This window comes from Neoarius graeffei, chromosome 2 (assembly GCF_027579695.1).
Source record: "Neoarius graeffei isolate fNeoGra1 chromosome 2, fNeoGra1.pri, whole genome shotgun sequence".
NCBI classification, from domain to species: Eukaryota; Metazoa; Chordata; class Actinopteri; order Siluriformes; family Ariidae; genus Neoarius; species Neoarius graeffei.
This window is the reverse complement of record NC_083570.1, coordinates 86,708,054-86,836,782: the sequence shown is the minus strand read 5'-3', so window position 1 is coordinate 86,836,782 and position 128,729 is coordinate 86,708,054. Positions and strand designations below refer to the sequence as shown.

General features: G+C 41.6%; 1 protein-coding gene across 1 annotated transcript; it reads right to left on the bottom strand.

Annotated features, from left to right (window-relative positions):
- Positions 1-63,047: 63,047 nt before the first annotated feature.
- On the bottom strand, positions 63,048-124,949 carry adad1 (adenosine deaminase domain containing 1 (testis-specific)). The gene is made up of 13 exons (XM_060910207.1): positions 124,738-124,949; positions 124,303-124,335; positions 117,831-118,018; positions 116,698-116,832; positions 116,375-116,542; positions 110,069-110,143; positions 109,829-109,954; positions 101,381-101,504; positions 97,981-98,151; positions 91,264-91,496; positions 88,841-89,075; positions 63,620-63,752; positions 63,048-63,321 (listed from the first exon to the last, which is right to left on the bottom strand). The coding sequence occupies exons 3-13, from the start codon at positions 118,006-118,008 to the stop codon at positions 63,208-63,210; spliced, it is 1,692 nt and encodes a 563-aa protein (XP_060766190.1). The 5' UTR covers positions 118,009-118,018; positions 124,303-124,335; positions 124,738-124,949; the 3' UTR covers positions 63,048-63,207.
- Positions 124,950-128,729: the final 3,780 nt, after the last annotated feature.

Sequence of the window (128,729 nt, the reverse complement as noted above, 5' to 3'; positions counted from 1 at the left end):
TAATTTAAAAAACACTAGAATTTGGTACACAAGTTTTAATTTTCTTGGGGTTTTCTGAAATCAACACAGGGTCAAAATTATACATACAGGGTCAAAAATATACATACAGCACACCTAATATTTGGGTAAAATGTCTCTTCGCAAGATTCAACTTGACGAAATATTTTTGTTTACCATGAACAAGCTTCTGGCAGAATTCTGGTTGGATATTTCACAACTCTTCATGGTAGAATTGGTAGAGTTCTATTAAATTTGTCGGGGGTTTTTTCTTGGCATGGACTTGACTTATAAACACAGGCCATATATTTTCAATAGGGTTGAAGTCAGGACTTGTTTTAAGCTTAATGTTAGCCTGCTTTATCCTCCACAACCAGCTCTGATGCCTGTTTGGGGTTCATTGTCCTGTTGTAACTCCCAAGTCCCAAGTCGTGTTCAAGTTTCTGATGGTTTATGCTGAAGAATTCTGAGGTAGTCCTCCTCCTTCATTATTCCATCCACTTTGTGCAATGAACCAGTTCTACTGACAGCAAAACAGCCCCAGAGGATGATGATCCTACCACCACCACCAGCTGGTACAGTGTCCCTCTGTACATGGTGGTCACTGTGGCCAAACAACTCAATCTTTGTCTCATCTGACTATACAGCTATCCTCCAGAAGGCTTTTTCTTTGTCCATGTGGTCAGCTACAAACTTTAGTTAAGCTTGAAGGTGTCAATTTTGGAGCAGGGGGTTATTTCTTGGATAGCAACCTCTTAGTCCATGGTGATCTGAACTGTAGACAGTGATCCATCAGCTTCCAGTTCATGGCAGGACTGTGCCATGGTTGTTCCCAGGTTGTTCCTGACCATCCAAACCAACTTCATTTCAGCTGAGGGTGTCAGTTTGGTTTTTTTTGAAGCAAAGTGGCTTGGCAAAGTAACTACACCTCACAATAACTTGCATACAATTGTTTGAACTGATCTTGGAATTTGCAGTTGTTTAGAAATTGCTCCAAGAGACATTCCAGAGTTGTGTATATCTGCGATCCTCTTTCTCAGATCTGCACTGAGCTCCTTGGACTTTCCCATTGTATTGTGTGCTGGTCAATCCAATGAGTGCTGTAAACAAACCCTTTTTATGAAGGCACAGAGAAGCTACCAGCTGTAGTCAATCATGATCACTAACAGGAAGTTAAGAAACCTTGGCCTTGGCAAGATAAGAGACATTTTAGAAGTTTCAGCACCTCTGAATTAATAATTAGATTAGATTAATCTAAGTGAGTGTATGTACATTTTTGACACTGTATATATAATTTTGATCCTGTGTTGATTTCAGAAAACCCAAAGAAAATTCAAACTTGTGCACCAAATTCTAATGCTTTTTTTTAAAGATGTATGCCATGACATTCATATCCAAGATAACATTCATGTCAGTGGGTGGCACGGTGGTGTAGTGGTTAGCGCTGTCGCCTCACAGCAAGAAGGTCCTGGGTTCGAGCCCCATGGCCAGCGAGGGCCTTTCTGTGTGGAGTTTGCATGTTCTCCCCGTGTCCGCGTGGGTTTCCTCCGGGTGCTCTGGTTTCCCCACAGTCCAAAGACATGCAGGTTAGGTTAACTGGTGACTCTAAATTGACTGTTGGTGTGAATGTGAGTGTGAATGGTTGTCTGTGTCTATGTGTCAGCCCTGTGATGACCTGGCGACTTGTCCAGGGTGTACCCCGCCTTTCGCCCATAGTCAGCTGGGATAGGCTCCAGCTTGCCTGCGACCCTGTAGAAGGATAAAGCGGCTACAGATAATGAGATGAGATGAGAGACATTCATGTCACTGTATGTAAACTTCTGACCACAACTGTATATATGATTAAATATAGATCAATCAAAAAGGATTTAGAATAGAGAAATGTCCAACTTCTGAAAAGTATGTTCATTTATACACTCAATACTTAGTTGGGGCTCCTTTACCACAAATTTCTGCATCAATGCGGCATGGCATGGTGACGATCAGCCTGTGACACTGCTGAGTTGTTACTGAATCCCAGGTTGCTTTGATAGCAGCCTTCAGCATGTCTGTATTTTTCGGTCTGGTGTTTCTCATCATCCTCTTGGCAACAACCCATAGATTCTCTCTGGGCTTTAGGTCAGGCAAGTTTGGCTGGCCAATCAAGCACAGTAATATCATGGTCAGCAAACCATTTTGATAGCAGTTTTGGCAATGTGGGCAGGTGCTAAATCCTGCTGGAAAAGAAAATCGGCATCACCATAAAGCCTGTCAGCTGATGGAAGCATGAAGTGCTCTAAAATCTCCTGGTAGATGGCTGCGTTGACTTTGGACTTGATAAAACACAGTGGACCAACACCAGCAGATGACATGGCACCCCAAATCATCACAGACTGCGGAAACTTCACACTGGACTTCAAACACCTTGGATTCTGTGCCTCTTCATTCTTCCTCCAGACTCTAGGACCTTGATTTCCAAATGAAATGCAAAATTTACTTTCATCTGAAAAGAGGACTTTGGACCACTGAGCAACAGTCCAGTTCTTTCTCTTTTTAGCCTAGGTAAGACTCTTCTGACGTTGTCTCTGGTTCAGGAGTGGCTTGATATTAAGAATGCAACAGTTGTAGCCCCTTTCCTGACGATGTCCTGTGCATGATGGCTCTTGATGGACTGACACCAGCTTCAGTTCACTCCTTGTGAAGCTCTCCCAAGTTATTGAATCAACTTTTCTCAACAATCCTCTCTAGGCTGCGGTCATCCCTGTTGCTTGTGCACCTTTTCCAGCCAGCCTTTTCAGCAATGATCTTCTGTGGCTTACCTTCTATGTGGAGGGTGTTGATGATTGTCTTCTGTACAACTATCAAGTCAGCAGTCTTCCCCATGAGTGTTGTTGCATGTCCTGACCTAGACCGAGAGATACATGGTATTTATACTGTTTTACTCAAACTTGAAATGAAATGAAATATTCTAATATTTAGAGATTTTTTTTGCACTGTAGGCCATAATTATCAAAATTAAAATAGAAAAATGCTTGAAACATTTTAGTTTACATGTAATGAGTCTCGAATATATTACATTTTCATTTTCTTAAATCACTTTCTTCAATCACCATTCTGTGTAAACTCTAGAGACTGCTGTGTGTGAAAACCCCAGGAGATCAGCAGTTTCTGAAATATTCAAACCAGTCCATCTGGCACCAACACCCATGCTACAGTGAAAGTCACACTTTGAGATCACAGTTTTTCCCAATCTGATGTTTGAAGTGAACATTAACTGAAGCTCTTGATTTGTATGTGCATGATTTTATGCATTATGCTGCTGTCAAGGGATTGGCTGATTAGAGAACTGCATCAAACAGCATATGCATGGGTGTACCTATTAAAGTGGCTGGTGTGTGTGTGTGTGTGTGTGTGTGTGTGTGTGTGTGTGTGTGTGTGAATAAATTTTATATATATTGTAGCGCGGACAATGCGTGGGTGGAGCACAGAGGACGGCAGGACAACGTTTGGAGGTAGTAACTGCGTATTTTATTAATAAACTTTTCAGTTTAGAAGAACTCGCAGCACACAGACACACTCTCAGCCTCCACTCCCGGGTCGCGCTCCCTCTGCTCTCTCTCAGCCTCTTAAAATAGGGAGCGGTTTACTGGGAAAACACACACAAAACACAGGTTAATTACCGTCAGGTGTAGCGAATCTGCCACTCACCTTCCCCGGCTCCACCCTCCTGTCACAGACCGATGCTTGACCACGCCCCCACTGCCACATACCCCCACCGCCCGACTCAGGCCGGGCGCCCGTCCGGCCCGCAGCCGACTCCCCCCCCCCCTTGACGGGAGAGGAAGTCCGCCACGACCATCTGCGCCCCCGGCCTGTGGACCACCTTGAAGTTGAAGGGTTGGAGTGCCAGATACCAACGGGTGATCCGCGCGTTGGCATCCTTCATGCGGTGGAGCCACTGGAGGGGCGCGTGGTCCGAACAGAGGGTGAAAGAGCGCCCCAGCAGGTAGTAACGGAGGGCGAGGACCGCCCACTTGATCGCCAGGCACTCCTTCTCAATGGTGCTGTAGCGCCCCTCACGCACTGACAGCTTGCGGCTGATGTATAGGACTGGGCGGTCCTCCCCCTCCACCTGCTGGGACAAAACGGCCCCCAGCCCTCTGTCCGACGCATCCGTCTGCAACAAAAAAGGGAGAGAGAAGTCAGGGGAGTGTAAGAGTGGCCCCCCACACAGTGCAGCCTTTACCTCAGAGAAAGCCCGCTGGCACTGCTCCGTCCACTGGACCGGATCTGGTGCCCCCTTTTTAGTGAGGTCAGTCAGCGGGCTGGTGACGTCCGAATAATTAGGTATAAACCTACGATAGTAGCCAGCCAGCCCCAGGAACTGTCTCACCCCCTTTTTGGTCTTGGGCCTCGGGCAGGCCGCAATCGCTGCAGTCTTATTAATTTGGGGACGCACCTGCCCGTTGCCCAAGTGGAAGCCCAGATACCGTACTTCCACCCGCCCAATCGCACACTTCTTCGGGTTGGCAGTGAGTCCCGCCCGCCTCAGCGACCTAAGGACGGCCCTCAGGTGTTGCAGGTGCCGCTGCCAGTCATTGCTATAAATGATGATGTCGTCTAGGTACGCGGCCGCATAGGTGGCGTGCGGCCGGAGGACTCGGTCCATCAGCCGCTGAAACGTAGCGGGCGCCCCAAACAGCCCAAACGGAAGTGTGATGAACTGGTGTAAGCCGAACGGTGTGGAAAAGGCCGTTTTCTCTCGGGATAATGGAGTCAAGGGGATCTGCCAATATCCCTTCGTCAAATCCAGTGTCGAGTAAAAGCGAGCCGTGCCTAGTCGATCGAGCAGCTCATCAATACGAGGCATTGGGTATGCGTCGAATTTAGACACCGCGTTGACTTTTCTATAGTCCACACAGAACCGGACCGACCCGTCGGCCTTGGGAACCAAGACCACTGGGCTGCTCCAGTCACTGTGGGACTCCTCGACGATGCCCATTTCGAGCATGGCCTGAAGTTCTTCCCGAACCACCTTTTTTTTGTGTTCGGGTAGTCTATAAGGGCGGCTACGCACTACCACCCCCGGGGGCGTCTCTATGTGGTGTTCTATGAGGTTCGTGCGACCGGGCAGGGGCGAGAACACATCCGAAAACTCGGCCTGCAACTGGGCGACCTCCGCGAGTTGGGTCGGGGAGAGGTGGTCTCCACAGGGGACCGGAGAGGTACGTGATGCCAATGACCCTTTGGGGACCTCCGGCCCCAGCTCCGCCTTCTCAGGAACTACCGACACCAACGCCACGGGGACCTCCTCATTCCAGAGTTTCAGCAGATTGAGGTGGTAGATCTGTAGCGCCCCCTCCCTGTCCGTTCGCCTAACCTCGTAGTCGACGTCCCCGACTCGCCGTGTGACCTCAAAGGGTCCTTGCCACTTGGCGATTAATTTGGAGCTCGATGTGGGCAACAGGACGAGTACCTTCTCTCCCGGAGTGAACTCTCTAAGGCGCGTGCCCTTGTTGTACAGGCGGACTTGCCGTTCCTGGGCCTGCCGCAAATTCTCCTGAGTTAGGTGGGTGAGCGTGTGGAGTTTTGCGCGCAGATCCATAACATACTGAATTTCGTTTTTGCTCTGTGAAGGTCCCTCCTCCCAATTTTCCCGCAGAACATCTAAGATGCCGCGCGGCTTACGCCCGTATAATAATTCAAACGGGGAAAACCCCGTGGAGGCTTGGGGGACCTCTCGCACTGCAAACAACAAGGGTTCGAGCCACTTATCCCAGTTACGTGCGTCCTCACTTACGAATTTTTTAATAATATTCTTGAGGGTGCGATTGAACCGTTCAACTAAACCGTCCGTCTGTGGGTGATAAACGCTGGTGCGGATCGGCTTAATACCTAGTAGCCCATACAGTTCGCTCAGTGTTCGTGACATAAACGAGGTGCCTTGGTCAGTCAGAATCTCTTTCGGGATTCCAACCCGGGAGATGACGTGGAAGAGGGCCTCTGCAATACTGCGTGCTGAGATATTGCGAAGAGGCACCGCTTCCGGGTATCGCGTTGCATAGTCCACCAGGACTAATATAAAGCGGTACCCTCGTGTTGACCGATCTAATGGCCCAACGAGATCCATCCCAATTCTTTCGAACGGGGTCTCGATTAATGGTAGGGGGCGCAAGGGCGCTTTTGGAATGGCCGCTGGATTTACTAACTGGCATTCGCGGCACGCCGTACACCACTTACGGACGTCGCCGCGAATCCCCGGCCAATAGAATCGGGCCATTATCCGGGCGAGTGTCTTATCCTGCCCGAGGTGTCCAGCCATGGGATTAAAGTGGGCCGCCTGGAATACCAATTCCCGGCGGCTCTTTGGAATTAATAACTGGGTGACTCGCTCTTTCGTCTGAGTGTCCTGCGTCACTCGATATAATCTATCCTTCAAAATGGAAAAATAGGGGAAGGACGGGGTGGCGTTCGGCTGGAGCGTTTGACCATCGATTACTCTCACTTGGTCAAACGCGTGTCGCAGAGTCTCGTCTCGCGATTGTTCCAGTGGGAAATCCACGAGGGATTCCCCAATAGAAAGAGGAGGGGCCAGCGGCTCCTCCCCCTGTCGCGGAGGTGACGTAGACGGCTCTGCGACCGCCGCTCCAGCCAAAGCGACACCGGGACCCTCCCCCGTCAACCGGCAGGACCCACTCTTTACTAGGCGTGCCATTAAACCCCGAAATCCCGGCCAATCGGTCCCCAAGATCAAAGAGTGGGTAAGGCGAGGATTAACCGCCGCCTTCACTATAGATTTTTCCCCTCTAAAATATATGTGGACTGACACCAACGGGTAGCTGTGAATATCCCCGTGTACACACAACACCTTCACCCCTTGTGCTCCCCCCAATGCCTCGTCTTGCACCAGGCTTTGGCGGATCGAGGTCTGATTGCAGCCTGAATCCACCAACGCCTGATGTGTAGCCCCTTGTACACTTACCGGTATGCGATACGCTCCGGCCCGATCGAGGGCAGCCTCTGGCGCGTCGGGGATCCGCACCACCGCCCCCACCTCCATCGCTGCACATTGTTGCTGCAGGTGGCCCGGTTCCCCGCAGCGCCAGCAAACCGGCCCGGGCCTCCCCTCTGCAACTGTGTTCTGGGGCTCACTCACCTGAGGGGGGGGAGAGACAGACACAGAAGGGAGAAACGGGAGGGCACCACGGGTGCGGCGGGCCGGCTGGGGTGGGGCCGGCCCCCGCCTCCGTGGTGGGGGAATGGGGCGAGGACGGGACACGGGAGGAGGGGGGGAAGACAGAGAGAGAGGGGGGGAAGACAGAGAGAGAGAAGAGGAGACAGAAGACGATGTCATCCGTTGTCCTGCCGCCGGTACAGCCGCCAGATGATCCTCCGCCAGTCCTACGGCCTGATCCAGCGACGCCGGGCGGTGGCACTGGACCCACTCCGCGGTTCCGGCTGGTAAGCGGGCAACGAACTGTTCCAGCGCCACCTGGTCGATGATTCCCTCGGCGTCGCGATCTTCGGCCCTCAGCCACCGCCAGCAGGCGTCCCGGAGCTGCTGGCCAAACGCGAACGGGCTGCCGGCTTCCTCCATCCGCAGCGCGCGGAAGCGCTGGCGCTGCTGCTCCGGCGTGCGCCCCACGCGCTGGAGGACGGCCCGGCGAAGGTCAGCGTAGGCCAGCCGGCGGTCGGCGGGGAGCTGTAATGCGGCCAGCTGCGCCTCTCCAGTCAGGAGGGGGAGGAGGCGCGCCGCGCGCTGCTCCATCGGCCACCCCGAGGCTTCGGCGACCTGCTCGAACAAGGTGATGAAAGCCTCGGGGTCGTCCTGCGGGCCCATCTTGGTCACAGTGAGGGGAGACGGGCCCGCGGCCGGGGCGCTGGTGGACCCCGCCGACGCGAGGAGCCGCCGGAACGCCTCTCGATCTTCCTGTTGAGCCAGCACCAGGGCTTCGAAGCGGCGCTCCTGCTCCGTTCGGAGCGTGACGAGTGCCTGGTGCTGGCTCTGCTGAGCCGTGGCGAGGGCGTGGACCAAGTCCGCGAACGGGGAGGATTCCATGGAGCTGTAGCACTGGTGCTCCACCTTTTCCCGGGTTTCGGCACCACTGTAGCGCGGACAATGCGTGGGTGGAGCACAGAGGACGGCAGGACAACGTTTGGAGGTAGTAACTGCGTATTTTATTAATAAACTTTTCAGTTTAGAAGAACTCGCAGCACACAGACACACTCTCAGCCTCCACTCCCGGGTCGCGCTCCCTCTGCTCTCTCTCAGCCTCTTAAAATAGGGAGCGGTTTACTGGGAAAACACACACAAAACACAGGTTAATTACCGTCAGGTGTAGCGAATCTGCCACTCACCTTCCCCGGCTCCACCCTCCTGTCACAGACCGATGCTTGACCACGCCCCCACTGCCACATATATATATATATATATATATATATATATATATATATATATATATATATATATAGTGGGGCAAAAAAGTATTTAGTCAGCCACCAATTGTGCAAGTTCTCCCACTTAAAAAGATGAGAGAGGCCTGTAATTTTCATCATAGGTACACTTCAACTATGAGAGACAGAATGGGGGGAAAGAATCCAGGAGATCACATTGTAGGATTTTTAATGAATTAATTGGTAAATTCCTCGGTAAAATAAGTATTTGGTCACCTACAAACAAGCAAGATTTCTGGCTCTCACAGACCTGTAACTTCTTCTTTAAGAGGCTCCTCTGTCTTCCACTCATTACCTGTATTAATGGCACCTGTTTGAACTCGTTATCAGTATAAAATACACCTGTCCACAACCTCAAACAGTCACACTCCAAACTCCACTATGGCCAAGACCAAAGAACTGTCAAAGGACACTAGAAACAAAATTGTAGACCTGCACCAGGCTGGGAAGACTGAATCTGCAATAGGTAAGCAGCTTGGTGTGAAGAAATCAACTGTGGGAGCAATTATTAGAAAATGGAAGACATACAAGACCACTGATAATCTCCCTCGATCTGGGGCTCCATGCAAGATCTCACCCCGTGGGGTCAAAATGATCACAAGAACGGTGAGCAAAAATCCCAGAACCACACGGGGGGACCTAGTGAATGACCTGCAGAGAGCTGGGACCAAAGTAACAAAGGCTATCATCAGTAACACACTACGCCGCCAGGGACTCAAATCCTGCAGTGTCAGACGTGTCCCCCTGCTTAAGCCAGTACATGTCCAGGCCCGTCTGAAGTTTGCTAGAGAGCATTTGGATGATCCAGAAGAGGATTGGGAGAATGTCATATGGTCAGATGAAACCAAAATAGAACTTTTTGGTAAAAACTCAACTTGTCGTGTTTGGAGGAGAAAGAATGTTGAGTTGCATCCAAAGAACACCATACCTACTGTGAAGCATGGGGGTGGAAACATCATGCTTTGGGGCTGTTTTTCTGCAAAGGGACTAGGACGACTGATCCATGTAAAGGAAAGAATGAATGGGGCCATGTATCGTGAGATTTTGAGTGAAAACCTCCTTCCATCAGCAACGGCATTGAAGATGAAACGTGGCTGGGTCTTTCAGCATGACAATGATCCCAAACACACCGCTCGGGCAACGAAGGAGTGGCTTCGTAAGAAGCATTTCAAGGTCCTGGAGTGGCCTAGCTAGTCTCCAGATCTCAACCCCATAGAAAATCTTTGGAGAGAGTTGAAAGTCCGTGTTGCCCAGCGACAGCCCCAAAACATCACTGCTCTAGAGGAGATCTGCATGGAGGAATGGGCCAAAATACCAGCAACAGTGTGCGAAAACCTTGTGAAGACTTACAGAAAATGTTTGACCTCTGTCATTGCCAACAAAGGGTATATAACAAAGTATTGAGATGAACTTTTGTTATTGACCAAATACTTATTTTCCACCATAATTTGCAAATAAATTCTTTAAAAATCAGACAGTGATTTTCTGGATTTTTTTTCTCATTTTGTCTCTCATAGTTGAGGTATACCTATGATGAAAATTACAGGCCTCTCTCATCTTTTTAAGTGGGAGAACTTGCACAATTGGTGACTGACTAAATACTTTTTTGCCCCACTGTGTGTGTGTGTGTGTGTGTGTGTGTGTGTGTGTGTGTATATATATATATATATATATATATATATATATATATATATATATATATAAAATTTCATTCAGATTTTTCTGTATTGTGACTCTTTTCTACATTGTGGAACAAAACTGAAGACATCAAAACTATGAAATAACATATGGAACATATATGGAATTATGTGGTAAGCAAAAAAGTGTTAAAATATTCATATATGTTTCATATTTTCGATTGTTCAAAGTCGCCAGTGTTTACCTTGATGACGCTTTGTACACTATTGACATTATCTTAACCAGCTTCACCAGGAATGATTTTCAATTAACAGGTGCCTCATCAAAAGTTAATTAGTGCAATTTCTTGCCTTCTTAATGCATTTGAGACCAAACAGTAAACAGTAAATAATAAAAATACAGTAAACAGCCCGATTCACCAACTGAAGTAATCCATATTATGGCAAGAAGTGCTCAACTAAGTACAGAGAAACAACATCCATTATTACTTTAATACAAGAAGTGACACTTAATTCATAAAAATAAAGAAAAAACATTCAGTGTGTCCAAACACCTGCGTACCCAAACTTTAAACTGGCACACTATATAAATTCAAATTTTGAAACAGAAAACAGAGCTTTTAAAGACAGCTTTACACACACACACACACACACACACACAGTCAAAAGTTTGGACACCCCTGAATTCAATTTTTTTTCTTTTCTTGAAATATACAGATGTAAATATTAGCTGCAAAACATTTCTTGGCTGACTACATTTGTAAATTGTATATACATTTTTTGTTCCTGTAACCTGCATATGAATTTGTTTTACTCATCCATTCAGCAGAAAAGGCTCTAAGTGTAATTAGCATTTCCTGCAAAAATTCTTAAATGCTCGGTCATAATTCACACAAATGATATCATGAAAATATTTAATTTCTTTTACACTACTGTTCAAAAGTTTGGGGTCACTTTGAAATGTCCTTATTTTTGAAAGAAAAGCACTGTTCTTTTCAATGAAGATCACTTTAAACTAATCAGAAATCCACTCTATACATTGCTAATGTGGTAAATGACTATTCTAGCTGCAAATGTCTGGTTTTTGGTGCAATATCTCCATAGGTGTATAGAGGCCCATTTCCAGCAACTCTCACTCCAGTGTTCTAATGGTACAATGTGTTTGCTCATTGCCTCAGAAGGCTAATGGATGATTAGAAAACCCTTGTACAATCATGTTAGCACAGCTGAAAACAGTTGAGCTCTTTAGAGAAGCTATAAAACTGACCTTCCTTTGAGCAGATTGAGTTTCTGGAGCATCACATTTGTGGGGTCGATTAAATGCTCAAAATGGCCAGAAAAATGTCTTGACTATATTTTCTATTCATTTTACAACTTGTGGTGGTAAATAAAAGTGACTTTTCATGGAAAACACAAAATTGTCTGGGTGACCCCAAACTTTTGAACGGTAGTGTATGCATGCAATGGAAGTTCCCTTAAAAGTATACAATAGACTTACTCTGTTAAGAATAGGATTGCCTTTCCTAATCTCAAAGGTCCTTGAAAACATTTACATAAAAGACACCAACTCGTTTCAGGAAATCTCAGCTCTAGCCAACAGTTCACATCTTTTGTTTTTATCAAAAATATATTAGGAAATTAATTTACTGTCTAACAAGCAACTTTAGGAGATGAAAGTAATTTGTGGGGAAAAAAAATAAGACATCAGTTGAACTTGTTTAACAGAGTTGCTTGTAACTCATTCATTCAAGCAATTTGTGCAGCTTTGGAAAGCCCCATGATCAGTACAGTGATAATTATTGTAGCCTCCTTCAGTGTTAGATAAGATTTTTCCCATGTGCCACTTAGGAACTGGAATAAAAGCGATGCAACATGATGATCTATTTTATGATTGGGATTGTGAAGTTAGCAATAGTGAAGGGCAATTCACAAACAATGAACACTTTTTGAGCTGCATGTTTCTGTAGGAACATAACGGCAGGTTAAATCACTTCGCAAGCATAATCAAATGGAAATGTTGCTTGTTTTTTTCCATTTCCACATTAAGTTTCATAATCTTTCATCGTCTAGTTTATATGTGCATATGGCATATGTATTTGTCACAACTAAAATGGTTTTGATTTTTAAATGAATGATCTTTGAATGATTTTTAAATTGCAGTCTGGATCACCATTATCACATAAATGAAAGTCATTTCAGAACTATAAAACCAATATAAATGTGGCTTGCTGTAGAGATTTGTTGCTCGTGTTACAGCTTACACAGTTATAGATGCTGCTCTGAATGATAGAAAGAAGCAAATCACTTGAAGGTGTCAGTGTAAAATATTGTATTACTAAACTGAGTTGCAAAGATTAACTGGCAACTCGACAGACAAGTGGAGTGTCCATACATGTATCTATATAGACATGGAAAAAGAAAGTGCACCATCCTTCAATTCTGTTTTTATTTATCAACTTACCAACTTCTATAACCAAGCAAATAACCTCATAACAAAAACAACAGATTTCAATATGTGGTCATCTTTTTTCCAAAAAATAAATCAACATTCAGAAACCAGGTGTGAAAAAAATAACTACGCCCTATAATTAAGTAACATAGAGAACAACCTTGAAGCAAATGTTTTCTGTCGGGGTTTATCAGTCTTTCACATTGTTTTGGCCCACTCTTCTTGACAACATTGCTTCAGATTATGGATGTTTGAGGGCAGTCGTTTATGCCCAGCTCTCTGGAGAACTCATCACAGTATCTCAGTGGGGTTGAGGTCTGCACTTTGACTTGGCCATTCCAATACCTTGAATTATTATTTTTTTTAAAAGCCATTCAAATGTCGATTTGCTGGTGTGCTTGGGATCATTGGCCTGTTGCATGACCCAATTTCAGCCCAGCTGAAGCTGCTGGACAGAGGAACTCATGTTTAGCTCAAGAATATTCTGGTATAAAGTGGAGTTCATTGTTGACAAGCCCTCATCATCACCCCTCCACCACCATGCTTTACAGTTGGAATGAAGTGTTTGCGTGATATGCTGTGTTTGGTTTTCATTAAACATGACCATGCACGATGACCGAACATGACCTTCGTCTCATCAGTCTAAAGGATGTGTCAGAACTTTTGTTGTTTGTTCAGATGCAATTTTGCAAAAAATTGCATTACATAACAAGCACTGAGCAGATGCTCTTATCCAGAGCAACATAAAACATACCCAGAGCAGCCTGGGTGCCTTGCTTAAGGACACATCAGCCTTTCCTGCTGGTCCAGGGAATCAAACCAGTGACCTTTTGGTCCCAAAGCTGCTTCTCTAACCGTGAGGCCATGGCTTCTCCCTAAACCTCACTCATGCTGCCATATTTTTTGGAGAAAAGGGGTCTTTTCCTAGCCACCCTTCCTTGAAAGCCAGACTTTTTTGGTCTTTTTCTGATAGTGCTGTCATGAACAAACATTTAATGTGCTCACAGAGGACTGTAGGTCACATGATGTAGCTCTTGGGGTTTTTCTTTAGCTCTCTGAGCATTAAAAAGTCGAACCTTGGACTGAATTTGCCAGGACACCTACTCCTGGAAAGATTGGTAACGGTTTTGAAGGCTTTCCATCTGTAAACATGCCTTCTCACTGGAGAATGTGAATTAAAAAGTTTTTGAGATGGCTGTGCAGCAACAATTGCTTCTCTGAGATCATGACTAACTGCTAAACTGCCAAAAATTTTGCTTATATAGAGGTAGTCACACTGGATGATTAGCTAATAGTGTGTATTTCATTAGTAACACATGGCTGCTAATTACTTAATGATTGTGGAACTAAATAGGGTGTTCTTATTTGTTCCCACCTCATTTCTGAATGTTGGTTTACATTTTGGGGAAAATGGCTATATACCAGGACCACCCAATTGTTATTTAGGTGCTGATGAATAAAAACATAGACCCGAAGGAGGGTGTACTTTCTTTTTCCCATGACTGTATCGATACAGGAAGGTAGGGATGCCATCTAGTGGCCTTTTATTACACTTCTCTTTAACCTTTAGAAACAAGCCAGACATTAATGCCAAGCATATACATATACAGTGGTGCTTGAAAGTTTGTGAACCCTTTAGAATTTTCTATATTTCTGCATAAATATGACCTAAAACAACATCAGATTTTCACACAAGTCCTAAAAGTAGATAAAGAGAACCCAGTTAAACAAATGAGACAAGAATATTATACTTGGTCATTTATTTATTGAGGAAAATGATCCAATATTACATATCTGTGAGTGGCAAAAGTATGTGAACCTTAAGGATTAACAGTTAATTTGAAGGTGAAATTAGAGTCAGGTGTTTTCAATCAATGGGATGACAATCAGGTGTGAGTGGACACCCTGTTTTATTTAAAGAACAGGGATCTATCAAAGTCTGATCTTCACAACACATGTTTGTGGAAGTGTATCATGGCACAAACAAAGGAGATTTCTGAGGACCTCAGAAAAAGCGTTGTTGATGCTCATCAGGCTGGAAAAGGTTACAAAACCATCTCTAAAGAGTTTGGACTCCACCAATCCACAGTCAGACAGATTGTGTACAAATGGAGGAAATTCAAGACCAATATTACCCTCCCCAGGAGTGGTCGACCAACAAAGATCACTCCAAGAGCAAGGCGTGTAATAGTCGGCGAGGTCACAAAGAACCCCAGGGTAACTTCTAAGCAACTAAAGGCCTCTCTCACATTGGCTAATGTTAATGTTCATGAGTCCACCATCAGGAAAACACTGAACAACAATGGTGTGCATGACAGGGTTGCAAGGAGAAAGCCACTGCTCTCCAAAAAGAACATTGCTGCTTGTCTGCAGTTTGCTAAAGATCACGTGGACAAGCCAGAAGGCTATTGGAAAAATTTTTTGTGGAAGGATGAGACCAAAATAGAACTTTTTGGTTTAAATGAGAAGCGTTATGTTTGGAGAAAGGAAAACACTGCATTCCAGCATAAGAACCTTATCCCTTCTGTGAAACATGGTGGTGGTAGTATCATGGTTTGGGCCTGTTTTGCTGCATCTGGGCCAGGATGGCTTGCCATCATTGATGGAACAATGAATTCTGAATTATACCAGCGAATTCTAAAGGAAAATGTCAGGACATCTGTCCATGAACTGAATCTCAAGAGAAGGTGGGTCATGCAGCAAGACAACGACCTTAAGTACACAAGTCGTTCTACCAAAGAATGGTTAAAGAAGAATAAAGTTAATGTTTTGGAATGGCCAAGTCAAAGTCCTGACCTTAATCCAATCGAAATGTTGTGGAAGGACCTGAAGCGAGCAGTTCATGTGAGGAAACCCACCAACATCCCAGAGTTGAAGCTGTTCTGTATGGAGGAACGGGCTAAAGTTCCTCCAAGCCGGTGTGCAAGACTGATCAACAGTTACCGGAAACGTTTAGTTGCAGTTATTGCTGCACAAGGGGGTCACACCAGATACTGAAAGCAAAGGTTCACATACTTTTGCCACTCACAGATATGTAATTTTGGATCATTTTCCTCAATAAATAAATGACCCAATCTAATATTTTTGTCTCATTTGTTTAACTGGGTTCTCTTCATCTACTTTTAGGACTTGTGTGAAAATCTGATGATATTTTAGGTCATATTTATGCAGAAATATAGAAAATGTTAAAGGGTTCACAAACTTTCAGACACCACTGTATATGATGGTGAGGATATGCTGAAGCAAATTTCAGCCCATACTCACAGATGAGTATATTTCTTACAGCTTCCAAAATTCCAAACGTATTTTATCTGATTCAGTCACTTGCTCCCAAGGTCAGTAGTGAGATAAAATATATACTAGTGCATCGCAAAAAATTAGAATATTTTGAATAAGTTTTTTTTTTTGCAATTTAATTAAAAAAGGTAAACTTTCATATATTCTATATTCATTAAATGTAAAGTGAAATATTTCAAGCCTTTTTTATTTTAATTTTGATGATCCTTGGCACGGTGGTGTAGTGGTTAGCGCTGTCACCTCACAGCAAGAAGTTCCGGGTTCGAGTCCTGTGGCCGGCGAGGGCCTTTCTGTGCGGAGTTTGCATGTTCTCCCCGTGTCCGCGTGGGTTTCCTCCGGGTGCTCCAGTTTCCCCCACAGTCCAAAGACATGCAGGTTAGGTTAACTGGTGACCGTAGGTGTGAATATGAGTGTGAATGGTTGTCTGTGTCTATGTGTCAGCCCTGTGATGACCTGGCGACTTGTCCAGGGTGTACCCCGCCTTTCGCCTGTAGTCAGCTGGGATAGGCTCCAGCTTGCCTGCGACCCTGTAGAACAGGATAAAGCGGCTAGAGATAATGAGATGAGATGATCCTGGCATATAGCTCAGGTGGTGTAGTGGTTAGCACTGTCACCTCATAGCAAGAAGGTTCTGGGTTTGAGCCCAATGGCCAACGAGGGTCTTTTTTGTATGGAGTTTGCATGTTGTGGGTGTGGGGTTCCCCCAAAGACATGCATGTTATGCTAATTGGTGGCTCTAAATTGACTGTAGATGTGAGTGTGGATGGTTGTTTGTCTCTATATGTCAGCTCTGTGATGACCTGGTGACTTGTCTAGGGTGTACCCCGCCTCTTGCCCAGAGTCAGCTGGGAGAGGCTCCAGCTTACCTTCTACCCTGTACAGGATAAGCGGCTACTGATGGATGGGCTGATAACTCGTGAAAATCAGAAATCCAGTATCTCAAAATATTACAATATTTCATTTAGGGTTTGAGTAAAACAGTATAAATACTGTTATCTCTTGGTCTAATTCAGTTGGGACAGGGGCACGTTTATCACTCTGTTGTATCACCTCTATTTTTAACAACACTCTGCAAATGTTTGGGATTTATGGAGACCAACTGCTGTAGTTTTGAAAGAGAAATGTTGTCCCATTCTTGCCTGATGTACAATTTCATTTGCTCAACATTTCAGTCTTCCTTGTCGTATTTTGCGCTTCATAATGCAACAAGTGTTTTAAATGGGAGACGGGTCTGGACTGGAGGCAGGCCAGCTTAGCACCCGGACTCTTTTACTACAGAGCATTAAAAAACCAAACAATTAAAATTTCTCAGTTTCAACATTTGATATGTTGTCTTTTTTCCTATTTTCAATGAAATATAGGGTTTCCATGATTTGCAAATCTTCACATTGTTTTTATGTTTTGCACAGTGTCTCAACTTTTTTGAAATTGGGGTTGTGTGTGTGTGTATATATATATATATATGCATATGCCAAATGTGTTAATTGTCATTGAGGCAGGACTCTGTGCCTTGGTGTGGAGTTATTATCTTTACTTATCGTAAAGATAAGGATTTTTTTTTTGCCTTCTGTGAACACCTATATGCTGTGTCTTTAAAACTGTTTCAGTGTGTGAAAACTGTATATTTTGATTTAAGAACAAAAATACTATTTTTCACCCACTCAGTTCTAACAAGTGAAGGCTCTTTTCAGGTTTCGTTGAGAGCAAGATGAAGATAAGATTTGATTGTAACAATTAAAAGGTCCCATCTCTGTCTCCTCTCCACTGGGGATATTATTAAAGATTTTATTTCTGGGCGGCGCGGTGGTGTAGTGGTTAGCGCCGTCGCCTCATAGCAAGATGGTCCAGGTTCGTGGCTGGCGAGGGCCTTTCTGTGCGGAGTTTGCATGTTCTGTTCGCGTGGGTTTCCTCCAGTTTCCCCCACAGTCCAAAGGCATGCAGACTAGGTTAACTGGTGACTCTAAATTGACCGTAGGTGTGAATGTGAGTGTGAATGGTTGTCTGTGTCTATGTGTCAGCCCTGTGATGACCTGGCGACTTGTCCAGGGTGTACCCCGCCTTTCGCCCGTAGTCAGCTGGGATAGGCTCCAGCTTGCCTGCGACCCTGTAGAACAGGATAAAGCGGCTACAGATAATGAGATGAGATTTTATTTCTTATCCTGTTTTTTCCCTCCCACATTTAAATGAGTACCAATAAATACTCACTAGCAACTTTATAAGGAAGGCCTGCTCAGTTACTCAACTGTCCAGTCTGGGAGAGTCTGCACTCATTGTCCTCTCAGATTCCTGTTCTTGGCTAACAGGAGTGGAACCTGATGTGGTCTTCTGCTGTTGTAGCTCATCAACCTCAAAGTGTGACATGCTGTGCATTCTGTGATACTTGTTAGATTATGAAGTAAATTTTCTGTTTCCCCTTCAATAAAGAATTGTAAGCAGGAACCAAAACTTAATGAGAGACAGACAGACAGATTTTACTGAAGACGCTTCATGAATAAATGAGCGAGCTGCTGCAAGAGGCAGCCAACTCCAGCAGTGCCAACCGTGCACTTATCTTAGGTATATTTTTTTATTTATTCTAATTTAGTGGTTATCTTAGGTATATTTCTTTCTTTCTTCTTTTTTAACGTATATATATATATATATATATATATATATATATATATATATATATATATATATACACATACATACTGTATGTAATTATTATTTTTTTACTTGTGTGGCTTGATATGTCCTCTTCTGTGATAAAGGTCTTCTTATTTTATCTTATGAATATACACCGGTGTTGTCCGAGACACTCTCTCTGCCCGAGCCACACACTCTGTATGCCCAAAAAACAACACTTTCACTCACTCTCACAACAAAAAGCTCTTTCTCAAAACATTTAATCCATAACACAGATTAAGGATGTTACTGTGGGTACACACACATACCGTTTTTCTCCATCAGGCAGAGGACTACACATATTCTGAAATAACAAGAATTTTAAGAAGCCCTTAACCATTCTTCACTCCCCCATTTTTATTAATTAAGTAATTAATGTTCAAAACAAAAACAAAAGAATGGGTATATCAGTGGTGACACACACATACACACATTTTATATATAAAACAATTATTCCATGAAATTGAGTTGTACATGAGCTTATAGCTAACGAGGTGCGCCATGCTGAGTTGGCTATAAGCCATGTACGATGAGATTGAGTGGAATAACTCCTTTATTCTATCCACATTTACTGGATTTTGAGAAACAGAGCATTTTTACCTCACCTGGGACGGAGTCCACCAGGGGGCAAGGTATTATTTTCAGTGGGGTTTCTTTGTTTGCAATATTCCAGGAAAACAGCTGGACCAATCTTCATGAAACTTTCAGGATAGATGGGCATTGGTCTCAAATAGAATCTCCAACATTTTGATGGTCATTGGGTCAAGGTCACCAAAAAGGTCAAAATCTTTTTTTTTGTGATATCTTCCTTCGTATTCATCAGAGCAGAGCTCAGCCAGTGCAAGCGGAGCCCCATAGGCAGAGAGTGTGGATACAGAAAGAAACCCATCGAGTTGTTTTCTGATGGTTTCAGTCCTGTGCGTGCCTCCACCATACCAGTGTTATTGTAATTGCCAGCCATACACACCGCCTAGGCACGGTGGTGTAGTGGTTAGCGCTGTCGCCTCACAGCAAGAAGGTCCGGGTTCGAGCCCCGTGGCCGGCGAGGGCCTTTCTGTGTGGAGTTTGCATGTTCTCCCCGTGTCCGCGTGGGTTTCCTCCGGGTGCTCCGGTTTCCCCCACAGTCCAAAGACATGCAGGTTAGGTTAACTGGTGACTCTAAATTGACCGTAGGTGTGAATGTGAGTGTGAATGGTTGTCTATGTGTCAGCCCTGTGATGACCTGGCGACTTGTCCAGGGTGTACACCACCTTTCACCCGTAGTCAGCTGGGATAGGTTCCAGCTTGCCTGCGACCCTGTAGGACAGGATAAAGCGGCTAGAGATAATGAGATGAGATGAGACACACCACTTAGTGGCCAGTGTTAGTAATAGCCAGTCATACACACTGCCTAGTGGCCAGTGTTAGTAATTGCCAGTCATACACACTGCCGAGTGGCCAGTGTTAGTAGAGAGAGAGGAAGGACAGTGTAAGAAGGGGAGATACCGCAGGTCATTCATACAGGCTGCTGTCAGACTGTATAACACCCACAACTTGTAACATAGCACCAATAACCTGTTTGTCGTTATATTTGCACTACTTCACCACTACTACCTCTGCCATCTCTCATTGATGCAATTATTATGTGCAATAATATAGGCCTTAAACTATTTTCATGCATACTTATATTTATATATTATATTTATATATATATATAAATATTATTTATGTATATACGTGTGTATATATACAGAGTCTACCTGTAATGTGCAATTTTTCCAAGCCTCTCAATAAGGCAATTTTTTTCTATACTTTTTCACGGTAGATGATGCAAATAGCCCTTTGTATTTAATCCTTCGTTTGTCTAATTTTTATTTCAGTTTTGTTATCTGTTTGACTTTTTCTTACTACTGTAACGTGAGTTTCCCCATGTGGGATGAATAAAGTGAATCTAATCTAATCTAATCTAATCTAATCTAATCTAATCTAATCTAATCTAATCTAATCTAATCTAATTGCCAGTCCTAAACACCGCCTAGTGGCCAGTGTTAGTAATTGCCAGCCATACACACCGCCTAGTGGCCAGTGTTAGTAATTGCCAGCCATACACACCGCCTAGTGGCCAGTGTTAATAATTGCCAGCCAAACGCACCGCCTAGTGGCCAGTGTTAGTAATTGCCAGTCATACGCACCACCTAGTGGCCAGTGTTAGTAATTGCCAGTCCTAAACACCGCCTAGTGGCCAGTGTTAGTAATTGCCAGCCATACGCACCACCTAGTGGCCAGTGTTAGTAATTGCCAGTCATACGCACCACCTAGTGGCCAGTGTTAGTAATTGCCAGTCCTAAACACCACCTAGTGGCCAGTGTTAGTAATTAACAGCCATACACACCGCCTAGTGGCCAGTTTTAGTAATTGCCAGTCATACACACCGCCTAGTGGCCAGTGTTAGTAATTGCCAGTCATACGCACCGCCTAGTGGCCAGTGTTAGTAATTGCCAGCCATACGCACCGCCTAGTGGCCAGTGTTAGTAATTGCCAGCCATACTCACCGCCTAGTGGCCAGTGTTAGTAATTGCCAGTCCTAAACACCGCCTAGTGGCCAGTGTTAGTAATTACCAGCCAAATACACCGCCTAGTGGCCAGTGTTAATAATTGCCAGTCCTAAACACCGCCTAGTGGCCAGTGTTAGTAATTGCCAGCCATACACACCGCCTAGTGGCCAGTGTTAGTAATTGCCAGTCCTAAACACCGCCTAGTGGCCAGTGTTAGTAATTACCAGCCATATACACCGCCTAGTGGCCAGTGTTAATAATTGCCAGTCCTAAACACTGCCGAGTGGCCAGTGTTAGTAATTGCCAGCCATACACACCGCCTAGTGGCCAGTTTTAGTAATTGCCAGTCATACGCACTGCCTAGTGGCCAGTGTTAGTAATTGCCAGTCATACACACCGCCTAGTGGCCAGTGTTAATAATTGCCAGTCCTAAACACCGCCTAGTGGCCAGTGTTAGTAATTGCCAGCCATACGCACCGCCTAGTGGCCAGTGTTAGTAATTGCCAGCCATACGCACCGCCTAGTGGCCAGTGTTAGTAATTGCCAGTCCTAAACACCACCTAGTGGCCAGTGTTAGTAATTGCCAGTCATACGCACCGCCTAGTGGCCAGTGTTAGTAATTGCCAGTCCTAAACACCACCTAGTGGCCAGTGTTAGTAATTAACAGCCATACACACCGCCTAGTGGCCAGTTTTAGTAATTGCCAGTCATACGCACCGCCTGGTGGCCAGTGTTAGTAATTGCCAGCCAAACGCACCGCCTAGTGGCCAGTGTTAGTAATTGCCAGTCATACGCACCGCCTAGTGGCCAGTTTTAGTAATTGCCAGCCATACGCACCACCTAGTGGCCAGTGTTAGTAATTGCCAGTCATACGCACCGCCTAGTGGCCAGTGTTAGTAATTGCCAGTCATACGCACCGCCTAGTGGCCAGTGTTAGTAATTGCCAGCCATACGCACCACCTAGTGGCCAGTGTTAGTAATTGCCAGCCAAACGCACCGCCTAGTGGCCAGTGTTAGTAATTGCCAGTCATACGCACCGCCTAGTGGCCAGTTTTAGTAATTGCCAGCCATACGCACCGCCTAGTGGCCAGTGTTAGTAATTGCCAGCCATACGCACCGCCTAGTGGCCAGTGTTAGTAATTGCCAGTCATACGCACCGCCTAGTGGCCAGTGTTAGTAATTGCCAGTCATACGCACCGCCTAGTGGCCAGTGTTAGTAATTGCCAGCCATACGCACCGCCTAGTGGCCAGTGTTAGTAATTGCCAGTCCTAAACACCACCTAGTGGCCAGTGTTAGTAATTACCAGCCATATACACCGCCTAGTGGCCAGTGTTAATAATTGCCAGTCCTAAACACCGCCTAGTGGCCAGTGTTAGTAATTGCCAGCCATACACACCACCTAGTGGCCAGTGTTAATAATTGCCAGTCCTAAACACCGCCGAGTGGCCAGTGTTAGTAATTGCCAGCCATACGCACCGCCTAGTGGCCAGTTTTAGTAATTGCCAATCATACGCACCGCCTAGTGGCCAGTGTTAGTAATTGCCAATCATACGCACCGCCTAGTGGCCAGTTTTAGTAATTGCCAGCCATACGCACCACCTAGTGGCCAGTGTTAGTAATTACCAGCCATACGCACCGCCTAGTGGCCAGTGTTAGTAATTGCCAGTCATACGCACCGCCTAGTGGCCAGTGTTACTAATTGCCAGCCATACGCACCACCTAGTGGCCAGTGTTAGTAATTGCCAGCCATACGCACCGCCTAGTGGCCAGTGTTAGTAATTGCCAGCCATACGCACCGCCTAGTGGCCAGTGTTAGTAATTGCCAGCCATACACACCGCCTAGTGGCCAGTGTTAATAATTGCCAGTCCTAAACACCGCCGAGTGGCCAGTGTTAGTAATTGCCAGCCATACACACCGCCTAGTGGCCAGTTTTAGTAATTGCCAGTCATACGCACCGCCTAGTGGCCAGTGTTAGTAATTGCCAGTCATACGCACCGCCTAGTGGCCAGTTTTAGTAATTGCCAGCCATACGCACCACCTAGTGGCCAGTGTTAGTAATTACCAGCCATACGCACCGCCTAGTGGCCAGTGTTAGTAATTGCCAGTCATACGCACCACCTAGTGGCCAGTGTTAGTAATTGCCAGCCATACACACCGCCTAGTGGCCAGTGTTAGTAATTGCCAGCCATACGCACCGCCTAGTGGCCAGTGTTAGTAATTGCCAGCCATACGCACCACCTAGTGGCCAGTGTTAGTAATTACCAGCCATACACACCGCCTAGTGGCCAGTGTTAGTAATTGCCAGTCCTAAACACCGCCTAGTGGCCAGTGTTAGTAATTACCAGCCATATACACCGCCTAGTGGCCAGTGTTAGTAATTGCCAGTCCTAAACACCGCCTAGTGGCCAGTGTTAGTAATTGCCAGCCATACACACCGCCTAGTGGCCAGTGTTAATAATTGCCAGTCCTAAACACCGCCGAGTGGCCAGTGTTAGTAATTGCCAGCCATACACACCGCCTAGTGGCCAGTTTTAGTAATTGCCAGTCATACGCACCGCCTAGTGGCCAGTGTTAGTAATTGCCAGCCATACACACCGCCTAGTGGCCAGTGTTAGTAATTGCCAGCCATACTCACCGCCTAGTGGCCAGTGTTAATAATTACCAGCCATATACACCGCCTAGTGGCCAGTGTTAATAATTACCAGTCCTAAACACCGCCTAGTGGCCAGTGTTAGTAATTGCCAGCCATACACACCGCCTAGTGGCCAGTGTTAGTAATTGCCAGCCATACGCACCGCCTAGTGGCCAGTGTTAGTAATTGCCAGTCATACGCACCGCCTAGTGGCCAGTATTAGCAATTGCCAGCCATACGCACCGCCTAGTGGCCAGTGTTAGTAATTGCCAGCCATACGCACCGCCTAGTGGCCAGTGTTAGTAATTGCCAGTCATACGCATCGCCTAGTGGCCAGTGTTAGTAATTGCCAGCCATACACACCGCCTAGTGGCCAGTGTTAGTAATTGCCAGCCATACACACCGCCTAGTGGCCAGTGTTAGTAATTGCCAGTCCTAAACACCGCCTAGTGGCCAGTGTTAGTAATTACCAGTCATACACCAGTGCTCGCTGGTAAAGAAATAAAACAAAAGAGGCTGGCTATGATATAAGAAAATTCGACAACCCAGAAACAGATGGGGGCTCTGCTTTTAGGCAGTGCCTAAATCTATATATTATTTACTTCAAACCAATTCCAAAATGATGTTCTTTCAATTCTGCTTCCATTGATATGCTACATGATGGGGTATCTCTCATAGTTTTCTTTCAAACTTTCATTTGTTTGCTTGTGTGTGTGTGTCTGTCTTTTAACAATCTAACGTCTAGACAGTTGCACCGATTGACTTCAAATTTTCAAGGTAGGTGGGGAATGGTCCGTAGATTACTTGAATAAATTTTGAGGGTAATCAGGTCAAGGTCACTGGAAAGGTCAACCTTTCAGTCAAAATAACATTTTCCATTATACCTCAAAAATGGTTGCTGATAGACAGTTGTTTACTATTATGAGCATATAGGAACTCCCATATCGCCTTTCATTTGGCATCATGATCTTTGACCTTGAAAGGTCAAACTCAAGGTCATGGATTTTCAGAGGGCTGTAACTTGAAAACGGTTGATGGTAGACAGATATTTACAATTATCCGCTTATAGGAAGTGTCATATGGGCTTTCATTTGATACCATGACCTTTGACCTTGAATGACTTTGAAATGTCAAACTCAAGGTCATGGATTTTCATAGGACTATAACCTGACAGCTGATGATTGAGAAATATTACCATTATCAACATATAGGTATAAAATAAGCTCTGCCGGGCAAGGTTTGTTTTGCCTGGCAACAGTTATTTTTATTTTTTGTAAATTCGATAAATAAAAACTTTATACAAAACGTCCGACAAAATCATTTCTGCTTAACAAACCGGCGAAATGACAGGAGCAATTTGTGAAAAATGTTATAATTCTTACAAAATTAAAAAAAGATGCGTTCTTTCTATCAAATACTTTCATTCTATATTTTGTTGCGTTTTTTGTATTTTTTGGGGTTTTGTTTTCGAGTAGAGTTTTTATTTCATCCTCAGTTTGTTCAGCAACACACACTGCCATTTTGTTTTTCTCTACTCATGGTATATGAGCTGATAGCCAAGTAATAGAGTAGCCAATCAGAGCATGTGATTGCTCAAATCCAGTGAATGTGGATTTTATATATGTGGGGAAAAAAAACCATGATTAAATGATTAATGAAGTAAAAACTAAAGAATGAGTATATAAGAAGTTATATAGAGGAATGAGTGAATAAATGAATAACTGGGATACATGTAATAATTATATAATAAGCATGAATAAATGTGGATAAATGCAAATATATGGTATATGATAGGATAGTGGATTATGACTATGATATAAATGGACAAACATGAAACAAACAAGCAACCAAGATTGCTGAGATGAATGGTGAGGTTAAATTAATGCTATACTCCTGTATAACAATGTTGAGGCCTACAAATCAAAATAATGATCTGTGTGACTGTGACTTGGTACATTTTGTGAATGGATTGCCAGAATTCTGGTTGTTTGAAGACAGCTAGAGATGCAGGTCTTCATTATAGCAGCGGCAACTGTGAAAAACAACAGAAGAAATGATCGGTATGGCAATTTGTACTAGCATGGAAAACCATGGTCCACCCCAAGATGACAGCTATGAAGGTCCAATCACCTTCCTTCAGGGACTGCACCTGTTTGTGAATGCCTTTAACTCAAGAGGAAATGTTTGCTGAGGTTTCTGGAATGAATGTGCAACATTCCTTACCAATATCTACACGAGTATCCCCCTTTTCTGCTAACAAAATATCTAGTGCCATTCAATTTTGGAGAGACATTTTACGGACTGCTCCCAATTCTGAAGATATCTGAGTGAGTTGATATTGGCTGTGCCATTACCAATACATTCCACAGTATGTATAATGACTTTAATTTCATCTTGGGCTATCGTTACACCATACTGTGGAATTAAGGCTGCAAAAAAGCGCTGGGTTGGACTGGCTGCGACTTCAGCATTTCCAAACAGGTGCCGTCTATTTCTAGAATTTCTGGGGTCTCGGGTATGTCTTAAAGCTGGCACTGTATAACCATAACAACATGATCCTGTCCAATTAATGGGTAGCACATGATAACCATGTCTACCACAAACAGAGTACCATTATATCCTGGTTGATCTTGTCCCCACATGATGGTGGCTTTAGAGGTGGTTAATGTAAAGGTGAACAATATGAACAATAACTATGACCCACTTGTGGGCCATTTTTGAGTGAACATTCCCTTCCAGTCATCTCAGAACAGTTTTATCACTCTCCTCTGACCTCTCTCATCAACAACACATTTCCACATGTAGAACTGCTGCTTACTGAATGTTTTTTGCTTTCCTATACCATTCTGTACAAACTCTAGAGACTGTTGGGTGTGAAAATCCCAGGAGATCAGCAGTTTCTGAAATACTCAAGCAAACTCATCTGGCAAACAAAGTCACTGAGACCACATTTTTCGCCATTCTGATGTTTGATGTGAAGATTAATTGAATCTCTACATGATTTCACGTATTGGTCTGCTGCCACATAATTGGATAATTTCATTCATGATAACGAACTGTTTAGCACTGTAAAAATGTAAACACACATATCCTTAGACATTTGGAACAGGAGTGATAGCTGAATTTGATTGGCCACATGTAAAAAGACCATAAATATTGTTGGGACTTTATTTTGTTACAGAGTTTACAGTCACAGTTATTCAGACCGAAACAGAAAACAGGTTTAATGTTTTTACTCAAGTTCCATATCACATACTGTCTTGTTTTAGTTTTACTTTCCCAGCTGGTTAACATGGCCTTGCTTTTCTTTCTGGATTTTGCTGGGTGTTGACTTCATCAAGTCCTATCCTTACATGTGGTGTGCAATATTTGAGACTGGCTGTCTAAACATGCTGTAAAAGAGGTGCCTTATACATACAATGGCACATGATACAGTGCCTTCTAGTAGCCCAGCAAAATCAAGATTAATATATTGCCATGGGATTATTGGATAGTTTTCTCATTCTTACTCTCGTCTAGGTCACCACCAAATTTATGAACGTACCAACTTTTTCACATGAATAAGCGACAAATTCCTGAATGTCACATTTCCTCAGCTTTAGAGGTATGAGTCCTTCATATTAGTTATTTATTAAAGTGTGCAATGCCTTCCTATTTCATGTTTGATCTAGTGAGCTGGTACAGGTGCATTGTCCAAGAATCTTTTTTTTTTGTTCATGGAGTGCTCAAACAGTGTTATATGATTTGCCATAAACTGTCGGTTCTGTTTTAATATATTCTGAGCACAGAGAATTAGTCAATAGCTGGGGTGTCAACCACAATATAAGCCCAGGCAAATTTCAATTTTAAGTTCTTGCATTTTTAGAAAAAGCACACACTTTTTGTATTGAAAACTTCCTATACATTTCCAAAACTTTCTGATGGGACCTTTAATTAAGAAAGCAAGTAAGTAAACTAATGAAAAAACAAATCTGTGCCAAATATGGTCCAGCTAGTTTATTTTACCAGGGTGCTGCACATATAGATTTTATTGTCAGTGTACAAGTACAATGAGATGTTGTATGGAGCAAGCATGTAGATGCCTCATGCTTAAGTTGAACTAGAGCTAAAACTAGAATAAAAGGGTGACAGTAACAATAAAATGATAAACAAATGTATGCCAATAAAACTATTAAGTAAACATTTATGACTAAGAAACAACAAAATGTAATTAAAGTGTGTGTATATATATATATATATATATATATATATATATATATATATATATATATATATATATATCCATGTCCATATATAATTATATGGAAACAAGTGTTTTACTGGGAAATACACTACTTGTATTTTTCATATGAGCTACATCTGGGATATGGAGAACCAAAACCGTGAAAATAAATGTCCATATGTCACTCATGAGGAAATCAATGAATTGTTTTGATAAATTTGGGTACTTTTTGTTCGTGAATGTGTCTATATAATAAAAAGAACATCACACATTGGCTTGAAGATATGAAGTTTATCTTCTCGTGTTGAAAAACTCACATTTTTCATACAAAATACATTGCAGACATGAGTGATATAATTCCAGATATTCCACTCAGATGATGTCACTCCCAGTGTTTTCACACTGACCAGATGCGCGCTGTCTAAATTTAAAGAACATTACACGGTGGCATGAAGATCTGAAGTTTCTTCATGCAACCGTGTAAAATTATATATGTTCTCCCCGTGTCCGCGTGGGTTTCCTCCGGGTGCTCCGGTTTCCCCCACAGTCCAAAGACATGCAGGTTAGGTTAACTGGTGACTCTAAATTGACTGTGGGTGTGAATGTGAGTGTGAATGGTTGTCTGTGTCTATGTGTCAGCCTTGTGATAATCTGGCGACTTGTCCAGGGTGTACCCCGCCTTTCGCCCGTAGTCAGCTGGGATAGGCTCCAGCTTGCCTGCGACCCTGTAGAACAAGATAAAGCGGCTAGAGATAATGAGATTTTATATATATATATATATATATATATATATATATATATATACACACACACACACACACACACACACGGGATGAAGTATAGAGTGCTCTGGGCCGCTGCATCTGCGGTGCACCGCCATCATGCAGGATCGATCATGCTTGCAGACTTTTTTCATCACACTACAATAATAATACTAAAACATTTTTAAATAGTTGTATTTTGTGGACAGTTCCTCTTATTCTATTGTTATTCATTCATCTTCAGTAACTGCTTTATCCTGGTCAGGGTCATGGTGGATCCTGGATGAGTCCATCGCAGGACATTGTGCATGTGTGCACACACACACACCTACACTCTTTAATATCTCAGGACAATTTAGTGTAGCCAATCCACCTACTGCCATGCTTTCTGGATGTGGGAGGAAAACATGTGACATTCCACTGACAGCAACCCAATTCATGATCAAACTGCCAGCCATGTAGCTGTGAGCTATTTATCTGTTCATCTGGAATTCAAGTTGTCGTCATCGCACTGTTCTAGTTTACAATCATTTTATAAGTATCATATATCACGCTGAGTCAACACTGTACAATTCGAGCCATTTTTTAAAACCCGATTTGTCCAACCAATCAGCAGAATTGTACCAAATATCATTTTGATAGTCAGGGATGCCAGATTAACTGCTTCCTTTATCTCTGAGCTTCAAGTTCTCAGAAATTCTGGCCACTTGTCACAGAATATGAGCAGTCCTTTTAAACTTTTAAGCACTGTATATTTACAGTCAACAGCACTGTCTGCATGAGTTTCACAGTCAGTGTTAATACATTATTTTCATACAGCATGATCATTAAAATCACAAGCTCCAAACAAGCACCTCTGCTACCTCCTGCAGCACTGTGCCACTCATCACCAGAGAAAATATTTCATGTCATGGTTCTGACTTGACTCAACAGTTCAGAATGTCTGTTGAACATCTGGATGCATTTCCTACATAAATCACCTAAACTTCGTGGTGTATTTTCTACATGTATTAAATCAGTTCATGTCATAAACATGATGACTTCCAGTCCTCTACTACATTAATGCTCAGTCTTTACTTTAAAAATCGCCGTTAAACCGACTGACATCAACCAGAACGCTGAACAGCTTTGTTTGCTGAACAGAGTTGTGTGCTGTATGCTCATCTTTCAACTCGCACTCAAAGTTAAAAGACAATTGTCTGAAGGAATACTGGAAGAGTGATAGGCAGAGATATTATATATAACTAGTGTGGACAATGAATATTAAATGCCTACCTCCAAGCTTAGTAAATAATCTGAGCTTTAACATTCAATGGTTGCTACATCTCTTATGGAGGATCAAAGGCATGAAAAGGACAAGGATTTCAGCTGGGACTTGAAAAAAAAAATCATCAATGGATGTTGTCTTATTGGAGGTAAAGCATCTCACAGCCTTGAGGCAATAACAGGCAAGCTCACCTTTGAAGGTATGATGAGCATACAATTACACTTCTTCATATGACCTAAGTGAACTGGTATTTGTATAAGAAAAGCGTCGATCTACAATGTAAAGTGGTGCCGAGCCCATTCACAGCATTATAAACGAACACTAGCACCTGAAAATTAACATAACAGGAAGCCACTGAAGGATATATTTGGTCCCTCCCTTTTTCACCAAGCAGCATTTCGAACCAGCTGCATCAACATCAGGATGAGTCACTAATACAGGTGTGCAATTAACTACAATAATCCAGGTCTGATGAAATAAAGGTGGGCACATTTTTCCTGGTCAGAGAAAAACCAAGAGATAAAGAAAGTTGTATTTTATGACAGAGAACCAAACCTGTAAGGGATCCTTTGAATAGCTTGAGCTGGGTAATAGAGAATTTTTTATTTTAGTATTTATGAATTTTAGTGTTAGAAAATTACCAATGGTCACCAAACTGGCAGACAGCAGTCCAGATGTAGATCCAGCAAAGTATTTCAGTGGAATAAACTGCATACTGGAGTACAGTAGAAGTGAGTACTGTAGTAGAGCAGATCAACACAGAAAAAAAAGGCCAGGTCAGTGATTTTTAAACATGAATCAGCATGCTTTCTGTAGCAGATGATGCAATTTGTGAATTATATTTTTAAAAGCTGCAAGAAAATCAATGTTGAAAGACGAATGTACAAAGAGTTGCATTTATTCTTCCTACATCAACTTCAAAACAGATAAGTCATCTGTTCAGAGCGGTGATGGCTGGGAGTGATTGAAAAAGGGGAAGCTCAGTTTTAGGTCTACGTAATAAAATTTTTCAATTATCTGTTATTTGTCATTAGTCAATTATTTGTCAATTTGTTATTTATACGTGAATTCTGCCTTGTTCAACTTTGACTCTGCCAAATAAACTTAAGCATGAACATGAACTTAAGTGTTCTGTGCTTTTGTCATGCCTTTTGTGTGTCCCATCTCCAAAACACAGTTTTGACCAAATAATCCATCCCTGGGACGGTCTCATTAAGAGTACATTCTCTTGGTCAAAGCACTCCCAGTTAACCAGTTTACTTTGTCATACCAAGATGGCCGAAATGAGCGACTGTGTCTCCCTGACTTTCGAATTAAATCGATCTTGGGCATTGATCTGCTCTGTTGTTTAATTTTGAGCCTCTCCTCGTAAGGAAGAGTATCAAATGTCTTCTCCAAAATCCGGTCGACAACATTAGCAACATTTCCCATTTCCCACAGCTAACAGCTAGCTGGCTAGATTTCCTCTCTATTGTCTGGCTTAAAATAAACAGCCTTTACTGAACCGAAACGAAAGCAAGCAACAAACTCACAAACTCTGTATTTACAATTTTATTTACAGTATATACAAATGGAAATAGGAACTGTATATTAGTAGGAGAAGAACAAGCAGCTACTCTCAAAATTTCACTTGCCAACAGGCCACATGGACTGAGCTTGAATCCCTCCGATCGATGCGACGCATAATAATTTTCAAACACTGTCAGTTACATGATATTCAAAAGAGATTTGAGAGTTCCTCCAATCATCATACAGAAGCTCAGTGTCCAGTCTTGCCTGACTGTCAGTGACTCTCCAGTGAAGCCAGACGCCCAGAAATTACATTTTAAAAGCATATTGTCCAATAAATGTCTATCTTTGCTGCACTAAGATCAAAGCATATACCGCAGTGGCATTAAACTACAGAGACGCTGAGCATCACTGGGTTTTCAATGGGTCGGGCTTCCACAGGGTTCTATGGGGAAAATCACATTATCAGATTATGACGACCAGCGAGAAATAACTGCTAAAGGAACTAGCCGTAAAGCTGAGCACTTTCTAGCACAAAATATCAAGTTAAGTAGTGTAAATGCATAATTAGCAGATGAACTTTTTCATGATATTTTACAGGAAGCTGGGCTTCCCTTGTAGTCTTAAAGCCAGAGCATTTTCTAACATAGTTACTGGGAGACCAAATGGTCTCCCAGTGGCCAGATTTGGTCTCCTAGTCAATGCCAAACCAGCTTCACTGGGAGACCAAGTTTTAAACCAAGTTATGTCTTATTATTTGGTTCAATCAGTTGCAATTAATTAACCAAGTACCATGTAAGTATACATTTAACAAGGAAAACGAAGATCTATGTTACAAGATATACACACAAGATCATGTTGGTTAAGAAAAACAAAACTAAAATTTGGTTACTGAGATGGCTGATGTCAGAATCCGATGTCATTACTGTGTGACTTTGAGTGTCTTTGACATAACATTTGTGCTTGGTAATTGCTCTTGATAGCTGTGTAGTCACTGTAGTGTGTTTGTCTGTATGGTGATTGGTGAACCATTTTGCATCACAGAATATGCCGCAGCGGTGCAGCCGCATGGACTCTGAGGCCTGCGATTGTATTGCCCAGACCAGTTGGTCTCCTAGTGGAAAATCCTTAAAAAAATGCTCTGCTTAAAGCAGTCACCTCTGGTTCAGAGTCGATGATGCTTGCCAAAAGCAGTAGCTTAAAATGCCACTATGAAATAAAACAAGAACTTCAAATTTGTTTTATTTATAACCATACACTTATCATTAATAGTCAAGGGTTAAAAGGTAACGGTTGTCACACACACCAGTGATATAAAGTTGCTTATCTGGAACTTTGTAACCAAGAAATTTTATGAAATTGGACCTTCATAAGTTTTAGCATAATACTCAAAGCGCTGTAAAAACACTGAACTTGGTTGTGGCTTAGCACGCAACAATGCGATAATGTAGTGGATTATAGAAGCTGGATAGGGTGGGGTCCACTGCCTGCCACATCCCTACCCCATGCACTAGTGAGAGTGAAAGTATGCTGCAAACACCGGCATGAAGGTCAGATGCAGTGAACTACATCCTCATAAAACACACAGTCAAAACAAGACCCCACAAAAGGTTAGAAAAATGTGTGGATTTTGTGATCACGAAAATCTGCAGAGCCAGCAGGGGAAAGCACAAATAGCTTCAAAACAGTATTTGTTTGTTTTGTTTCATCTTTTATTGCAGATTCATGAAATGTGGTTAGCCATAGTGTCAAAACTCGACACGCTGACAGGTGCACAGGTGTGTGTACATTTGCATTATGATCAAAGTACCACAAGTGTGTGATTTCCAACTGGGGATTTCAGGTGGACTACCACGACAGCTGCACAACATCAACTTGAAACTTTGTAAAACATCCAGACACTGTTTGCACTGTCCTAAAATACTAAACATTTAACCAGCCTTTTACCCCTCCAGGTATACTGGTTAAATGTGCAGTTTTAGGCACACATATTTTCAAGGCATGTTCGCTGAGTCATTCCAAGCCTACACAGATGAACAGATCCGTGTCATATGAGATCATAGTAACCACCATTTTATACCTATGCTGATGTAATCTTACCAACATGCCTGAACACAGTACAGGCATGTACGGTAACTGATGCCGAAAGGGCCAATTATACAACAATTACGTCTGGTCCAAAAATGTGATTATTTGAGAAGCGTTCCAAGCATGTCTATATTTCTTATAATGGCAATGGGATATTTCACTGTGTGTATCACGCCACACATCTGTGTTTGCCACATAAGAACTCCACTTCTTAGTTTGAAGTGGTTACTATGGTAGTGTTCGTGACATCAGCAGGCATGGGAAATGTTCATTTTCAGGAATATACTGTAACTTTTGACAAAATATGAAAGCTTGTCAGATGAAGAAGGGACACCAATTTACCTGGAAGCACTTAACATCTACACAACGCTCAATTTTAATTTATTAGCTTTTGCCATCACAAGATATTATACACTGAGTGCAGAATTATTAGGCAAGTGAGTATTTTGACCACAACATCCTTTTAATGCATGTTGTCCCACTCCAAGCTGTTTAGGCTTGAAAGCCAACTACCAATTAAGTATATCAGGTGCTGTGCATCTGTGTAATGAGAGGGGGTGTGGTCTAATGACATCAACACCCTATATCAGGTGTGCATAATTATTAGGCAACCTCTTTTCCTCTGGCAAAATGGGTCAGAAGAGAGATCTGACAGACTTTGAAAAGTCTAAAATTGTGAGATGTCTTGCAGACGGATGCAGCACTCTTGAAATTGCGAAGATGTTGAAACGTGATCACCGAACAATCAAGCGTTTCATTGCAAATAGTCAACAGGGTCGAAAGAAGCGTGTGGGGAAAAAAAAGGCGCAAAATAACTGCACATGATCTGCGGAAAATCAAGCGTGAAGCTAACAAGCAGCCATTAGCATCCAGTTCTGCCATATTCCAGAGTTGCAACATTCCTGGAGTGTCAAAGAGTACAAAGTGTGCAATACTGAGGGACATGGCCAAGGTAAGGAAGGCTGAAAAACAACCACCACTGAGTAAGGCACACAAGATAAAACGTCAAGACTGTGCCAAGAAATATCTTAAGACTGATTTTTCTAAGGTGCTGTGGTCTGATGAGATGAGAGTGACTCTTGATGGGCCAGATGGATGGGCCTGTGGCTGGGTCAGTAATGGGCACAGAGCTCCACTCCGACTCAGACGCCAGCAAGGTGGAGGTGGAGTACTGCTATGGGCTGGTATCATCAAAGACGAGCTTGTTGGACCTTTTCGAGTTGAGGATGGACTCAAACTCAACTCCCAGACCTACTGCCAGTTCCTGGAAGAAACCTTCTTCAAGCAGTGGTATAGGAAAAAGTCAGCATCTTTCAAGAAGAACATGATTTTCATGCAGGATAATGTTCCATCTCATGCGTCCAAATACTCCACTGCGTGGCTAGCCAGTAAAGGTCTGAAAGGTGAAAAAAATAATGACATGGCCCCCTTGTTCACCTGACCTAAACCCCATAGAGAACCTGTGGTCCATTATAAAATGTGAGGTCTACAAAGAGGGAAAACAGTACACCTCTCTGAACAGCGTCTGGGAGGCCGTGGTTGCTGCTGCACACAATGTTGGTCGTGAACAGATAAAGAAATTGACAGAATCTATGGATGGAAGGCTTTTGAGTGTCCTCATGAAGAAGGGTGGCTATATTGGTCACTGATTTGTTTTTGTTTTGTGTTTGAATGTCAGATATGTTTATTTGCAAATCTGGAGTTGTCATATCAGTGTACCTGGTGAAAATAAATAAGTGAAATGGCTACATATTTGGTTTTTATTAAGTTGCCTAATAATTCTGCACAGTGAAAGTTACCTGAACACATACATATTCTCCTAAAATGGCCAAAACTAAAAACACCCCACTCTAACTTCCATACATATTCAGCTTTGATATTTATGAGTCTTTTTGTTTGATTGAGAACATAGTTTGTTGTTCAATAATAAAACGAATCCTCAAAAATACAACTTGCCTAATAATTCTGCACTCCGTGTATATGTATATACATTATGACTGGGAAACCACAACAGCTTGCACCAATTACAGTGACCCCCACTGTACCTAATCTACAAGTCTTTGAACTGAAACACCCAGAGGAAACCCACGTGGACACAGGGAGAACATACAAACTCCACACAGAAAGGCCCCTGCCGGGCATGAGGTTAAAACCCTGAACCTTCTTGCTGTGAGGCAACAGCATTAACCACTGCACCACCGTGCCACTACCACTCGCACAACCTCATCCCATATCATCGTCGACACGAGCCTCGCAGAACCTTTTCCCGTATCATCGACACAACTCCCACATCTTCATCCCATATCATCTACATGACACTCGCACAACCTCGTCCCGTATCATTGACACAACTCCCACATCTTCATCCCATATCATCTACATGACCCTCACACAACCTCGTCCCGTATCATTGACACAACTCCCACATCTTCATCCCATATCATCTACATGACCCTCGCACAACCTCGTCCCGTATCATTGACACAACTCCCACATCTTCATCCCATATCATCTACACGACACTCATGCAACCTCGTCCCGTATCATCTACGCAACTCCCACAACTTCATCCCGTATCATCTACACAACACTCACAATTTTATCCCATATCACCTACACAACACTCACAAAACCTCGTCCTGTATCATCTACAATTCACTCACACAACCTCGTCCTATATCATGTACACGACATTCACACAACCTCATCCCGTATAATCTATACAACACTTGTACAACTTCATCCCATATCATCTACACAACTCCCACAATCTTGTCCCGTATCATCTACATCACACACACACAACTTTGTCCTGTATCATCTACACAATTCCCACAACCTTGTCCTATATAATCTATACAACACTCACACAACCCCGTCCCATATTATCTACACAACTCCTACAACTTCATCCCGTATCATCTACACAACGCTCACAAAACCTCGTCCTGTATCATCTACAAGACACTCACACAACCTCGTCCCGTACAATCTATACAACACTCACAACTTCATCCCGTATCATCTACACAACCTCGTCCCGTATCATCTACAACACACTCACACAACCTCGTCCCGTATCATCTACAACACACTCACACAACCTCGTCCCGTATCATCTACAACACACTCACACAACCTCGTCCCGTATCATCTACAACACACTCACACAACCTCGTCCCGTATCATGTACATCACACTCACACAACCTCATCCTGTATCATCTACAAGACATTCACAAAACCTCATCCCATATAATCTATACAACACTCACAAAAACTCATCCTGTATCATCTACAAGACATTCACAAAACCTCGTCCCATATAATCTACACAACACTCACAAAACCTTGTCCTGTATCATCTACACGACACTCACAAAACCTTGTCCCGTATCATCTACACAACTCCCACAACCTCGTCCCGTATTATCTACATCACAGTCACACAACCTTGTCCCGTATCATCTACACAACTCCCACAACCTTGTCCTGTATCATTTTCACGACACTCCCACAACCTTGTCCCGTATCATCTACATCACACTCACACAACCCCATCCTGTATCATCTACACAACACTCACACAACCTCGTCCCATATCATCTACACAACACTCACAAAACCTCGTCCTGTATCATCTACACAACACTCACAAAACCTCGTCCTGTATCATCTACACAACACTCACACAACCCTGTCCCGTATCATCTATACAACATTCACATAACTTCATCCCGAATCATCTACACGACACTTACACAACCTCGTCCCGTATCATCTACACAAATCCCACAACCTCGTCCCATATTATCTACAGTGGTGCTTGAAAGTTTGTGAACCCTTTAGAATTTTCTATATTTCTGCATAAATATGACCTAAAACATCATCAGATTTTCATACAAGTCCTAAAAGTAGATAAAGAGAACCCAGTTAAACAAATGAGACAAAAATATTATACTTGGTCATTTATTTCTTGAGGAAAATGATCCAATATTACATATCTGTGAGTGGCAAAAGTATGTGAACCTTTGCTTTCAGTATCTTGTGACCCCCTTGTGCAGCAATAACTGCAACTAAATGTTTCTGGTAACTGTTGATCAGTCCTGCACACCGGCTTGGAGGAATTTTAGCCCATTCCTCCATACAGAACAACTTCAACTCTGGGATGTTGGTGGGTTTCCTCACATGAACTGCTCGCTTCAGGTCCTTCCACAACATTTCAACTGGATTAAGGTCAGGATTTTGACTTGGCCATTCCAAAACATTAACTTTATTCTTCTTTAACCATTCTTTGGAAGAATGACTTGCGTGCTTAGGGTCGTTGTCTTGCTGCCTGACCCACCTTCTCTTCAGATTCAGTTCATGGACAGATGTCCTGACATTTTCCTTTAGAATTCGCTGGTATAATTCAGAATCCATTGTTCCATCAATGAGGGCAAGCCGTCCTGGCCCAGATGCAGCAAAACAGGCCCAAACCATGATACTACCACCACCATGTTTCACAGATGGGATGAGGTTCTTATGCTGGAATGCAATGTTTTCCTTTCTCCAAACATAACGGTTCTCATTTAAACCAAAAAGTTCTATTTTGGTCTCATCCATCCACAAAACATTCCAATAGCCTTCTGGCTTGTCCACGTGATTTTTAGCAAACTGCAGATGAGCAGCAATGTTCTTTTTGGAGAGCAGTGGCTTTCTCCTTGCAACCCTGCCATGCACACCATTGTTGTTCAGTGTTCTCCTGATGGTGGACTCATGAACATTAATATTAGCCAATGTGAGAGAGACCTTCAGTTGCTTAGAAGTTACCCTGGGGTCCTTTGTGACCTCGCCGACTATTACACGCCTTGCTCTTGGAGTGATCTTTGTTGGTCGACCACTCCTGGGGAGGGGAACAATGGTCTTGAATTTCTTCCATTTGTACACAGTATGTCTGACTGTGGATTGGTGGAGTCCAAACTCTTTAGAGATGGTTGTGTAACCTTTTCCAGCCTGATGAGCATCAACAACACTTTTTCTGAGGTCCTCAGAAATCTCCTTTGTTTGTGCCATGATACACTTCCACAAATGTGTGTTGTGAAGATCAGACTTTGATAGATCCCTGTTCTTTAAATAAAACAGGGTGCCCACTCACACCTGATTGTCATCCCATTGACTGAAAACACCTGACTCTAATATCACCTTCAGATTAACTGCTAATCCTTGAGGTTCACATACTTTTGCCACTCACAGATATGTAATATTGGCTCATATTCCTCAATAAATAAATGACCAAGTATAATATTTTTGTCTCATTTGTTTGACTGGGTTCTCTTTATCTATTTTTAGGACTTGTGTGAAAATCTGATGATGTTTTAGGTCATATTTATGCAGAAATATAGAAAATTCTAAAGGGTTCACAAACTTTCAAGCACCACTGTACATCACACTCCCACAACCTTGTCCCGTATCATCTACATCACACAACTTTGTCCTGTATCATCTACACGACACTCCCACAACCTCATCCTGTATCATCTACATCACACTCCCACAACCTTGTCCCGTATCATCTACACAACTCCCACAACCTTGTCCTGTATCATCTACACAACTCCCACAACCTTGTCCTGCATCATCTACATCACACTCACACAACTTCGTCCTGTATCATCTACAAGACACTCACACAACCTCATCCCGTATCATCTACATGACACTCACACAACCTTGTCCCGTATCATCTATACGACACTCACTAAACCCCATCCTGTATCATCTACACAACTCCCACAACTTCATCCCTTATCATCTATATAACACTCACAAAACCTCATCCTGTATCATCTACACAACACTCACAGAACCTCGTCCTGTATCATCTCCAAGACACACAACCTCGTCCTGCATCATCTACAAGACACACAACCTCGTCCTGCATCATCTACAAGACACTCACACAACCTCGTCCTGTTGTTAGGGTTTTGCTGGGATTCGAACCTGGTTCGTTGGTGTGATAACCCAGCAAACCCCCACTAGGCCACCAGGGGGATGACTCAAGTGCAGAGGCGTGAGGCGGAAGTAGAAAAGTATCAAAAAGTTTATTTACAATATTTACAGTCCAAACAAAAATATAATCCAAAAAACGCTCAGAAGATGAAGGGAAAAATAAAATATCCAAAAGGTCAAAGTTAAATACAAAAGCAAAAAACTAGAAAAGAAAAGGCAAAATACCAACGCTCAGAAGATCAAAAACAGTAAACACAAAGTCCAAAAAGAAAAGCAAAGTGCAAAACCAAAGAGACAACGGCAAGGAACATGGAACAGAGGTAACTGGAGCTAAACATAACAGCACAAAGACTCCGTGACAAGAGGACTGAACTCAGGGGGTATAAATACACAAAATAAATTGGAAACAGGTGACACTAATGAAAACAGGCAATCAACACCAACACAAAACACAGGACACAGTGGCGACCTCTAGAGGCCAAAACAAACATAGACAAAAAACAGGAAATAACAGCGGCCTCTAGAGGCCAAAACAGTCCCAGTCCTAACACCTGTATCATCTACATCACACTCCCACAACCTTGTCCTCTATCATTTTCACAACATTCACACAGCCTCATCCAGTATCATCTACATCACACTCCTACAACCTTGTCCTGTATCATTTTCAAGACACTCGCACAACCTCATCCCGTATCATCTATACAACACTCATACAACCTCATCCTGTATCATCTACATCACACTCCCTGCACAACCTCGTCCTGTATCATTTTCACGACACTCGCACAACCTCATCCCGTATCATCTATACAACACTCATACAACCTCATCCTGTATCATCTACATCACACTCCCACAACCTCGTCCTGTATCATTTTCACGACACTCCCATAACCTCATCTTGTATAATCTACATCACACTCCCACAACCTCATCCTGTATTATTTTCACAACAGTCACACAACTTCGTCCCGTATCATCTACACGACACTCCCACAACCTCATCCTGTATCATCTACATCACACTCCCACAACCTCATCCTGTATCATTTTCACGACACTCCCATAACCTCATCTTGTATAATCTACATCACACTCCCACAACCTCATCCTGTATTATTTTCACAAGTCACTCAACTTCGTCCCGTATCATCTACACGACACTCCCACAACCTCATCCTGTATCATCTACATCACACTCCCACAACCTTGTCCCGTATCATCTACATGACACTCTCACAACCTCGTCCTGTATCATTTTCATGACACTCGCACAACCTCATCCCGTATCATCTATACAACACTCATACAACCTCATCCTGTATCATCTACATCACACTCCCACAACCTCGTCCTGTATCATTTTCACGACACTCCCACAACCTCATCTTGTATAATCTACATCACACTCCCACAACCTCATCCTGTATTATTTTCACAACAGTCACACAACTTCGTCCCGTATCATCTACATGACACTCCCACAACCTCATCCTGTATCATCTACAACACACTCCCACAGCCTTGTCCCGTATCATCTACATCACACTCCCACAACCTTGTCCTGTATCATTTTCACGACACTCCCACAACCTCATCCCGTATAATCTACATCACACTCCCACAACCTCATCCTGTATTATTTTCACAACAGTCACACAACTTCGTCCCGTATCATCTACACGATACTCCCACAACCTCATCCTGTATAATCTACATCACACTCCCACAACCTCATCCTGTATTATTTTCACAACAGTCACACAACTTCGTCCCGTATCATCTACACGATACTCCCACAACCTCATCCTGTATCATCTACATCACACTCCCACAACCTTGTCCCGTATCATCTACGACACTCTCACAACCTTGTCCTGTATCATTTTCACGACACTCGCACAACCTCATCCCGTATCATCTATACAACACTCATACAACCTCATCCTGTATCATCTACATCACACTCCCACAACCTCGTCCTGTATCATTTTCACGACACTCCCATAACCTCATCTTGTATAATCTACATCACACTCCCACAACCTCATCCTGTATTATTTTCACAACAGTCACACAACTTCGTCCCGTATCATCTACACGACACTCCCACAACCTCATCCTGTATCATCTACATCACACTCCCACAACCTCATCCTGTATCATTTTCACGACACTCCCATAACCTCATCTTGTATAATCTACATCACACTCCCACAACCTCATCCTGTATTATTTTCACAACAGTCACACAACTTCGTCCCGTATCATCTACACGACACTCCCACAACCTCATCCTGTATCATCTACATCACACTCCCACAGCCTTGTCCCGAATCATCTACATCACACTCCCACAACCTTGTCCTGTATCATTTTCACGACACCCCGCACAATCTCATTCTGTATAATCTACATCACACTCCCACAACCTCATCCTGTATTATTTTCACAACAGTCACACAACTTCGTGCCGTATCATCTACACGACACTCCCACAACCTCATCCCATATCATCTACAGCACACTCCCACAACCTCATCCTGTATTATTTTCACAACAGTCACTCAACTTCGTCCCGTATCATCTACACGACACTCCCACAACCTCATCCTGTATCATCTACATCACACTCCCACAACCTTGTCCCGTATCATCTACATGACACTCTCACAACCTCGTCCTGTATCGTCTACACAACTCCCACAACCCTCATCCTGTATCATCTACATCACACTCTCACAACCTTGTCCCATACCGTCTGTGATATAATAAAAATGGAATTATACTATAAATATAAATATGGAAAATATATATACCTTTAAACATCCTCTGCAGCAACATATATTGATGTACTGACACTGAGTCATTACCAGACTACACAGATGAACAAATCTACACGAGATTACTGTTCTATAGCAGTACTGATGTAAAATGTCACTAACATGTCTTAGCACATCTAAACATGTAAAAACCTCATCCCATAAACTTATTCCAGTTTAAACACATTCCAGTTTATTTTCCATACAAAATCACCAAATTTTAATGTACAGTGGTGCTTGAAAGTTTGTGAACCCTTTAGAATTTTCTATATTTCTGCATAAATATGACCTAAAACAATCAGATTTTCACACAAGTCCTAAAAGTAGATAAAGAAAACCCAGTTAAACAAATGAGACAAAAATATTATACTTGGTCATTTATTTATTGAGGAAAATGATCCAATATTACATATCTGGGGTGGCACGGTGGTGTAGTGGTTAGCGCTGTCGCCTCACAGCAAGAAGGCCCGGGTTCGAGCCCCGTGGCCGGTGAAGGCCTTTCTGTGTGGAGTTTGCATGTTCTCCCCGTGGGTTTCCTCCGGGTGCTCCAGTTTCCCCCCACAGTCCAAAGACATGCAGGTTAGGTTGACTGGTGACTCTAAATTGACCATAGGTGTGAATGAGAGTGTGAATGGTTGTCTGTGTCTATGTGTCGGCCCTGTGATGACCTGGCGACTTGTCCAGGGTGTACCCCGCCTTTCGCCCGTAGTCAGCTGGGATAGGCTCCAGCTTGCCTGCGACCCTGTAGAACAGGATAAAGCGGCTACAGATAATGAGATGAGATGAGATTACATATCTGTGGGTGGCAAAAGTATGTGAACCTCTAGGATTAGCAGTTAATTTGAAGGTGAAATGAGAGTCCGGTGTTTTCAATCAATGGGATGACAATCAGGTGTGAGTGGGCACCCTGTTTTATTTAAAGAACAGGGATCTATCAAAGTCTGATCTTCACAACACGTTTGTGGAAGTGATATATGAGTACATAGGTGCATGTTGTATGAAGTTATTGAGTGGACTGTTATTCACAGTCTCTAATTAATTCATCAATACCTGATGAACCGGAAACACAGCCGGATCACCATTATTATTATTTGGGTGATGGAGCATTCTTATAAGAGCAGAGACACTTCTAGTGGTAGTGCCATGTACAAAGCCTTGGCCTGGTACTGGTGTATCAGGCACAGCAGCACTGGTGTGTACTCAATCACTTTATTATACACATTATTTTACACTTTGTACGGCTCAAATTTTCTATACACAATTAGTGTAAAACAATGTCTACCATTCATTAGTGTCAATTTCTGAAAACATGACACAGGTGGCTGGATATTTCAGATAGTGACCTGCTTCATGCCTCAGCAGTAGCAGTGAAGAACCCCCAGCACTATGCCTCTGGAAAGTATGCACTAAAATGCCACTAACATTTGTCTTATTGCTGTGCTGAGAATGATTCACCACTCAACAGTGGGCATCTATTAGCTTTTGCATGAATAAGGTATAGAGGTATTAATTGTACACCAACAAAGTGTATCAACATAGGTGTACCTTAAAAAAATAAATAATAAAAAAAGTGAGTGTACATACAGGCTGTCCTTTAACTAAAGAGTACGTATAGCTTAAATAGTTAAATACGCATCCCATCTATGCTAAGGTATGTTTGTGAGGTTGTAAAAGTTGATGTGGCATTACCTCATCATGAGTGTAAAACAGTGGTTACAGTTATGCAATTATGACACAGATCTGTTCATCTGTGTAGTATGGGAATGTACATAAAAAATGGGTTTGCCCAAAACAGCACTAACTAGTTTTCATTTTTTCCCCCTATTTTATCAACAACAGGACTAAAAAAAAAAAAATCCACAAAAACACAGAGGAATAAACTGCAGTTTATCATCAAACCTTGCTATGTTACAATAAATGGTGTTTACAAGTTGGGCAATTATGCAAATGACCCCATAGTTTCTGGTGGCTGACAGGCAGGCACCTCCTTATACTGGAATAATTATAGATATGATCAAAAATCAGTTCTAAACAATTACCTCTAATCTTATCCAAGTAAGCACATTGAAATGCAACCATGCAAATAAGCATAAATACAACCCCGATTCCAAAAAAGTTGGGACAAAGTACAAATTGTAAATAAAAATGGAATGCAATGATGTGGAAGTTTCAAAATTCCATATTTTATTCAGAATAGAACATAGATGACATATCAAATGTTTAAACTGAGAAAATGTATCATTTAAAGAGAAAAATTAGGTGATTTTAAATTTCATGACAACACCACATCTCAAAAAAGTTGGGACAAGGCCATGTTTACCACTGTGAGACATCCCCTTTTCTCTTTACAACAGTCTGTAAATGTCTGGGGACTGAGGAGACAAGTTGCTCAAGTTTAGGGATAGGAATGTTAACCCATTCTTGTCTAATGTAGGATTCTAGTTGCTCAACTGTCTTAGGTCTTTTTTGTCGTATCTTCCGTTTTATGATGCGCCAAATGTTTTCTATGGGTGAAAGATCTGGACTGCAGGCTGGCCAGTTCAGTACCTGGACCCTTCTTTTACGCAGCCATGATGCTGTAATTGATGCAGTATGTGGTTTGGCATTGTCATGTTGGAAAATGCAAGGTCTTCCCTGAAAGAGACGTCGTCTGGATGGGAGCATATGTTGCTCTAGAACCTGGATATACCTTTCAGCATTGATGGTGTCTTTCCAGATGTGTAAGCTGCCCATGCCACACGCACTAATGCAACCCCATACCATCAGAGATGCAGGCTTCTGAACTGAGCGCTGATAACAACTTGGGTCGTCCTTCTCCTCTTTAGTCCGAATGACACGGCGTCCCTGATTTCCATAAAAAACTTCAAATTTTGATTCGTCTGACCACAGAACAGTTTTCCACTTTGACACAGTCCATTTTAAATGAGCCTTGGCCCAGAGAAAACGTCTGCGCTTCTGGATCATGTTTAGATACGCCTTCTTCTTTGAACTATAGAGTTTTAGCTGGCAACGGTGGATGGCACGGTGAATTGTGTTCACAGATAATGTTCTCTGGAAATATTCCTGAGCCCATTTTGTGATTTCCAATACAGAAGCATGCCTGTATGTGATGCAGTGCCGTCTAAGGGCCCGAAGATCACGGGCACCCAGTATGGTTTTCCGGCCTTGACCCTTACGCGCAGAGATTCTTCCAGATTCTTTGAATCTTTTGATGATATTATGATAATATGTAGATGATATGTTCAAACTCTTTGCAATTTTACACTGTCGAAGTCCTTTCTGATATTGCTCCACTATTTGTCGGCGCAGAATTAGGGGGATTGGTGATCCTCTTCCCATCTTTACTTCTGAGAGCCGCTGTCACTCCAAGATGCTCTTTTTATACCCAGTCATGTTAATGACCTATTGCCAATTGACCTAATGAGTTACAATTTGGTCCTCTAGCTGTTCCTTTTTTGTACCTTTAACTTTTCCAGCCTCTTATTGCCCCTGTCTCAACTTTTTTGAGATGTGTTGCTGTCATGAAATTTCAAATGAACCAATATTTGGCATGAAATTTCAAAATGTCTCACTTTCGACATTTGATATGTTGTCTATGTTCTATTGTGAATACAATATCAGTTTTTGAGATTTGCAAATTATTGCATTCCGTTTTTATTTACAATTTGTACTTTGTCCCAACTTTTTTGGAATCGGGGTTGTATAATTTTTTAGTCACCTCATTGTCATATTATTGTGTTTATGCCAAATGACGTGAATTACATGCATTTTACCATGCATTCATTCATCTTCAGTGTACAAAGTACTTTATCCTGGTCAGGGACAATGTGGTTTAAATTATTAATTTGTTTATATTTTAGTAAATCAACTGATATTATTGAACATATCACAAACAAGAATGACAAATCTACTTTGACCTACTGATCATAAGGTTGAGTGTTCAAATCTCAGCAGCACCAAACAGCAATTGTTGGGTCCCTGAGGGAGGCCCTTAACCCTATAAGTTAAGGGGGAGGAAAGCATCAGCTAAATTAATAAATGTACATGTAAAAATATATACGAATGCTTAGAAATTTAATGTTGATGCAATCTTATGGCTTCAAGAAATTTTAGCATTAAAATTTCCTTAATTATTTTTCTTGTGTATGTGTGTATAATTAACGAATGAATCAATGAGCACGTAGCGCAGTGCTGTAGCAGTATCACGGTGGTGTAGTGGTTAGCACTGTTCCCTCACAGCAAGAAGGTCCTGGCTTCAAGCCCAGTGGCCAACAGGGGCCTTTCGGTGTGGAGTTTGCATGTTCTCCCTGTATCTGCGTGGGTTTCTTCTGGGTGCTCTGTTTCCCCCCCCCACAATCCAAAGACATCGGGTTAGGTTAAGTGGCCACTCTAAATTTTCCATAGGTGTGAATGTGAATGGTTGTTTCCCAAGCCCAGAAAAGGGAGCGCTGCGGCAGGAAGGGTATCCGGTGTAAAACTATGCTCCAATTAATATGACGTGGATCATCAGGGTCCACATGGACCCCAACCTGGCAACACTGCTGGACAAGAGAGTCATCGTCATCGTGGTGCAGGATGACCCAGGGGGACTGAGCGTCCGTGGCCCGTCGCACAATATCCCTCCAGCCCTCTCCGTCTTTCGCCGCGCGGGCAGCAGTCGAAAGCCCCATCCCGGTCAAGGCCACCACTCCATCCATCACACACGTCTTTTGCCAGCCTCTTCGTTGCGTTCCAAAGACCATGCCAGTGATGAAATTGGCCACTGTTCCCTCCGCTCTCATAACATGGCCAAAATACCGCAACTTCAGCTTGTCACAATACTTCATCAGATTCCAGCTGCCTCCAATCTGTTGCTCCAATCCAGAGACAAGAGAGTTATATATATATATATATATATATATATATATATATATATATATTAAATGTACATTATTTTTTAAGGAATGTTTTTTTAAAAATCCTACATATTTTTCCAAGTGACTGAAAATTAACTGTCAAGGTCAGTGGGACATCGATTGTTACTTGGTCAACCAAACCAGTCAACCAAATGGTTAAATCAGGGTACATTAACATCTGGAAGATGTCTCAGCTGGCCAGGGTTAATCTACCATTAACTGCTAAGAAACAGGTGTAAATAAAAAGAATTGAGTCAGCCAAGTGAGGTCAGTTCAAGCTAATTTAACACCAGTGGAATTAGAAAAGAAGATTGTGATTTATTCACATTACTATATTAGAATGGTTCTTTCCCTCTTGAAACTATCCATTTTTGATATTCAGATGAATATATTCACTGTGATTAGGCCAGCATTTAATTGGTTAAAAAATATTTATCCATCTGACATATTTTCTCAGCACTGTCAACTTTCACCTATACCCGAGTATTCCACACAGGCTTCCCTGTGTGACAAACTTTCTACCCACCAAATAACTTTATTCCAATATTTACTTTTACCTCACTGCAAAGACTGAGACCAGACATTTTGTCAGTAAAACATATATACGTTCATCATTTAAAAAAATAGTTTTCATACATCACTGAACAAGGATCCATTAAAACTGACCTGATTGTAAACATTCCAGAGGCATAAACTAGAGATGAGCAATGAAGGTTTTTTTTAAACCCCACTCCAACAAACAAACAAGCTTAAGCAATCCAGAACTTAGTAGCATTTTTGATTGAAAGCTGTTTATTACAATTATAAACTTGAGACAGATAGAGAGAGAAATAAATAAATAAACAAATTATATATAGATTAGATAGATTAGATTCACTTTATTCATCCCACATCAGGGACATTCACGTGTTACAGTAGCAAGAAAAACAAACAGATAACAAATAAAACTGAAATAAAAATTAGACAAACGAAGGATTAAATACAGAGGGCTATTTGCATTATCTACCGTGAAAAAGTATAGAAAAAAATTGTCTTATTGAGAGGCTCAGAAAAATTGCACATTACAGGTAGACTCTGTATATACACACACACACACATATAAATAGTTTAGGGCCTATATTAATTGCACATAATTGCATCGATGAGAGATGGCAGAGGTAGTAGTGGTGAAGTATTGCAAATATGACGACAAACAGGTTATTGGTGCTACATTACAAGTTGTGGGTATTATACAGTCTGACAGCAGCAGGTATGAATGACCTGTGGTCATTCATACACACACTATATATATATATATATATATATATATATATATATATATATATATATATATATATATATACACACACACACACACACACACACACATAGTGGTGCTTGAAAGTTTGTGAACCCTTTAGAATGTTCTATATTTCAGCATAAATATGACCTAAAACAACATCAGATTTTCACACAAGTCCTAAAAGTAGATAAAGAGAACCCAGTTAAACAAATGAGACAAAAATATTATACTTGGTCATTTATTTATTGAAGAAAATGACCCAATATTACATATCTGTGAGTGGCAAAAGTATGTGAACCTTTGCTTTCAGTATCTGGTGTGACCCCCTTGTGCAGCAATAACTGCAACTAAACGTTTCCGGTAACTGTTGATCAGTCCTGCACACCGGCTTGGAGGAATTTTAGCCCATTCCTCTGTACAGAACAGCTTCAACTCTGGGATGTTGGTGGGTTTCCTCACATGAACTGCTCACTTCAGGTCCTTCCACAACATTTCGATTGGATTAAGGTCAGGACTTTGACTTGGCCATTCCAAAACATAAACTTTATTCTTCTTTAATCACTCTTTGGTAGAACGACTTGTGTGCTTAGGGTTCTTGTCTTGCTGCATGACCCACCCTGGCCCTGTTTCATTTAAAGAACAGGGATCTATCAAAGTCTGATTTTCACAACACTTCTAAGCAACTGAAGGCCTCTCTCGCATTGGCTAATGTTAATAAATGTTCATGAGTCCACCATCAGAACACCGAACAACAATGGTGTGCATGGCAGGGTTGCAAGGAGAAAGCCACTGCTCTCCAAAAAGAACATTGCTGATCATCTGTACTTTGCTAAAGATCATGCGGACAAGCCAGAAGGCTATTGGAAAAATGTTTTGTGAACGGATGAGACCAAAATAGAACTTTTTGGTTTAAATGAGAAGCGTTATGTTTGGAGAAAGGAAAACACTGCATTCCAGCATAAGAACCTGATCCCATCTGTGAAACATGGTGGTGGTAGTATCATGGTTTGGGCCTGTTTTGCTGCATCTGGGCCAGGACGGCTTGCCATCATTGATGGAACAATGAATTCTGAATTATATCAACGAATTCTAAAGGAAAATGTCAGGACATCTGTCCATGAACTGAATCTCAAGAGAAGGTGGGTCATGCAGCAAGACAATGACCCGAAGCACACAAGTCGTTCTACCAAAGAATGGTTAAAGAAGAATAAAGTTAATGTTTTGGAATGGCCAAGTCAAAGTCCTAACCTTAATCCAATCGAAATATTGTGGAAGGACCTGAAGCGAGCAGTTCATGTGAGGAAACCCACCAACATCCCAGAGCTGAAACTGTTCTGTATGGAGGAATGGGCTAAAATTCCTCCAAGCCAGTGTGCAGGACTGATCAACAGTTACCAGAAACGTTTAGTTGCAGTTATTGCTGCACAAGGGGGTCACACCAGATACTGAAAGCAAAGGCTCATATACCTTTGTCACTCACAGATATGCAATACTGGATCATCTCATCTCATTATCTCTAGCCGCTTTATCCTGTTCTACAGGGTTGCAGGCAAGCTGGAGCCTATCCCAGCTGACTACGGGCGAAAGGCGGGGTACACCCTGGACAAGTCGCCAGGTCATCACAGGGCTGACACATAGACACAGACAACCATTCACACTCACATTCACACCTACGCTCAATTTTAGAGTCACCAGTTAACCTAACCTGCATGTCTTTGGACTGTGGGGGAAACCGGAGCACCCGGAGGAAACCCACGCGGACACGGGGAGAACATGCAAACTCCGCACAGAAAGGCCCTCGCCGGCCACGGGGCTCGAACCCGGACCTTCTTGCTATGAGGCGACAGCGCTAACCACTACACCACCGTGCCGCCCCAATACTGGATCATTTTCCTCAATAAATAAATGACCAAGTATAATATTTTTGTCTCATTTACCTGGGTTCTCTTTATCTACTTTTAGGACTTGTGTGAAAATCTGATGATGTTTTAGGTCATATTTATGCAGAAATATAGAAAATTCTAAAGGGTTCACAAACTTTCAAGCACCACTGTACATCACATCATGTCAAATATTAATTACATGCTTAATTCCATTCATATTTGAGAATTAAACACCATGGTGATATTATCTAACCAACAAAGTTACTATAATTTGGCTTACTAATAGTTCAGGCCAGTGTTTCCTGCAAAGTTACATCTTGGGCAAATCTGAAAAGAAATCTCATTCCTGTAAAAAAAAAAAAAAAAAAATTGTTTCAGAAAGCTGCGAATTTAACATGCTTGGGTGTTACTGAATAGAATATGTCATATAATATGTAAATGTTATTAATAAAGTGTAAAGTGTAGTTATGTTCTTTGAAAATATTTTACATCCATTACCTAGAACCTAGAGAATAATCTATGCATAAACCCCAAAGATGCACAACATATTTTCCATTGCAAAAGTAGTCCATTCAGCCCAAAATGACACATTCTACTCTTCTGAATGTACTGGAGGGCTTTTCCCTGCCCAACTGCCCTCTTTCAATCTCACTATTTTCTTTCCACATACTGGCAGAGCTACTCAAAATCTACAGCAATCCAAGAAAAAAAATAAAAAGCTTATATACTGTCAGAAATAGGGGTACAGTAGGAGTTCATTTCTGTCCCCCAAGGTACAGTCTACACTAACGTACCCCTTAGGGATCATTAGTGGACCTCAAGGTAGCTGTGTGTACCTTTTTATGGCTAAAAAGGTACATATACATGTTTCCAAGCAGTATATAAAGGGTACAAAAAAGTACCTTTGATGGTACTGGTCCAGTGACATGCCACTGTAGCCCTAAAGGTACAGTAATGCACTTTATTTTCTGAAAGTGTAGGTAAAATACAAGTATGGCTATCAAATATAATCACAAAAACAATACAAGTAGAGAAGCACAAGACAAATGCTGCTGTGCTACTGGCTCAAATGACCATTCAGATCCACTGACAACATGATTAATTCCTCTGAAACGTAACATTGAGATTTAATCATCTGGCTGATGCTTTTTTACAAAAGCAGGTTTTGGCAGTTGAGAATAGGGGGTAATGGGCCTTTGCTCAAGGACCTAATCCATCGTGAAAGCCTGTGTGGTGAGCTGAAGAAGAGGGCCCACGAGAGAAGACCTAGGAGCCTGGAGGATCTGGAGAAATATCTTTCATGAGGGTGATGCTGAGATCCCTTGCTCTAATCAAGCATTTCAGGAGAAGACTCCGTGCATAGGCTGGCTGCGCAAAGATGCAGGGGTGACAGCAACTGTGACAAAATTGGATTTGGGGAGGGGGGATGCATTTTCCCCCCGTTTTCTAAGCATATACTTCACTCAATTAAAGATTAGATTATATAATTCTGCAACTGACTGTAAATCTTTCTGCTACAGGAAGTGATTTGTTGTTTATCAGTAACATCATAATGTTCAGTGGCAGGATAACAACAACCGGGTGGTACGATGTGCCCTAATTTTTCTGATAACTGCATATCCTGAAGTGTTTTATTTCTCTTATAACATAACACAATATGGCAATTATTTCTTCCTTTCTTCAAGAACAAAAAACACGTCATACCTTTTGTAGTGACACTCTGGAATTACGTTGTGGAATGTACATGAATAAACATCAGTTCATATCAAGTTATAACAGTTATGAACAGGTTTTTTGTTTTTTTTCCTCCTCTCTGTCGAAGTTAATAAGACAAAGGAAAACTAAGCAACCCCTTTGGACCAATCAGATTCAATAACTATGTGGTTCTTCAATAAATAAAGATGTGTAAATGCTGTCAAACTACTGTAGTATAAGTGCAGAAAACACCTATGGACATCCTCTTGTAAGAAAATAATCGTCGACAATACCAAAATACAATATCGTGTTTGAATGTATTTAATGAAGAGGCTTTCTAACGAGACAAGGGTGCTGTTTGAAGTTTAAAAGAGAGGTTAAATCAAAAGGTAATCGAAATAATCATGCAAATGTCATTCTTGGTTTAAAAATAATTAAGGTAGATGGTCACAGTAATAGTTGTAATGATCTGACTAGTGCCGTAAATACGTCTTTACCTAATCAGGGACTCTTCGAAGCATATGAAATCATGTTCAAATTTAGATAGTAGGACGAGCCTTATTAATGTTTAGCGCTTTCACTTTTTTTTAAAAAGCTCTTTCACATTACACTCAGGTCAGATGGATAGAGATAACATGTGGAAAGAAACCCTCTGGAGGTGAATGCTTTTCCATGACTACAGAAGTCCACTGACACAGATTAGCAAAAGGCACCTACACCTCTGCATGATGCTGAAGGGCTTTTCCCTGATAATGTGCCCTCTTTCAATCTCACTTCCCCCCCACACACATACCTTCTTTATGACCATTAAAGGGCAGCAAAGGAACCCTTGAACATGAATATTTAAACAATACCTAGAATAATACATTTCTAGAATATGGCTTTTTTAAACCTGCAAATATGAGCATCACAACACACACACTAATTATATACATATATAAACACGCAAACTGAAATGTTCCAATGCTCTCCCCATTTGAAACAGCAAGCGGTCAAGCTACCTGCTTGTGAACTAGATCACATCTGTCACCGATACACTACGGGGGATCTTACTATCCACATCTCAACTTGCAGTAGGCTTTTAGATGTTAATTTAAAATATCACAGCATGGTTGAATTCTCATATCTGGAGGTGTTGACAAATTTTTTTGTATAACCGCTCGGGCAGAAGTTTCAGCTGAACTTCTTAGTTAAAAATGTTTCACTACTGATATGGTGAAACTGTTGTATAGATATGAGATGATTATATAGCGTTTATGTAAGAAGTGTCACGTACAAGTGCACTTTGTGATGCATGTTGCTGACTGCTTTGTCTTTTGTGGTTTCTTTAACAGTAAATGTTGCAGAACATTAAATAATAATTAAATAAACATTAACTAATTAATTAAAAGCACAATGTGGTGTTCATTAATAAATTAAAAATTGAAATTGTTGGCAAATCGACGTGGCATTAAATGAGAACACCACTTTGGGATGCGGGGTTATAAATAATCAAATTCATCATGTTTGGCCTGATCACACCACATTTACATCATTCCTAACTCCAAATGTCCTCATTACTCACTACTGTATTTGATCTGTCAAAAATTCCTGTTTGATTTTTCTGTGAAGTATCCAAACACTACGGTTGTTGAGCACATTAGAGCCATTTCTACATGAATATACAACATTTCAAACATTGCAGGAGTCTAAATAATCCTGCTGTTTCACTCCACTCACACTGAATGCTTGTGTAAGGTACAGAATTGGGGGAACACTGATTTAAGAGAAAAATGTGTCAAGTGGCCATATTAAAACATGCTTCTAAGTATCACATCCAATGGTTAATCTGACTCAGTGGGATGTCCCATGGACATTTAAAGCCACATTTTCCATATTACCTTCTTGTACCTGAATGCAGTTCAGATTAGAAAAAAAAAAAAAAATCACTTTGACTCCTGATTCAAGAGCTTTTTATAAATTTGCTATCACAAAAATTTCATAATAAAAGCATGTTTAACATCATAATAGTGCAACCAATGACAAAGTTACATTTTTCATTACAAAAATGAATCAATTATGATGTCTCATCTCATTATCTGTAGCCGCTTTATCCTGTTCTACAGGGTCGCAGGCAAGCTGGAGCCTATCCCAGCTGACTACAGGCGAAAGGCGGGGTACACCCTGGACAAGTCGCCAGGTCATCACAGGGCTGACACATAGACACAGACAACCATTCACACTCACATTCACACCTACGGTCAATTTAGAGTCACCAGTTAACCTAACCTGCATGTCTTTGGACTGTGGGGGAAACCGGAGCACCCGGAGGAAACCCACGCGGACAACATGCAAACTCCGCACAGAAAGGCCCTCGCCGGCCATGGGGCTCGAACCCAGACCTTCTTGCTGTGAGGCGACAGCGCTAACCAGTACACCACCGTGCCGCACTCAATTATGATGTGAAACACTGAATTTCTTCATATCATGTCATTTGTTCAGTGAAACAGAGGACATGAAAATGTCCTTTCGTGTAAATCAGATTTTTTAAATAATTTTTGCTATTTATCAAAGAAAAAGGTATAATCATTGACAAGGTGCGATGAAGGTTTTGGTAAGGTAAATGTTTATTTAGCATTTATGGAAGGAGATTTAAGTATCAGTACACTGTAACAGTAAATTGTAGTAAACTGATATTTTCGGTTTTCTGCCATAGAGAATAGTCTGTTATTTTCAGCAGCATGAGCTCTACTTTAGTCCAGTTGGCCCATTCTTAAATTACTTATATACTATAATTACTTTTATATATTTATATATATATATATATATATATATATATATATATATACATACACACACACACACACACACGTGTGTGTTATTTACCAGCTGGGAGGTCCGTATCGTCAAATACCGTGACCGAGATCTTGAAAGTACTGACAGAGGCCCTCTGGGCCGAGGTCAGTATTTAAGGCCGAGGTCAGGGTATTTCACCATACGGACCGACCTTAAGCTGGTAAATAATATATTTATTTTTTCTTTACCAAATTCTAACAGAAAACGAGAGCGCCCGAAAGGGAAAACCGAGCCGAGCCGCCATTTTGAATCCTCATTCACGGCTGTAATGCAAATTGCTTCCTCCTCAAGTGCACTTCCATGGCAGGAAAAAAAAAAAAAAAAAAACTACATTTTGCCGCCTATGTAGTCCCCTATTTATACAAATAGGAGTCATTCAGGATTCAGCCATGTTTTTGCTCGGCCTTAGCAAGTTAGAGGTTTTTAGCTTTCTCCTCAAATGTTTTCTTTTATTTCTTCTTCCTCAGGGTAGTAAAACTCACTTTCGCTGTGAACACTGTCGTTATCGCTATCCATGCTGTAAAATTAATGCTATTCTCCTGAGAAATGCTGGCAAAAATTTATAAGATTTTTAATAATCTTATAAATCTTATAAAAAAAAAAAAAGATAAATGTTGACAAAAAATGCTACTATGTTTGTTGTTGTTGTGAACGAGCGAGTCGCCAGAGGTCCGTAACCGGGGTCCGTAACCGGGGTCCGTACCGTAGGATACGGACTCGCTCGCCAGCCAATCAGAGCGCAGGATTTGGACCGCGAAAAAAATAAATACAATTATTTATTTTTTTTCCATATTTGTACGATAAAATCACCCAAAGTTATAACATGAAAAAATATGTGGCACTTGGTGAGTTATCCCAGCAACGACTCAAAATAATTAAATAGTGTCAAACAACATGAAGAAAAACCTAAAACCAACAGAAAAGAACAGCAGCAGTAATGTGTGGGAAATGGAGTATTCAGAAATTGAGGAGACATTAAAAGAAATCATTTTGGTACAGGATAGTCACTCGTACATGAATTAGCAGCAGACATTGGAAATGCGGTACAAATAGAGAAGGTACAAATGAGAAAAAAAAGAGAGATTTAAAGGTAAATTCCACAAAATCTATTTATTCGTTACACATCACATCCTGTGTAATGGGACTCTCAGAAAATATGAATGCATGTATCCTGGTAAAATACCTGCAGCAAATGCGAATGACAACATGACCAGTAAAGCTATCTTAACAGTACAGTCTTCTATAAATAAATTTATTATACAATAACGTGCTCATATCACCAGGTTTGAAGAATATAAGAAACACGGGAGAAAATAAACTGATCTATTAGCTTGTGCTGTTCATTTATAGCTATCCATGGAGGAGTTTTATCATAAAGGAGACGATCTGTAATTTAAGAAACCCGTCTGAGAATCTAACAGTGAGATTAAGTCTTAATTGAGATTTTTAAGAATAAATCACAATCATCTGTTTCTGTAGGAGATTTCTAACAGACTACACTTTCCAAAAGGAGGTTGGGGAGCACAAGCAAGTCTCCAACCTTTAGGAGACTTTAAGAACTGGATGTGACAAAAGGAAAATTGTTTTTGATTATACTTTATTGCTTTAAGCTTTATTGTTTACACAAGATGTATTTGGAACCATCCTTAATCGTGTCCAAGTACACCACCAGACATCAACCAATCGGTGTTTGCCTGAAAGCCGGAGGACACACCTCACTGTAGATATGCACGATTCCCAGTCGAATTGCAGGGGACCGTGCACCAGAAGTGAAAAAGGGTCTCTCCAGGCAGCACATACCCATAAACCCTCTCTCTGCATCATGACAAATATGTATTAAAGCAGATGCATAAAACACGCCTTGCTTGCCACTTGGTGAACGTATCATAAACTTTCATCATATGCAAGTAATAAATCCATGTATCCATCTAATCCATGCAGATTATAATTAACCATTCTAAGATTCAGTATAAAATACTCAAATAATGTGTCAGTAATGGTCTTTAGCCATTATGAAATGTCTGGAAGTAGTAAGTCAGGACAAGCAGACATGCTGTTTATCAGCTAAAACTGACTACAGTGATGACTTCATGACAATGCAGACGGCGCTAGCCGTGCTTACTGCCAATATTCATTACAAACCAAAACAAACGGTATCAAGAATGTAAGAATAAACAGTGTAAAGAGAAAGTGCTTGCTATCGAAAACCTTTACAGAAGTCAAAACAAAAGGATTCAGGAAAGGAAGGCAAAATGAGCCAAGGCAAAGGCAAGAAAAATCTCTGGCCCTTAAAAAAAAATGAGTAGGGGTTACTTGTCTCCCATTTTTCCATTTTCTTTGATGCCATTTTTACTCATAGGGTGTGACTGATAAGAGTAATCCAGAAGCTGGGTTTCCCAAGATAGGGGGAAGCCCCGTTTGTGACACATGCGCACACACCCACACAGCCAAACACCTGCGTACCTGAGCCTGTTTATCAACTATGTACTTTCTAAATCTAAAAAAGTGCCAGCATATTACTTAGGAGACAGGACTTATCATATAGAACAGATTATTTAATGTGTGTCAGTGTGTCACATTTACCTGTAGCAAAACAGTCAAATTAATTCTATAAAAGATAGCAACTGCCAGAGCAAGCCACTGGGGGTTTTTCTATCTTCCTCTAGATGGACCACATACACTCTCTCTTTCCCCTTACTCACTCACTCTCTCTCTCTCACACACAAGTGACGGGGAGGGGGTGAGGGAGAAAGAAAATCCCAAGTGTCATCAAAGGAAAAAAAAAAAACTATTGGCAGCTGATTGCATTTGCTAATATCTAAAGTGTTTCGGCCCACCCATTCATTTTCCACAAAATGACTATAAATAAAGAGGCCTGGGTATCACTTGACTATAAGCTCTCACACTCGCACTGAAGAGAACACTGAAGAGGAATTATTAAACTTGCATCATGTCTCTACAATGGATTCTGGCGCTGACTCTGACTCTGACTTGGCTGCACTGCCTGACAACTATGCCTACGTCTTCAGAATATACTAAAGAAGCATTTCGAATGATTTCGAACCTGCAGAACATAACCTGTGTAAGTCTTTCACTGGTAACTCTATTAAGCCTGTATTCATTTCATTTATTTTATTCACTGATCTACTATGATGTATTTTAATGTTGTCACCTTTAATCTTATTACAGAATCAATCTGATTCTATGTTCTACAGTCCCTCTGGCGAAGAGGTAAGCAACTAATATTTCTCTACAATTAATTGTTTTCTGAAAAATCACACAGGAAACAAGTTACTACAAGAATGACAAATCTTAAGTCAGCAGAGAGAGCAAGTACCTGTTTTCTGAAAATGACAGTATAGTTTGGAAAGAAAATGTGAGCAAATAAATCATGCTCTGAAATTCACTGATTGATTACAATGAGCTCAAATTGGTAAAGTTTGTGCCCTGTTGTCTTTTTCCTACTATTGCTCTAACACTACCCTGTTTATTTTGTTCTCTCTCTTCCCTTCTCAGAACATCATCCAAGCTCTGAACTGCTCCATTCAAGAGCTGAAGACGGTTAGAGCAGAGTGCTTTGGAAATAACTCCGGTAAAGCAGTCAAGCATGCCAGGAGGTTAAGTGACCTGATTGGGCGGATGCTGAAACATTCAGTAAGTTTTTTTTTTTTGTTGTTGTTGTTGTTGTTTTTTGGATAACTCTAATTTAGTAATTCAGAAACTCTGCTAACGGGTTGTCTCTGTTTCTTTTTAGAAACAAAACAGCTCTACACACTGGTCCTGTGAGGGAAGGTCACAAATTGAGCCATATCACCGTTTCCTCAAGAACGTCCAGACACTGATCCAAAGGCTGAACAGCAGAGAATAATAAAACAACCTAAATGACAACATCAGTGTATGTGTAGACAAACATTACAGCAGAGAGACTCAATTACAATGTAATCACTGTACAGGATTTCTTTCCTGACATTATCTTGAAAATGAAAGGTTCTCGATGATCGATTTGTAGAAATGGCTACCGAAATGTCGTGGTAACGGCTACTTTACTTCCATGAAGAAATTCTGTGAACAAAGTTCTCTTTCTTGCCATTTTTTTTTTTTTTTGTTAAAGCACTAAAAAATTTTTTAATAAGCTTTTTATAGGATGTGCAGATATTTATGTATTTATATATTTATTTAAAATATTTAATAAGCAATTTTAAAATGCTTGTCATCTGAAGAGAAAAATAAAGTGATGTTTGTTCTGTAAATTTGAGTTGTATTTATTGAAACTTAACAGATTTTGATCCATCAGTTTATATAGCAGGACATTTTAGGTACCTGAAAAGTAGCATCAAATATGTGGACTGTCAAAGTTCATCAGGGGAAGCCCTAAAGATTGACCTTTTTTCTGGAAAAAAAAAAAGCCATTTTAAATAGTCCAAAAGACTGTTAGCTGTTCCACTGTGAGGTGGACATCAATATGACTTCATTAGGAAAGTCCCTCATTCTTATAAAGGTAGTGCGTGGCAATGAGTCCCGGACACGGAAAATGAAGTTACCTTTACCCACTCCTACCAATAACATTCTTGCCCACCATTTCCATATCTGGACACATCCGTCATGCTAATCACACATCACTCTAATCATACGTCACATCAAGCTACACCACATCACCTAAATCAAGCTTCCACTCTTAGCACAGAGCAAAACACTTTGTATCTGGCTTATTCCTATTATACAAAGGCACCAGAGACACTGTTTGCAGGCTTCACTCCTCTCAGTCTTACTTTCACAAAGATTCATTTATTGTGAATGAGTCAGCCATGTTCCAGGGGAAATAACTGCCCTATATCAATGCAACATAGAGTAATATAACTTGTTTGAGCATCAACATTACTGGGAAATAATTGGTCCGCTGACTTCAAATACATGATTTTTTTTTTTAATTTTTGGTAAGCGCAGAGAAACTGACAGATTCCCCTAAAGTGTCACTATTTCTACCACTTAAAAGGCAGCAAAACAAATACTGGTGTGTAGTTACTGCACAATAAGCTTCCTTTTTACAGATGTTTGATGTTGGTTTCTCAAAGATGACACCCACCTGTACAGGAAATGTTTTCAAGAATAAGATTCTGTATGCTTACTAAGCCAAATACACCTAAATTGCCAAACATTGGCCCTCTAGACAGAAGGCTAACATGGCTTTTTGACAGCCAAGAACTTTTTTTAAAAAAAGTTTTACCCATTTGATTTTAAGGAACAAGACCCACCCACTATCAATGTAGGTATTTATCAGATCTGTACATCAGTGTTACATGGATATTACCCAAACTAGCGGTGTCAAAAAAAAAAAAATCAGATTTCCTTATGCATGGAGAAAAAGCCACTATGTGGGTGTGTATCCGCATCATGTTATGATCAATCTTTCCCCTCTAAACGTGTGCGGCAACAAAAAGCTGCACTACAACACTGCTATTAATATTTACCACAAACTTTGAGTACTAAACCCGAAGTCATGCAGTCTTTCACTTACATTCAGTTACTTATTAAAAAGGGCAGTGTGTGCGATACATCTCTTATGGACCAGGTAAATTATATAATAATTTATATATATTAACAAACAAACAAAAAACCTCTGACTCCTGGATTATTAATCAGCAAGCATGAGTAATCGATCTCACGGCACCATTTTTAATGGGTATTAACGTGCACGTCATTCGTCATCAGGTCTGACAGTTCTGAGCATGACCCATTAACACAAAATAGAAAGTTTACATACATGATCACATAATGTCGTCTCATATCTTCAGTGCAAACGAGCTGCACACTTATCCACTTATAATGGGCTGATTTTTGTGTGTGTAAAAAGAGCAAACAGCTTCCTGTACCACTTAACTGTACCGAATTACAGAACGCCTTTTATAAGTCAGAAAAGAATATTACTATCAAGCAGCCTTTAACCAACACATGGCTGACTACATCTGCTGATCTTAAAGCTTAGACTAATATTAACATAATACGGCATTTGCAGCACAAAAGTGTTTAAGAAATTTATTAAATTTAACTCTTACATCGGATTATTTTCAAGTCATTTTTGAGCTACAGGAATATGATAGATCAGGAATAAACCATTACTTCGAGAACCGCTCAAGCTGGTTATTTTCCACGTCTCTGCACACATACACACACAGCAGGCACTAAGCTGAAGGAAAATGTCATGCATAAAGTAAAATCTCACAGGGCCTATGGAATAAAATCTCAAGTTGGTTAAAAACAGCAAAAACATTAATGTATTATACATATGAATATAACTATAATCTTCAAAGCTACCTGTGCATGCCCAACTCTTCTTCCCTTGCAAGCAAAAGAGTAAGATTATGATCCTGTCTCTTACACACATACAAATATTGAAGGCATCTAGTTGCAGTATCACTTTTGACAGGAAGTCGAGGTTTCCTGTGTACTACTAGTAACAAGAAAGGATGCGCTTGCCTCGACCCTAACCTTTCGAAACTAGCAACACCACTTCATACAGAAACACCTCTCTCACCACTACCTTACCTTCTTACCTTGCTAATTAAGAAACAAAATTGAATTTAATATAAATTTAATAGAACAGGAACACCTGAAGAATTTGTGAAATCTAAAAAGTCATGAAAATTTGCAGTGTTAACCGGAGAGCTTTTTTAAACTTTATTTTGTATTATTTATTAAAGGTGCGATAGATTTGAAATCTATATTTACCTTGGCAAAGGAGAGTTTGGAAATTATATACTATAAACCTCGAACACTGTTGTCTCCGCCTTCATCCCGTATATGCAAAAGAGGGCAGAAAACAGGCCAATTCCAAAATCCTGGAGTGTTTTATAATAGTTGAGACTCATTAATATTCACACCCCAAAGTTTGCATACACCAGCCCATGTTACTTTCGCTTCCGGTACTGAAGCCAGCGGGTGCCGACACCAGGGTGGAGAGTTCATGGGAAACGCAGCAGCAGACTCGCACAACTTTGGAGACATGGCTTTCGACTGGTGCTTCCCGGCATATACTTGTCTCCAATGTGCGCTCACTCAGCAAACAAAACAGATTAATTTAAACTGCTGGTAAGAATGACAAAGGATTTTTCAACTACGAGGTGCAATCAAAAAGTTCCAGGACTGTTCCTGTTGTGAACCAATGGAGCACGGCAAGGTCATGAGCATTCAGCAGAAGCGAGCAATAACTCTTGTGAGTCAGTATGCCATGTGATGTCATATTGTCAACATAAGGACCTGTGTTCCACGCGTTTTTGTGATGACGTGCATGTGCGCATTTGCAATTTTACTATGGACCAGAAAGTAAACATCAAATTCTGTGGGTCACATTTCTGGACTGCATTTCCTAGAGCGAACCGCGGCGGCCACATCCACAATCATGCCCTAATGACACACACCCGCTGCAAACCAGCCAATCAGAGTAGAGCTCATCAACATATTAATGATCCCACCACAAAAGGGTATAGAGCTTTTCCCCCCAATCAAAATCATATACATATTGAAAACAATATTAAACTGTTTAATATTATATTAAACAATTTAAAATACCGAATAAATGCATTCTATGGCACCTTCAAACTATTTACAGAGTTTCGCTTTTTGTGAAATGCCTTGGAAAAGTAGACTTGCTGTTTGCAACATTGCCCTCAATGACCAAAAATCTAAGCAACTGTTATAAAGGCAAAGAGAGGCCAAATTGGTGAGTGAAGAAAAAAAAAAAAATACAGGGCACATTATACAATATTTAGAGCCATATTACAAGGAACACTTTCATTCAGGTGGAGGATTTTTTGTTTGTTTGCTTTTATTTCAAAATGTAATTCAAGGATCTAACCAGGAAAAAGGAGGAAAATAAAGCAAGTAGTCCAAAACCTAATCAATTACTTTATATTATCTAACAACATGGTTATGAAAAGCACTTACTCATGACAATACTCAGGAAAGTGCAAATATAACTCACAATGTTTATATTCTACAACACTGGTGTTACATTTTCATGTCACCCAGCCCCACTCATCACTTTCCAAAGCTTCAAGTAAAAATACGTCTGAGAAAAAACAAACAAAACATAACCATTATTCAGTGAAGAATCTTTTATCTAAGCATAAATCAATCAAAGGTGTTTCTCACAGGCAACTGTTTTAATTCAGGTTGTTTCTTTTTTACTGAAAATGTGGGGAGTATAAAGATAAAGCACTTCCTTTTTGATGTTCAATGCAAACCATCACTGAATTTTCAAACCTTTCTTCCAAAGGTGCTTCAGAGCTAGGACTGTAATCTGTGGACCGGCTCTCACATTGTCAAGTGATCACTGATAGGTGGTTTTTCAACCCACTGTCCATAGCCCCTCGTGGCCAAGTACGACTTCAGAACACTCTTTGCCTCCTGGTACGGTTTCGCCATCATCTACATTTCCAATACAAATACAGACAACTAAGATTACCTGAAAGTCCTGAGTTACCTTTTAATGCAACAGACGAACAACACCTTGCTCAACTGTAAGTTGTTAATGAATATCAAACTTTTCAATCAATGTGTGAGATTTCAACATCACAATGTTAATAAACCTCCCACAATTAGTTTCCTAGTAAAACTAGGGCTAGGACTGATAATTACTGTAAAGTTACAGAAATTTTAAAGCCAAAAAAAAAGACTACTTAATTGCAATTACTTGGAAGATAATGAAAACTTAATACTGCTGTACCTTGGCCTCCCTGTAGGAAATGGCAGCTAACAACTCCTCTCTGTGTGTCTCTTTTGCCACCAAATTGAAACGACTCAACATGGCAGCTTTACACAGTCGACTAGCAAGAGCAGGGCCACTTTTAAAGGGAGACCTAAAAGATACGCAGAGAAACATAGAAAAGTAAAATAAGACTGACACACCAACAGTGCCTCAACAAGAGAAGGAAGGCTACACAACAAAAATTCAAAATTACAAAAAAATAAACCTGAGTTGACATATTTGGACCAATTTAGTCTAAGATCAGAGAAATCAGCTGAAAAACTGAGATAATTACACATTTAGACAAAGATACCAGTTAACATAATATCCTAAACTGTTACTGATACTGCTGCTATAAACTGATATGTCATGAATGTCATGGCAATATTGGGCTTTCAATGATTTCTTTGCACCGTTCTTTTTCTGTGGCAGAATGATACAACATACAGTACCAGTCAGAAGTTTGAACACACCTACTCAATTCATAGAGTTGACTGTATTTTGACAATGTAGAACAATATTGAGGACATCAAAACTATAAAATAACAAATGGAACATATAGTGCCTTGCAAAAATATTCATGCCCCATGGTGTTTGCCCTGTTTTGTTACATTACAAGCTGGAATTAAAATTGATTTTTTTTTGTGTGTGTGTGTGTGTGTGTGTGTGCGTGCGTGTGTGTGTGTGTGCGTGTGCGCGCGTGTGTGTGGGTGGGGTGGGGTTAGCATAATTTGATTTATACAACATGCCTACCACTTTAAAGTGCATATCACGGGTAAATTCAGGATCAAGATCAATGTAATTCTCCTATTTTATATTAAACTTTGGTCAAATATCTGTAACATTCTGCATTATCTGCAATTTTTTTTTTTTTTACCTTGCGCAAAACCAGAAAAATTCAGTTGAAATCAAGCCATTTGAGGCGAATTGGTCCGCCTCTGTAAAAACTTGCCATTTGAATTTCCCAGCAAACATTGATTTTCATGACGTCGCATGCGGGACGCCTCCCTCTGAATCCTACGTCAGCGCTGGTTTGTTTATGAGAAAACGACCTGGTGGTTTTCTGCAAATTTCTTCAACGTTATCGCGTAATTATTAAAATGGTTAACAGATGTATCGTAGGAGGGTGTAGTAACACCAATCTTGATGGGATTAGTACTCATCGTTTTCCAAAAGACTGAACAATGAGAGAGAAATGGGAGCGCTTGGTCTACACAGGCTGTGCACTGAAACCGTGCAAGCTCGCGCAGCCTGCTGGCGCTTCCACAGGTGACATCACGAATCTGGCTCCAGACTCCCTTGGGATTTTTCCCAGACGTGTTTTGTTATTTTATTTTTTTCTGCTGTAGACAGATGGCCTTGTGCAAAATTACCCTTCTGGATGAGTGTGTAAATTTCATATAAAAAAAACAAAAAAAACCAAAATTGGTCCAGAATATGCACTTTAACGGTGCACGTTGTTGCTGTTGTTACACAAACAATAATTAAGATGAAAAAAAAATCTGGAATGTACATAAATATTCACCCCCTTTCGTATGAAACCCCTAAATAAGAGCTGGTCCAACCAATTCACTTCATAAGTCACATAATTAGTTGATTAAGATCCACCTGTGTGCAATCAAAGTGTCACATGATCTGTCACATGACATCTGTATAAATCAACCTGTTCGGGAAGGACCCTGACTCTGTAACACTACTAAGCAAGCAACATGAGAACCAAGGAGCCTCCAAACAGGTCAGAGACAAAGTTGTGAAGAAGTATAGATCAGGGTTGGGTTATAAAAAATATCCCAAACTTTGAATATCCCACAGAGCACCATTAAATCCATTATAGCAAAATGGAAAGAATATGGCACCACTACAAACCTGACAAGAGAAGACCGCCCACCAAAGCTCACAGACCGGGAAAGGAGGGCATTAATCAGAGATGCAACAAAGACACCAACAATAACGCTGAGGGAGCTGCAAAGATCCACAGTGGAGATGGGAGTATCTGTCCATAGGACCACTTTAAACTGTACACTCCACAGAGTGGGGCTTGATGGAAGAGTGGCCAAAAAAAAGTCATTGTTTAAAAAAAAAAATTCACATTTGTAGTTTGCCCAACAGCATGTGGCAGACTCCCCAAACACATGGAAGAAGATTCTCTGGTCAAATGAGACAAAATTTGATCTTTTTGGCCATCATGGGAAATGCCATGTGTGGCACAAACCCAACACCCTGAGAACACCATCCCTACAATGAAGCATGGTGGTGGCAGCATCATGCTGTGGGGATGTTTTTCATCTGCAGGGACAGGAAAGCTGGTCAGGACTGAAGGAAAGATGGATGGCACTAAATACAGGGCAATTCTGGAGGAAAAACCTGTTTGAGTCAGCCAGAGGTTTGAGACTGGGACGAAGGTTCACGGTCTAGCAGGACAATGACCCTAAACATACTGCTAAAGCTACACTGGCGTGGTTTAAAGGGAAACATTTAAATGTCTTGGAATGACCTAATCAAAGCCCAGACCTCAATCCAATTCAGAATCTGTGGCATAACTTTAAGATTGCTGTACACCAACGCAACCCATCTAACTTGAAGGAGTTGGAGCACTTTTGCCTTGAGGAATGGGCAAAAATCCCAGTGGCTAGATGTGCCAAGCTAATAGAGACATACCCCAAGAGACTTGCAGCTGTAATTGTAGCAAAAGGTGGCTCTACAAAGTATTGACTTCGGGAGGTGAATACCTATGCACACTCCAGATTTCTGTTTTTTCATCTTAATTATTGTTTGTGTCACAATAAAAAAAGAAACAAATGTGCACCTTTAAGGTGGTAGGCATGTTGTGTAAATCAAATGGTGCTAACCCCCCAAAAATCCATTTTAATTCCATCTTGTAATGCAACAAAACAGGACAAACACCAAGGGGGATGAATACTTTTGCAAGACACTGTATATGGAATTATGTCCCCCCCCCCCCCCCCCCAAAAAAAAGGTTAAAATATTTATGTTTTATATTTTAGATTGTTCAAAGCAGCCAGTGTTTACCTTGACGCTTTATACACTATTGGCATTATCTTAACCAGCTTCATGAGGTAGTCACTTGGAATGCTTTAACAGGTGCCTCATCAAAAGTTAATTCGTGCAATTTCTTGCCCTCTTAATGTGTTTGAGATCAAACAGTAAAGAGTAAAAAATATACAGTAAATAGCCCTATTCCACAACTGTAGTAATCCATATTGTGTCAAGAACAAATCAACCAAGAGAAACAACATCCATCATTACTTTAACACATGAAGCATCTTTTAATTAATAAAAATAAAGAAAAAACATTGAAGTCGAAGGTGTCCCCAAACTTTTGATTGGTACTATACCTCTTTTTTTTTTGGGGGGGGGGGGGGGGGGGTTTACTTGGTGAATAAGTTTTATTTATATATTTTTTTGGTCTTCTGAAATCAACACAGGGTCACAATTATGCATACCGGGTCAGAAATATACATACAGCACACCGAATATTTGGTTAAATGTCCCTCAAGTTCCACTTTGACCAGATGCTTTTGGTCCTCATCACCAAACTTCTGGCAGAATTCTGGTTGGATATTTGTCTATTCTTCTTGGGGGAATTAGTAGAATTCAAATAAATGTGTGTGTTTCCTGGTAAAGACCCGACTTTTCAGTACAATTCACATATTTTCGTGAGGGTTGAGGTCAGAACTTGTTTTAAGCTTAAATGTTGGCCTGCTTTATCCATTCCACAACCAACTCGGATGTGTGTTTGGGGGTCACTGTCCTGCTGGAACACCAAGTTGTGTCCAAGTTTCTGTTGGTTTGAGGTAATGCTAAAGAATTCTGAGGTTGACCTTCATTATTCTATCCACCAGTTCCACTGGCAGCAAAACAGCCCAAGAGCATGATGCTACCACCACTATGCTTAAAAATTGGTGCAATGTACTTCTATACCTCTAGTCATTGTGGCCAAACAACTCAATCTTTGTCTCATCTGACCATAAAACTTTCTCCAGAAGGCCTTTTCTTTGTCTCTGTGGTCAGCTGCAAACTTTACTTGAGCTTGAAAGTGTCAATTTTGGAACAGGGGCTTCCTTCTTGAACAGCAGCCTCTCAACCCATGGCGATGTAGAACTCACTTTACTGTAGACAGTGTTCCAGCAGCTTCCAGTTCATGGCAAGCCTGTGCCATGGTGGCTCCTGATCAACCAAACCAATTTCCTCTCAACTGAGCATGATAGTTTGGGTCTCCCTGCAGCAGTGGTTTAGCCAAGTGGCTACACCTCCCAATAACTTGTCTCAACTCCTTCCCGCGCCATGCCCTGGTCTTCCCAGGCAGTCTCCTGTCCCAGTACTAACCAGGCCATTAAGGCACATTGGGCGGCACCGATCTGTTTCCGTAGCCCTCGGCCTCTCGCCTATAAAGCTAGTCCTCTGGTAACCGCGAGAGTTTGACTCCCCACTTGCACCTGTACTGCAGTGTGCCTTGCCAGACGGCAGTAGGGACCCTTTTTTGAATTTGCGATCTCCCGATCGAGAGGTGGACATGCTAACCACTAGGCCAGCTCATGGTTCCCAGTAACTTGTACTTACATACAATTGTTTGAACTGATGATCTGAGAATCTGCAGTTATTTAGAAATGGCTACAAGAGACATTGCAAAGTTGTGTAAATCTATGATCCTCTTTCTGTAGCAACTGACAGATCAACTATGATCTGCAACCATAGCAGTTAAAAGTCTAAAATCATGTATTTGAGCTTACAGACATTAGTCCAGGATGTTTCATGTTTTTTACAGTATGTACAGCATGTGTGTGTATAATGCAGTATCACCATACATGTAACACACGTTATAGTTCTTCTTGGTGCCACCTGTAATGGTAGGGTCAGATTTTATTCACTGCATTCAAGTCTAGTTGCATTGTCGAGATCTTTGGTGTCATAAAGGTTTGTCGACTTAAAAACAATTAAGTCAGCAATATTTCTTTGCGCTCATCTCAACCGTATCTAAAACGAAGACTGAAGCTGATCATGGTAGCCCTGTCTCATGTCACTCTCCTGCTGTGACTGCTGGGCAACAGACTGCATTAATACAAATATTTTATATTATGCATGCATGCATACATACACGTACATGTGTGTGAGGCCAAATACACACACACACACACACACACACACACACACACATCAGGGCTTTACATTAGCACCCGCCCACCTGCCAAATGTGGGTAAAATTCGGCTTTGGTGGGTAATGACTTTAGTCTCACTAGCCACTTTGGTGGGTGGTTTATTCTGTGGTATGACAATATATTTTAATTGTAGTTTTCTCTGAAGGCATCTGATATAATAAACGCATTGCAATGTAATATTACGTGCCTACAACTCCCATGAGCACCTGCATAAACATTCTGACAACATGTTAGAATTGTTTAGAACGTTCGTTAACGTCTCAGATAAAATCAGTGATACAGTAACCTGCGGTTAATGAAGGAAGCGACAAAGTTGCTGACGACTGACAAGCGCACGATGTGGCGGCATATAGCTGGAGTTTCAAACCCTGCTGCTCAGGAAAAAAGGGGCAGAGATGAGCAGGGCCGGAGCAGCATTTTAAAATCACCGAGGTCCGTGATGCGCAAAGTGCGCGCCAAAACATTTTCGACATATTTAAATGAGAGGGGTGAATTACACATCACGCGAGATTTATTCCTGAAATTACTTTTAATGGTGTTTGAACTGAATATCATCAGTTTTGAAAAAAAAAAAACATGTATGTGGTAAGAGTAAGAATAATTTAAGCTTGTTTAAATGGTTTGATCTGGCCCAAGCAATGAGGACAAAAGATACCCTCATCATGTAGCCTATGGAACTAAGATACATTAACAATCTGGCATCCGTTACACCTACACACAAAAATTCTGGGGGAAAAAAAAAAAAAAAAAAATCAGTGTACACCACCATGTTTTAGGCAAAATTATCCAAGGCAAACATAAGTTGAAACTTTCCAATTGCTTTGGCTTATCGAATTATTTATTTTTAAAATCACAAACAAGGCAGGCTACAACTGCGCTGCTGCACATGTAGTACGGAGTAAACCTGAAAAGTAAACCCGATCTGCTCAGAGAGTCATATGAGCTCCTGTTTAGCCTCTTTCAAGATATTGAATATAGGGTTTTGATGGCGCATCCTATATGGAAAGCCACTAGAGGCAAAACATGGCCACGTTCACATTACACCACAGGTTCCTGAATGTGGTCCTGGAATGCACCATTTTCCCCGGTTCAGCTATAATCAGCTAATTAACTAATTATACAACAGTTCAGTAATATAGAGACTCACTAATTTGATTGGCTGAGCAGCATTCCATTAGTGCCTATGTTTAGTATAACCGAACTGGGACGTTACCCCTTTTCGACCCACAGAGAACGGATTCTGTTCTTGTTCAAAGAATCCTAAATGGAATTGGTTCAAGAACCTGTTCCCTGTTGGTCGAAAAGGCGTACCTACTCATTCGTAAGGTTTTTTTTTTTTTGTAGGCTGTAGCCACGATGTCGTCATGTCGTCAGAATCAGTGTAACGCATCTCTCATAACCCGGGACGGAACAGTACCATCGTGTGTGTGTATTATTTACCAGCTGGGGGGGGGTGTCCGTATCGTGAAATACCGTGACCGAGGTCTTGAAAATACTGACCAAGGCCTCTGGGCCGAGGTCACGGTATTTCACGATACGGACCGACCTTAAGCTTGGAAATAATATATTTATTTTTTCATCTCATCTCATCATCTCTAGCCACTTTATCCTGTTCTACAGGGTCGCAGGCAAGCTGGAGCCTATCCCAGCTGACTATGAAGTTTGAAAATGTAAATTTAACAGCTTCATCAACGTGCGCTGATGGTTACCACGGAAACTCCGTGTCTCCTGCACTGCGTTCCTCCCCCGAGTCGCGTGTGCGCTCATTCGCTTTTGTGTTCTTGGTCTCAGAGCCGCGCGCACCAAACAGACAGAATCAACGTTTAACATCATTAACAATGCACTTTTTACGGAGACGTTTTAATGTTATTCTTTATTTTTTTATCCAGTTGAATATTTAGCGTACAAATGTATTTTCAGCTCTTAAAAATGACCGAGGTCCAGACCGGGGGGGCCCTCAGAGCTGGCTGCGGCCATGGAGATGAACAAGACGCTAATAGGAAGATAAGACAGTTCAATGACAAATGGAAGTTCGGGTGAGATTGGCTAGTTCATAGCAAAACCGAAAATACCATGTACTGCGAAGACTAGGAAGTCTGGCAAAGACAGGCACCAGTAATTTTAAACTTGAAACTATAAAGGACCACGAAAAGTCAAATGCACACATCGGTACTATAACATCAAAACAGGTGAAGACAGCTGGTCACTACAGGACAGCATTGCTTTCAGTCCCTGGCGGTCATGAAGTCGGCTGAGCTGGAGAGGATGGAGCTGCTGTTTAGAAACGTTCACACGATTGGAAAGAAGCTGATCTGCCCCAGCTATCAACTTACGGCCTGCTGGAAGCCTCAGGTCACAAAGACCATTTTTCATGGACCATTCAGACTCATCTGATGATGAATGTAATGAGGACATTTAATGTCTCTCTCTACATATGTTCTCTCTCACACACACACACACACACACACACACAATTAATATATAATACATAATAATACTTGATAATACACATAATACTTGCATATCAAAACATCAAATGTTTTTCAATGATAAATGTTTTGAATTGGACTTTTAATATTAGAATCAGTTCAGTTGTACTGAATGTTATTTTTCATATTGTAAGGGACTCTTTTTTTTATATTTTTGTCTGAATTGGTTGCATGTTTTCATATAGAGGATGTGCAGTCACGTGACCCGTCCGTGTTTACGCCACCATATTGGACGGCTTCAGGATTGTTTACCTTGCGCGAGCGTAATGGATCCAGGGAGTAATCCCCAAGAAAATTTGGAAAATACCCCATCTACATCACGCGATTACTTGTCTAAGTTTGTTCAGCATCTTGAAGGTGACGTGAGGCACCGTTACGTGGAAAAGTGTTCCAGGTTGGGGATTGCAGATCCGTACAACTTGCCGCAATCCTTGTTCAGGGAAATACGGAGCTGCGGTGCCGGCGATTTGCCCGATCTGGCCTACCACGACATTTACAATTATCTTGTTAATCGTGAATCGTGTTACACTGGCAAAGCCCTCAAAGCTTACAAGAGCCTGGAAGCTTATAAATATTTTGTTGCGGGATGGGTATCCCAACTATACCTCTGGAAGGTTCCGAAGAAGGAAGTCTACTTGATAATCTCACGGGTAAGTGGCATTAAGACGTTTATCATAAAGAGACTATGCAGGACGCTTTATCGTAAGAATGTTCGAAATCTAAACTCAGTTCCAGATATGAGAAGAAAACAGTAAATCAGAAAGCTGCACACATTTGCGCAGCTTCCGCGAAAACGTGTGCAGCTTTCTGATTTACTGTTTTCTTCTCATACTTCCTATGTTTCATGGACTGTAACGGCATTTGCTTATTTAGTAATTTTAATACAGAATTTACTCTGATGAAATTATTCAGACACTCCAATGCCCCCCCTAAAAAAAAAATCAGATCTGCACGATTCAGCCGTGAAAAAGGCAGCATCCGCCAAAAGGCGCGCCGTTTGCATTCCTGTTAAACTCATAGGTTAACCGACTTTAACCGGCTAATGAGGCTCGGTGGTCGGTCAAGATTTTTTTTTTTAGTTTTCGCCATCCCTACTATGGATTGGCCTTTCAAAGGCATATATGAGCCAAAAAGATAAAACATTGTCATAGACTAGGCCAGGGTAGTAGGGCTAGGCATAGCCATTTTAAACATTAGAGATCAAGCGGACTGACGGCCACAAACACTGTTCTGTCTAGTTTCTAAGTATGTAGTTATCATTCAATCCGAAAATCAACTTAACAGATGTACTAGGAGTATTGAATGAGAAGATTACACCTACCTGATATGAAGTGTTCACTACAAATTCGGCTGGTAGAACTGGGGTACCAGTTTTCTCTTTGCACAGCGGACACCCATTTTGCGCGTCTCTCCTCGTCTGCGGGGAATCTATAAAATGGCAGGCTCTCCTTTTGGCCCTGTCTATTGGTACAACCAAATGCTGAACAAGATATAACCATTCTCGAAAGATCTACTCCCACACACTTGATAATTAGAACGGGTTCGTCTAAGTTCTATGCGCGGCCATGCCATCCAAGATGGCAGATAAACAAATACCACGTGACGTCACGTGCACGCTCTCTATAGGGAGCTACCTTAACAGCACTGAATACTTGAGTGCTACTGTAGACATACATTATACGCTGCCATTCATAATTAAATCTAGATCTTCCGAACTTTAACGTATCATGGTGAAGAAAAAACTGCGAATATCTGGCAACAAAATTGTGGCTAGTGAAAAGGCTGAATGGCTAGTGACTCAGGAAAACCACTAGTCACAGCGGACGGTGAGCAAAAAAGTTAATGTAAAGCCCTGATATATATAGTATATACACGCACAACCCCGATTCCAAAAAAGTTGGGACAAAGTACAAATTGTAAATAAAAACGGAATGCAATAATTTACAAATCTCAAAAACTGATATTGTATTCACAAAAGAACATAGACAACATATCAAATGTCGAAAGTGAGACATTTTGAAATTTCATGACAGCAACACATCTCAAAAAAGTTGGGACAGGGGCAATAAGAGGCTGGAAAAGTTAAAGGTACAAAAAAGGAACAGCTGGAGGACCAAACTGCAACTCATTAGGTCAATTGGCAATAGGTCATTAACATGACTGGGTATAAAAAGAGCATCTTGGAGTGGCAGCGGCTCTCAGAAGTAAAGATGGGAAGAGGATCACCAATCCCCCTAATTCTGTGCCGACAAATAGTGGAGCAATATCAGAAAGGAGTTCGACAGTGTAAAATTGCAAAGAGTTTGAACTTATCATCATCTACAGTGCGTAATATCATCAAAAGATTCAGAGAATCTGGAAGAATCTCTGTGCGTGAGGGTCAAGGCCGGAAAACCATACTGGGTGCCCGTGATCTTCGGGCCCTTAGACGGCACTGCATCACATACAGGCATGCTTCTGTATTGGAAATCACAAAATGGGCTCAGGAATATTTCCAGAGAACATTAACTGTGAACATAATTCGCTGTGCCATCCGCCGTTGCCAGCTAAAACTCTATAGTTAAAGGAGAAGCCGTATCTAAACATGATCCAGAAGCGCAGACGTCTTCTCTGGGCCAAAGCTCATTTAAAATGGACTGTGGCAAAGTGGAAAACTGTTCTGTGGTCAGACGAATCAAAATTTGAAGTTCTTTATGGAAATCAGGGACACCGTGTCATTCGGACTAAAGAGGAGAAGGACGACCCAAGTTGTTATCAGCGCTCAGTTCAGAAGCCTGCATCTCTGATGGTATGGAGTTGCATTAGTGCGTGTGGCATGGGCAGCTTACACATCTGGAAAGACACCATCAATGCTGAAAGGTATATCCAGGTTCTAGAGCAACATATGCTCCCATCCAGATGACGTCTCTTTCAGGGAAGACCTTGCATTTTCCAACATGACAATGCCAAACCACATACTGCATCAATTACAGCATTATGGCTGCGTAGAAGAAGGGTCCGGGTACTGAACTGGCCAGCCTGAAGTCCAGATCTTTCACCCATAGAAAACATTTGGCGCATCATAAAACGGAAGATACGACAAAAAAGACCTGAGACAGTTGAACAACTAGAATTCTACATTAGACAAGAATGGGTTAACATTCCTATCCCTAAACTTGAGCAACTTGTCTCCTCAGTCCCCAGACGTTTACAGACTGTTGTAAAGAGAAAAGGGGATGTCTCACAGTGGTAAACATGGCCTTGTCCCAACTTTTTTGAGATGTGTTGTTGTGATGAAATTTAAAATTGCCTAATTTTTCTCTTTAAATGATACATTTTCTCAGTTTAAACATTTGATATGTCATCTATGTTCTATTCTGAATAAAATATGGAATTTTGAAACTTCTACATCATTGCATTCCGTTTTTATTTACAATTTGTACTTTGTCCCAACTTTTTTGGAATCGGGGTTGTATATATATATATATATATATATATGAGGTCACGATCTTCCTTCTCAGGTCTTCCTTCTAATCAGCTGGATAGTACAGTGGTAATGCTCACTGACTACGACGCAGGAGATCGGGGTTCGAATCCCGGTCGGGGCAAAACATCATCCAGTAAGGGTCCTTAGGCAAGACCCCTCATGATATATCAGCCTATCTCAGGAAAGACATAACTGATAGAGTCATACCGGCTCAGACGTCACCCGGGTCAACAAGGTCTGCGTCAGTTGCTAGGGAACCAGGGCAAACTGATGAGAAATGGGCTACTGGAACAAGACATCGATGGACGAGGACAGAAAATACAGAGAATTGCTGGAATGCTACTATACAAGCAATACATGCAGCGAATGTGGGACCATTGGATACTTCGAAACCCACAATCAAGGCTAACAAAGAAACAGCTATCGAAATCTACTATCACAACTAGAGATTAATGAAATACAACAACGATGCTACGGCAAGGGGGAGCCAGGAAGACAGGTCAGCGGGGAGATGTCATCATCATCCCCACAACCAGAGATTGGGTACCAAGCCCCAACAGCTAACAGCCTCAACACAAGAGCTGCTGATCTGAGAAGGAAGATCGTGACCCAACTGGAAACCTGGGGCCCCCCGACGAATACCGAAGCTGAGTTGCCAAGTACCTTCAGAAGATCTACTGCTTTGAAGACAATCTCCACAAGAACCATCACTGAGACCAACAAGCTGATACACAGTACAGCAACAGTAATCATGGAGATGCTTGGACACAAGGTGGGCTCGGGACATAAACAGTATCCACCATGGAAGAGACAATTAGAGGCCAAGATAAAGGCAGCACGGAGAGAAGTTAGCCAGCTAGCTGAACTACAGAAAGGGAACATGGTGAATAAAGGGGCACCCAGGAAGTACAACTCACTCTCCATACCAGAGGCACTCGAAACTGCCAAACAGTGACTAACAGCTCTGGCCACCCGGTTGAAGAGATACACCAAGGAGGGAGAGGCCAGGAGAATAAACAAGCTGTTCTCCACTGAACCAACAACCAGTCAGACCCACCAAGAGCTGAGGTGGAAAAATACTGGAAAGACATATGGGAAAGAAAAGCATCACACAACACCGATGCCCAATGGTTAGTGGACCTAAGAGCTGACCACAGCAACCTCCCAGAACAAGAACCAGTAACCATCTCAATGGCAGACGTCCAAGAAAGAGTGTCAAAGATGAAGAGCTGGACAGCACCAGGCCCCGATATGATCCATATGTACTGGCTGAAGAAGCTAACTGCACTCCATGAACGCCTAGCAGCACAGATGAACCAGCTGCTGAGGGATGAGACCCACCCAGAATGGCTAACCCAAGGCAGGACAGTCCTAATCATGAAGGACCCCCAGAAGGGACCCATCCCATCCAACTACCGGCCAATTACCTGTCTCTGCACAACATGGAAGGCCCTGTCAGGCATCATTGCGGCAAAAATGAGTAAGCATGTGGCTCAATACATGAGCGAGGCACAGAAAGGGATTGGCAGTAACACCAGAGGAGCCAAGCACCAGCTACTGGTCGATAGAACAGTCGCCCGAGACTGTAAGAAGAGACAGACCAACCTGTGCACTGCCTGGATTGACTACAAGAAAGCCTACGACTCAATGCCACACACATGGATACTGGAATGTCTGGAACTGTATAAGATCAACAGGAACCTAAGGACCTTCATCCAGAACTCAATGGAAATGTGGAAGACAACCCTAGAGGCCAACTCAAAACCCATTGCCCAAGTCAACATCAAGTGCGGCATATACCAAGGAGATGCGCTATCACCACTGCTGTTCTGCATAGGCCTGAACCCTCTCAGTCGGATCATCACGAAGAGCGGCTACGGGTACCGATTCCGTAGTGGGGCAACAATCAGCCACCTGCTCTACATGGATGACATCAAGCTGTATGCCAGGAACGAGCGAGAAATAGACTCGCTGATCCACACCACCCGGATCTACAGCAATGACATAGGGATGTCATTCGGATTGGACAAGTGTGGCCGGATGGTCTCAAAGAGAGGCAAGATCATCCGGACTGAGGGGATTGACCTACCAGAGGGCAACATAGGTGATATCCAAGACAGCTACAAGTACCTTGGCATCCCACAGGCTAATGGAAACCATGAAGAGGCCACAAGGAAGTCAACCACAGCCAAATACCTCCAGAGAGTAAGGCAGGTCCTGAAAAGTCAGCTGAATGGTAAGAACAAGGTCCGAGCCATCAACATGTACGCACTACCAGTCATCAGATACCCCGCTGGTATCATAAACTGGCCAAAGGAGGAGATAGAAGCCACAGATATCAAGACTAGAAAGCTCCTCACCATGCATGGAGGGTTCCACCCCAAGTCCAGCACCCAGAGACTATACACTAAGCGGAAAGAGGGAGGCCGAGGGCTAGTGAGCATCAAGACCACGGTCCAGGATGAAACATTGAAAATCCGAGAATACATCGGAAAGATGGCCCCAAAGGATGAACTGCTAAGTGAATGTCTCAGGCAGCAGAACCCAGATGAGAGCGCAGAGGAGGAGGAACAGACAACCTGGAGGGACAAACCCCTACATGGCATGTACCACCGTCAGATAGAGGAAGTGGCTGATATCAAGAAATCCTACCAGTGGCTGGATAATGCAGGACTGACAGACAGCACAGAGGCACTAATCATGGCAGCACAAGAACAGGCCATAAGCACAAGAGCCATAGAGGCCAGGATCTACCAGAGTAGATCAGACCCAAGATGCAGACTGTGCAAAGAAGCCCCTGAAACAGTCCAGCACGTAGTAGCAGGGTGTAAGATGCTAGCTGGATCAGCGTACATGGAGAGGCACAACCAAGTGGCTGGGATAGTGTACAGGAACATCTGCAACCAGTATGGAATAGAAGTACCCAAGTCCCAATGGGCCATACCACAGAAGGTGGCTGAGAACAACAGGGCCAAGGTTCTGTGGGACTTCAGCTTCCAGACTGACAAATAGATCCTGGCTAACCAACCGGACATAGTGGTGGTGGACAAAGAGCAGAAGAGGGTGGTGGTGATAGATGTGGCGATCCCAGCTGACGCCAACATCAGGAAGAAGGAACATGAGAAACTTGAGAAGTATCAAGGGTTGAAAGAGCAGCTAGAACGGATGTGGAAGGTCAAGGGTTGTGTGGTCCCCATGGTAGTGGGGGCACTTGGGGCAGTAACCCCCAAACTGGGAGAGTGGCTCCAGCAAATCCCAGGAACAACATCTGAAGCCTCAGTCCAGAAGAGCGCAGTACTAGGAACATCGAAGATACTGCGCAGAACCCTCAAACTCCCAGGCCTCTGGTAGAGGACCCGAGCTTGAGGATGACATGGATACCACCCCCCCGCCGGGGGTGAGAAGGAGATTTTTTTTTTTAATTTGGCCTCAAAAACATGGACATTTTGTAGATATGTCTTCGTTTACCTTAAAGTACACCTACATACAACCCCAAATCATACAAAGTTGGGATGGTATGTTGAAATCGAAATTACAACACAAAACATTTATTTGTAAATAATCTTTGACCTGTATTGCACTCAAAACAATACAACATATTTGATATTTTACCTCATGAACTTAACTTTTTTTTTCCCAAAATAAACACTTAATTCAATTTTTATTCTTGCAACACATCTGAAAAATAGTTGGGATGGTAAAGCATTTACTACTTTGTAATGATGTTGCCATTCCTTCTCACAACAATTAAAAGATTTGTAGGGACTGAAGACACCAAGCGCTGAAGTATTTCAGGTGTTATTTTGTCCCATTCTTCCTACAAAGGTGTACGGGGTCGTTATATTTTTCTTCTCAGAATTTGCCACACATTCTCTTTTGTGGACAGAGGGGACAGGCACCCTCTTTTTCCACAGCCATGCCTTTGTAACGTGTGTAGAATATTGTCTTGCATTGTCTTGTTGAAATATCCCTGGAAAAGATGTCGTCTTGAAGGCAGCATATGTTTCTCCAAAATCTCAAATGTATATTAATGCTGCCATCACAGAAGTGTAAGTCGTCTTTGCCAAGGGTACTGACAACCCCAGACCATGACAGACCCTGGCTTTTGAACTTGTTACTTGTAACAGTCTGGTTGGTCCTTTTCGTATTTGGTCTGGAGCACATAGCACTCGGTTCTTCCAAAAAAGACCTGGAATATTGATTCCAGTGTGATGGTCCAGATCCCAGATGCATCTGAACCCAGAGAAGTCAATGGTGCTTCTGGACACAGTTAACATAAGATTTCTTTTTTGCTCAGTAAAGTTTTAACTGGCATTTGTGGATGCAATTCTCTATTGCAGAGCTTGACAAAGGTTCGCCAAAGTAATCCTGAGCCCATGTGGTTACATCAGCTATAGATGGATGACAGTTCTTGATGCAGTGCTGTTCGAGGGCTTAGAGGTCATGGGTGTTCTGCTTAAACTTGCGCCCTTGCCCTTTACGCACGAAAATTCTTCCGGATTCCTTATATTGTTTAATGATATTATGCACAATAGAGGGTGAAATATTCAAATCCCTTTGTATCTTTCTTTGAGGAATATTGTTTTTAAACATTTCAATAATTTTCTCATGCATTTTTGACAAAGTGGAGATCTTTGGCCCATCTTTGCTTCTCAAAAGACTAAGCCTTTCCTGGATACTGATTTTGTACCAAATCATGATTACAGTCGCCTGTTGACATCACCGGTTTCAAATCATTAATAGTTTTACTCACTGAGCTCTATATAAAATTTGGAGCCCTTGTAGCCTATTCCCTGCTGTAGAGACGAGTGAAGCCATCTGGCCACCATCTTACGACTCACATTGCATGTATTTGGATTGTGTGTTAAACCGCTGTATCCGATCAAACTTGCCCCAAGAAAAGTATATCCTGACTTTTTTTTCTCCTTTCATTACCTCCTCTTATTTTATCAACTTTACCCACATTTCTTACATATCTTTATAGCACTCCCCTTCACTGTTGTTTTTCCTCTTTTTCCAGTTCAGTATCTGATCATTTTTCTGAACAACTCTTTTACTACCATAATTATTTTTATGTAGGTTATTTCAGTTTCTCTTATACAGTGTATCTTTTTCTTTTGTATTAGTTCTTCTTCCTTCCTTTCTTTCTATCTATCGATCACACTAACACAAAGGACGTCAATACTTATTGACATTCAGGGCAGATGCATTCATTCAGAAAATGCATTGTGCAGGATAAGATACAAATCCCCCATGTGTCCAGTTCTAGAACACATCCAGGTGCAAACAACAAAGACAAAGAAGACATGCTTCTCATCAGAGGATATGATCTTGAAGACTGCAATCCAGCTGCAGATGATCATGACGACATGGATGTCCCCAACCTCATAGAGCTATCTCCTGTGATTGATGCAGCCATCGGCTACATCACAGGCTATGTAGTTCAGATGGCAAAACGACGACTCATCTGCCCTGAATGTCAAGAAATACTGACGTCTGACAGTATGGATGCCGGTGGTGGCCTCTTGAAGAAGAAAAGTCAAGGGGGACTTGTCAAGCAATCAACTGATGTAGTCAAGGTGTGCCAGGTGGCTGAGTGATACATTCAAAGGCTTCTCAATTCTGCAGACAATGCTCTTCTTTAATCAGGAGGCATCACGTCTGCTTTATCCACCACAGTGTTGCATGATGCTGGATTCCAGCCAATATTCATGCAGCTTGCTGGCCACATGTTGGACTGTCCATCTGACTGCAACCATGTCTTCTTTCTCATCAAGTGCATTGCCACATGCTATATCAAGATTCGGATGCACCATCTTGCCAAACACTTCAATGAGAAGATGATTGGACCCACACTCTGCAAGCAGTTAACAAAACTCATCTTGCACAGGCATGAATTATTTCATTTTCCAATACATACATCATTCATAATTCTGATAAAATTTGCATGTCACATTGTTTGACAAGTTTTATTTCTTATTTACCATATTCAAGGTTACCCCATTTGCAAAACACTACGTGGTCTTAAAAAGAAAAAGCATAAAAACTGAATCATTTGTATCTAAAATGACAGTGAATTATGTGACCAATAAATACTGTTAAGATGTGAGAATGAAGTGAAAATGGCAAATAACATGAGAAAATAATCCTGTTTCAAAAACTGCCCTAAACAGAAAGGAAGTATTGTATAGCTTATTTGTTTGTTGGTTGGTTGATTGATTAAAATAGATAGAAAGGAAGAAGAAATATCCCAAAGAGAAAGATACGCTGTATAAGAGAAAAAAAAAACTTAATCTGCATAAAAATAATTATAGTACTAAAAGAGCTGTTCAAAAAAAAAAAAATATCGTAGACTGGACTGGAAAAGGAAAAAAAAAAAACAAAAGTGAAGGGGAGCACTATAAAGATATGTAAGGAATGTGGGTAAAGTTGAGAAAATAAGAGGAGGTAATGAAAGGAGAAAAGTCAGGAGATACTTTTCTTGGGGCAAGTCTGATCAGACACAATAGTTTAGGCCAAACAAAAAAAATACTTTGTTTCCGGTTACCCGACCGATCCCCCCCCGGGCCTTTCCGACGTGCCCGTGACTCCAACCCCCTCTCAGTCTACAAAACGTTCATGCGATGCACACAGTGTGGTTGTCCCTGGTCATAGACCGACGTCCATATGTTATGCATAGTGCGAGTGTCTCTCGCATCATAAATGGCCAATTGTATGCATGCGCGTGACTACCTCTAACAGGAAGCAACAAAAATGGCGGTGGTTTGTGTGCTGAAAGATGGTGTCTTGCACATCGCAAGCCCAGTCTTAGACAAATTATGTCACTAGAAAAAGAGACATTTAAAGACATTGAAGATTTGTTAGCTTGTACCAGTAGTTCTAGAGTAAATATCGAAATCATCTACGCGAAGCATCGGTTGACACACCGACAACAAACAGCACTCCCGGTGTTGCTGTCAGAGTTCGAGTACTCTTGCGGGGCACCAGGAATACCCCCCGAACATTTTCGTGCCTCAGTCTGTGGTGTCAGAATGCCTCTCAACTGCGCAGATCCTGTTGAAATAGCCTACTATAGCAGTGGAGTTGGAAGAACAGACATTTGTCCATATTGTCTTAAAGACTCTGTCTGTGTTAAACCAGATCTGAGAAAAAGATTTAAAACAGTTATTGAAGTATGTGACGAGCGCCTTCAAAAAGGCATAAAAGACATTTTCTACAGGCCATATGGGAAGCAGACATTGAACAGCTGATCTTTACAGTTCAACGCACATGTTCGGTGTGAGAAGTTTGTGTATGGTTCAAAATAAATCTTTGAAAAGTGTTCTTTAGGGTTTATTTCTGAAAACAGAATACCTGCAAACATGCATTCAAACAGAGTGCTGGGTGGGTGGATATTTTATTGTGAATATGGGGGGAAAAAAGAGTGGTGATAGCCATGAAAACATTTTTTTCCAAAATAAAAAATCCCTACCGACCTACCCTAATTTTTCAAGGCATGTAATAGGAAGCAATTTTTTTTGTTTGGCCTTAACACACAAGCCAAATACATACAATGTGAGTGGTAAGATAGCAGCCAAATGGCTTCACTCTGACGAGCCTATGAGCTCTCCAGATTTTATATGGAGCTCAGTGGTTTTACCTCATTACTCGCCCTAAATTACTCCTGTCCCAACTTTTTCTGGAATGTGTTGCAGGCTTGAAGCACAGGAATGGCTGTATATTAACAAACTACTAAAACTACTAAAAAATGCCCTCGGAATATCTTTACACTATTAACCTCATTTAAAACAACAGGATGAATAAATATTAGAGAAGAAACGGTATGAAAATTTAATTTAATTTAATGATTATAATGACCAAAAATCATCATGGTTATCAGAATTATTGCAGTATTGTTAAAAAGTGCTGAACATGTTCAAAAACTACTAATGCACAAACTGAAATTTTTTTCACCAATTATATTGAAAACCACAAACAAAATTAGCCCTACTATGCACGTTTGGTTTGAACAAATACTAAAATAGCATTAAGGATGTGACTAATGACTATTTTTAGCAAGTAATCTATCGACTATTTACCAATTAGGTCAATTAATGTAATCTATGTAATAAATCAATCCTGTCTTATGCTTATACATATATACACACACACATACTGTATGTGTGTGTGTGTATATATATATATCCCACAGGCATCCCACAGGCTAATGGAAACCATGAAGAGGCCACAAGGAAGTCAACCACAGCCAAATACCTCCAGAGAGTAAGGCAGGTCCTGAAAAGTCAGCTGAATGGTAAGAACAAGGTCCGAGCCATCAACATGTACGCACTACCAGTCATCAGATACCCTGCTGGCATCATAAACTGGCCAAAGGAGGAGATAGAAGCCACAGATATCAAGACTAGAAAGCTCCTCACCATGCATGGAGGGTTCCACCCCAAGTCCAGCACCCTGAGACTATACACTAAGCGGAAAGAGGGAGGCCGAGGGCTAGTGAGCATCAAGACCACGGTCCAGGATGAAACATCGAAAATCCGAGAATACATCAGAAAGATGGCCCCAAAGGATGAACTGCTAAGTGAATGTCTCAGGCAGCAGAACCCTGATGAGAGTGCAGAGGAGGAGGAGGAACAGACAACCTGGAGGGACAAACCCCTACATGGCATGTACCACCGTCAGATAGAGGAAGTGGCTGATATCAAGAAATCCTACCAGTGGCTGGATAATGCAGGACTGACAGACAGCACAGAGGCACTAATCATCGCAGCACAAGAACAGGCCATAAGCACAAGAGCCATAGAGGCCAGGATCTACCAGAGATGATCAGTCCCAAGATGCAGACTGTGCAAAGAAGCCCCTGAAACAGTCCAGCACATAGTAGCAGGGTGTAAGATGCTAGCTGGATCAGCGTACATGGAGAGGCACAACCAAGTGGCTGGGATAGTGTACAGGAACATCTGCAACCAGTATGGAATAGAAGTACCCAAGTCCCAATGGGCCATACCACAGAAGGTGGCTGAGAACAACAGGGCCAAGGTTCTGTGGGACTTCAGCTTCCAGACTGACAAACAGATCCTGGCTAACCAACCGGACATAGTGGTGGTGGACAAAGAGCAGAAGAGGGTGGTGGTGATAGATGTAGCGATCCCAGCTGATGCCAACATCAGGAAGAAGGAACATGAGAAACTTGAGAAGTATCAAGGGTTGAAAGAGCAGCTGGAACGGATGTGGAAGGTCAAGGGTTGCGTGGTCCCCGTGGTAGTGGGGCCACTTGGGGCAGTAACCCCCAAACTGGGAGAGTGGCTCCAGCAAATCCCAGGAACAACATCTGAAGCCTCAGTCCAGAAGAGCGCAGTCCTAGGAACATCGAAGATATTGCGCAGAACCCTCAAACTCCCAGGCCTCTGGTAGAGGACCCGAGCTTGAGGATGACATGGATACCACCCCCCCCCCCCCCCCCGCCGGGGGTGAGAAGGAAAATTTTTATATTATATATATATATGTATTTATGTGTGTATGTGTGTGTGTGTGTATACACACACTGCCTTGCAAAAGTATTCATTCCCTTTGGTGTTTGTTTAATACCAGCATTACAAGCTGGTATTAAAATGGATTTTTGGAGGGTTAGCACCATTTGATTTACACAACATGTCTACCACTTTAAAGGTGCACATTTTTTTTTATTGTTACACAATAATTAAGATGAAAAAAAAACAGAAATCTCGAGTGTGCATAAGTATTCACCCCCTTTCGTATGAAACCCCTAAATAAGAGCTGGTCCAACCAATTCACTTCATAAGTCACATAATTAGTTGATTAAGATCCACCTGTGTGCAAGCAAAGTGTCACATGATCTGTCACATGATGTCTGTATAAATCAACCTGTTCGGGAAGGACCCTGACTCAGCAACACTACTAAGTAAGCAACATGAGAACCAAGGAGCCTCCAAACAGGTCAGAGACAAAGTTGTGGAAAAGTATAGATCAGGGTTGGGTCATAAAAAATATCCCAAACTTTGAATATCCCACAGAGCACCATTAAATCCATTATAGCAAAATGGAAAGAATATGGCACCACTACAAACCTGACAAGAGAAGGCCACCCACCAAAATTCACCGACCGGGAAAGGAGGGCATTAATCAAAGATGCAACAAAGACACCAACAATAGCGCTGAGGGAGCTGCAAAGATCCACAGTGGAGAGGGGATGTCCATAGGACCACTTTAAGCTGTACAGTCCACAGAGCAGGGTTTTATGGAACAGTGGACAGAAAAAAAGGTCATTGCTTAAAAAAATCACATTTGTAGTTTGCCCAACAGCATGTGGCAGACTCCCCAAACACATGGAAGATCCTCTGGTCAAATGAGACAAAATTTGATCTTTTTGGCCATCAGGGGAAATGCCATGTGTGGCGCAAACCCAACACCCTGAGAACACCATCCCTACAATGAAGCATGGTGGTGGCAGCATCATGCTGTGGGGATGTTTTTCATCTGCAGGGACAGGAAAGCTGGTCAGGACTGAAGGAAAGATGGATGGCACTAAATACAGGGCAATTCTGGAGGAAAACCTGTTTGAGTCAGCCAGAGGTTGGAGACTGGGACGAAGGTTCACGGTCCAGCAGGACAATGACCCTAAACATACTGCTAAAGCTACACTGGAGTGGTTTAAAGAGAATCATTTAAATGTCTTGGAATGACCTAATCAAAGCCCAGACCTCAATCCAATTCAGAATCTGTGGCATAACTTTAAGATTGCTGTACACCAACGCAACCCATCTAAGTTGAAGGAGTTGGAGCAGTTTTGCCTTGAGGAATGGGCAAAAATCCCAGTGACTAGATGTGCTAAGCTAATAGAGACACACCCCAAGAGACTTGCAGCTGTAATTGTAGCAAAAGGTGGCTCTACAATGTATTGACTTTTGGGGGGGTGAATACTTATGCACACTCCAGATTTCTGTTTTTTCATCTTATTGTTTGCATCACAATAAAAAAATGTGCAGCTTTAAAGTGGTCGGCATGTTGTGTAAATCAAATGGTGCTAACCCCCCAAAAAATCCATTTTAATTTAATTTAATTTTTAATCCATTTACTGTTGACCTCCACAAGCCCAGTTTCTCTCCAGAAGTAATTTCCAAACAATTGTAGATCACACAAGCATCTGTAATAACAATTACATGCCAATACAAAAACCTTGGAACCACACTGACACTGCAACTTTCAGGAAAAAGGCACAAATTAAATCCCAGTGAAAAATTAGCTTTGGTCTGAAAGGTTCAACTGAACCCCAAGACAACAATAAAAGAAAGGGTGGAGTTGGAGGTGTTGGGTCCCAAAGTAAGCATCCATCATTTTAATTAAATAAATAAATAAATAAATAAAAAAGGGGCCTACATTTCTGCTGCACATGGAAGAAGCCCCTACTCCAAAAGCAGCATAAAAAGCCAGATTAATGGTTGCAGGTGATCACCAACCATTTGGAGTAGTGTTCTCTGGTCAGCTGAAACAAAGAGTGAACTGTTGGGCCTTAATGATCTATGCCATGTATGGATGAAAAAAGTGAGGATTTTAATCCAATGTACACCATCCTAACTGTAAAGCATGGAGGTGGTAGCATCATGAAGTGGGGGTTATTTTGCTTGAAAAGGTACTGGTTCACTTTTGAAAACAGAAGGCAAGACAGCAGGACAATGATCCCAAGCACAGGGAACCTGTACACCTTATGTCATTACAACAGAAAAAACACTGGAAGCTGGTTATGAGTCAGCTGCTAGTTGCATACATTCGAGTTTAGTGGGGGGTCTTTACATTTCCTGTTAAAAATGTCTACAATCTGACTACAAAATAGCCTAAAAGGAAACACATACAAGACACAACACAACTGTCAATTTTGTCAAATTAAATTTGCAGACATCGCATGTTTCCCACAGATATTTAAATCATCCAAATTGATAGCCATCATGATAGCTGGTCAGGGCTCGACATTAAGCACTGCCTGATTGCCCGGGGCAAGTGAAACAAGCATTCGGGCGAGTGGGATATGTCCCTGACATGCCTGACTGGGCAAGTTGGAATGAGCATATATTACGAACTAGCATCACAAAAATTAGGCTTTTTGATCTTTTATTTCAGTTCCTAAAAGCATCCCTCGCTACGTATCCGCCATTATGTTTTGGCTGTTTTCTTTGTCTCTGTTTCATTTACTGCTTTGCAAGTTATTTTCCGTTGTAGTATGGGACATGTACTGTTTATAGACCCCTTGTGCATGACGTCACGCATCACGTGATAATTACAGCTGGGGTCAGACAGACACCGTCTTTCATGTAAGCAAGGTTTAATCTGTCTTCAATATGGTTAATTTTTGTGCTGTTTTTGCTTGTTCAAACAGAGAAATAGATAAAAGGCATTACTGTCTCCCCGCTATCAAGAAAAATGTTAACAAATAGAAGCAAATGCTTCAAGAACAACGAGGAAACGAGTGGTTAAAGAATATAAGGAGAGGAGTTTAGCCTGAAAACTCCAGAGAAATTCACAACTGTATTTAAAATGTATTTTACAAAAACACAAAGTTGGAAGTGAGTATGGAAGAGTTTGCTTAAAAATCTCGTTTTATTTTTTTCTGCTCGCATTCGAGTTAGCTCCTTCATAAAAGTGTTTGATTTTCTTAAAGGTGAAGCAGCTTTCTTATTTGACAAAAAAAAAAACAGATTGGTTTCAAACAACTCAGGCATAAAAAAACTCAACAAGGAGCGACATGTGCGATAAATCCTGAAAGAACAGAACAGATTAAGAGCAGAGAGAGCTGGAGCTTTGTTTCTGTTATCAGAGGAACACAGTCCTGTGCAAAATATTTATATATTGGGTTGTTATATCATCCACCTCTGGGTTTATTAAAAAAAACAACAACAACAACCACACAGCGCTGCGTCATGACAGACTGGTTGCACTGATTCAGTTACAGTTTGCCAGATCTGTATAAAACACCCACAACCTACACACTAAACAATAATTTTAAATTCAAACATTATCCTCTCTGTCATGACACAGCGCTGTTTATTTTTTCCTTTTTTAACCTAGAGGTGGATGATATAACAAAAAAAAAATACACAATAAATATTCTCAAACACAGTACTCTTCCAAAGTCTAGGCACCCTATTGTTTTCTTCATACAAACGTTGTTATAGATTTCTATTTTATGATTTCTACATTATCGAGTAATGAACCTACAGTCAGAGAGTTCTACACAAACACACTGAACTTTACAACAGCTGTATGCATATGAAATGGAAATAAATCGACTAAGGCAGGAAAAACTATTTTGGATAAAATTGTTATTGTCCGTTACAAGTAAAAGATAATCAATAACCAAACTTAATAATAAACTCAATCAATAACCAAACTTCAACTCAATGTGTGATCTTCATTTTATGTTGCAATTCACAACTATTCTACGGTTTTCCTAAGGGAAAAAAAAATAGTACTCGCAAAATAGGGGGAAAGTGATAATATTGGGGGGCAAGTGGAAATTTAGGGCAAGTGGGTTTAAAAATTAATGTCGAGCCCTGTTCGTATCTATTGGTGATTCCTGATATCATCGTCAGTCATCCCAAATTTTGCAAGGAGGACCACAGACCTGACTGAGTTTTGCCAGTTCCTCTCAGGAGGAATGGGCAAAAATTTTGCCAGAGTATTGTGAGAAGCTTGTGGAAGGCTACTTCAATCTTTAAACTTCAATCATGACTGAAGTTAAAAAATTAAACAAGGAAATACCACCAGACATTAACAAAAAGTGTACGGAAATGAAAATCTGATACAGTAAATTAAAGCTGAAATAAATCGGCACAAATAAATTGTTTAAAAACACCTCTGATGTGAACAAAGTAGATACCATAATTGACCTAAAGAGCAAATATATGCTGACACGAAATGTATGGAGTTGTGAAAAATCGAGTTTGAATGTCTTTATCTTGGGTGTATGTAAACTTTTGGCCTGACTGTAAAGGCTAGTAAATGTCCAAACTTTTAATGGAAAAAAAATGGATAGAAAGATTAAATCAGACAAACTCACTCCTCCACAGCTTTGCCCTTCACACCATCTACAACCTCGAGGGAAACGTCTCCTTGGCTCCAGTTGAGGCTAAGTGTTCTTTGGGCGTTGTGGGCGTCTGTGGGAATCACAGAGGGCACCAGGCTAATATGTGGCCGATAAACACAGTAATACATGGGCAACTTGGAGGTGATGCCATCCACTCTTTGATTTACTGCAATCTCCATACCACGTGTATCACTGCAGCTTTCATCACCTAAAGTCAAACACACATTGCATGTGAAGAGAAACAGCAAAGCACAGGCTACAAACAAATTTTAATAATAATAATAAAAATAAATTTTATTTAGAGCGCCTTTCAAGATACCAAAGGACACTTTACAAAGAGTGTAAAAATTGTAAGTAAAAGTCAAAGTAGAACTGGTTAAAAGGCACAGAAGCATGACAGAATCAACAACAAAGTAAACACACAGATGATGCAGCAATACAATTAAAAATAATAATAATAAAATAAAAATTATTAATAAAAATAATAAAACCTCAATCATTCAGCATTATGATGAGAAAGCAAGGGTAAAAATATAAGTTTTGAGCATGGTTTTAAAAGATGAAAGGGAGGTGCATTGACGCAATGAAAGTGGGAGGCTGTTCCAGAGTTTGGGGCCAGCCACACTAAAAGCCCTATCACCCATAGATCGGAGATTTGTGGAGGGGGTGGTGAGAAGGAGTGTATCAGAGGAGCGTAAATTTCGGGTGGGTAAGTATGGAGTGAGAAGACTAGAGAGGTAGGTGGGTGCTAGGTTGTGCTGGGCCTTGTAAACAAGGAGGAGAATTTTGAAATAAATGCGATATTTAACAGGAAGCCAGTGTAGCTGATTGAGGATGGGTGTGATGTGATGCCAAGGTCTAGTATGGGTGAGGAGTCTAGCTGCAGAGTTTTGGATGTGTTGTAGTCTGCTTATTGATTTACTTGGAAGCCCAATGAGCAGGGCATTGCAGTAATCAAGTCTGGAGGTGATGAAGGCATGAATTAGGGTCTCTGCAGTGGGGAGGCTAAGTGAGGGGCAGAGTTTGGAGATAGTTTTAAGATGAAAAAATGCTGTTTTAGTGATGTGTTTTATGTGTGAATCAAAAGAGAGAGCTGAGTCAATGATAACCCCCAGGTTTTTCACTTCAGAGGAGATGGTGGTGAAGTAACCTGGGATGGAGAACTGCGCAAGATTTAACTTCTTCAGCAGTGCTGGAGTGGCAATGACTATAGCTTTGGTCTTATGATTGAGTTTGAGAAAATTGTGTGTCATCCAGTTACTAATATCAGACAGGCAGGTGGACAATTGTGAGAGGGGGAGTGGATGAGAGGGTTTAGTGTGAATGTAAATTTGTGTGTCATCAGCATAGCAGTGGAAGTATAGGCCATGCTGACGGAGGATGTGACCCAAGGGAAGGATATAGATGATGAAAAGCAAGGGACCTAGGACAGAACCTTGTGGAACACCATGTGGGAGGCGTGCACTAGGGGAACGGAAATCACCAATGGAGACAAACTGTTCCCTTCCTGTGAGATATGACCTAAACCAGGAAAGTGCAGTGCCAGTGACGCCAAGGAGTGATTCCAGCCGTGTGAATAGAGTGCTGTGGCAGACAGTGTCAAATGCAGCTGTTAGATCCAGCAGTAGGAGGATGCTGAAGTGGCCTGAGTCAGCAGCAATCAGCAGGTCATTTACGACCTTGACTAGGGCCGTTTCAGTGCTGTGCTTGGCCCTAAAGCCAGATTGAAGCTCCTCCCACAGGCTGTATGATGGTAAGTGGTCTTGAAGCTGGGAGGCCACAGTACGTTCTAGCAGTTTAGAAATGAATGGTAGATTTGAAATGGGGCGGTAATTCTTAAAATCATGCACAGCTGCTCCAGATTTTTTGAGGACAGGCGTAATGGCTGCAATTTTTAGGGAGTGGGGGACCACACCTGTCTGGAGAGATGTATTTATGATTTTGGCAAGAAGGGGACAGAGAGCTGGCAGGCAGGCTTTGACAAGAGGGGTAGGCATGGGGTCCAAGAGGCAGGTGGTAGGCCTTGCCTTGGTGACAAGATCATGGACGGTTTCCTCATCAACAGCAGAGAAACAGGAGAGTGATTGAGTAGGTGTTGCAGGCAAAGATGGACCGTCCCTCAGAGTGGGAGAAGAGAGCGACTGGAGCTGTCTGTAGATGGTGCTGATTTTATTTCCAAAATAATTTAGAAAATCAAAGCAGAGATCTGCTGAGGGAGTCTGGGGTTGGTTAAAATACGAACACCATACATGCTGCATGAACAAAAACACCACCAGGATCTGGATGTACACCGACATTACAATTCACTGGGTACATTAATTTTATGCATTCAATTAATGGAAGGAAATACATTGTGCAAAACTTTGTGCATTGTTTATTGATCACATAGAATTTACCTATGAGTATGCTACTGACATAGATGGGCTCAATGAAGTGGCTCAGTAGAGCACCCTGGAAACCCAAAACCTGCCATTGTGTGATTTTGTCAGTAGCCGACATACTGATGATACGAGAACCACTTTGGTCAACTGTAGAAGAAAACACGGAAAAGACCTTTCCATCCACAGTCACATGTAGACCAATCTGATTATTTACTTCCCACGCTGAGACGGACAGAGGGTTCAGACGACTAGAGAGAGAGAGAGAGAGAGAGAGAGAGGAGAAAGACTAAGAATAATATTTAAGAAAAACAACTTGTATAAATATAATAATTTGACAGGCAAAAGAGACCATAATTACGAAAATAACTCATTTTAGCCATTATAGTGACCTTTAATTGTTCAAGTCATGATAAATTTAGCAGTTGATCTAAGAACCTGGATATAAACGAACACTCTCCAAATACTATATGGCCTGCACAATATAAAAGCACGGCTATTGTTAATTATTCTATCCACATTTACTGGATATGAGCAATCGCACGCTCTGATTGGCTACTCTACTACTCGACTATCAGCTCATATACCGTGAGTAGAGAAAAACAAAATGGCAGAGTGTTTTGCTGACCAACTGAGGACAAAATAAAAACTCTACTCGAAGACAAAACCCCAAAAATACAAGAAAAAAATGGATTAAAAGTATTTGATGGTAAGAATGTATCAGTTTTTATTTTTCAAGAATTACTATTATCACATTTTTCACAAATTGCTCCTGTTATTTCGCTGGTTTGTTTACATTCTTCATCCTTAACCATTAAAATTTGTTGAATTTTTTTTAGACTGGTTCAAAAGCTCAAAGAAGTTTGAAAATTACAGTGGGGCAAAAAAGTATTTAGTCAGCCACCAATTGTGCAAGTTCTCCCACTTAAAAAGATGAGAGAGGCCTGTAATTTTCATCATAGGTACACTTCAACTATGAGAGACAGAATGGGGGGAAAGAATCCAGGAAATCACATTGTAGGATTTTTAATGAATTAATTGGTAAATTCCTCGGTAAAATAAGTATTTGGTCACCTACAAACAAGCAAGATTTCTGGCTCTCACAGACCTGTAACAACTTCTTTAAGAGGCTCCTCTGTCCTCCACTCGTTACCTGTATTAATGGCACCTGTTTGAACTCGTTATCAGTATAAAAGACACCTGTCCACAACCTCAAACAGTCACACTCCAAACTCCACTATGGCCAAGACCAAAGAGCTGTCAAAGGACACCAGAAACAAAATTGTAGACCTGCACCAGGCTGGGAAGACTGAATCTGCAATAGGTAAGCAGCTTGGTGTGAAGAAATCAACTGTGGGAGCAATTATTAGAAAATGGAAGACATACAAGACCACTGATAATCTCCCTCGATCTGGGGCTCCATGCAAGATCTCACCCCGTGGGGTCAAAATGATCACAAGAACGGTGAGCAAAAATCCCAGAACCACACGGGGGGACCTAGTGAATGACCTGCAGAGAGCTGGGACCAAAGTAACAAAGGCTACCATCAGTAACACACTACGCCACCAGGGACTCAAATCCTGCAGTGCCAGACGTGTCCCCCTGCTTAAGCCAGTACATGTCCAGGCCCGTCTGAAGTTTGCTAGAGAGCATTTGGATGATCCAGAAGAGGATTGGGAGAATGTCAGATGAAACCAAAATAGAACTTTTTGGTAAAAACTCAACTTGTGTTTGGAGGAGAAAGAATGCGGAGTTGCATCCAAAGAACACCATACCTACTGTGAAGCATGGGGGTGGAAACATCATGCTTTGGGGCTGTTTTTCTGCAAAGGGACCAGGACGACTGATCCGTGTAAAGGAAAGAATGAATGGGGCCATGTATCGTGAGATTTTGAGTGAAAACCACCTTCCATCAGCAACGGCATTGAAGATGAAACGTGGCTGGATCTTTCAGCATGACAATGATCCCAAACACACTGCCCGGGCAACGAAGGAGTGGCTTCGTAAGAAGCATTTCAAGGTCCTGGAGTGGCCGAGCCAGTCTCCAGATCTCAACCCCATAGAAAATCTTTGGAGGGAGTTGAAAGTCTGTGTTACCCAGCGACAGCCCCAAAACATCACTGCTCTAGAGGAGATCTGCATGGAGGAATGGGCCAAAATACCAGCAACAGTGTGTGAAAACCTTGTGAAGACTTACAGAAAATGTTTGACCTCTGTCATTGCCAACAAAGGGTATATAATAAAGTATTGAGATGAACTTTTGTTATTGACCAAATACTTATTTTCCACCTTAATTTGCAAATACATTCTTTAAAAATCAGACTGTGATTTTCTGGATATTTTTTTTTCTCATTTTGTCTCTCATAGTTGAAGTATACCTATGATGAAAATTACAGGCCTCTGTCATCTTTTTAAGTGGGAGAACTTGCACAATTGGTGACTGACTAAATACTTTTTTGCCCCACTGTACATAACCGAAATGTCTAAGGAAGAATTAAATGTGGGGCGGCACGGTGGTGTAGTGGTTAGCACTGTCGCCTCACAGCAAGAAGGTCCGGGTTTGAGCCCCATGGCTGACGAGGGCCTTTCTGTGCGGAGTTTGCATGTTCTCCCTGTGTCCGCGTGGGTTTCCTCCGGGTGCTCCGGTTTCCCACACAGTCCAAAGACATGCAGGTTAGGTTAACTGGTGACTCTAAATTGACCGTAGGTGTGAATGTGAATGGTTGTCTGTGTCTGTGTCAGCCCTGTGATGACCTGGCGACTTGTCCAGGGTGTACCCCGCCTTTCGCCCGTAGTCAGCTGGGATAGGCTCCAGCTTGCCTGCGACCCTGTAGAACAGGATAAAGTGGCTACAGATAATGAGATGAGATGAGAATTAAATGTCTAAAGGTATTCTATATCTCGGCACGACAGCAAGACGGCACTTTCTCCCAAAAAACAATACGACACTTTTTGTGCAGCCATCAACAGGTTTTTAAGAAGTCTGCCTTAGTGGAAATGATTTTGTCTGATGTTATGTATAAAGCTTTTATTTATCAAATTTTCAAAAAATAAAAATGCTCCACTTCTCAAAATCCAGTGAATGTGGATAGTCTCGTCGTACATGACTTATAGCTCATGTATGACTCGATTTCGTGGAATAATTGTTAATTATACAGTAAAACCTGAACCCCTGACCTAATGAATTGTTTGGGCTTTTATTGTGCATGACACATGGCTAATAAGCTGAACTGCAATAATGTTCGCAAGCGCCTCAAACGAAGTCAAGTGTGTCAATACTTTAATCTTAATGACAATCGAGGGAACATGAGCACAAACTTTGGAAGACAACATTAAAATATAAACAAAGAAGTTTTTACTACAAGAAACTATAACCCTTAGAGAAGAAATATTCATTTGTGCCTACTACACAATTCATAAATAGCGTTCTATTTGTCGTATACACTTACTGAGCACTTTATTAGGACTGCAATGTGGTCAGAAGTTTCAGGTAATGTTCACAATATCCATTAGAATGGAAGAAAAATGTGATCTCAATAATTTCCACTGTGGCATGAGTGTTGTTGATAGGCTGGTTTGAGTATTTCTATAAATGCTGATCACCTGGAATTTTCGTACACAAACAGTCTCTAGAGTTTACTTAGAATGGTGCAATAAAGAAGAAAAACATCCAGTGAGTGGAAGACAGGAATGCCTTGTTGAGAGATGTCAACAGAGGATGGCCAGACTGGTTTGAGCTGACAAAGACATCTTGGAATGCACATCATGTTGAATACTGAGGTGGATGGGCTACAACAGCAGAACACCACTTTGGGTTCCGCTTCTGTCAGTCAAGAACAGAAAGCTGAGGCTGCAGTGGGCACAGGCTCACCAAAACTGGACAGCCGAAGACCGGAAAAACGTAGCTTGGTCCAATGAATCTTGATTTCTGCTAAGGCATACAAATGGTAGGGGTCAGAATTTAGCACCAATAGCCATCCATAGAGCCATAGCTCCAACCTGCCTTGTGTCAACAGTCCAGGTTGGTGGGGGTGGTGTAACGAGGTGGGGAATATTTTCTTGGCACACTCTGGACCTGTACATACCAATCATCCATCGCTTAAACACCATAGCCTATCTGAGTATTGTTGCTGATCATGTGCATTCCTTCATTGTTACAATTTATTCATCTTCAAATGGCTAATTCCAACATGTCACAAAGCAAAAGTCATCTCAAACTGGTTTCATGAACATGGTAGAGTTCTACAGTGCTCAGCGTAAATGAGTGCACCCCCTTTGAAAAGTAACATTTTAAACAATATCTCAATGAACACAAACAATTTCCAAAATGTTGACAAAACAAAGTTTAATATAACATCTGTTTAACTTATAACGTAAAAGTAAGGTTAATAATATAACTTAGATTACACATTTTTCAGTTTTACTCTGTGGCAGCAGGGGCGTGGTCAAGCGTCGGTCTGTGACCGGAGGGCGGAGTCAGGGAAGGTAAGTGGCAGAATCACTGCACCTGATGTCTGTTAATCTGTGTTTGTGTGTCTTCCCCAGTGACCGCGCCCTATATAAGGAGGGAGAGAGAGAGAGCAGAGGAAGGGAGCTCTCTCCCCAACCAGGCGACTTGTGTGTGTGTGTGTGTGTGTGTGTGTGTGTGTGCGTGCGTGCGCGCCTGGGAGAATAAGTTTACACTGAAAAGTGGAAAATAAAGAATTTTTGGAACTCGGTTCTGGCCTGCCGTACTTCTGTGCTCCACCCACCCGCTCTCATACTACATACTCAAATTAGGGTGGTGCAAAAATGAGTACACCCCACAACAAAAACTACTACATCTAGTACTTTGTATGGCCTCCATGATTTTTAATGACAGCACCAAGTCTTCTAGGCATGGAATGAACAAGTTGGAGACATTTTGCAACATCAATCTTTTTCCATTCTTCAACAATGACCTCTTTTAGTGACTGGATGCTGGATGGAGAGTGATGCTCAACTTGTCTCTTCAGAATTCCCCAAAGAAAATAATTTCTTTCCACCACAAAGGTGAAGGCTACAAGAAGATCAGCAAAGCTTTACTTATCAGTCAGAATACTGTAGCACAAGTGGTACAAAAATTTAAGAAAGATGGAACTGCAACCATCTCACAGAGACGTCCAGGTCGTCCACGGAAGTTAACACCTCGACAGGAGCGTCTTCTGATGAGAAGGGTTGAAGAAAATCGGCATGCAAGTTCACTGCAGTTATCTAAAGAAGTAGAAAGCCAAACTGGGGTGACTACTTCCCGTGACAATACGGCGTACACTGCAGCGGAATGGCATGCATGGATGTCGTCCATGAAAAAAGCCTCTCCTAAAGCCCAGGCACAAAAAAGCCCACCTAGAGTTTGCCAGGGCCCATGCTGACAAAGATGAAGACTACTGGGACTCTATACTCTGGAGTGATGAGACCAAGATGCATGTTTTTGGAACTGATGGCTTCAAAACTATATGGCGTTGCAAAGGTGAGGAATACAAAGAAAAATGCATGGTGCCTACAGTGAAACATGGTGTGGCAGTGTCCTTATGTGGGGCTGCATGAGTGCTGCTGGTGTCGGGAAGCTGCATTTCACTGATGGCATCATGAATTCACAGATGTATTGCTCTATACTGAAAGAGAAGATGCTACCATCACTCCGTGCCCTTGGTCGTTGTGCACTTTTCCAACATGACTAAACACACATCTCAGGCCACTGTTGGATTTCTGAAGAAGAACAGGGTGAAAGTGATTCAGTGGCCAAGTATGTCTCCTGATCTGAACCCAATCGAACACCTATGGGGAATTCTGAAGAGACAAGTTGAGCATCACTCTCCGTCCAGCATCCAGTCACTAAAAGAGGTCATTGTTGAAGAATGGAAAAAGAATGATGTTGCAAAATGTCTCCAACTTGTTCATTCCATGCCTAGAAGACTTGGTGCTGTCATTAAAAATCATGGAGGCCATACAAAGTACTAGATGTAGTAGTTTTTGTTGTGGGGTGTACTCATTTTTGCACCACCCTAATTTGAGTAAAACTGAAAAATGTGTTATCCAAGTTATATTATTAACCTTACTTTCATGTTATAAGTTAAACAGATGTTATATTAAATTTTGTCTTGTCAACATTTTGGAAATTGTTTGTGTTCATTGAGATATTGTTTAAAATGTTACTTTTCAAAGGGGGTGCACTCATTTACGCTGAGCACTGTATGTTCTTCAGTGGCCTTCCCAGTCACTGGACCTGAATTCAAAAGAACACCTTTGGGATGTGGTGGAACAAGAGAATCGCAATATGAAAGTGCACCCAAAAAATCTGCAAGACGTGCGTCATGCAATCGTGTCAACAGGGACCAGAATCTCAAAGGAATGTTTCCACCATCTTGTGGAATCCATGCCTCGAAGGATTGAGACTGTTTTGAGAGAAAAGGGAGGCCCTACCCAGTATTCGTACACTGTTCCTAATAAAGTGCTTAGTGAGTGTAGTTCTCGATGTAGGCTCTATAACAGCATTATGTGATACTTTATACAGTGAGCACATTATAGTTGTATCACCAGAAGTGGTGATTCTGTCGAATGCCCCCCCCCCAAAAAGTCATACCAGTTGTAGGCTTCACTTAACTGATGTTATTTATACCGAATACAGAGATGAATTAGAGTATTTTATAAATTCAACAAAAACGTGAGTGTATCTAGCCTTCTTTTTCTATGTGTTGGTGGTGTGTCACTCCATACAGGTGAGAGGGTATCTGGGCAGCTCCTTTGCACAACTGATTGAGGTACAAGTGCAGGGTGGTGTGGCTCTTCAGACTTAAGAGTTTGGTGTTCTCATCCAACTGAAAAACTGACTTCCCCTCCAGGCAGTGATTCCTACTGTAGAACAGTAACAGGTGCCTGTACAGATACCTAAAATATATTCATGATAATAAATTCAAAATTATCTTCAGCTCATTTACACGACCAACATTTGACATTATTCTGATCTCCATAATAAAAGATGCAAAAGCTTCAGTACACTACTTGATATTATAAACAACACATCATAGATAATCAGACCCACTCTCAGAGTGTCTCATACTGACTCACTTCAACAGACACTTTGGCACTAGTAGTGGGCACTATGGTCAGAAATTGGTATCTGCATAGATTACAGTATAATCTAATGTTCCTTCAATTTCACAAGTCCCATATTTACTGACCAGTTTTTTAAATTATTATTATCATTATTATATGGTTTTCTGCTGAACAAATAAAATCAACCTAGACTTAGTTTAAATCCATTTTTTCACTGAATATGCAAGTATTCAAGTATTAAAAGATAAATGAAATTTGATGCTGAATAAACACTGCTTCATTAATAGAGGTTATAAAAGTAAATAGTGGAATATCTTTTTATAAACATTACATTTTGCATTGTTTGTTACAGGTAATAACTCAGGGTGTCGCGGTACACAAAATGCAACACGATTTGATATGATGGTGTCCCAATATGATATATTTTCATACTTTGAAAAAAAAAATTTCAGCAGCCTTCAATTCATTAAAATGAATAATGAAATAACATCTCTGAATTTGCATATTACAAAATTAAACATTACAATTGTACACTGCTGCACCGGTTTGCCAGGCCTCAGCAAAATTCCCCCCACAGTACATCCCAAAAATTAAACAAAAGGATCTGGAATCATTAAAAAAAAAATTCATAAATTGACATTTTTTCTTTTTGTACATATTTGCATTAGAAACTATGGTGCACACATTTGTTTCAAAACAAGCTGAACTAGGAGGAAGGAAAACAAGAGTGCTCCAAGAGCAGAATATCCCCCGCTGACAACTAGGCCATAACTCTGGTAAAATGTGACTGAATTGAACGAAACTGCAATATGCGTATTACCGACATATAACAAAGAATCCTGTCAAGTTTCGTGAAATTCCTCCCAAAATTGTGAGAGGAGTTGATTTCAGAAGGTGAGCACCCTTCCTGGGACGGACGGACATTGCCACGACATAATCCCCCTGTGGGCCTTTCGGCCAGCGGGGGATAAAAATTGTGAAGGTAGTTGATTTCAGAAACCAAGCACACCTTGATGAAATTGCCAAAGTACGGGGCGTCGTGGCTCAGGTGGATAAGGGGCCAGACCATAAATCCGGGGACCTGGGTTCGATTCCGACCCGAGGTCATTTCCCGATCCCTCCCCATCTCTCTCTCCTGCTCATTTCCTGTCTCTACACTGTCCTATCCAATAAAGGTGAAAAAAGCCCAAAAAATATCTTAAAAAAAAAAAAATTGCCAAAGTACAAGTTTGTTAATAATCAAGGGCATAACTCTGGTAAAATATGCCCAAATTAAACAAAATTTTAATATGCGTATAACTGTCGTATAACAAAGCCTTTTGCCAAGTTTGGTGAAATTCCTCCACAAATTGTGAGAGGAGTTGATTTCAGAAGAACGTACAGCCTCATGAAATTGTCAAAGTACAAGTTACTTAATCAAGGGTCAAAACTCTGGCAAAATTTTCACAAACAAATTGAAATCGCAATATGCGCATTACCGTCATATAACAAGGCCTTTTGCCAAGTTTGGTGAAATTCCTCCAACAACTGTGAGAGGAGTTGATTTCAGAAGGAAACACACTCCTATGAAATTGTCAAATTATAATTTTGTTAATCAAGGGCTGTAACTCTGGTAAAATGTGACCAAATTTAATGAAATTGCAATATGCGTATTACCGACATACAAGAAAGAATCCTGCCAAGTTTGGTGAAATTCCTCCAAAAATTGTGAGAGGAGTTGATTTCAGAAGGTGAGCACCCTTCCCGGGATGGACAGACGGACATCGCCACGACATAATCCCCCTTCAGGCCTTTCAGCCAGCGGGGGATTAATAAAAAAAAAAACCTTATCCTGGCATCTCTGAATGTGTAACTTTCAAGAGGACATACTTGAAGCATGGGGTGCATTCTGCTGTGTTGTGCAAGTCATGCAGCTATCCATAGCTCAAACATGTTTTTGAGCAGTATTTTTATTCATTTCCAATTCAGATTTTATAATGATCTCCTCCCCCCAAAATTAGCCCCTGCTCGCACGCAAAATTGCACGGCTCCTGCTCAAAAAACCTGCCGTCTCTCTCAAACAGCCCCTTCTCACACTCAAACTGCTTTTGCGCACTCGCAAATCTTCTGCTCACAGATTTCTGCACTCTCTCTCGGATTTTGGTGAAACAACCCTATCAAAATTTACCAACCAAAAGCATGCAAGGTATGACATTGCCCAATGAAACTGTCACTACCTCCTTGGGTGCGTTCGCTGTACTTACAGCACAGTTACTGTTTAGCCATTAGCCAATTTGCTATGGGGCTACTATATGTAGCTATTATAGTATAAAAAAATGTGGATACTGATATATACATATTAACTCAAAATCCAAGAAGAAAACAAGCGAAGTACATTAATAAGGCCCTGGATGGCAGTAGGGGATGAACCCTGTTATACAGTAACCCACCCTGAAGTAAAGCGAGTGCACCAATGCAGTGACAGCTTCTTTTAATTCTAAAATAAAATCCCATGAACCCCTTCAGTACAGATTTATTTTATGAAAATAGTCCAACATAATCCAACTTAAAACTTAGACCAAATATTCAAAAGTGTAGCATGATATTTAGGCTCTTTGGTAGAGCATAGTGTTTTGCGTTTTTTTTTTTTGTCAGAAAAAAAAAAAAAAAAACACAATAGGACCAAATTTACATTATTTATAGGCGACTTGTTTTTTTTTTATCCTAGAATTACACCCAGAAAATTCAAAGTGACCAACCAAAACAAACAAACAAACAAAAAAATTCAATAAATAAATATAAACCCTGATAATAATGGGATGGGGGTTTTTTTCGCCAACAGTGGGTGGGATGGATGGACGGACCCCCTGGGGCTCCCCAGACACCACTGTGAAAACCTTTGATATAAATAATAAACAAACTGGCCATTATATAGAATCTATAGTTTTCTAACAAAAAAACAAAATATAGGAATTCGACAACTCAGCAAATTTCTCACTGAAAGTTCACACATAATTGGTAACACACGTTTATTATGCCAAAAAGAATATAGGTATGCTCTACAAACGATAAGATAACTGACCTCATGAGTGATCTCCGTGCAGTCACAACAGCATGAGAATCATGAAGGATGCGTCCATTAGGTGCCAGACACTCTTGTGCATTATAGTTGCCTGTACCAAGAGCCACCACTTCACACCCAGTTGCTGTAGAGACACATGGCAAAATGATAACCAGTATATTAAAATAAAATAATTAAGTACATAAACCTGTAATCAAGGGTTCATTAAAAAATGTTTTAAAAAATGACTGCAGGGCATATTAAAGATGTAGATGTGCTTGTTTTAGGAAAAATAAATAAATAAATAAATAAATAAATAAATAAAAGATAGTTGCTGGGCACTTGCTAGCTTCCAAAGTTTTCCCTTTAGGCAGCCCAAAATATGCCGGCATTTATTTACGTTCTGGCAATAGAAAGGTGGCATATAGTAACTGAAAATCTTTAATACTTATCAGGAACATTATATTCTTGTCTTTTATCCTTCTCTGACATGCACTTTCCTGAATAGCTACTGCTTGACTATTGTTATACCATAGTGCTGCTGAATTCTCAATTCTGATGGGTCAAAAAGTGTTGATTTTCTTCATACTGCAGCAAGGTTGAGTTCTTGAATCAGATTGGGCAGGAGGTGTTAAGTGTGTATGGTACCTTTCTGGTTGGCCTCTAGCTTGGTGTCCCAGACTGGTCTCCCCTTATCCAGCACCATGTGATGCGTGGCCACAACAACTAGCCTCTCACATGTCACAGACCGCATGCTGTGGCTCTTCGCGCTGCCCCTAGTCATTAGCAGAACGCAGCGGATCTAAGGGAGTAAACCCCGAAAACAAAATCAGGACCAGTCCCTACTTGGGTTAGCCCACTGGTCCTTTCATGTCAGCCTCTCTGACCCAGGCCTGGTGATTTGTGTTTCATTATGAATCCACTCCAGAACCTGCTCATTGAGGAACGCAAGTACGGAAGAGGGTAGCCTACTTGCTCACTACAATGGGGCTAGCAACCCCTTGCAGTGGTACATAACCCGCTACAGACCCACATAAGCAATCACATCAACACCTGCATTGTGGATCTGCGCAGCATAACAGCAAGCATGACGGACCCCGGGTAAAGTCTCGTGGACCCCGTGGCCCCGATCAGCTCGCAAGAATCCCAAACAAGTTAAACTAGCTTGTTGGAATGTCCGGACTATGTCCGATGCAACTTCTACCAAACGCCAGGCCTCAGAGCGCCAATCAGCTTTAGTAGCCTTGGAGCTCAAGCGCCTTAGTACTGACATTGCCTGTCTCAGTGAATGTCGGATACCAGGAGAAGGCGAGTTTGTCAAAGGAGACTACACCTTCCTTCACTCAGGAAGACCACCCAATGATACAAAGCTTGAAGGAGTCACCATTGCCATTAATAATACTCACCGCCCCCTTGTGATTAGCTGGAAGGGAATTAGCCCCAGGGTGATGAGCATTAGAATTAAATTGGACAAATTCATTGCAACAGTTATAAGCATATACGCCCCAACCATCAAAAGACCACCCGAAGAGAAAGCTCCGTTTTATGACCAGTTGTCGGAAGTATCAACTCCCAGACTTGACAGAATTTTCCTACTTGGCGATTTCAATGCTCGTGTAGGAACAGACTCAGAAGCTTGGTCAAATGTGATCGGCCGCCACGGTCTTGGTGACATGAATGAACAGGGCACCTTGCTTGATTTGTGCACCCGTTTTGGCCTATGCATTACCAACACGTTCTTTTCTCATGCGGATATTCACAAGGGAACATAGCAGCATCCAAGATCTAAAAGATGGCATCTCATCGACTATATTATTGTTGGACAACATTACAAGAGTGATATCATAGATTCAAGAGTTCACCACAGTGCTGACTGCTGGACTGACAATAAAATGGTGTGTGCGCTCGCCTTAATATCTTTGTTTCCATCTATCAGCGCAAAAACAGAAGAGCAACTTGCCAAAGCTTTTCAATGTAAGCAAATTGAAAGACCCAGCTACAGCTGAACAGTTGCGAGAGACCATCTGTCAAAACCTACCAAGTAACCATGCTGAAAACTGGTCCCTTGAGGAGCAGTGGGAGAATCTTTGTGATGATCTATATGCCAGTGCTAAGATCACCGTTGGCTTCCAAAAGCACAGCCACCGGGACTGGTTAGATGAAAATAACCCCACCATTATGAACCTCCTGCATCGAAAGCAAGCTGCTTCCCAAGCTGTCCTCGGCAGCGACACCCAGGAAAACAGAGAACGCTATAGACAAGCCAGGAACATCTGCCAAAAGGAGCTTCGCCGTCTTCAAAACCAGTGGTGGCTGGATCGCGCCAAAGAAGGTGAGCAGTATGCAGAAAGGCATGACTCTAGATCCTTCTTCCAATCAGTCAAATTTGTATATCAGCGGCACCAAAGTGGCATCTGCTCAATCAATGATGACCAAGGTAACCGGCTGACAGAAAAAGAGGGCATCTTGGCTCGTTGGAAACAGAATTTCAGCGATCTGCTGAATCAACCTGAAACAGCAAATACTAACGTCCTCGATGAGATAATACAGGAAGAACCACTCAGCAAAGTCACAATACCCCCAACCATCAAGGACGTTAAGTTAGTCCTCGACTATCTGGCCAACAACAAGGCCCCTGGCCCAGACAGTATTCCTGCAGAGATCCTCAAAGCAAGCAGACCAGCCCTTCTCATGGAATTCCGGGACCTCCTTCTTTCCATCTGGGAGGAGGAGAGAGTGCCTCAAGATCTGAAAAATGGTAACATCACCATCTTCAAGATGCAATGCCGCTTTAACTGCAGTAACTACCGTGGGATCACACTTCTATCTGTCATCGGCAAGCTATTTGCTCACGTCATCTTGGACGGGGTGGGGCCTTGCATTGAGAAACACCTCCCCAAGGCACAATGTAGCTTTAGAGGCGGCCATGTGACCAGTGATATGAAGGTCGCTATCCGTCAGCTTTTGGAAAAGTGCTGAGAACATCATCATGAACTGCACGTAGTCTTCATGGACTTAGTAAAGGCTTTTGACACGGTTAGCAGACCCCTTATGTGGGCACTACTGCAGAAGATCAGAATCCCTCCCAAAATAGTTAACATTATCCAAACCTTTCATGACAGTATGGAAGCAAGAGTACTGGTTGGTGGAGAATTCACTGAATCTTTCAATGTAACCAAAGGCCTTTGTCAAGGATGCATCCTAGCTCCCACGCTGTTTATCCTCTTGTTCTCATTTGTCCTCCAACACGCCCATAAATCCATCAGGGAGTTCAGTGTGGAGATAAAACACAAGCTCAACGGCAGGCTTTTCAATCTTCAGAGACTCAAAGCTAAGTCGACAGCAACTTCAAGACTCGACGACTTTCTCTATGCGGATGACGCTGCATTGGCTACCAGAACTGCAGAGTCCTTACAGGAAGGCGTCTCAGCATTGAATAAGTCTTGCAGGGCCTGGGGTCTGACAATCAGCAAGCCTAAGACAAAAGTAATGCACGTTCACTGTGACCAACCACCCGTCATCACCATCGATGGGTCTGAGCTAAAACGCGCCCAAACATTTACATACCTAGGAGGCAATCTGTCTGACGATGCAAGCCTTGACTCGGAAATCCAGCGACGAGTGTGCTGCGGTACAGCTGCGTTTACTGCACTTCGAACTAGGTGCTTCAACAGAAGGAGGCTTACCCTATCTACCAAGCTGTCTGTATATAAAGCCATTGTTCTACCTTCACTCCTCTATGGATCCGAAACATGGCCAACGTTAGCACACCACATCCAAAGACTAGAAGTATTCCACCAAAGATCGCTTCGGCAAATAATGAATGTCAAATGGTGGCAGCGCGTGCCAAATCCATTACCACTGAGACCATGCTTCGTAATAACAGACTTCGCTGGTTGGGCCATGTCTCACGGATGAGCGACTCCAGAATACCTAAACAATTGCTTTTTGGGGAGCTCAAGCTGAGTAAACGCGACAGGGGGTGCCCGCGAAAACGGTGGAAAGACTGCGTTAAAGAAGACCTGCAACTTTTTGGGATTGACAGCAAAAACTGGTAAAAGACCGTGCAAGAACGACATGAGTAGAGATGCGCTCTCCACTCTGGCAAGAAGCTTTGTGAAGACGGCCTCCAATCCCGGGCAGCAGAACGTCGCAGGAGGAGGCACCAAAGGGCTAACAAGAGTCCCCCATCGTCATGAAGTGACGGGGACCATAAGTAAGTGTAATATATAAATAAATAAATTTATATATATATATATATATATATATATATATATATATATATATATATAAATAATCTGGGTACTGTGGGGGTACCCCACTAAATATACTCAGTCAATAAACTGTAGACTTTTCAGTGGACTACAACCAAGGGAATGCGATGTAGTCAACCATTTATCATGTCCCAGATCAAGCCGCCATTTTTTCACAAATTTGCAGAATTTTTGCCAAATTCTGAATAGGAGTATTCACATCAAAGATTCAGTTCTCTCTGTATTCTTTCTTTCATCATTTTATTTAAAATTAAAACCAACATCACCATTCAAAACCGTATAGTTTATTGACTGAGTATATTTAGTGGGGTAAACGGCTGACTACATCGCATTCCCTTAAAAAGGTTGTAGTTCACTGAAAAGTCTACAGTTATCACTAATTGTATTTTAAGTTGTAACTTTATACACCTGATTGGTGTGCTCACAGAATAATCATAACCGTAATAAAACATCATGCAAAATATTTGATCACCATTGAAACTCCATTTTCCACATATCCAAAACCAATATGATCGTGTTTTTTGATCTAAATGGAAAGCCTCAGGGTCAAGATCACTACCTCACCAAAAGTAGTAACTTAAAATCACTACGCCATATAAAAATTTAGTTATAAATCTGCGATTTTGTTTTTTAAAACAAAAGCTGTAAGTTAGTTATAGAACATGTTTCTTACAGAATACGTTACAATGGTAGCTCGTCTTGTATACATTTCTGAGCTATAAAATGAGTTGTGGTCTATTTTTTACCGTAGCGTGTTATTTGTGTGCGGGGAAGGACACACATTAACAATTTGCATGTGTAGAATGGAATTTTCCACTCCAACAGTTAGAAGTTGACTGTGCTTCCATTTGCGGCCTTTCTGTTACGCAGGCGATCTGTTCGGACGTCATCACTGAAAAGGTGAATTTTGACAGTTTTATTTTGTTTTAGTCTTGCAGTATAAGGCAATAGAACGTTTCTTTTCTTCTTACTTTCATATTTCGTAGTGTTTGCGTATTTTTGGCCGATATTTTGCAACCATGGTCAATTTAGATCGAACTTTTGATAGAATCTACGGCCAGTCATTTTGCCCCACCCCCGCCTCGTGCTCCCTCCGGTGCGGTAGTGATGTCCCGTTGCTCGCGCGCCGCAGCAGAGACCTGCGCGACCTTCAGCCAGTACAGTTGCTGTTCTTTTGCCACCACTGTTGTTCTCATCTTTCTGGTGTGTTCTTGATTTTTCCATTGTGTCCTACTTCGCCATATCAAATACCCAAAATGTATCATATTCATATTTAAGTGAATAATCAATTCAGTCATCATAACTTGGCATTTTTAACCCAAGCAATCAAAAAGAGGAAATTTATTCAATATTTTCACTCATCTGTGAAGGAGGGGCTTTAATTCTTCATGATGGAGTTATTTTATATGTAAATCAATTTTACGAAAGCATTTGAATTGTAATCAAAAAAAATTCCACAGTGGAGGCCAGATAAAGCAAGATGCTATCTTTATTCTTATTAAACATGACAAAAGAAACATTGAGTGTTAGGTAAATGCAAAAAAAATTGTAAAATTAGAAAACGTCTTTTTTGACCATAATGTCCCTGTCCCGAATGAGAGACCAGTTTCTGAGACAGACCCATATATATTTATTTTCAGGGCTCTGCTGTTATTTCTGGATGTACAACCTCAGTTCAAAAACAGTTGGGACACTGCGTAAAACTTGTAATAAAAACAGAATGCGTTGATTTGCAAATCACAGAAATCCTATATTTCTTTGAAAATAGTAAAAAGACAACGTATGTTGAAATGGAGAAAATGTATACAAGAAAAATATATCCTCATTTCGAATCTGATACCAGCAACAGTTCAAAAAAGTTGGGACAAGGGCATCTTTACCACTGTGTTGCATCAACTCTACTTTTAACAACACTGTAAATGTTTGGGAACTGAGGAGACCAATTGCTGTACTTTTGAAAGTGAAATGTTTAATAAATGTGACAAATGTTTTCAATGGGACACAGGTCTGGAGTGCAGGCAGGCCCGTGTAGCACCCAGACTCTCTTACTATGGAGCCATGCTGTTGTAATACATGCAGAATGTGGTTCGGCATTGTCTTGCCGAAACGAGCAAGGCCTTCCCTGAAAATGACATCATCTAGATGGCAGCATATTGCTCCAAAACCTGTACTGTATCGTTCAGCATTAAATGGTACCTTCCCAGATGTGCACTACCCCAATACCATCACAGATGCTGGCTTCTGAACTGTGCACTGTTAATAAGCCGGATGGTCCCTCTCCTCTTTAGTATGGAGGACACGATGTCTATGAGTTTCATAAAAAATTTCAAATTTCAATTCATCCAACCACAGGACAGTTTTCCACTTGGCCTCAGTCCATCATAAATGAGCTTGGGCCCAGAGAAGGCAGTAGCACTTCTGTGTATTGTTTATATATGGTTTTAACCTATGTGCTAAACCTATTAGCAAATCTGTAATGATCACATTGCTTTGTAAAAGTTTTCAAGCATGGGAACCTCTTCATGACAGAGTTTACATTCTCAAGTTTCCTAGTGACATGACAAGCTGCCTTTGAGAGAGAGTGTTGCAGGCAAGGGAATGACTTTATTGTGGCTATAATATAAGGGATAATGGGAACTAACTTGTCTCGCAGACGTTCCACAACATTACCTCTAACTCTAAAACATTAAAAAGTGACGTGTATTCTATTAATAAATGAAACATTGCAATCATTGGCAAATTGCTGTGGTACAAGTGGAATAACACACTCAGGACCAAACTGTTACACGAAAATAATACACTTTGGTAACATTTAGGTAGGTGGTAGCAGGGTCTGTTGTGAATTGTCTTCTGATAGCAGTGTCAGCTGCAATGCACATTACTGGTCCATAATGTTTTCAGAAGTAAATTATTAAATAATCCCTAGAAATGGATATTTATGAACTGTTTTATCTGAAACTATATAGAATGACTGCAGCCGATAAACCACGAGGGAGAATCTAGGCCACTGCAAGCTGAGCTGTGGTTATATGCACATGCTGAATTCGTGGGAAAATATTTCAGTTGAAAGATCTGCACAGGCCAAAACTTCATTCAGAAAACAAAACAAGAAATAGGAATCTTGCTCATTTCAGAATGCCTACAAAAAGTAAAGTAGGTGCTTTGGAAATGATTAGACTGTAGCTAAAATAAAAGGTATGGTACTGAAGAAGCCTTTTCTACTACTACTCAATACTGCTCTATTTAACAGAGTTCATCTCTGCTGTCTGATGTAAATACACCTATTTGTATTTGACCACGGCTGTGAAGAGGAAAAAAAAACAAAAAAACAAAAACACCACAAACACACATACCGCTGCTATATTAATATATACACATTTTCTTATCTATTCTGGGAATCCATTTGCTCAAGTCCAATACTAACTGCTCGCAGACAATTGGGCTCGTTCTTATTAGTCCCACATCTTGGTGTGTACAACTTAATATAAATCTTGTGTTTTTGAAATTATTTGGCAGATGCTTTCTCCCTTTAGGAGTTAGGTTAACATGGGGCGGCCTTGGGCTGAAGTGCCCTTGAGCAAGGTACCTAACCCCTGACTGCTCCCCGGGCGCTCTAGTGTGGCTGCCCATTGCTCTGTGTGTGTGTGTGTGTGTGTGTGTGCGCGCGCGCGTGTGTTCAGTGCTTCAGATGGGTTAAATGCAGAGGATGAATTTCACTGTGCTTGAAGTGTACATGTGACAAAGGTTCTTCTCTTCTTCTTTTGACTCAAAAAGTTGTTGAAATCTCTTCTCGAGGTAATGCCAGGTAGAAAAGCACACAGAAGGGGGAAGATGTATTGTTCGGCATTGAACATACAGATAAAGACAATAATTTTTTAATAACATTTTTTGCTATTATAATCAGTTCCAAACCAGTACCACCTTCAAGAGAAAAAAAACCCTGCTCACTCTATGCAAGATTACATATCCTCATCACTGAAACAGGAAGTGTGATGGCTAAGTCTGTAGAACAAACTGCGAGGTTCAAAACAGAATATCTGAGAATGTGTAACCAGTCAATCTACAGCAATGAGATTGGGATGATCCTGAGAATGTAGTTTTATTAATTTTCCTCCAAATTAATAACTTGGTTCTAGCTTATGGCACATGCAAAAAGAATGATGACATATGAATGATGTTTGCTACGGAAACTTACGAGACTGTATAACAAATGCAGCCACTGTTCCACCACAGTCAGAGAACTCTGGATAATTGTCCATCAGCTTGGAGAGCAGCTCCTTAACAGCACTGGGAACTTGGTCTTTAACAGGATTTTTCCCTTCTGCCTCAGACACACAAAAGTCAGTCCTAAGATCTTTTGGTCAAATATCCAGAAGAGGTTTCTTGTTCTTGCTCATCACAATTTCAAATTATACGGTAATAAAAATATATTTACCAAACATGACCCTTCTAGGACGGATGGCTGAGGCCGTGGAGTTTTGCTCCTTCACCGGTAGAGGAGGAGGACTCACTGATAACCAGATACATGAACAGATCAAGACAAAGAAATACCAAATACCACAAGTAAATACAGTGGTGCTTGAAAGTTTGTGAACCCTTTAGAATTTTCGATATTTCTGCATAAATATGACCTAAAACAACATCAGATTTTCACACAAGTCCTAAAAGTCGATAAAGAGAACCCAGTTATAGAAATGAGACAAAAATATTATACTTGGTCATTTATTTATTGAAGAAAATGATCCAATATTGCATATTGTGGCAAAAGTATGTGAACCTTTGCTTTCAGTATCTGGTGTGACCCCCTTGTGCAGCAATAACTGCAACTAAACGTTTGCGGTAACTGTTGATCAGTCCTGCACACCGGCTTGGAGGAATTTTAGCCCATTCCTCCGTACAGAACAGCTTCAACTCTGGGATGTTGGTGGGTTTCCTCACATGAACTACTCGCTTCAGGTCCTTCCACAGCATTTCGATTGGATTAAGGTTAGGACTTTGACTTGGCCATTCCAAAACATTAACTTTATTCTTCTTTAACCATTCTTTGGTAGAACGACTTGTGTGCTTAGGGTCGTTGTCTTGCTGCATGACCCACCTTCTCTTGAGATTCAGTTCATGGACAGATGTCCTGACATTTTCCTTTAGAATTCGCTGGTATAATTCAGAATTAATTGTTCCCTCAATGATGGCAAGTCGCCCTTACCCAGATGCAGCAAAACAGGCCCAAACCATGATACTACCACCACCATGTTTCACAGATGGGATAAGGTTCTTATGCTGGAATGCAGTGCTTTCCTTTCTCCAAACATAACGCTGCTCATTTAAACCATAAAGTTCTATTTTGGTCTCATCCATCCACAAAACATTTTTCCAATAGCCTTCTGGCTTGTCCACGTGATCTTTAGCAAACTGCAGACGAGCAGCAATGTTCTTTTTGGAGAGCAGTGGCTTTTTCCTTTCAACCCTGCCATGCACACCATTGTTGTTCAGTGTTCTCCTGATGGTGGACTCATGAACATTAACATTAGCCAATGTGAGAGAGGCCTTCAGTTGCTTAGAAGTTACCCTGGGGTCCTTTGTGACCTCACCGACTATTACACGCCTTGCTCTTGGAGTGATCTTTGTTGGTCGACCACTCCTGGGGAGGGTAACAATGGTCTTGAATTTCCTCCATTTGTAAACAATTTGTCTGACTGTGGATTGGTGGAGTCCAAACTCTTTACAGATGGTTTTGTAGCCTTTTTCAGCCTGATGAGCATCAACAACGCTTTTTCTGAGGTCCTCAGAAATCTCCTTTGTTCGTGCCATGATACACTTCCACAAACATGTGTTGTGAAGATCAGACTTTGATAGATCCCTGTTCTTTAAATAAAACAGGGTGCCCACTCACACCTGATTGTCATCCCATTGATTGAAAACACCTGACTCTAATTTCACCTTCAAATTAACTGCTAATCCTAGAGGTTCACATACTTTTGCCACTCACAGATATGTAATATTGGATCATTTTCCTCAATAAATAAATGACCAAGTATAATATTTTTGTCTCATTTGTTTAACTGGGTTCTCTTTATCTACTTTTAGGACTTGTGTGAAAATCTGATGATGTTTTAGGTCATATTTGTGCAGAAATATAGAAAATTCTAAAGGGTTCACAAACTTTCAAGCACCAGTAGAGCAATTTTTTTCCCCTTTTACAGCAATTAGTAGTGCAATATACCATAAATTGACACTGCCAGCACTGTCCATTATCAGCCATGTCCAAGTTTCTGCTTACAACTAAACATTGTCAAAGATGATGCATTAAATAGCATAACTCAGCAACTGTGCAATTTTTAAATGATTTTGTTCAGGAAAAAGTTACAATTTATGTATTTTTTTAATTGTTGTGACGCTCCAAAAATTTATGAAAAACAATCAATATTCTTGATTTGACTTGGGCATATTTTCAAAGAAATAATACCAGCAGGCCTTTCAATTACATAATTTGGGTTACACACCAATTCTGAATTTGGGCTTTGTCCATCGTGATGCAGGGTAATTTGGGCTGTTCTGCACGCGCAAAGTGCTGTTTTCCCAGTGCGCTGTGTTTAAACCTGCTGCTGCTTTTTTAGCTACAAAGTTATGAATAAATAAAGAAATCCATGAATGTTATTTTTACCTTTATTGCTAAATATCTACAGCATTAATCCCTCTTGATGTACATGTACATGACAAAAATAATTAGAATACAGTTAGTTAGTATTTAAAAGATGTGTTGGGGCCTGAGGAGCCTGTGAATGAAAAAGCAAGTTCTGCACTGCTGCCATCAAAGAGACAAACCTGTAGCAGACCTGCGACACAAAAGGTTTTTCAGTCACATCACAGGAATCGACAGTGCAATTCACAATATGCAATCAGGTAAAAGATCTTAGTTTAAATGAAAGGCTGGCGTCTAAGACCATCATCAACAAGAGGACCAAGCTCCAAGTCACTGATTCCACCCACACTTACACAACTGTGTGGATTTAAGATGCAAGCTGTATCTTAAATACACACAGTTGTGCTCTGAATAGCTCTCTTTTATTCAGTATTTTGTCTGATTTAAATCATATGGCACGAGGTATCAGAGAGATATTGCAGTTGAGGTCAGATAATGTGGGATATAGGGCTATTTTTAGGTTTTTAAATGATACAGGAATTATTCAGAAAATTTAGCACAACAGGGGAGTAAACGTTCTGGTTCACACTCCAGTCCAGAAGGTGGCGGTAATGCACCTAAAAGCTGTTTGCCAACCGCCATAAAACAACATAAAAGAAGAAGAAAGAAGATTTACCAAATGTGGAAATCCCGCTCTAGTCATCAGTACGCAAGTCTCGCTCCTCCACGAAATCATGGCGTGCCGATCGCCGTTGATGTAGAACTCGTGCTCTGCACGAGGCTTACGGCTAGTTCGACGAACCCGAAACAACATGGGAATTGTGCGGATTTCGCGTCAATTATGAGAAATACATCCTAATTCTCACTAATTTCAGTGTTTTTAAAGAAGAAAGTCAAGACATCGGGTTTTATACAGCCAAGTTTATTTAAATCAACATTTCGGGGTTTTTCTTTTTTTTTTTTTAACTTTTGGTAGCATATTTTCGGTGCTTGACCTTAATTTGGGCGCCTTTTTAGTTCGGGCGCCTACGACGTTATCCGTTGCAGGTTTCATGTAATTGAAACGCCCGGCCAGTTAAATGTTTTAAAAAAAAAAAAATGCCCTGACATTTTAGGGTGTGCTACACCTGGACATATTTTTCTGACTTCCGTGGCTATAAAGATTTTGCTGTAGAACTTGCAGCATATCTTCACATTTCTGTATGATGTACAGTGGTGCTTGAAAGTTTGTGAACCCTTTAGAATTTTCTATATTTCTGCATAAATATGACCTAAAACATCATCAGATTTTCACACAAGTCCTAAAAGTAGATAAAGAGAACCCAGTTAAACAAATGAGACAAAAATATTATACTTGGTCATTTATTCATTGAGGAAAATGACCCAACATTACATATCTGTGAGTGGCAAAAGTATGTGAACCTTTGCTTTCAGTATCTGGTGTGACCCCCTTGTGCAGCAATAACTGCCACTAAACGTTTGCGGTAACTGTTGATCAGTCCTGCACACCGGCTTGGAGGAATTTTAGCCCATTCCTCCGTACAGAACAGCTTCAACTCTGGGATGTTGGTGGGTTTCCTCACATGAACTGCTCGCTTCAGGTCCTTCCACAACATTTCCATTGGATTAAGGTCAGGACTTTGACTTGGCCATTCCAAAACATTAACTTTATTCTTTTTTAACCATTCTTTGGTAGAACGACTTGTGTGCTTAGGGTCGTTGTCTTGCTGCATGACCCACCTTCTCTTGAGATTCAGGCCCTGTCCACACGGCAACGGATTCAGGTGAATCTGATAAAATTGTTTATCGTTTCGGCCTGGCGTCCACATGGCACCGGCGTTTTGGGTGCCCCAAAACGAAATCTTTTGAGAACGGGTTCCAGAGTGGAAAAATCTGGCAACGGCGCCGTTGCGAAGTCGTCTGGATGAGTAGAACGGATTTGTTTACGATGACGTCACAACCACATGACTGTGAGTGCTTCACGCCAGGTAGAAGTGTAACAAACTCGATGCGAGTTGTCAACAAATAAAAAGGAAAAAAAGGAAAAAAAAGGCGCGATCTCACCTCTTCAGATGTTGGTTTAAGTCTGACAATACATTCCTCAAAAAGGGCGTAGAAGAACAAAAGTAATCCATCAACGTGTAGCATTCAATTTATTCCGGACTATTAAAGAATTCTGGAGGATATCAGAATGTTGGCGCACCAGCTTCCATCTACCCCCATTCATTCCTCTTTCCGCGTCTCCATTCAAAAAACGAGCACGTGATTTAAAGGGACTATAGCCATAGGACAGGGAGTGAGAAGGTGTGTGCGTGTGACAGTGACAAGGAAGAACCTAGGCTCATGCTCGCCCTGAATTTCTCTTAAAGTGAAGGCAGAAGAACGTTCAGCACCTGGCCAGGCTTTCTATGTATTAATTTACATAGACGTTTTAATATGAAATATAAATAAGTGTCTTAGACAATAGATACTATTTTATGCTACTGATTAATAATCAAAACTTTATGTGGCTGATGCTACAGAAGAAGGGGTTTATGCGCATGCGTCATACTTCTATTGTTCTGGTGTCTCCGATGGGACCGTCTTACAGCGCACGTAGCGGTGTGGCATGTGTATTGCATCGTTTTCAGCAAGCGTTGCGTTGCCATATGTACCTGATATTTTACTGATCCGTTGCCCATGTGGATGCAATATTTAAAAAAAAAAAAAAAAAATCTCGTTGCCATTGTCGTGTGGATGTAGCCTCAGTTCATGGACAGATGTCCTGACATTTTCCTTTAGAATTCGCTGGTATCATTCAGAATTCATTGTTCCATCAATGATGGCAAGCCATCCTGGCCCAGATGCAGCAAAACAGGCCCAAACCATGATACTACCATCACCATGTTTCACAGACGGGATAAGGTTCTTATGCTGGAATGCAGCGTTTTCCTTTCTCCAAACATAACGCTTCTCATTTAAACCAAAAAGTTCTATTTTGCTCTCATCCGTCCACAAAACATTTTTCCAATAGCCTTCTGGCTTGTCCACGTGATCTTTAGCAAACTGCAGACGAGCAGCAATGTTTTTTTGGAGAGCAGTGGCTTTCTCCTTGCAACCCTGCCATGCACACCACTGCTGTTCAGTGTTCTCTTGATGGTGGACTCATGAACATTAACATTAGCCAATGTGAGAGAGGCCTTCAGTTGCTTAGAAGTTACCCGGGCGTCCTTTGTGACCTCGCTGACTATTACACGCCTTGCTCTTGGAGTGATCTTTGTTGGTCGACCACTCCTGGGGAGGGTAACAATGGTCTTGAATTTCCTTCATTTGTACACAATCTGTCTGACTGTGGATTGGTGGATTCCAAACTCTTTAGAGATGGTTTTGTAACCTTTTCCAGCCTGATGAGCATCAACAATGCTTTTTCTGAGATCCTCAGAAATCTCCTTTGTTCGTGCCATGATCCACTTCCACAAACGTGTTGTGAAGATCAGACTTTGATAGATCCCTGTTCTTTAAATAAAACACTGAAGAGAGATTCACATACTTTTGCCACTCACAGATATGTAATATTGGATCATTTTCCTCAATAAATAAATGACCAAGTATAATACTTTTGTCTCATTTATTTAACTGGGTTCTCTTTATCTACTTTTAGGACTTGTGTGAAAATCTGATGTTGTTTTAGGTCATATTTATGCAGAAATATAGAAAATTCTAAAGGGTTCACAAACTTTCAAGCACCACTGTATATTGTTCTACAAAGATGCGTCACACCCCAAGTACAAAATGAATGTATTTAACCCACCCATTACAAAGCCAAAATTGGGAGTCAATGGCTTCGCACACAATGGACAGAGCATCACTAAAGGATCCCTAATGGATGTTATCACATTAAGGGGAAGTGAAATTTTCCAAATTTGAATAAAACATTGTTCAAGCAATCTTTTGCACTGCTTGTATGTTAAAATAACAGCACCAACTAAACTTTGAGTTATGAGTTTCAGATATGCATTATGAGGACAATATTTTATCTTTTCAATCACTGTAAAAACTTACACACAGATAAAACTGAATTTCCAGGAAGTGAAATGATCCACAAAACTAGATAATGTTTACCAGAAGCATCAGGAAGTACAGTGTCATTCTCCAGATTAGACAGTAGCTCCTCCACGGCCAACTGAGCTGCTTTGAGCCTGGCCTCTTTCTTATTGATGCCCATCCCGGTTTTATACTCCACTCCATCAATCACAGCACAGAATGCAAAATAGAAACCAATTACTCCTCCTGGTAAGAAAAATTGTAGGAAAATCATTGTTTCATGTTGTTATTGTTATTTTATTCTTCCACATGAAAAAAATGTGGAAGATGATACAGCTATATTTTAACTTCCTGTGATCTATTCAAATATATAAATCAATACATGGCAAAAATCAAACTACCTGTAGTTACTGTCTCCTTCATCTCCACCTGGAACTGTAGAACCTGGGAGAGCTGGTAGAGGAAAGACACAGCATGAACCTTTCCTCTCCTGTACTTGTCAATCAGCTCTTTGGGGATTTTTTTTGGTTTGGGGCCTGTTGAATACACAAGCCACGTTAGAAAGAAGTTGGACTTAAAAATTCATAAATGACAATGAATAGTGATTTTACGATGAAAGACTAGCAAACGTTGGACTCCTGAGTGGTGCAACAGAAACCCATTTGCCCCTTCATCCTCAGGTCAAGTCCCAGCCCATGAAAGCAAAACTAGCCACTCTCAAGGAGAGACAGGTGGCCTGCTCTCTCTTCCCTATCAAGCATGTGATATCTTTCTTTCACCCTCCCTGATTGACAGTTATCACGTGATTAGGGAGAGAAGCCTGATGGATGGGAACTACATAATGGCCAGGACTAAATTAGGCAGAACCCACTTGGTTGGGGGGCATTCTGATAGCAGTGCTACTGACCTGGTCATGTGTGTTGCACTGTATGAATGAATCAAGCAGTGATGGTGTGTGTTCTAACACTTCAGTGTCACTGCTCTGTTGAGAAATGGTTCAGAAATATTCTTAGCAAACCTGAAATAGGGCTAAAAGATCTAGCGAACTCAATCTGCGTTGTAGTTAAGCACATACCAACAAGATGGACTAGCACCATGCTTAATAACCTTATCTGCACCTGATTTCAGCAACCCCCAGCCCCCTAGCGTGTGCACATACACAATGACACTGCCATGTCAATATTACTACTGCACTGAAAATGGTCCATAACCCTAATAATATCTGGTCAGCAGCAATCCTGTGAACAGGGTAGAGGCACACAATAGTGTGTTTAATTTACATTTATTATTTTCCAAATGCATTCATTCAAATCAACTTACAAGTAACCAAACAAACAAATTTCAGACATATACGTACTATACAAGTGGGCCAGGATACACTTGTACATTTTAAGCCACTGACCAGAAACAAGCGCATAGCGCTTTACGAGACAAGACAGAACCACAGCTAAGTACAATGGGTTGGAGTAAATCCGATACTCAGGAGTGCTATAAACTGTACTCATAAAACAGGAGCTGGTTCTTGTGACTCAGCTGTTTTTAGACGAGGAATTGCAGGCTTGATCCAGTGAGCTGCTGTTGGTGTTGGTGAATTCAAAAGCAGGTTGCTGGACTAAAGAAGAGAAGCCTGCTGGTGCTGCCATGTTGCTATTCAAGATGTGTGCAAAAGTGGCCCCTCTGGATACACGATACGCTGCTCCTCGTCCCAACATCTTCTGGCTGCTGGAAAGTATAAGTGTAAGTGTCGAGATGATGGAAGTTTGGAATATTAAGTATACGACATGTATACTAAGAAATACCTTTCATTGTTTTCTTTTTTTTATTTTCTAATTTTCCTAGACATTTAAAGCACATCATGAAAAAGAAAACATTAAATATGATATCAGATATGGATATATGCATTAATATACAGTGGTGCTTGAAAGTTTGTGAACTCTTTAGAGTTTTCTATATTTCTGCATAAATATGACCTAAAACATCATCAGATTTTCACATAAGTTCTAAAAATAAATACAGAGAACTCAGTTAAACAAATGAGACAAAAATATTATGCTTGGTCATTGATTTATTGAGGAAAATAATCCAACATCTCATATCTGTGAGTGGCAAAAGTATGTGAACCTCTAGGATTAGCAGTTAATTTGAAGGTGAAATTAGAGTCAGGTGTTTTCAATCAACGGGATGACAATCAGGTGTGAGTGGGCACCGTTTTATTTAAAGAACCGGGATCTATCAAAGTCTGATCTTCACAACACGTTTGTGGAAGTGTATCATGGCACGAACAAAGGAGATTTCTGAGGACCTCAGAAAAAGCGTTGTTGATGCTCATCAGGCTGGAAAAGGTTACAAAACCATCTCTAAAGAGTTTGGACTCCACCAATCCACAGTCAGACAGATTGTGTACAAATGGAGGAAATTCAAGACCATTGTTACCCTCCCCAGGAGTGGTCAACCAACAAAGATCACTCCAAGAGCAAGGCGTGCAATTGTCGGCGAGGTCACAAAGGACCTCAGGGTAACTTCTAAGCAACTGAAGGCCTTTCTCACATTGGCTAATGTTAATGTTCATGAGTCCACCATCAGGAGAACACTGATCAACAATGTTGTGCATAGCAGGGTTGCAATGAGAAAGCCACTGCTCTCCAAAAAGAACATTGCTGCTCGTCTGCAGTTTGCTAAAGATCACGTGGACAAACCAGAAGGCTATTGGAAGAATGTTTTGTGGACGGATGAGACCAAAATAGAACTTTTTGGTTTAAATGAGAAGCCTTATGTTTGGAGAAGGGAAAACACTGCATTCCAGCACAAGAACCTTATCCCATCTGTGAAACATGGTGGTGGTAGTATCATGGTTTGGGCCTGTTTTGCTGCATCTGGGCCAGGACGGCTTGCCATCATTGATGGAACAATGAATTCTGAATTATACCAGCAAATTCTAAAGGAAAATGTCAGGACATCTGTCCATGAGCTGAATCTCAAGAGAAGGTGGGTCATGCAGCAAGACAATGACCCTAAGCACACAAGTCGTTCTACCAAAGAATGATTAAAGAAGAATAAAGTTTATGTTTTGGAATGGCCAAGTCAAAGTCCTGACCTTAATCCAATTGAAATGTTGTGGAAGGACCTGAAGCGAGCAGTTCATGTGAGGAAACCCACCAACATCCCAGAGTTGAAGCTGTTCTGTATGGAGGAATGGGCTAAAATTCCTCCAAGCCAGTGTGCAAGACTGATCAACAGTTACCGGAAATGTTTAGTTGCAGTTATTGCTGCACGGGGGGGGGTCACACCAGATACTGAAAGCAAAGGTTCACATACTTTTGCCACTCACAGATATGTAATATTGGATCATTTTCCCCAATAAATAAATGACCAAGTATAATATTTTTGTCTCATTTGTTTAACTGGGTTCTCTTTATCTAATTTTAGGACTTGTGTGAAAATCTGATGATCATATTTATGCAGAAATATAGAAAATTCTAAAGGGTTCACAAACTTTCAAGCACCATTGTACGTAATAGAAAAGGTCCAACGAATTTAAATCTCTCATGTTTTTGAAGTCTTACATTAACAACAAAATATACAAAAAGTCAACAATAATTCTTGGTCTTTTGGCTGTTCCCTCCCATCTTCTTTTCTGTAGCACCAACCATCCTCATTCACCACATCCATAAATCTCATCTTTGGCCTTCCTCTTTTCCTTCTACCTGCCAACTCCATATCCAGCATTCATTTCCCAATATACCCTGGATCTCTCCTCTGTACATGTCCAAACCATCTCAATCTCACATTGTCTCCAAGCCGTCCTACATGTCCTGTCCCTCTAACGTTCTCGTTTCTAATCCTGTCTAAACCTCAGCATCTTCAGCTCTGCTACTTCCAGTTCAGCCTCCTGCCTTTTTATCGGTACTACTGTCTCCAAACCGTACATCATCGCTGATCTTAGTACTGTCTTATACACTTTCCTTTTCACTCTTGCTGGCAACCTTCTGTCACAAATCACTCCTGACACTCATCCATCCATCCCAACCTGCTTGTACTCTCTTCACTACTCACCTTTACTTTGTATATCTGAACTCATCTCCTCTGACCACCTCTATTCCTTGTAGCTGTACCATTCCACTACTCTCACCCTCATTGACACACGTACTCAGTCTCACTCCTATTAGCTTTCATAATAATAATAATAATAATAATAATCTTCTTCTTTTGGCTGCTCCCGATTAGGGGCCGCCACAGCGGATCTTTCGTCTCCATTGCTCCCTGTCTTCAGCATCCTTCTCTACCACACCTGCCACTTTCATGTCCTCTCTCACCACATCCATGTATCTCCTCTTTGGCCTTCCTCGTTTTCATGTGCCTGGCAGCTCCATCCTCAACATTCTCCTTCCCATATGCTCTGCATCTCTTGTCAGGATGTGCCCATACCATCTCAGTCTCATCTCTCTTAGCTTAATTCCCAAGCTCTCCACACGTGCTGTCCCTCTGATGTGCTCGTTCCTTATCCTGTCCAACCTCCCATCGCAAACCTTAACATCCTCAACTCCGCCACCTCCAACTTTGCCTCCTGTCTCTTCTTTAAGGGTATGGTCTCCAATCCATACATCACAGCTGGTCTCACTACTGTCTTATACATCTTACCTTTCACTTTTGCTGGGACTTTCCTATCACAAATGACTCCCAAAATCCTTCTCCAACTTCTCCACCCTGCCTGCACTCTCTTTCTCACCTCACTATCGCAGCCCCCATTTTCCTGCACAGTTGACCCCAGGTACTTGAATTCACCAACTTTCTTTACGTCTACTCCTTGCATCTTCACTACACTCTCATCCCCATTCTCATTGATGCACATGTATTCTGTTTTGCTACTGCTCACCTTCATTCCTCTTCGTTTCATAATAATAATAATAATAATAAATTTTTTTTCGCTGTCCAAATCCTGCGCTCTGATTGGCTGGCAAGTGGGTCCGTATCCTACGGTACGGACCCCTGGTGACTCGCTCATTCACAACAACAACAAACATAGTAGCAATTTTTGTCAACATTTATCTTTTTTTATAAGATTTATTTATAAGATTATCAAAAATCTTATGTGATGTGTAACGAATAAGTAGATTTTGTGGAATTTACCTTTAAATCTCTCTCTTTTTTTTCTCATCTGTACCTTCTCTATTTGTACCACATTTCCAATGTCTGCTGCTAATTCATGTACGAGTGACTATCCTGTACCAAAATGATTTCTCTTAATGTCTCCTCAATTTCTGAATACTCCATTTCCCACACATTACTGCTGCTGTTCTTTTCTGTTGGTTTTAGGTTTTTCTTCATGTTGTTTGACACTATTTAATTATTTTGAGTTGTTGCTGGGATAACTCACCAAGTGCCACATATTTTTTCAGGTTTTATAACTGGGTGATTTTATCGTACAAATATGGAAAAAAAAAGAAATAATTGTATTTATTTTTTTCGCGGTCCAAATCCTGCGCTCTGATTGGCTGGCGAGCGAGTCCGTATCCTACGGTACGGACCCCGGTTACGGACCTCTGGCGACTTGCTCGTTCGCAACAACAACAAACATAGTAGCATTTTTTGTCAACATTTATCTTTTTTTATAAGATTTATAAGATTATCAAAAATCTTATAAATTTTTGCCAGCATTTCTCAGGAGAATGGCATTAATTTTACAGCATGGATAGCGATAACGACAGTGTTCACAGCGAAAGCGAGTTTTACTACCCTGAGGACGAAGAAATAAAACATTTCAGGAGAAAGCTAAAAACCTGTAATTTACTAACACCGAGCAAAAACATGGCTGAATCCTGAATGACTCAATTTTGTATAAATAGGGGACTACATAGGCGGCAAAATGTAGTTTTTTCCTGCCAAGGAAGTGCACTTGTATACCGAGGAGGAAGCCATTTGCATTACAGCCGTGAATGAGGATTCAAAATAGCATTAATTTTACAGCATGGATAGCGATAACGACAGTGTTCACAGCAAAAGTGAGTTTTACTACCCTGAGGAAGAAGAAATAAAAGAAAACATTTCAGGAGAAAGCTAAAAACCCGTAATTTGCTAACAGTTTGATCTCATTAGTTAATGAGGCCCATTTTGAACCATGTTATCCTAATACATAATATTCATGGATTAAAGCAAAAAAAAAATTATTTGACTGAAAATTTACGGGGGGGGGGGTTATGGGTGGATTTCGATGAAATTCTGAGAATGGTTAACTTAGAACTGATAACTTTATTATCAATTAATTAATGGATTAATATATTCAATTTATTGCACTTTCTTTCCATTGCTTCCGTATATTATTTTTTGTGGCAAACCACACAAATGCAAGCGCCTGGAATGTTTAGTTTTTTGCACCATGAACTAAATGGCTTTCCGTTTTCACCTATTTCATACAGCCAAGCCCACCTCCACTTGTTTTCTACACCTTTATCGATGGCAGACACATCAGTGCCTTCTTTCATGTAAAGCGCATCCATGCTGCCGAAACCGAAAGCAGAATGACATGCTCCTCTATGCTCGACGTCAATATAGAAAAAAGCTTGGCTCTTCGCTTAAATTAAAATTTGACCTTACTTTGTGTTGAATACGACTTCAAAAACAATTCAAGATTTTATTAAGAGAAATATTGTGGCCAACACGAGTGTTAAGTTACCTAAAAGATCGCGTGAAGTTGGCTGCTATCTACTTTGCGTTCGTTCTCATTTTCCTCCATCATTTCATAGGCCAGAAACAGATGTTTTGACGTAATTTAACTGAGTAGGCTATGATTATTATTTAACCGTAGTCTTCTAGACATTTTGACTGTTTGGGGCATTGAACGCTGGTGTATGATTTTCAGGGAATAAAAGTTTAGTGCATGTCGGAACATCATTGCGCTCGCAGCCTCCAACGTCCTTTAAATTGTGATATAACGTAGGCTATAAGGCACGGTTCTAACATACCTTACACATTGGCCTAACGAAAATAATAATTGTTGGGGCGTCTGCTGATTTGTTAGCTATAAATTTAGGTCTAATTACTTCTGACAGTCTGCAAGCATTGCACCGTCGGGTCTTCAAGTCTGGCTGAAGCAGAGGAGCGGGCTTTCCGGGCTTTATTTTTTCAACATGCTCTATTTCTATATGTCCAGGTTTGAACTAAGTAATTTTGGCGAGATTTAATTTAATACAAAACAGAAATGGTCAGACACAAGCACGCCAAGCACATGGGAATGTATTTTGCCAATTTTGACAGCGCATGTTTTTTTAATGCCGCACCGTAGACAGCGAACGTTTAAACATGATCAAACATAGGAAATGAACGACACAAAGCATGGCTCAAAAACAAAAAAGTTAAATAAACCCTGCTGATAGTTGACGGTGTTGCAACACATCAGTGTTATAACCCAATCTCTACCCGTCATTTTAATTCTCCTCGGATCAGCACCGACCTCACATTTGGCCTTGGGAGAGTTCAGTTGACGGAAATCTGTCACACGACGGAAAACTTTAATCCATGAATATTACGTTAGGTAAAAACTTTAAACCAGTACAATCTCTTCTTCAAAGTTTCACCAAATGGCTTTATTTATGCAATATAAAAGGTCATAAATATAAAAGGTATAACTTTGGTCGAGCAAAAACATGGCCGAATCCTGAATGACTCCTATTTGTATAAATAGGGGACTACATAGGCGGCAAAATGTAGTTTTTTCCTGCCATGGAAGTGCACTTGTATACTGAGGAGGAAGCCATTTGCATTACAGCCGTGAATGAAGATTCAAAATGGCGGCTCGGCTCTCCCTTTCGGGCGCTCTCGTTTTCTGTTAGAATTTGGGAAAGAAAAAAATAAATATATTATTTACCAGCTTAAGGTCGGTCCGTATGGTGAAATACCGTGACCGAGGCCCTACTTTCAAAACCTCGGTCACGGTATTTCACGATACGTACCTCCCAGCTGGTAAATAACATATATATAAATTTAATAATAATAATAATAATATACTTTACCACGTCTGAAAGTGACTGGCTTTAAATTGAGACCTGTACACACAAGGAAAATAAAAGCTGAGTAATGATTCACATCAACTTTCTGTCTGTCCTCCCTTCAGCTTGCTAGCGCCTCCATGCTAACTGCCACAAAACGGAAGCACTCGATATTGTAGCCTTCAAAACATTTACAAATATACCACTTCAAAACTGAATACCAACTCAAATACAATTTACATATGAAATAACGTCTAACAATAAAAGTTGTACAGCGCTTTACAGCTTCTATACGGTATATTTAATTAGCTAGCTAGCTTAATGGCGTGCTAGTTTACCTCAGCTTCTAGCTAGCAAATTTAAATAAAATAAAGAGTTTTTTAAGCATGTCAATCCCCGAAACATTAATTTCATATTATTAAAAAAAACAATGACAGAAATGTTAATCTTGTCGCTTACAATGGTGAGAATTGTTTGTGTGCAATGGACCCGACTGAGCTTCAGATAACTTTGGCTCGATCCCAAATCACTCCGACTCTCTCTAGAGGACTCGTTTCATACCTGCTGTCACCTGAGTGCGGTTATTCAGGGAAGATGCATTTGAGATTGTGACTTCGTATCAATTTCAGTACATTTTATATGAAACTTGAGGCACTTTGAGCCTGAGATGATGAACACTGACTGGAAAAAAATGTAGAAACGAATTCTGCTTGCAAAGATTATTTGCATTTGATAGACTGTTATTATTGCAAAATATAATGTATACTACTACTAATAATAGTAATAATAGTTGTCCTCATCAGCAGCAGCACGGTGGTGTAGTGGTTAGCCCTGTCGCCTCACAACAAGAAGGTTCTGGGTTCAAACCCAGCGGCTGGTGAGGGCCTTTCTGTGCGGAGTTTGCATGTTCTCCCCGTGTCCGCGTGGGTTTCCTCTGGGTGCTCCGGTTTCCCCCACAGTCCAAAGACATGCAGGTTAGGCTAATTGAAGGAAAAAGAAAGAAAGAAAGCACAACTTTATTCATCACACACTTGTGAAATTTCCACTCTGCATTTAACCCATCTGAAGCAGTGAACACACACACATACCCGGAGCAGTCGGGAGTTCCGTGCCTCCCATATTAACCTAACCACATGCCTTTGGGTGAAACCCACGCAGACACGGGAAGAACGTGCAAACTCCACAGAGAAAGGCCCTCGCAGGGGCGTCGTGGATCAGGTGGATGGGGCGCCGTGCCATGGATCTGGGGACCCGGGGTCTCTCCTGCTCGTTTCCTGTCTCTGCACTGTCCTGTCCAATAAAGGTGAAAAAAGCCCAAAAGAAAAAAATCTTTAAAAAAAGAAAGGCTGGGTTCAAACCCAGAACCTTCTTGCTGTGAGGCAACCACTACACCACTACACCACCGTGCCACCCAGTTGAAAGAAAGCACAACTTTATTTATCACACACTTGTGAAATTTCCTCTTTGCATTTAACCCATCTGAAGCAGTGAGCACACACTTGAGCAATGAGCACACACATACCCAGAGCAGTGGGCAGCCATGCTAACAGCGCCTGGGGAGCAGTCAGGAGTTCGGTGCCTCGATCAAGGGCACCTCAGCCCAAGGCCGTCCCATACTGGTGGCTCTAAATTGACCGTAGGTGTGAATGTGAGTGTGAATGGTTGTTTGTCTCTGTGTCAGCCCTGCGATGACCTGGCGACTTGTCCAGGGTGTACCCCGCCTCTCACCCATAGTCAGCTGGGATAGGCTCCAGCTTGCCTGCGACCCTGTAGAACAGGATAAGCAGCTACAGATAATGGATGGATGGGTAATAATAATAGTTGTCCTCATCATCATCATCGGCACAGTGGTGTAGTGGTTAGCATAGTCACCTCACAGCAAGAAGGTTCTGGTTTCAAGCCCAGTGGCCAGCGGGGGCCTTTCTGTGTGGAGTTTGCCTGTTCTCCCTGTGTCTGCGTGGGTTTCCTGCGGGTTCTCCGGTTTCGCCCACAGTCCAAAGACATGCAGGTTAGGCTAAGTGGTGGCTCTAAATTGACCGTAGGTGTGAATGTGAGTGTGAATGGCTGTTTGTCTCTGTGTCAGGCCTGTGATGACCTGGCGACTTGTCCAGGGTGTACCCCGCCTCTCACCCATAGTCAGCTGGGATAGACTCCAGCTTGTAGAACAGGATAAGATGATGGATGGATAATAATAATAGTTGTCCTCATCATCATCGGCACAGTGGTGTAGTAGTTAGCATAGTCACCTCACAGCAAGAAGGTTCTGGGTTTAAGCCTAGCGGCCGGCGAGGGCCTTTCTGTATGGAGTTTGCATGTTCTCCCCGTGTCTGCGTGGGTTTCCTCTGGGTGCTCCGATTTCCCCCACAGTCCAAAGATATGCAGTTAGGTTAATATGGGACGGCCTTGGGATGAGGTGTCCTTGAGTGAGGCACCGAACTCCCAACTGCTCCCCGGGCGCTGTTAGCATGGCTGCTCACTGCTCTGGGTATGTGTGTGTTCATGCATGTGTGTGTTCACTACTTTAGATGGGTTAAATGCAGAGAGGAATTTCACAAGTGTGTGACACAGTTATTCTTCTTCTTAATCATCATAATTTTTATTCATCTTCAACAACCGATTCCTGGTCAGGGTCAGAGAATCCAGAGCCAGTTCCCGGAACACTGGGTGTAATACAGGAATTAGTCTTCAGTCCAATCACAGGTCACCATGGGTGTGTGTGTATGTACAGTAGCTAGCTAATTAAATATACTGTATACACACACACACTCCAAAAAGTGGAAAATACTTCAAGAATTGCACTTTTGTTACCACATTTTTGTGGAGTACCGTGTTTGTACTTTCAGGTATTATTGAAATGTAATAATTGTACTCGTCAATTTACAAACAATTTTTTTTTTACATTTTACTTGTTATATTTTCATTTTGGCTTTCAAATTACTCATTAAAAATCTGACTACTTCTTCTTCTCTCCTACTTCTTCTTCTTAGTCTTCTTGCATGAGGTGCATGGAGCCAACCAGGTTTGTCAGTGCCCTCCATCTGGATCTGTCCTGAGCCAGTTTTCGGACTTGGTGCACTGGTGGTGCCACATGTCTCAAGATCTCTGGCTATAATGTTGAGCCAGCAAGTGCGGGCAGCCCCTCTGGGTTGCTTCCAGCCAGCATGATGCGGGTCAGAGTCGAGGACGGCCCAGGTAGGATGCTCTGGGGGAAGGCGCAGGATGTGTCCAAACCATCTAACTCTACACATTGCTGCAAGACAGGAGGCAGGAGGCTTTTGAATTTGATCTTGGATCTCTTGGTCGATAATGTGCTCATATCACTTGGTGCCTTCAATCCTCCTGAGGGCTCTGCTGTCGATCCTGGCCACCTGGGTGTTGTTTAATGGTCAGGTCTCGATCCATACAAGAGGACAGGCAGCACCAAGGAGTTGTAAATGCGGAGTTTTGTCCTTTGGGAAATGTGTTGATAGTGCTACAGGGGTCTCCATAGTGACTGCATGACTGCAGATGCCAGTGCTCATCGTTGATCAATCTCTGGTCTTAGGTCACCCATTTTGGATACTGTCAAGCCGAGATATTTAAAAGTTGGTACGAATTTTACAGTGGTGTTCTCAAAGTGGAGAGGTGGAAAGTCAGGGCCATCACCAATATGCATAAACTCTGTTTTGGACCAGTTGATGATAAGGCCAAGCTTTTTGGCCGCTTCAAAGATACTTAGGACATCTTTGAGCTGTTCTGGCATGTCAGCTAGTAGGGTGGTGTTGTCCACATATTCAAGGTCTGCCAAGGTGTATTCACCGAAAGACACTCCTGGGACACGCTCACAGACCCTCGTCATCAGGTAGTCGATGACACAGTTGAAGATATCTGGAGCAGCAACACAGCTCTGATGTACTCCACTGATGATGGCGAACCACTCTGAGTTTTTACTATTCACATAAATGCATCTTTCGGCACTGTTGTACTGTTTGTTGGAAGAGGGTGATAATTTTGGTTGGTGCACCAAGGGTTTTATTACTGCAAGTTGGCCTAGTGGTTAGCGTGTCTGCCTCTCGATCAGGATTGCGAGTTCTACTCGTGGTTGGGTCATAACAAAGACCATCATCAAAAAGGGTACCTACTACCATCTGGCAAGGCACGCTGCAATACAGATGTGAGTGGAGAGTCAAACTCTCGCGGTTACCAGAGGACTAGCCCCCCACTGTTAGCCTAGCTATGTAATAGGCGAGAGGCCGAGGGCTACAGAAACAGAGATCGGCGCCACCCTATGTGCCATATGGTGCAGGAAGGACTTTAGACTTTTTTTTTTAAACCAAGGGTTTTCAGGATCTTCTGTAGTGCCGAGTAGTCTACTGTGTCAAAGGCAGCCTTGAGGTCAATGAAAGCAATGTACAGGTGACAATTCTTCCTAAATTACCTTGTCTTTTTAATGATCAAATGGAGGGCTGAGA

Excerpts from the sequence above, each read along its gene's own strand:
- adad1 (XM_060910207.1), bottom strand. The coding sequence starts at position 118,008 with ATGTTGGGACGAGGAGCAGCGTATCGTGTATCCAGAGGGGCCACTTTT. Across the intron at positions 89,076-91,263 it reads TGTCAGTAGCATACTCATAG|GTGATGAAAGCTGCAGTGAT; the intron begins GTAAATTCTATG and ends GTTTGACTTTAG. Across the intron at positions 63,322-63,619 it reads TTTCCTACAGGGAGGCCAAG|ATGATGGCGAAACCGTACCA; the intron begins GTACAGCAGTAT and ends TTGGAAATGTAG.